Source organism: Acomys minous (genome assembly GCF_964271855.1).
Source record: "Acomys minous genome assembly, chromosome: 4".
In the NCBI taxonomy this organism is placed as follows: domain Eukaryota; kingdom Metazoa; phylum Chordata; class Mammalia; order Rodentia; family Muridae; genus Acomys; species Acomys minous.
Window position 1 is genome coordinate 17728746 of NC_140486.1, and position 144179 is coordinate 17872924.

Consider the following 144179-nt stretch of genomic DNA (forward strand, 5'->3'; position numbering starts at 1 on the left):
AAACTCAGAGCCTTCTCTAAATTTGTATTCAAGCAGTGATCAGATTAATTAGCAGCTTTAAGCCTGCCCTCCTCATAGCAACTTCTAAGGATAATGAAAGCCTTCTAAAGGAACTGTCAGGGAAGGTCCAAAATTATCCGGAAAACTGAAAAACTGCTTTTTGGGTGCTTCATGTCTGCAGCCGCATGCAAGAAACAAATCTAACAGTGCCTGCCGCCTTCACCTCACCTTCTGTAGCTACCAGCTCAGACGTTTGTTTATTGTGAATGCGTCCGTCCCGGTGTGAGCACTTCTGCCAATGACAGACATCTAAGCCAGCTCACAAGGATCAGGACAAGGAGGGAAGAACCTAGCATTTCCGGAACACTGAGGAGCGCGAGGTCAATGCCTCTGCAGCTTCAGTGTGATTCGCCCCAGGGATGGTCGGAAGAAACGAAGTCCAGTTCATAAGGTCGGGAGAAGATCTGAGAGTCTGCATTTTTAACATGTTTCTCAGAGTGCTGTCTGTTGATCTCCCTGTCACATGCTGTGCAGGGAGGGAGAGCCAAGAGGCTTCATACATAATTGTCACAAGGAATTTGAAAGTTAATTGTTACTCTCTTTCGAAACAGAAAAGGGGTGAAGTGAAATAATTGTTCCTCGGAGAAATAGGAAGATTTTTCTGACAGCAAGGTTCATAGGTCTTCTAATCCCTTCAGAAGTAATAGATGCTTTATTTTTATTTGATTTTTGAACTTTGAGATCAAGACTGGGGAGATGGCTCAGCAGGTAAAGCACTTTCCATGTAATTGCGAGGACCTGAGTTCGAATCCCCGGAACCCACCAAAAGCAGGGCACAGTAGCGTGTCTGTAATCTCAGAGAAGGAACGGCAAGGTGGGAGGGAGATCCTGGGGAATACCCAGAAGCCCGTGGGCCAGCTGGCCTACCATACTCAGCCCTGAGCAAGCAACCCTGTTTAAGACACGGACACAGGAAGTTGTTCTGTGACCTTACATGCACAGTGTACTGCACACAAACCACGCATACGCTTAACCACCCGCATACATAAAAGAATAATCGAGACCATGGTGTGTCAAAGATGCTTGTGTGGTATCTAAGCTTCAGATTTTCAGCCTGGGTATGAAGCTCAGAGGTAAAGTACTTACAACACGCTGGCATTGAGTCCCAGTGCTGCAATCATTATTACTAAATAAATCATAAGTAAGCAAGTTATATAGTTCAGTTTCCTTCTCTCCCCCTGAGCTAAGTAACAATTTCTCAATGAGGTGCTAGACAAGGGGACTTTTTACTAGGAACTGGTTGAGCTTTTAAGAAACCTCCTAGATCACACTGTAGGTTTGCAAATTCAAGTAGGTGATGACATGTTTTGTGGTTTTATCAAAGAGGTTTGTCCTCCTAGGCAAAGAGGATCTTAGGACCCCTGAGGGCACCTCGGCTTCACTAAGCAGAGCTGCTGGGGCGCGTGGAATAAAATGCACTGGCTTCATGACTCAAGGGATGCGTTTAAACCTGTATGCGGGGGTGCTGAAAGTGCACTGTCTAATTATGGCAATTTTAATTGTAATGTGAAAGCAACAATAGCCACACCCCCTCCCCCTTTTACCGGGTAAGTGATCTTTATCTACCAGTCCAATTATAATTATATGGTATCTATACAGAAAAAAAAAAAAAAAAGGCTCAACAGCAAAGTTTTCCCATATCTGAAGTCCGTAACGTTTTTAGTAGGAATGTTCATGAGATTGAAGTAAAGGTAATTATTGATCTTTTCTTCCAGCCAAAGACTTGTACTCATAAATTCCTCACCGTAGTTCTGACTGGTAAATAAAGGCCCATGGGAACAGATATTTTTCAGAAAACACTAAGGGTGACTTCTTTTAGATCACCATTTTTTTCTAGCTTTTTTTTTTTTTTGGTTGTTTTGTTTTTTGAGACAGAATTTCTCTGTGTAGCCTTGGCTCTCCTGGACTTGCTTTGTAGATTAGGCTGGCCTCGAACTCACAGCGATCCGCCTGCCTCTGCCTCCATGCCCGACTTTTTTTCTAGCCTTTAAGAAGCACACGTTGTGTTCTGTCGTTGCACACATTGTTAAACATAGCTCTGGAACATTGCTATATTTAATATACTGGTAATATTCCTACTTAGTTAGCTGCATATATTTTGTTATTTGTTAATAGAACCTAACAATTTACTTAATACTTGAAAGACCTCAGATTTTCTTCTGTACTTACAGATTTTGAATAAAATATATTCATATATGATTTTCCAGTAGAAATGTCACATTTCATATTAAAATTAAGTATTTTTAAGGATGACATAATTCACAAAGACTGGAACTTGTCATAGTCAGGCCAAGCTCAACAAAGATCCTAACTACCTAGATACTGAGAGGCCAGTCAGGGTAGGAAAGACAACACAGTGGATAGCAGTGTGCATTGTTCTGACAAAGGCCCTGAGAACCTCTGGTGACTGACACCTGCCTGGCACTCACTTCCAAGGCTATGTGAGGCTGCTGGCCTACACAGACACTAGTATTTGTGTGCACGTACCTACAGACACACACACACACACACACACACACACACACACACACACACGCACGCACGCACACACATCACTTAAAAAGTAAAATAAATCTTGAGTGCAGGCACGCATGAACCAGATCATGAGGCAGAGGTCAGAGGACAACCTCAGGCATTGCTTTCATTCCTCAGATGGTTTAAGTGTTATAGTAAAGGGAAGTTAATTTTAAAAAAGCATGTAGTTGATTCAACAACATAGAATCACGGAATCACAAAAAGGGCTTCCTTTCAGTGACTGTCACAAAGTCATTTAGAAAATGAGTCTTCCACTGGCCATTTAGCAAAATTCACCTGTGTTTGTTGCACTATTGGATAACAGTGGCATATTACATCAGAATTTATAGAACTAACATTCAGCTATATTCATTTGGCAAGAAAGAAAAAGATAGAAAGATTTCTTATTTTTCAGTTTTAAGTTTCTTAAACATAATTATCTTTAGGAACTTCAGTGTAATTTTCAATCAATGATCAAATGTTCTGACATAAGCATTAAGGAGAAATGTGAGTGTTTCAATGGCTCTGGAAGCATGAACATCTCTATGAAATGAGTATAATTCCAGTATTTTGAAATGTGTGTTTGTTTGTTTGTTTCAAGACAGCATGTCCTGTCCCTCCAAGATTGCCTTGAACTTCTTATGTAACCATGGATGGCCCAATATCCTGATAATCCTGCCCTTCCAAGTGCTAGAATTGCAGCGGTGTGCCAGATTTATACTTGAAGTTTGTATCTTTGTACAATAGTCCTGCAGCTTTCGTCAGCCGTTATGCTTTTTCTACTGCTCAGCTGAAGAAGCCATGTTTGTTTTCAAAGTTGGGGGGAAAACCTGTCTATCTTGAAGCTATTGGGAAACACTGAGCCTTGCTTACAAATACCAGCTTCCTGAGGAATTTTCCAGGATACATTGGACTGTCCCTTTAATTTGAATCGTTTTAGAGTCACGGAAGTTGTAAAAATGACAAAGTAGTTCATAAAGTTGTTTTTGGGTTTTCTCCAATGTTCACAAGTTAATCATAATATAACTACCAAAACCCAGGAGAGACCTCTGGGGTAGAATTGTGAACTTGACAACAGATCGTGTTCTCATCTTATCGGCTTTTCCCTAGCAGCATTTTTCTGCCCAAGGTCTGATCGTTAATTTGTTACATTTTTGAAAGTTGGCCGGGTGTGTGTGGTAGCGCACGCCTTTAATCCTAGCACTTGGGAGGCAGAGGCAGACGGATCACTGTGAGTTCGAGGCCAGCCTGGTCTACAGAGCGAGTCCAGGACAGCCAAGGCTACACAGAGAAACAAAATAAAACAAAAACAATGTTTTTGAAAGTCTTCTCCAGTCTGTGATAATTACTTCTTCTTTTGTCTATTGTGACTTTGATCTGTGATTCTGTGAAAGTAAGGAAATTAAATCAAGTCAATATTTTTTTCTCTTCTCTATTAATTTCTCAAATATTTCTGTATAAATAAAAACCCAGGATATTTCTACAGTAGCTTATCTATTAATTTGACATTACACAAGTGAATGAAGCAGAAAGCATTACTAGTGGGGTTTAACTGCCTGAGTAATCATCCAAATAGCAAACTACCCCTATACTTCAATAAGGAGTACCTTCTAGAAGGAACCATTTCACATACTTGCAGAATTTCTTGCTAGAACTTGATATCTAACATCTCAGAGAGATAGGAGGTGTTTGTAAAGTCAGGTACTGATTATCATTCACAACCCAAGACTCTTCTACTTTTATAAGCAAAAGGAAAACAAGCTAAAGCTTGTAAGCAAGTGGGAATAATTCCCCATTGAAACCTTCAAAATGATTTCAGCATTAACAATTGTATAGTGTCGATATATTTAAAAATGTCTTCAGCTATAAAACATTAGATGCTCATCAACTGGAATGTTAACATCTTTTATGGGTTTTTAAGCACGATGGCAGAAGGGGGGGGGAAGGCCTGGGAAGATGGCTCTGCTGGTGCAGGGCTTGCTATGTAAGGCCGAGGGTCTGAATTCAGACTCCTATCAACCATGTAAAACCAGGTGTGGAAAGCGCACAGCCATAGTGATAGCTGTGGGGGAGGCAGGCACAGGAGAATCCTGGCCAATCAGGACAGCCCATTCAGCAAGCTTTAGATTCAGTGAGACACTTCAGACCATAAGGCACAGGGCAAGAGAGGAAGACAGCCAGTGTCAACAGTGGCCCTCAGCATGAGCACGCATGGGTGAGCACACCTGCGTCCTCACACACAAATGTGTGCATATATACATTACACACACACACACAGAGAGAGAGAGAGAGAGAGAGAGAGAGAGAGAGAGAGAGAGAGAGAGAAAGAGAAAGAGAATGAATGAACAAACGAACAGTGGTAACCCTAGGAGGCTTAAGTATTTTTAAATGGTGGTTATCACTCCACGCGTATGTTAACTAACATAGGAAGGCAAAAGTTTTCATGTGCTTTTGAGTATCACTAGCAGCATATGTGTGATCCTCCAATGAACATTTTGTGTGTGTGTGTGTGTGTGTGTGTGTGTGTGTGTGTGTGTGTGTGTAAAGGTTAAAGGTCATGGTTCATTTAGCTTCTGGTTTGTGATTACCATCTCTTCAGACAAACTCCTCTCCTTTTTGGTGGTTGTTGTGGTGTTTTGAGATAAGAGTTTTGCTTTGTAGCTCAGCCTGGCCTGGAACCCACCATATATCCCAGGCTGGCCTCAAACCTCTGATCTGCCTGCCTTGGCCTCCTAACTGTTGGGGTTACAAGAATGAACTACTATAATTAGAGAAGTAAATTTTTAGATTATGCTTAGAGAAAAGCAACAAGATAGTAGAATTATCATTAACCCTGATCACACACACCCCCTTTAAAATTTTTTTTGTTAACATCTTGTATTACTGTGGTATATAACTCAAAACTAAGAAGCCAACATAAATGCAACATTTTTTTTCTATAAACCTGAGACTTCTTTTGGGTTTCCACTAACGTCTTGTCTGGCCAGAACCTAACCCAAAATTCATTTAGTTTTACTATTTTAATTAAATATTGGCCAATTTCTCTTTTTGACTTTATGTGACTTTTTCCTGTGATTTGATTAGAGTTGAGAATTTTTGTTCAGAATTCCACAGAAGCAATGCTGTGTTGTGCTCTCCTGAGTGCATCTTGTCAGGATGTGTGGTGTCTGCATGAGCATTTGGTAAAGATGGTGCCTGTGGGCTTTCCCACTGTCTCTTCACCGTCCCTGTATTTCCAGCCTTTATCCTTTGGCATACAGTGATGATGGGGACTGATGGAAATCAGTTCCTGAAGCAGGACTTAATTATATACATGGCTTAGAATTCCTAGAGAAGGAAAATTTGTCTAAGGAGACTTTTTTTCTTTTTAAAAAGTAATTTATAGCCGGGCATGGTGGCGCAGGCCTTTAATCCCAGCACTCGGGAGGCAGAGGCAGGTGGATCGCTGTGAGTTCGAGGCCAGCCTGGACTACAAAGTGAGTCCAGGACAGTCAAAGCTACACAGAGAAACCCTGTCTGGAAAAACCAAAAAAAAAAAAAAAAAAAAAAGTAATTTATTTATTCACTTTACATCCTGGCCATAGCCCCATCCCCCCTCACCTCCCAGCTCCACCCCTTCCCTCTCTGCCTCCCCTATTCCTTAGAAAAGGGGAGCCCCACTTCCAATCCACCCCAGCTCATCAAATTGCATCAGGTCTGAGCTCCTTCTCTTCCCCTGTGGCCTGGCAGGGCAATGCCACCAGGAAGAAGTGATAAAAAAAAAAGCTGGCAACGTATCCATGTCATAGACAGCCCTCATTCCCTTTACTAGAGGACCCATATGAAGCCTAAGCTGCTCATTGGCTACATCTTTGGAAGAGGCCTCGGTCCAGTCTAAGGAGGACTTTAAAAAATTAGTTCCAGAACATCAGACTAAGTAGAGAGACCCTGTCTCAAACAACAACAATAACAACAAGAAGATCCCAAAACAACAACAACGACAACAGCAATAGTAATCAATGATCTAATTTTATCCAGGTAATCAGTTCTTTTATTGATGTTGAAACAAAATTGTGAGTTCTAATGATGTACAAAACATCTATACAAGACAGTTTATTTTCTAATAGGAGAAAGAGGTTAAAAACAAGCCAAGAACAGGCACTCAAGGAAATTCCATATTGATAGGAGACCTGCAGTAAGTGAACTTGCAATGTGTGAGAGACTGTATTAGTTCTGGGGGAGATCTGTGAGATCACAATTGCACAAGGTCAGCCCAGCCCGAGATGCTGATTTCTTACAGAGTAGTTAGAAAAGAGAACAACCTAATTTTGCCAAACTATACGGTGGTCTAGAAGAGGCAGGAAATAGTCCCGGCATGGTTATTTTAGATGTCAACTCAACAGGGTGGTGCAGAACCCAGATATTTGGTTAAACATTGTTCTGGGCATATTTTTAGGGTGTGTTTCTAGATAAATGGTTGAATCAGTAGACCAAACAAACACTGATAATCTTCCCCAGTATGATGGGTGGTTTTGGTTATTTTCTCAATGCTATGACTAATACCTGACAGGAGCCAACTTTGAAAATTGCTGATTAAAGTGACTTATTCTGTCTCATCACTTGAAGAGATCTAGTCCATTAAGGGGAGAAAGAGATAGTCACAAGTGTGTGCAGCAGCTGACTATATTCTCATGGACAATTAGGAAGCCGAAGGACTCCAGCTAGAGCCTGGCCCAGACTATAACCCTTAACGTCCTCCTTTCTATTGATTCACTTCCTGTAGGGAGGCCCCACTGCCTCTTGGTTCCACAACACTTGCAACAGTGCCACCATCTGAGACACAACTATTCAAACGAGGGGTCCCAGGGGGCAGGGCAGTCCACATTCCAACCGTAGCAAGGGATACTATGGAATCTACTGAAGACCTACATGCAACTGAAAGGCCAAGGATGGGACTCTGCTGCCTGTCTGTCCCACTGAACTGGGACATCGGTCTTCTTCCTTTGTGGATGAGGGTACAAGTTACATCACCAGCTCTGCTGGTTCTCAAGCTTTCTGGTTCGGATTAGTACAATAATACAGGCTCTGTTATTCCTGCAGCTTGCTGACTAAGTACTAATGCACGTGTCCATAGCACAAAGGGAGGCAGCTATGGTTACTCCTCACCCACATGCATCTGTTGGAGGCTTGGTCTCTAGGGTGGCCATGTGGGGCCCTGGTGTATACCTTGAAGAGGTGAGACCTAGTGGGGGGATTCATTGGTCTGCAGGGCAGGTCCTTGGAAGACATTGAGGTATCTGTCTTAGGAGTCTGGCTGGCTTTTGTGAACGAATGCATCCTTCACAAACTCTAAGCTCGGCCTCTGCAGCACTTCTGACTTCCCGCCGTTGCTGTCTGCCATGAGGTAGAACAGCCAAAAGAATGTTTATCAGAGCTGGCCCTATGCTGTTTGGATTTTCACCCTCCAAAATTGTGACCTACGCAGACTTTTGTTTCTTTAAAAGTAGCCTACAGCATGTATTTTGTCATGGCAATGGCTACTGTAATAATACTGGGCTGGTGTGGAAAAGAGAGAAAGACGATCCTGATGATTATATTATGTATAAGAAGCAGAGTTAAACCGGGTGGTGGTGGTGCACACCTTTAATCCCAGCACTCGGGAGGCAGAGGCAGGCGGATTGCTGTGAGTTCGAGGCCAGCCTGGTCTACAAAGTTAGTCCAGGACAGCCAAGGCTACATAGAGAGACCCTGTGAGTAGAGGGCAGAGTAGAGGGAGGTCCTAGCAGGGGCTTGAGGACCATGAGAAGGAAGAATTTGACTTTTATTGTAGAGACTGTAAAAGACTTTGTGTAAAAGTATGGTCTTTTTTTTTTCTATGCCTGCCTTAGCTTCTGAATAATGACACAGAGACTTACACTTATTATTGGCTTATGGCATTAAGCTGGGCACATTCTGAGCTACTCTAACCTGACTATAATGTAGCCTACTAGCTGCCATCTCAGTGCCACCCTGGCTGCTCCTTCTTCCTTGTCACCATTTGGCCTGAATCAGATCTGCACCAGCACAGAAATCGGCATTTAAATAATAGAGAAATTTTTTTACACAGTACAAAGACATTATCCTAACACCTTTGAAAGCCACTTAGCAGGAAAACAAATGATTATGATTTTTAATATTAAACTATTGCTATGTTTGCTCCGGGAACAGGACAGATGTTAGAAAAGTAACCAGGGTGTGAGTGTGGCCTTGGTACAGAACACTTGAGCAAAACCTACAGCAAAGCAGGGGAATTTGAGAGGACAGTGAGACTTAAAACAGACAAGTTTCATCCATTTTGGTATCTTTGCATATGCGTTTTACTAATTAAAAAGAAAACCATAACCTTACAGAGTTTAAAGAAAATGTAAGAGCTTTTATGCTGGGGATCCAAACTCATGCTGGCAAAGCGTGTTTGCACAGTAGGCACTATGCCAACTGGGCCATCACCCCAGGCTCTCAACACACTCTTAGAGTAAACTTTTGGAAATGTCTTACAAATATAAAACACGTGTCAGAAATGATGGCACTTGGGAAACTGGGAAAGGAAGATTTCTCTCTCTCTTTCTCACACACACACATTTTACATATCTATATCTATATCTATATCTATATCTATATCTATCTATCTATATATATATACACATATATCTGTGAAGTTAATTTTTTTTCTTCAAAGTTGTGCTTTATGGAAAGACTATCAAATCATGACTATCTTTGGGCACCAGGTTATAGACTATGACAATTTCCATGTTCTTCGTAGCTCCTTTCTATATTTTCCAAACACTACATAATAATCATACCTGACCTTTGCAATCCAAAAGAGCTTCTTTTAAAGAGAACTGGTAGATTAAGCCAAAAAATGTGCAGATATTTAGTACAGCCTATCCGATATATGACAACTTGACAGCTCATCAAGCAGTTCCTTGCTCAAGTACTAAACCTTAAAGACTGTGTTTGAAAACAAACGCCAAAGGAATTGAACAGTGGATCCATCGCTCCCTACCCTCTTCATCCAAAATGACAACAGCAGGCTCATCAAGCATACAGCCTTGGAAGCAGCATCAAACATGCCATTAACAAAAGGGCTACGCAGGCTTTTCACCAGATCTTGACAGAACCACAAAGAGAGGTCAGAGCAGAAAATTGACTAGACACAAAGCCAAAGCAAAAAGCAAAAACGCCTTTAGTGTCTTGGACTGTTGCTTGGCCACAAGCACATGGTATGCAGCAAGCACTTTCAGATTACCCAGAGAAAGTCCAAACTGCATGCTACAGCACTCTTGCGCAGAGTTACATGGGCAGGGCTCTTTTCGCCGTACATGGGCGAGGCTTTCTTTACGACAGCTCCAGCTTGCATTGAGTGTAGACCCTCGGATGGAAGCTATTCAGTAATTAGTGCAGGGCATGCATGTTGTACAACAGCCATCTTAGCACAACTGCGGTTGCTTCCAGTCACGCAGTCTCTTGTGATTTTGGGTTTGGGCTTCGTAATGCTTTAAATTATTTCTGACTCGTTATTATTTCATGCCTAGGGCAACTCACAACCTCCATAAACGAGTAGTTACCTCTCTTAAATATCTTTCTTAGCTGGAAGAAATTATTTTAGCTGAAGTATATTGATTCCCACAGCAAAAACCAAATAGTACTTGTTTCCCTCTTTATATACTCTTGTCTCTAAAAACGGTCTGCATATGACTGTTGAGTAAATATAGAAAATATATCCATCTTATAATGAAAAGCACATAGCTGAAATGCACATCTTGTCCACCAGGACTCTAATCTGAGGTGAGGGCTGGGAATAATAATATGGTATGGACATTACTAAGCCCTCCTGTTGGCCCAATGCACATTTGGGGTGATTGCTTCGACGTGGTACAGCCTGTACTGTGTTTCAGGGTGTTCTGCACTAATATATGGCCTCCACTCACTGGTGGGCCAGAGTTCCAGCCCCCCAAATATGACCAGCAAAAATACCAAACATGCTATGTTAAAGACAATCCTTTCAGCTGGTAAGTGCTGTGCTGGGCAAAAAGAGTTGCAAAAGCAAGTCTTTCGGGCCTCTGCCAACTTAAATTGTTCATTTGGCTCTTCGGTGAGCGTGTTGGTTAGTTCCGTCAACTTGACACAAACTCAAGCCTTGTTGCAAGGAGGACGCTTGCTTTAGAAATTGTCTCCATCCATGGCTCTGTCTGTGGGGCAGGTGGTCTGGGTTGGATAAGGAAGCTAAGGAAGCCATGGAATGCAGAAAGCAATCCGCACTCCTTCGTGGTTTCTTCTTCTTCTGTTTCTCCTTTGAGTTCCTGCCCTGGCTTTCCTGGTTGATGCACTGTGATGTGCAAGTGTAAACCAAGTAAACCCTTTGTTCCCCAAATTGTTTTTCGTCTGTGTTTTATCACGGCAGTAAAAAGCAAACGAGAGCAGCCAATCTCTCCTGACTCACCGGGCAATGGTCATAAAGCGTGGACACACACAGAGATGCTCTTACAGTCTCCTAGGGAGAACTTTGTCTACTGTCCAGGTATCTCCTCTCAGTCCTGAGTGTCCAGCTTGCTAAGCAGGAGTGAATCAGCCCCACACTTCATGTTTATGTTTACGTGTTTATTGCTTTTAATAACTGTAAATTTATAATACATTGATAACTGGTACTCAGAAATGTCCCAAGCGTTATTTAAAAAACAAACAAACAAGCAAACATGATCTTATTATGTTTTCTAAACTGATCTCATACTGTTGTACTGGATGGATTCCCCTGCCTCAGCCTCAAGAATAGCTGGTTCTAGCAGGTGCAAGCCATCATGACTGGCTGCCCCTTTTTATTGATCCACTAGCAATGTCCCCCACCCCCCAATCTCACACACACTCACAAGTATTTTTTTGATTATAATTTCACTGTTTTCTCATTTGATGCTTAAATATACATACACCAAAATCTCCATAATCTCTAATATTTGCCTAGATTACAATCAATTAATTAAAACTGGGGGACATAGAATAAAAATGTTTCTTCTCTAAAATGGTTCTGAACAAAGCAACATATGTCATTTTACTTAGCTACCTTTCTGTTGATATAATAAAACATGACCAAAAGCAACTTGCGGAGGGATGGGTTTCTTATAGCTTATGTTTCTAAGTAACAGTCCATCCCTGAGGGACGTCGGGGCAGGAACTCAGTGCAGAAACTTGGAAGCAGGAACTGATGTAGAGCCCACGGAGGAGTGCTGCTCGCTTGTTCCTTGTGGCTTGCCCAGCTTGTTTTATTACAGTTCCTAGAACACCAGCCGAGGGATGGCATTGCTGGGCTGGGCCTTCCCGTATAAATCATTAATTAAGAAAATGCACCTCAGGCTTGCCCACAGACCGATCTTGTGAGGCCATTTGCTCATTTGAGGTTACCCAAATGACTCTAGCTTGTGTCAAGTTGACATAGAACTAGGCAGTCTTGCTTGCTCATATATTTGAGGGGCGTTTATTCTTCCCTCTCCAAAGAACTTGCTCTTTGACCTTGTTGGAAAATGGCCGGGGGTGGGGGGGGCATTGATTTCTTCTCTGAAGACGAATTATTTAATTTTTCTCATGTAGAACTCTGAAAAGTGGATCTGCTGTTGTTAGATTCATATCCATAAGCAAGGACCTTTTCCTTTCCTCAACCCTGTAACCTGCCTCATTCGCAGAGAGAGGATTTTGTTGTAGAAAGTAAAAATATCTAATAATGTTTATTATTAAAACCTATAATTATTATGGCAGTATTATGTAACCCACTGTTATAAACAATAAAGACACAGATACATGTTGTATTTTAGAATAGCTTCATTTAACCTGGGACTGGGCAGATATTAATCCTCTAGACTATCTGTGTCCCTTCCGAGGCCCCATCCCAGGCCATCTGCTTTAATCATTCCTATCTGGGCTACTTCCTGTCCATAACCCCGAAATACTTACTAAGGTACCGCATCTATGCTGCTTTCCTCCATCCACGTGGATCTGACCTTGGGCTCCTTCCACTCTAGCCCATCCTAACTTCCTCTTCCTTTTTTCCTTCACCTGTATCTATCTTTTCTCTCTCCTGCCTTGTGGTCCCTTGACCATAGGCCTGGAACCTCAAACTCCTCTTCTGCCAAATCCCAAGCTTCAGCATTATTTTTTTTTTTTTTAAATAACCAATCAACTTTAACTAGGTGGAGTAAGGTTTACACACCAAAGACAGGTGTCCTTGAGCGTGTGCGCTCTAGATGGCAGCTCTTGGGAGCATTCATTAGCATCAGGATACACAGCAGCAGCCCAACCCCCATGAGGATTTCTTGTAGATCAGCTTGATTTAAAACTCTTGTGAGCCAGGGCACAGTGTAGCACGCCTTTAATCCCAGCACTAGGCAGGCAGAGGCAGGTGGATCATTGTGAGTTCGAGGCTAGCCTGGTCTACAAAGTGAGTCCAGGACAGACAAGGCTACACAGAGAAACCCTGTATGAAAAAAAAAAACCCCAAAAAACTGTCGTGTGAGGATGACCCTCAATCCCTGAGCCTCACAAATGCTGGGAACACAAGCGTGAGTCATCTTCACACACAGCTCCTCCTGCCTCTTTGGTAAAATGAGAACAATAGCATCTACATTCAAGCTATGAATAGTATACTATGAAATAACTTGTTTATAGTTATCAGCTACTTCTGATTTGGAGGTGTTTTGGAGGTGTCATTTGTGGGTGTCATTTCTATTCTCCTCACCCCCAAACAGTGGTTAATTAATTAATATGTGGAGTTCAGTTACAGAATGAAAATGCATTTTTGTAAAAAAAAAAAAAAAAAAAGAATTATTAAGATTGCTAGTCAACAGCAGAATGTTAAACCAAGTGTGCGCCCTGTGTGTATCATGGGGCTAGTTCTGCTTGCTTACCAGAGTTTCCGGGGATCCACTGGTCCATCCTTCTACTAAATTAAAAGCCACTCTCCTCCGAGTTAGAAAATTGACAGGGAAATAAATGCAACTGACTAAGGAGGATGTGACTTGTGTGCGCTGCCTCTCAATGCTAGCTTGTTAACTCAAGCAACATGCTGAGTGTTAGTGAGCCTGGAACTCCTCTGAAGGGACTGTATTCTTATGCCAGGATACTTCAGTGGTTTGCATCATTCTTAATTTAGAAGAACTGGAAGATGAGGGGAAGAAGAAATCCAACTAGTTATTTACAAGTAATTGGAGCCTTCATATTTGATAAGATACAGAATGAAAGCTGAGCAGGTTAGCCCATGCCTGTAATCTCAGAAGCTTTTTGGTTAAGAAAAGAGGATTGAGAGGAAGTTCTAGGCCAGCCTGCGCTAGGTGGTAGAGAAGAGGGTTTTGGAGGAGAGGAGCAGGGACTAGAATAATGAAAAATGCATTATGTATATTTACACATGCATATTTAATTGTTCACACAAAATAACTTTTCGCCGGGCGTGGTGGCTGCACACCTTTGATCCCAGCACTCAGGAGGCATAGGCAGGTGGATCAATGTGGGTTCGAGGCCAGCGTAGTCTACAAAGCGAGTCGTGGACAGCCAAGGCTACATAAAATCCTGTCTCAAAACAAACAAACAAACAAACAACAACAACCCAAAAAAATAAACAAATAAAAAACTTTTCTGTAAAAGAAATAAAATAGCTTATTCTGAGTCAAACGAGAGTGGCCGTACCGTGTGTAGAAATTTTCTTTGAGTTACTTCAAGGCACCTTGACTGCTCTGGAGTCATCACCCCTGTTGGGGTAGGGTTTGCATGAGGCAGTTGCCTTTGGGCTTTCTATGCTCCTGTAGGGAACTCCCCACCTACACTTCTGTAAGCAACCTTAATAAACTCAGTAGTTTACCAGGGTGAATTTGGGCAGTGTCCCTACATTATTCTGTCAGTTTCCAATCCAGAGTGAGTAGACTTGTGCCCCTGGCTCCCCAGGAAGTGTCATACAACACTATAGCACAGGAACATGAATTTTTAAAACTGCCTCTTTTTTTAAAAAGATTTATTTATTTACTATTTATACTGTCTTCTGCCTGCATGTGAACTTGCACACCAGAAGAGAGCATCAGATCTCAGTATAGGTGGTTGTGAGCCACCATGTGGGTGCTGCGAATTGAACTTAGGACCTTTGGAAGAACAGACAGGGCTCTTAACCACTGAGCCATCTCTCCAGCCCCTAGGAACATGAATTTTAAGTTACCCCAAATGACACATTGCAAAATGAAAGTGGTCATATGAACTTTTTAGTAAAAAGAGAAGAAGTTATAATCACTGTATTTAGCAAGAACATTACATCCAGCAAATCTTTCTGGGAGTTTCAGATGTTACAACATTTGGTAGAGGATCATGGTTTGCTAAATTTTACTTTTTATCTATCTATTTATCTATCTGTTTATTTATTTTTATTTTATTATTATGTATACAGTGCTCTGCCTGCATGTACACCTGCAAGCCAGAAGAAGGCATCAGATCACATTAGAGATGGTTGTGAGCCACCATGTGGTTGCTGGGAATTGAACTCATGAGCTCTGGAAGAGCAGTCAGTGCTCTTAACTGATGAGTCTTCTCTCCAGCCCCCGCTAAATTTTACAATACACTCAAGATAAGACACAAAGGCTAAAAGCAAATGGCCATTTTTCTAAAAGGCCTAAAACAGCCTGAGGTTCTCTCATCTTTTGATATGTGTGCTGCTTAGTTTTTCCATCAACTTGAAACAAGTTCTTCTTCTGGGAAGAAGGAACCTCAAATGAGAAAACGCCTCCAGCAGATTGGCCAGTAGGCATGTCTGTGTGGCATGTTCTTGATTAATGATTGATGTGGGAGGGCCCATCCCACTGTAGGCGGTGCTGCCCCAGAGGAGATGGTTCTAGATGGAATAGGAAAGTAGGCTGAACTTAAGTCAGATACTCTGCCCCTTCCCTCCCACACCCCCCCATGCACCGTTCTTTTTGGTCGTGGTGCTTATCAAAGCAATAGGAAGCAAAGTGTAACACTGTATCTCTGCCCCTACCCCCTTCTTTTTGGTGGTGGTGTTTATCAAAGCAATAGGAAGCAAAGTGTGACACTGTATCTCTACAATCAATATGCTCTACTCCACCAAGGTAGGGAGAGAAATGTATTGGAAGGAGCACAGGTGTACAAATATGGACAAACCGGCACACATGCATTCCATGAGAAGGCATGGATACACTGAGCTCCTAATGTGCCAGGTGTTTAGACATCAGAATATTAAGCTACGTTGTTTTTTTCTCCATTTATGTAACCGAGAGTGTGTTTGTCTGTTTTGTTTGTTTTTATAGTGCAGATTCAGAGCGGTTACACAACATACTCAAGGTCATAGGTCAGCAACATCAGAGTCTGGAATGGTGATTTTATGACCCAAAGCTGGTGTGTGAAATACCTGTTCATTTGTTTTGTTTTGACATAAACCATTCAACGGTTCAGTGCATCACAGTCTCTTTAAATAAAACAAACGGAACTCAACAACCCTTCACATCCTTGCTAGTCACGTCCTTTATCTGGTCACCTTTCCTCAATCTCACCAACACAAGTCAGTCAGGGTTAGGGGTTAACAGTTTTGTTAACAATCATGAGCGGGGGGGGGGGGGATTATCTATCTATCTATCTATCTATCTATCTATCTATCCATTACAACATTCTGCCTGCCTATGTCCTGCCCGCCAGAAGAGGGCATTAGATCCTGTTATAGATGGTTATGAGCCACCATGTGGGTGCTGGGAATCGAACTCAGGACCTCTGGAAGAGCAGACAGTGCTCTTAACCTCTGAGCCATCTCTCCAGCCCTCCCAGAAAATATATGTTAAAAATGAAAAATTTTGATATTAGCCGAACAGTGAAGCCTTCAGGGAGAACGACATCAATAAAAGGAAGGAATAGAGTTGAAGAGATGTCTCAGAAGTCAGAATGCTTGTTGCTCTTCCATAGAACCCAAGACCAGTTCCCAGAAACCGCAAGGGGCTCGCTTACAACCACAGTGAACTCCATTTCCAAGGATCCAACGCTCTTTTCTGGCTTTTGCGGGCACTTGCACACAGCATATGTTCTCACATACACGTTAATAGAAATAAGGAATACAATTTTTAAAAAGATTAAATTAGAGAGAAGAAAAGAAAGGGCCACTTGGATGTTCTTCCTCCTCTACTTAACCAACTCGACTAGGTGGCAAAGATCCTCCCCATTCGCCCGCCCTCTGCACACTCAAGCTGTTCCGCTTCAGTGCGCAGGCGTAAGGCTGGAGGCTGGGCCGTGGTTTCCTAGGAGACCGTGCAGCAGCTGCTCTGCGGTTGGCTCCGGGTGAAGATGGGGGTGGAGCCCGAGGAGGAAGGCGGCCCCGCGGAGGAAGAAGACGCTGCTCGCGCCATGGAGCCCTTGGACGCGGGGGTGGCGGGCAGCTCTGGGGGTGCGCGCCGCCCCGGTGATGGCGGGAAGGGAGGGGAGGACGGGAAGGGCGAGCGCCCGGGGCGGTCGTTGGGGCACGGCCTCCTGGTCACGCTCGAGCCTGGAGAAAGCGGACATTGCGTCCGTCCACTCCTGCCCGCTCGGGTAACGCTGCATTCCTGCACACGTCGTTGGGGTGCACCTGTTCTCAGGGCCGGCAAGCCTTTTCTGACCTCCCGAGGAGACCCCCGGATGCTACCGGCGGCTCCAAATCGGAGAATAGGAAGAGTTTTGTCGCCCATTTAAGCGTAGAGACCTGGTCTTGGCCCCGGTAGGAAAGGATGGCTCCGAACCTAGCAAGCAATTTGGAGTCCCCAGGTAACCCACTTCCACGCCAGCCTATGGTCCCTTGTGGCTCCATAATTGGCTCTGGATTCCCATTCCCTGACACTCCCCACCCCCAGTTAACTGAAAAGTTGTGGCAGACATGTTATTTCTCTAATATCAACATTTTACATCTACTTGGTAAGTATATCAAAATATCAAAATTAAAGTTACTACACAACTAGTCCCGATTTACTGAAGGACACGCTGTATTCAGATTTTGTCAGTTTTCCCACAAATGTGCTGTTCGTAGCCAAGGGTTGCATTTTGCCTGTTGTCTTTATAACTAAAGAAAGGAACTGTTCCTATTGCCTCCTTTACTAACTGTAACAAACTGTTTACTCCCTGGTCCAAGGGCTTCAGGTCCAGCCAGCCCTGACCCAAGTTTTTAAAATTAGATACTCTGTTTTTTCAACTTAGTGATTATTTGTTTTCTGTTGAGCCTCAGGCACTGGGGACTTAAAGAAACAGGAAATCTTACTCTCATGGGAGCTAAAATTTAGTGTCCTAGAACCCACAGGTTGTGTTGTGTCGGTTTGATTTTTTTTTTTTTTAATGTTGGAACAGGTCACTTTGAGTAATTTTCAAGTTGGTTGAAAATAACATTGCTACAGTTTCTTTGCCTCTAGTGTTTAAAAGTTTCTTAAACAACAAACAAACAAACAAACCCAAAACTTAAGATAGTACTTGCTTTTGTGCCATCCATTATTGATCAAGTTTCCACCTTAAATTAACTACTCATTAAAAAAAAAAAAGTACCAGCCTAGTGTGGTAGCACACGCCTTTAATCCCAATAGAACAGGTGGATCACTGTGTGTGTTGAGGCCAGCCTGGTCTACAAAGTGAGTCCGGAACAGCCAAGGCTACACACAGAGAGACACCCTGTCCTAAAAAAAAAAAACCAAAAAACAAAAAACAACCAAAACCAACCAAACAAAAAGGACCTGAAGAAATACCTGTTAGTTACCTCATTGATGGAGTTTAAGGTCTTTATGTTTTGTAGATACTTTGACATATCATAAAACCAAGGGGAAACAAGCCTTAGAGCCACGCAGGGTACATTGTTTCCCAGAGAAAATGTTTTAAGCATCTGTTAGCTGTTTACTGATGACCATCAGCAGCCTGAATGTATTTGTTTTCTCTTGTGTATCCTGCAGCAGTTTGCCATCAAGGGGTGCCAACAAGAATCTCCTCATCCAGAGTCATAGCACATGTGGATCTGGATTGCTTTTATGCCCAAGTAGAAATGATCTCCAATCCAGAATTAAAGGACAAACCTTTAGGTAATCCACATTAATGGTATCTTTGTTGGATAAAATTAGCTTCAAGTATGATTTTTTTCTGATTTTCTGATTCTAATATATATATATATATATCAAATAAATAATATGTAATCTTTCATATATTGTATATATTATATGTAATAAATATATTAAGAGTTCCTGGAGTCCCTTGTTAGGTACTTTGTTGGCAGCCATATTTGCTTTGGTACATGAAGCTGACATTAGCATAGGTAACACATGAACAGAAAGCAGAGTGAGCTCTTGATAGATGTAGTAGCTTACTTCTGTAGGCGCCTAACTTATGTAAGGAGAGCATGTTTTCCTTCATGTACATACAATGGCTCTTTCAGTATTAGCATAGAGGGCAATCTCTGTTTCCTGGATGCTTTCTTGTGGTGCCAGGCTCAGTTTTGTAAGTCTCAGTCCAGCCCGTGGATTCCTTGAAGAGTAAAGGGATGAGTAGGTTTTAGTTCTGCAGGGGATAACTAAGTCTTAAAACCTTCCTAAGAGGTTGAGGATTTAAATTCGCGCATTGTTTTTTCCCCTTCGTACTAAAAGGTATTGTGTGATTAAGAAGTAGATATTAGTGGTTATCATGAACAGAAGCATGTGAGTGCTGAGTCACGTTTATTTACAAATGTGCAAAGAGCTCGGGCCAAAGCATACAGTGGGGGTCCTTTTAGCCAAGGAGTTTACTAGTCTGGCCTTTTTATATAGTGCATTGAGTCTTGAATAGCTACCTAACTGAGTGACTCTCAGGTATATTAGGTTATATGAAACACAAAAAGTATCTGCAAAACTAATGTTTTGTGTTAAAATGTTTGTTTTTAAAAATATACAAAAATAATGGCTATAGATTTTTTTCGTTTCTGTATTTCCATTTTACAAATTGCAGATGGATATGATTTATAGTGTCATGAAGCAATCAACTTGTCTAAAAAGAGAAAAGCAAACAAATAATTTTAGCAATCTTAAGTGCCTGGACAATTTTTAAAAATATATATTATAGTTGGTCATAATGTCATCAATTTCAAAAGGAAGCCCAAAATAATCCTTCACGGTAAAACTACAAATTATTATGAACTATAGTTTACTTCTTAGGTACTTACTGGCATAAGATCTCTCATGATTGCTGTAGCTTGGCTCTTAGAATATTACTTATAATCATTGGCTGTTTGCTCAGAAGATAAATGAGTTTTTCTAAGAGCAACCAGTACTCAATTGTTCTTTGTTATTTCCATCAGGTTTATTGTTCAATGAACATACCCCAGAGTGTTACATGACAATATAAATTAATTGGGCTTTGAGTTGTCTGAAAAGAATCTTAGAAGGATTTAATTTATGTTTTATCACTGACAATCCCTTAGAGTATATTGACTTAACAATAATCTAAATTTGAGAAACACAGCTTCCCTTTTGTGTATGAGACTGCTCACATTCTTATATGTAATCTCGGCTACAGTTATTCAGTATTTTCTCATTTAATATAATTTCTTTTCACTCCAATTAGAAAAAACTAAAGGTAAAAGTTAAGATATGGGAAAATAACATTGGTATTTTATAATTTGTAAGTGGAAGATAGCTCAAAACCCTGGTGTTTCTTCTTAGAATTTTGGCAGGGGTGGGTGTTTTTAACTCAGTTATCGTTTTGTTCTTGTCGAAACCCACTTCAAGCTGGGCAAGGTGGTACAACATTCTGTAATCCCAGCACTTCCAAAAGGGAGGCAGAGGTAGGAAGGTTAGACTAGAGGCCAGTTTGTGCTACAAGGTGATTTCAAGGCTACTGTGCAAGGTAGGAGGTAGCCAAGACCCAAGGGCTCTGGAGCAGCACTGGTGGAGCTCTCGCTCAGCATGCACACAGCTGTGGCTTTGAGCCTCGGTGCTGCAAACAACCACAGCAGCAGACAGTGGGTTACCACCCACAGCGGTAGAGCATGATGCGAGGAAACTGTATTTTAAAGTGCTAATTTCTACTTAATTACTTCAGAAAATATTCATTTTTTTATAGGTGTTCAGCAGAAATACTTGGTGGTTACTTGCAATTATGAAGCCAGGAAACTTGGAGTCAGGAAACTTATGAATGTCAGAGATGCAAAAGAGAAGTGTCCTCAGCTGGTCCTGGTGAACGGAGAAGACTTGAGCCGCTACAGAGAGATGTCATATAAGGTCACAGGTACAAGTTAGCTGTTGTATATTTTAGCATGTTTATGTAAAGTGACTTCACTATACAAATATTGATAATAAAGTTCCCTATATGCAGTTCCTTTTTCCTAAACTTAAAAAAAAAAATTGAGGCCTTGCCCACTTCAAAAATTATTAAGGAGTTGGTAAAGATAACTCAGTGGTTAGATGCTCTTTATGTTAAGCCCGACATCTGGAGTTCTGTCCCAGGCAGCCACAAAGTGGAAGGGAAGAACTGATTTGGACAAGTTGTCCTCTGATCTCTGCATGTATTTTAACATGTCCCCCCTAACCCCCACCAAATATGTAAATGTAATACATATTTTTAATTCTATAAGAAGGTGGCTTTATGTGCCTCCAATTAATACATTTAGTATAAAATTTTAATTACATAAGAAGGTGGCTTTTAGTGTTATAGCTTTGATGAGAAAATGAATAGTTGAATGTAATTGAAATTTGGTCACGGGCTGGAGAGATGGCTCAGAGGTGAAGAACACTGGCTATTCTTCCAAAGATCCTGAGTTCAATTCCCAGCAACCAAATGGTGGCTCACCTCCATCTTTAATGAGATCTGGTGCCCTCTTCTGGCTTGAAGGTGTACATGCAGATAGAGCACTGTATTAAAAAAAAAAAAATCTTAAAAAAAAAAAGAAAGAAATTCAGTCACCAGCACTGTTAATGTAAGTAACAGGAAAAAATGTAAATGGAGTTTTAAAATATGAAATAAAAATAAATGCTGTGAAGTATTTTTGTATATATGAAGTTTGTGTGTGTGTGTGTGTGTGTGTGTGTGTGTGTGTGTGTGTGTGTATGCTAAAAGTCAACATACTAATGCTGCTGTCCAGTTTCTTAAAGTTTTGTTTGGTAAATATGAATGCCAAGGAGCTTGTATATTGTTCACTCTCTAGTTAGAAGAGGAGTTGGGTTAAGAACGATTTCATAGCTGAATTAGTGATTAGCTCTAAGTTCAGAATCTATAGTCCTTTTGAATTCATTTTGAGTCTTGGTTCAGGTCAGGTTTATGGACTTTTTAGTGCCTAAGCCTTGGTGTGATGCTAGGTGTTTGAATTCCCAAAGCTTACACACTTCAGCTGCTCTATCCTCAGGGACTGTACTGAGGGAATGCTCATCAGGGTACCTTATTGTAATATATTTTCAAGATTAATTTTAAATACTTTGATTTCTCTACTGTAAATGCTTTTAGAATGTATAGCTAAAATATATTATTACTTGGTTATATGTTTATAAGAAGACTGTAATCTATTCCTTGACATCCACACCAAGATTTTAACTACATCTAACCATGGATTTTTAAAAAAGTATAATACACATACAAATTATAGACCTGGAAGAAGATCAAACTAGATGTATTACGGTGAGTATTATCCTGGGAATATTATTTTTGGCCTTTTATCTTTGAATGTTGCCTTACTCAAAAGTCTGTTAACTGAAGATGTAACGTGGACCTGGGCTGGAGAGATGGCTCAGTGGTTAAGAGCACTGCTTGCTGTTCCAGGGGATCTGGGTTCAGTTTCTGGCACCCGCATGAGGGCTCACAGCCATCTGTAATTCCAGTCCTAGGGGATCCAGTGCCCTCTTCTGGCCTCTGCAGGTACCAGGCTCACACAGGGTACACAGACCTACATGCTGTCAAAACACCGCAACACATAAAGGCCAAGCACCCACACATATAAAGTAAAAGTGTAAGTTAAAAATTAAAAGGTTGTGAAGCTGTGATACATATGGCACCATACATATGGGCACACATATTTTTATATGCTATATCTGATATTTTAGTCATTAAACAGTGAGACATGTTCTAGCTGTGACTTAATTATAACTGTGCTCCAATATTATTTCAATTTAGAATTGTTGGAGGAATTTAGTCCATTTGTTGAGAGACTGGGATTTGATGAAAATTTTGTGGACCTCACAGAAATGGTGGAGAAAAGGCTCCAGCACCTTCTGAGTGACGAGCTTCCACCAGTGGCCGTGTCGGGCCATGTCTACAATAACCAGCGTGAGTGCCTCCTCCTTGTTCTACTCGGTGACTGTAAGTGCCCGTAGCCCGTATTCAGTGAGGCCACTCACAGGTATGGCCTTTTTGCAAGTATAGCTATGTTTAGTCAGTATCTAAGATGGCCCAAATGGGGTCTTGCTCGTCCACATTAAGTACAGGAAGGTTCAGTGGTGTGTGGGATTTGCCCTTCATTTATCCTTCTCATTCTTTCCTGTTTTTAAGAGCCCTACCTTAGTAGGTTATCCTTAGTTATAGATGTTGGCTTACTACTTTTTTCTTTTTTTCTTTTTCTTTTTCTTTTTTTTTCTTTCTTTCTTTCTTTTTTTTTTTTTTTTGAGACAGGGTTTCTCTATATAGCCCTGGCTGCCCTGGAACTCACTCTATAGACCAGGCTGGCCTCGAACTCACTCTGTAGACCAGGCTGGCCTCGAACTCACAGGGATCCTCATGCCTCTGCTTTCTGAGTACTAGGATTAAAGGTGTATACCATTCCATCTGGCTGCTGCTGGTGCTGTCGCTGCCTCCTCCTCCTTCTCCTCCTCCTTTTTAATTCTCCTGAATGTTGAGGTAGGTTAAATACTCTATTAATCCCTTCTGTTCCTCTGATGACTAAGAGTGCCCTGTTGGATCCTGGCAGAATCTTGTCCAGGCCTTTGTCACAGCCCCATCTGCTGTGTGCTAGTGGCCATTAGCAGCTATGACAAAAAAGCAACATGGTTCACTTCACATATGAAGGTATGGATGACAAGTGTTTTTCCTGGGATGTCTGTGTCAGTAAATAAGTTGTAGTGCGAGCTTGGGGATAACCCATTAGGCTTCTGGACACGGATGACTGCTGGAGAAACCATGCAGAAGACAAGCTTTTCTGGAAGAGCAGGTGACGTAGCTGGCCCTGTTTCTCAGCATGTGCCTCCTCTTATGCCCCTATTTGGAGTCTCCTGTATCATCACTACAGATAGAAAGGGGTAGAAGCACCGTATCTAGGAGACAGGAATTGTCTCCCGCGTTTGATGTACCTGTGCTCTTTTGTCAGTTCCTAGGTTGAAAAGCTTGTACGATTCCAGATACATCTTTGTACTTTTAAAGCAGTGCAGACCTCACTGTTAGAACAAACACATCAGTGTACAGACAGCTAGGTCTTATATTTCAAGTGGAAAATGCCTTTTCCACTTTTCTTTTGCTCATCGCTTTTTCTTTTTATATAAATTACTTAGTTGAAACCAGTTTCCCTGTGTAGTCTGACTGGCCTAGAGCTTGCTTAGGTGTTGTTCAGAGATCAGCTTGCCTCTGCCTCCCTAGTGTTTCGCTTCACACAGATTTAAAAAGCAATTTCTTTCAAACCAGTATATGAATAGGTAGAGTCATGGGGTGGACCCTCCCGCCTGTTGTAGACAAGCCAGTTCTCATTTGGTCGCCTTTATTTGGTCTTGGCTCTGTGGACTGTGTGTTTATTCTCAGCTTGGCTGATTGATGAGCCATTGGGAAGTAAATCGCAGGCTCTGCTATACTTTATCTCCACGTCCTTCCAGCATGAGTCCTAAGGGTAAAGATGTGCCCATATAACTCTATCATTCCACACCAAAGAAAATGTGCTTCTTTACAGTCTCCCTATAGTGCCATAAGATCCCCTAACCTGTGAGCCAGTAAGACATTGTTTTTAGCACATGGTTCAGGTAGTACATGAAATCTAGACTTAATTCTGAAGCTGGGTCTGTTTTTGTAGTATATACTTCGTTCTTCTTCTTTTTAAAAATCTATTTATTTATGTGTACACACACACACACACACACACACACACACACACACACACACACACGCTGCATGGCAGATAGAAGAGGGCATCAGATCTCATTATAGATGGTTGTGAGCCACCATGTGGTTGCTGGGAATTGAACTCAGGACCTTTGGATGAGCAGCCAGTACTCTTAACCACTGAGCCATCTTTCCAGCCCTCCTTCTACTTCTCTATTGGTAAATGTGAATAAAAGGTTTATGCATGTCAGCTGGAAGTTCTTGCCAGCTGCATTTTCATAGTCAGTTGATGATCAAGCATTCCCAGCGTGTATTCGTTACCAAGGGACCAAGGGAGAAGAGTGGTGGGGGAGGATGGATGGAAACAGAATCCGGGGCTCTTTTAACACTTTTTGTGCAACAGAAAGTTAATGTTTTGTGGTGGAAACGTTATCGTTACAGCTGTGAACCTGCAGAGCGTCACACACGTGCGGCTTGTGGTTGGGTCGCAGATCGCAGCAGAGATGCGGGAGGCCATGTATAATCAGCTGGGGCTCACAGGCTGCGCTGGAGTGGCTCCTAACAAGCTGCTGGCAAAGTTAGTTTCTGGCGTTTTTAAACCAAATCAACAAACAGTCTTACTACCTGAGAGCTGTCAAGATCTCATTCACAGTTTGAACCATATAAAGGAAATGCCTGGTAAGACAAACACATTTAAGAGTGGGTATTGGCCTCACTGTCATTTCTTTTTCTTCTTCTTCTTCTTTTTGTTTTTTTGTTTTTTTGTTTGCTTTTTGGGACAGGGTTTCTCTGTGTAGTCTTGGCTGTCCTGGACTCCTTTTGTAGACCAGGCTGGCCTCGAACTCACAGTGATCTGCCTACCTCTGCCTCCTGAATGCTAGGATTAAAGGCATGCGCCACCACACCCAGCATCATTTCTTTACTCTAAACATGCAGTTAATTTCTAGAGGCACACACTTGGCTTTTAAAGAAAACAACCCCCCCACCCCCCCCCCACCCCCGCAAAAAAAGAACCCTGGAATGTTTTCTGGAACAAATCTGCATGAAGATATATGTGAAAGTATATATGATTTTGAGTAGTACCCTGGAACCATATGGTGGAAACATCTTTCATATTTAGCGTAGCTTTATTTTCAGAAGCAAAGCCTTCGTAACACTGTGCACTTCTGTTGTTTAGGTATCGGCTATAAAACTGCCAAACGTCTGGAAGTGCTAGGAATCAGCAGTGTGCGTGACCTCCAGACCTTCTCAATCAAAGCCTTAGAAAAGGAGCTAGGAATTGCGGTTGCTCAGCGCATCCAGAAGCTCAGTTTTGGAGAAGACGACTCTCCTGTCACGCCCTCAGGGCCACCGCAGGTACATGGGCATGGTGCAAGTGCTGGCTCTGATGCTATGTAAGCTAAAGCTGTCCTCTGGTTTGCTTTGCACCTTGTCCATGATCCCTTTCCTATGAGGAGGTGATGGATGTGAGATTAGCAAGTACCCTGTAATTGAAACTTGCCTGCCAGTTTTAAATCAAGTTAGCTTTTTTTTTAATTAAAATCTTTTTTTATTACATTTTTTTATTAATTTATTCATATTACATCTCGATTGGTAGCCCTTCCCCTGTTTCCTCCCATTCTTCCTTCCCTCCCACTTCCCCCCTTCTCCCCTCCCCTATGTCTGTGATTGAGGGAGACCTCCTCCCCCTATATATGCTCTTAGAATATCAAGTCTCTTCTTAGTAACTTGCTATTCCTCCTCTGAGTGCTGTCAGGCCTCCTCATCCAGGGGACGTGGTCAGAAAAGGGGCACCAGAGTTCATGTGAGAGTCAGATCTCACTCTCCACTCAATGGTGGAGAATATTATGTTCGTCGGCTAGGTCTTGGTAGGGGTTCGAAGTTTACTGTCTATATTCTCCTTGCTGGTGCCTTAGTTTGAGGAGGACCCCAGGACCCAGATCTGCCTGTCATAAAGTTCTTCTTGTAGGTTTCCAGGACCCTGTGGGTCCTACTATTTCCCCATTCTTCCATGCTACTCTCGCGTAACATCTCAATAGGATGTCCTCTCCTCTGACCCACTTTCTTGGTAAGTAAAGTTTTTCATGGGACGTATCCCTTGGACTAGTGTTTTGATATAAGTGAGTATATACCGTTTGTCTCTTTTTGCTTCTGGGTGAACTCACTCATTATAATAATTTCTAGATCAATCCATTTGTCCACAAATTTGGGAATTCCTTGTTTTTAATAGCTGAGTAGTATTCCATAGTGTAAATGTACCACAGTTTCTTTATCCATTCTTCTACTGAGGGACACTTAGGCTGTTTCCATGTTCTGGCTATTATGAATAAGGCCACTATGAACATGGTTGAACATATGTCCCTGTTGTGTGGTAGGGCATTTTCTGGGTATATTCCAAGGAGTGGGATAACTGGTTCTTGAGGAAGCCCTATTCCCATTTTTCTGAGAAAGCACCAGATAGATTTCCAAAGTAGTTGTACTAGTTTGCATCCCCACCAGCAATGAAGGAGTGTTCCTCTCTCTCCACATCCTCGCCAACATGTGGTGTCATTTGAGTTTTTGATCTTAGGCATTCTGATGGGTGTAAGATGGAATCTCAGTGTCGTTTTGATTTGCATTTCTCTGATGACTAATGAGGACGAGCATTTCTTTAAGTGTTTCTCGGCCATTTGATATTCCTCTGTTGAGAATTCTCTGTTAAGTTCCAAGCCCCATTTTGCAATTGGGTTGTTTGGTTTTGTAGTGTTTAATTTCTTGAGTTCTTTATATATTTTGGATATTAAACCTTTGTCAGATGAAGGGTTGGTGAAGATCTTTTCCTAATCTGTAGGCTGTCGCTTTGTTCTACTGACAGTGTGTCCTGCCTTACAGAAGCTTCTCAGCCTCATGAGGTCCCATTTATTAATTGTTGACATTAATGGGCTGTTGGTGTACTGTTCAGGAAGTTGTTTCCTATGCCTATGTGTCCCAGGCTCTTCCCCACTTTTTCCTCTAACTGAATTAATGTCTCTGGTTTTAAGTTGAGGTCTTTAATCCACTTGGACTTGAGTTTTGTGCATGGTGACAAATAAGGGTCTAACTGCATTTTTCTACATGTAGACATCCAGTTAGACCAGCACCATTTGTTGAAGATGCTATCGTTTTTCCATTGAATAGATTTGGCTTCTTTGTCAAAAATCAAGTGAGCAAATGTGTGTGGATTCATCTCTGGGTCTTCAATTCGATTCCATTGATCCACTAGCCTATTGCTTTGCCAGTACCATGCTGTTTTAATTACTGTTGCTCTGTAGTACAGCTTGAGATCAGGTATGGAGATTCCTCCGGAGGATCTTTTATTGTATAGGATTGTTTTTGCTATTCTGGGTTTTTTATTTCTCCATATGAATTTGAGAATTGATCTTTCAATATCTTCAAAATATTTTGTAGGTATTTTGATAGGGATTGCGTTGAATCTGTAAATTGCTTTTGGTAAGATGGCCATTTTTACTATGTTGATTCTCCCGATCCACGAACAAGGTAAATCCCTCCATCTTCTGATGTCATCTTCAATCTCTTTCTTCAGAGGTTTGAAGTTTTTTAAATTACAATTTAAAAAATCCTAATACACAGCCAGGAAGTGGCACTGTACAGCACTTGGGAGGCAGAGACAGGCGGATTTCTGTGCATTTGAGGCCAGGTTGGTCTACAGAGTGAGTTCCAGGACAGCCAGGGCTATACAGAGGAACCCTATCTAAAAAACCAAACCAAAACAAAACAAAACAAAATTCTGATACACAAACATGAAGAAAACTTCTAATCTTTTGCAGCATCCTTGTTTTTAAAATAATCGAGTGATTTGGAAAATGGGGAAGGTGTAATTATCCAGTTAGCGTTGGTCTTTTTCTTACATGCCAGGCAATTTAGTAAGTCCTTCTCGTATTCGGTGCATTCAAATTTCACCATAAACCTCTGAGATAGGCAGTGCTATTTATTCAAACCTTCCTTCCTGCCCACCCTTGCTTCCTCTTTCCCTCTTTAAGACCAGGGTGCTGTCCTTTCAAAAGGTTAATTAATGTAAAAGAGAACCTGGTGTTAACATATGCACAAGGGTGAGGCAGTAAAGGATGTACTGAGTGCTTATGTGGCATGGACACTGTGTTTGGATTCATATTTATCCTTACTTTCTGTTTCTTTGGTAGTCCTTCAGTGAAGAAGACACATTTAAAAAGTGCTCCTCAGAAGCAGAAGCTAAAACTAAGATCGAAGAACTGCTGTCCAGCCTCTTGAACAGGTGCCTCATCATCTTTATATTCATCCTGTATTTAGCACATGGGAAAAAGTACCTCGTGTTCTTCGTTGGGTTTTTCAAATTAACTGTGAAAGAGATGGTGTCAAAAGAGATCATTTGTCATTAGATTTCTCTTATTAAGTCGACTTACCTGCTTCCATTAGCTTTTATCCAAGTAACATTGTGGTTATGTTGCTCTTAAGCCATGGTGGCTGTCTGAAGGGTTTCAAGGTGTTTTTAATATTCCTGGAGTTACTGTCTTTACGTGAGAAGGGCCTTTCCAGTCTTTCCTGCCAGAGCCTCTGCTCCTGGCATCTTATTACTTGCTTTTCAGTGAAAAGGGGGAATGCGGTTACTCCTTATCTAGGGACAGGTTTTCCTGTTTGTGATGGTTTGGAACAGGAAGATGCTGAAGTGGCAGGGCTGCGGACAGCAGGAGAAGCCTCAGTCTGTTGAAAAGGTAATGGAGACAAAGAAAGGGATGGCTAATACGGCAGTGTGTGAATAGAGCCAAGTGTGCTCAGGAACTCTGACCTTTGAATTAACAATGACGTATCACCTGGGATCCTAATACACAAAAAAATGTAACATAAACTGAACAGGAAATGGTTTCCCAGCATTGTTACTTTTCAAATGTGCACTTCTTATTCCTCATAATAAGGTATTAATCTCCCATCACTCATCTGGATAGAAGTGTCTCAAATTGGTTTAGAACGTGTATGCTTCTGAAATGATCCAAGAAAGGCCAGCTGTGTACAGATGAAACAACTGATGCTTGGCTCAGAAAGCTGATATTGCCTTCCATTTTGCTGTCTCATGCAGCTTGCCTCGTGTCTGGAGCAGAGCCATGCAGTGCACTGTTGGCTGCATGCTCTGAGGTTGAGCATGACTCAGCTCAGGGATGTGACTCGCTGTGTTCTGGGGAGTGTGCTGCTGAAACTGGGTCATTCGTTCCGCCTCAGCTCAGGAGTGCTTGAAATCTGTGGCTGTGGAGAACTGTCCTGCACATAGAAAAGCCACAGGAAGTGTGTGTGTGTGTGTGTGTGTGTGTGTGTGTGTGTGTGTGTGTGTGTATGTATGTATTCTTGTCCTTGAAGGCTCAATCCAGAAGAAAGCAGCTATTCTAAGTCTCGGAGATGCCAGGTTTTGAGCATCTGCCCAGGTCTTGGCTTGCCAGTGCTCCCTAACACCACACCATGACACCGACTGAGGTTTGCTTCTGTGACTGAGGCTTAATAGAATTCAAGTGACTGATATAAAAATAATTGTATGTAGCTGTGTGTCTGTGTGTATTAAATACATTTTTCTTCTAGAGAATCTGTTGATTAATCCTACAGGTAGGAAAGACAGGTAAGCTTTATTTTAAAAAGCCATCCTCTAGGCACTAGATTAAAACTGCTTTTAGCCTTTTCCCAATGTCCTGTTGACATTAGGACCTTAAGTCTAGTTAGGCAGCTGTTGGTTACCACCAAGATATAAGTGCCTCCATTACACCATTTTTGAAATGTGGCTAGCCTAGTGATTGTTTTTGGTTCCTAAATAGGCTCAGGCACGAGGCTCCTGGATTACTTTCAGCTCTGTTACTCCCATGTCCTGTGTCCAAAGAGCATGCTGTCTTCAGAAACAGGTCCTTAACGTAACGTTCTAAACTCTAGGCCAGTGGCAATAGCCTGTACTGTTCTGAGGGTTTGGGACTATGCTGACCAACAGCCTGTGTGTGTGTGTGTGTGTGTGTGTGGGTTCTCATGCATGCTCCTGGCTTCTGGGAAGTGTCATTGCTCCAAGTGTTATGCCCTCTTTAAACCATGTAATTACATATGTAGATTATATGTATTACTTACATATAATATATTATTATATATTATAACATTTATATAGATAATATATGTAGTGTTAGGTAAATATAAAATGTCTTCCTGTGTGTCTTTATGTATTAAATCTATTCCCCCAGCCTCTCCCGTCCCTCTGTCAGTTCATGGCCTCTACTCCAATGACACCCTCAGTAACCGTCTGTTGCCTATAGGGTGTAGGGCTGTGCAGCCCCTCTGCCATCCATGCTGGACCGGTGACTGCTGTGGTCTAGCAGAGGCAACCATAACTGTTGGTCGCTCATGGGTGCAGTATCCCTGTCATGTCCAGAAGACAAACTTTTGTGGCAGTCCTCCCTGTTCTCTGGCTTTTATTGTCCTCTTCTCTCTCTTCTGCACTGTTCCTAAGCCTTAAGGGTTGTGTTGTCGATGTCCTATTTGGGGTTGGGCACTTCTATTCTCCGCCCTTTGTCTATTTGTGATTCTCTGTAATTACCTCCATCTGCTACAAAAAGCAGCTCACTTCCTGTGGACGAGAGCTGCATTCATCTATGAGTATTATGAGGCAGTTAGATGTTACACCAGTTTAGTGAAATGGTAGAGGTAGGTTATCCTCTAGGGCCTGTGACCTCTCCAGCTAAAGGTTTTGGCTCGGCTTCCAGCACCAGGCATGCAGTTCCTTCTGTTCAGACCTTAATTCCATCTATATAAATCTAACGCTAGTGAAGGAAAGGACTTGCTAGTGAGAATGAGAGTGGGCAGGCCGAGTCCTTCGTCCGTGCCTTTTGTGTAGCTGCCAGCAGGTGTGCCCAAACCAAGGGTGGGTCTTCCCACCTCAAAAGATCTGGATTAAACTGGGTCTTCCCACTTCAAATACAAAAGCAAAAAGGAAAGAAAAACCTCTCACAGTTGTGCCTAGCCAGTTGGGTTTTAGTTAATTCCAGATGTAGTAAGCTGACACCCGAGAACAGCCGGCACAGCTCGTCGCTAGGGTGGCTCCCAGGACTTGCAGCTGAGTGGGACTCTGACAATTTTCTCCTGGCATCCTGCATAGCACATTGTTGCTCTGTGAGAGCCAGCCAGAGGAGGGGCAAGGGAGGCTTCGGGCTTAGTACCAGCTTCATCTCTGCAAGTTCTAGGACCAGCATGTGGTGTCTTCAGCACATCACAAGTTAGGGCAGGTAACTAAGAGCAAGGACAGTAGCCTCTGTTACCTTGTAGGGTCTCCTCAGACCCCACATCTGGCACTGGACTTTTTGCTTGATGAGTCTATGGCTCATGTGGGGAGCATTATTCCCACTGTAGATGAATACTCGTGTGTGTGTGTGTGTGTGTGTGTGTGTGTGTGTGTGTGTGTGTTCCTTCCTTCCTTCCTTTCCTTCCTTCTTTCCTTCCTTCTTTCTGACAGAGTTTCTCTGTGTAATAGCCCTGGCTGTCCTGGATCTCTCTGTAGACCAGGCTGCCCTCAAACCCAAACAAAAATCCAGCCAAATTAGAAAAAACAATTACCTTTGTATTCTCTTTCATCTTTCATCTCTCATTTCCAATAATTGCTTTCTGTCCTTCTTCATCCCTGAAATTTAAGATTTCTTATCCTATTTTCTTCATGTTATACTGTACCCCCACATATATATGTGTATATATGTACACACACACACACACACACACACACACACACACACATTATTGGCTAGATTCTGCATATAAGAGAGACCATGTAGTTTTTTTGGTTGTGAGAATGTGTGACCTTGCTCAGTATTCTACACTGTGAGTGCACCGATCGGCCTCGGTGTGTACGCGCAGGAGTGGTGTAGCTGGATGTGTGGTGGCTGTGTTCTTGGCTTTCTGAGGAACTCCACACCGATGTCACAACGGCTGGACAGTGTTTGCATGAGGGCTGCCCTTTCTGTGCCTCCTCACCAGCATTTGTGAGCATTTATCTTACTTGTAGCCATTCTGAGTGAGGTGAGAGGGGGTGGCAAAGTAGTTTTAATTTACTATTCCCTGATTGCTGAGGTCATTGAAAACTTTAATCCCAACACCCAGGAGGCAGAGGCAGGGGGAATCCCTGAGTTTGAGGCCAGCCTGGTCTACAGAGTGAGTTCCAGGATAGCCAGGGCTACACAGAGAAACCTCATCTCTTAAAAAAAAAAAACTGGAAAAAAAACTTGTAAAAGTATTTCCTAACGATTTTATTTATTTGAGTACTCCCTGTTAGCTCTAATTTGTTTGTTTGTTTATTTTGTTTTTGGTAGGGTTGGTTTTTTTGCATTGTTTTTTGAGTGTTCATCTATTCTGGCTATTAGTCCTCTCTTGGATATCGCTGCTAGGGCTTTGCTGTGCTGACTTTGAGATCCTTACTTGGGTGTCCTTGCGCATGTACTGCTTATTATTTCATTTTCTATGGTACACATAATTACTATAGTTGCCAGACCTGACACTTCAGTAAATATTAAAAGCATGCTAATTCATTTTATAATTCTGTTTTCCATTTATATTTTTAGAGTATGCCATGATGGAAGGAAGCCCCATACAATACGACTAGTCATCCGTCGATATTCTGACAAACACTGTCACCGGGAAAGTCGTCAGTGTCCCATCCCTTCTCATGTCGTTCAGAAGTTAGGTACAGGTATGGGCTGTTCTCTAAGGATACCGTCGGCATTTGGAACTCTTCAAAAAGTAAACTTGGAATTGGAAACATGATACATAAAAGTATTTTCATGTAGTTTTCACAAATTAGATACTTTTGTTTTACCAGGTATTACATTAGGAAAACATTTTAATAGATGACAAAAGTAAATTCTCAATTATTTACTCAGTCAACTCAGTAAATATTTAGTTAAAATTATTTCCCAGCTGGGCATGTTGGCACACGCCTTTAATCCCAGCACTTGAGAGGCAGAGGCAGGTGGATAGATATTCGCTGTGAGTTCAAGGCCAGCCTGGTCTACAAAGCGAGTCTAGGACAGCCAAGGCTACACAGAGAAACCCTGTCTCGAGAAACCAAAAAAATTTCCCAAAGCCAAGGGGCACAAAAATAAGATAATTATGTAGAATACATTTATTTAGTAAATATATCAAAATACCCAATGACTCCAGTTTAGATTTTAATTTCTTAGTCCAAGTCATGTAAATATTATGCTTTGAACATTAAGATGCATGTGCTTATTCTGTCCTTCAACATTTTCCATAGAAAATTACGATGCCATGACTCCCCTGGTTGATATCCTTATGAAATTGTTCCGAAATATGGTAAACGTGAAGATGCCATTTCACCTTACGCTGCTAAGTGTGTGCTTCTGCAACCTGAAAGCCCTGAACACCGCCAAGAAAGGGCCCATGGACCTCTACCTAACGTCGTCCGCGTCCACGACTGCCCACTCCGGCAAGCGCAGTTTTGTAAGTACGTCCTTACAGCATCCTGTGGCTAACAAGCAGTGTTTACATTTGTCTTTAGTGCTGTTTAGAGATCCTCTGAGGTATTGCTGTTCGGGTGATTTACTGGTTTGTAGTTCCTATCACATATGGACGCTGGCCTTACATATATTGTAATCTAAGAGGAAATGTAAACAGAATAAAAGAGACAACCAGAATGGCACTTTTGTTTTGGAAATGTTAACACAGTTTCTGGAGGTGTATAAGAATATTGTGGATTGGCTTATAAATATAAACATCTAGAAATTAATTATTATTGTATTAAGATTAGGGTAGTATTATAATAATTTTTGAGCTGAAGTGATTATGTGAATATTTATGGTACATAAAGCTAGAAGGGAAATTGAAATGAAAAAATATTTGTAGAAAATTGTGTAAACTTAGGTTGAGAATATTTCTAACTTTTATATAAATGTAATGTTCCAGCTTCAAAAAAAAATAGACTTTTATTGTGCTTTTTTGTTTCTTTCTGTTAAGTGTTACCTTTTAGACATGGAATTTTTGGGAAATCAGCCCTTGGTGCTTTGTGCATATATTTTTAGTAACATTGGATCACTTTAGTTTACCAAATTGGATGCTTGAACACATAACTGTTGAGGTCCTTTCCTCCTGTGTGTTGTGTCTGTTCAGTGCTAGCCAGCAGGGAATGCGTGGCTGTAACGATAAGCCGCACAGTCGTGCAGCTCACTAGGGTAATCAGGCACCTGCAGCTACTGGCACTGGCAACAAAAGGTTGGAGGTGTGGGGCGGGCTTAGCTTCTGAGAGGCTAGCTACAGGAGTGCTTCTGCAGCAGAGTGGAAGGCATACCAAGCTCCTAAGTTCTGCTGCTTCCTTGTGTTCTAGAAAGTGAAGGACACTCACACAGAAGACTTTTACAAGGAGAAAGAAGCAAACTGTGATTGTCTTCCGAGTAGAAGAATTGAAAATAACACTGGCAAGTGTCCATTGGATGCCACAAGTTCTTCTAAAGAAAAAGACCCAAGTGACTTCCCATTCCAGTCACTTCCTGAGGGTGTTGACCAAGACGTCTTTAAGCAACTTCCAGCAGATATTCAAGAAGAAATCCTTTCTGGAAAGTCTCGAGAAAATCTTCAAGGGAAAGGAAGTTTAAGTTGTCCATTGCATGCCTCTAGAGGAGTGTTGTCTTTCTTCTCTACAAAGCAAACGCAAGGCAGTTCCGTAAGCCCCAAAGCTACCACGTTCACTAGCAAGGAGGTATCGGCCGTGTCTCCCTGTGAGCCAGGAACGTCTGGTGTGGGTACCAGCAGTTCCCCACCCCCACTGTGTGGAAAGGACTGCTCCCATTATATAGACAACCGCTTAAAAGACAAACGCATGGGGCAAGGGCCTAGAGACTCGCAAGGACCCCACTTTTCTAATACAAACCCTGCTGTTTCGGTTTTTCATTCATTTCCCAATTTGCAGAGTGAACAACTTTTCTCCAAGCACCGCAGTACAGACAGCCACAAGCAGACAGCCACCACCTCTCACCAAGGACTAGTAGAAAATAGAGAGCAAGATTCTGCTGAGGAAAAAGTTACTTTGCCAGCTGACATTGATCCTCAAGTTTTCTATGAGCTACCAGAAGAGGTCCAGAAAGAACTGCTGGCAGAGTGGAAGAGGGGTGGAGCGGGGTTCCACTCTGTCCCTAAATAGGCTCAGGAGAAGGTCCAGAAAGCAGGCACTCATCGTTGTCAGACCAGCTTTTCATGAGCTCTTCTTAATTAAACACTAATTTCAATGATGTAGAAACTCAATGTAAGATGTAACAGATAAAGCAGGAGGTAAATCCTAGTGCAAAGGGAGAAATATCCATAACGTGATAATGTAAAAAAAAAGTGCTGTCTTCCCGTTATTTCTACAGCTGTTTTATATCACTGTCCAATAAAAGGAATATCATGGTCAATAGTAGGCTACTTACCTTAACTTGTAGGAGAGATGTTTTATGCTGCATGTAAACCATGGGCTCATTACAGCATCATTATGCTATAGGAAAGAACAGGGTCTACCGCTCCCCCCCCCCCCCCCGTGTGTGTAAACTGTGCAGTATCTCAAAGTCTCCATAATATCCAAAAAGGAAATTCTCTTGTAAGCTTCAAAAAGGTAAATACCAGATTATTACATACAACTTAGTAAGTTGACTTGATTTTTGCTTTTGTTTTTGAAATAATATTGTATAACCCAGACCAGCCTCAGTTTTGTGATCTTTCTGTCTCAGCCCTCAGAGTTTTGAGACTACATTAGCGTGCACCAATATGCCCAGCTACAAATTGGCTTTTGAAAATTTTTTTTGTGGTCAAGTGTGTGTGTATGTGTACGTGTGTGTGTGTGTAAGAGTGCATGTACATTCATTATGTGTATGCAAGTGTATGTGGGGGGGGCCGAGTGCAAGGACATGCATTATGTGTATACAAGTGTATATGGGGGGGCAAGTGCATGTACATATTATGTGTATGCAAGTGTATGTGGGGGGCCGAGTGCAAGGACATGCATTATGTGTATACAAGTGTATATGGGGGGGCAAGTGCATGTACATATTATGTGTATGCAAGTGTATGTGGGGGGCTGAGTGCAAGGACATGCATTATATGTATGCAAGTATATGTGGGGGGGGGCAAGTGCATGTACATTTATTATGTGTATGCAAGTGTCCACAGAGGCCAGAAGAGAGTGGAATGCCTCGTAGTTAGAGTTAAAAGCTGTCTGACCTGGGAACTAGGAATCAAACCTTGGTTCCACTGAGATGTTTCTCCAGCCTCCAAATGTGCTAAGTCTCTAAGAGCAATTAAAATATTTGTAGTAAATGTTCAAATGTCAAATCAGTAGAGGAAAATACATAGGGGAAAATGGAGAGGGTAAAAGTAAGGGAAACCATAGTACAGAAGAAGAAGAAGGACACCACGTACTTTAACAGAAAGTGGTGCTGGCACACGCCCTTAGTCACAGCACTCGGGAGGCAAAAGAAAGTGGATCTCTGTCACTCCGAGGCCAGCTTGGTCTACATAGCAAGTTCCTGGCATAATGAGACTTAAAAAAAAAATCTAAATGGGCTTGCACTTTGGAATTATGGTGCCAGATACTCCATGAGGAGTTCCCCTAACTCCAAGCAGTAGGTCTGGGAAAAGCAGATGTCTTATTAATAATACATTGCTGTTTTGTACCAAATAGCAACGCCTCCAGGCCTAATCTCTGTACATTCATGGGCGTATGGGCACTGAACTGCCACTCGTAAATTTAAAAAAAAAAAAAAAAGTTTAACATACTTGGCCATGTTAAATTGGCAAATATCTGCTCCCACTTTGAAAACTTCACAAGGACATTGAAATACATTGAGTCTAACCATGCCTGCTAGTTACTTAATCTCCACATTAGATATTATTTTGCTATGGTAAAGTGCATCTGGAAGGCCAGTGACACAGGTAAGAGGCAGTCTGTAGTAGGGAAAGACAAAGTTTACTCAAACACACTGCAGGACTGTCGTGGGCTTTCCAAAGGACCAGAGAGGGGCTAGCAAGCCAAAAATGAGTAGATCCCTTTTTAAAGAAAATAGTTAAGGGGGCTATTACTTGGTCGTATCTCAGGGAGCATTTGTGTGAGGTCCATATCTGGGCATCTTATTTTGTTAACTAGGACACTTTACAGCACGACTAGTCTCAAGACTGGCCATTTGGGTAGGGCACTTGGGCCATTAGTGGCTAGGCTCCAAATACGTATATAAGGCATAAATCACTGCAGTTGAGCGTCACATAGATGTGGCCTGATTGATTGTCAGTGTAGAGACAACCTGTCCTATACTCACCCCTTGTCCCTTGTACTTTCAGTGTCTTAATTATTTTTCCCTTGGGATAAGGTCTACATAGCCCTGTCTGTCCTGAAACTCACTATGTAGACCAGGCTGGCTAAGAGCTCAAGAGATACTCCTGCCTCTGCCTCCTGAGTGCTGGGATTAAAGGTGTGTGACCCCACGCCCAGTTAGCTTTTGTTATTTTTTTTATGTTAGCCTACAAATTTATAAATTTCATCATAACCTTACACCTTATTCCCATGTGTCTTGTGCCCTCCCGGTGCTGACTCGCTTCTTTCTCCTAGTGAGTTCACCTGCTGTCTTATCATGTGCTTTGAGCTCCATTCTCTCCCACCTCCCTAAAGATGTGCTCCTCCTCCTTCCCACTGGGTAACTTATACACAGATATGCTCCTCCTCTTTCCTGCTGGGTAACTTATACACAAACACACACAAGCGCATGCGCAAACATCTTCATTATTATAAATGTAGTTGGCACATATTATAGCCAGTGTGACATTTGTCCGAGCCTTGTTCATTTTGCTTAATGGTTTCCGGCTGCATCGATTTTTTTTTCCTGCAAATGTCATTATATTGTTGTTTGTAATGGTTGCATAAAACTATTGTGCATATGTGCTGCATTTCTCTTTTCATTCATCTGCTGCTGGACATATAGGTTGGGTCCTTTCCTGGCTGTTGTGAGTGGTGCAGCAGTGAACAGGGATGTGCAGCTATCCCAAGAAACTCCATACTCATCTCCATAGTGGCTACAACAGTTTACGTACCAGCCAGCAATGTCTAAGTTCCCCCACCTCCCACATCCTTGTCAGCATTTGTTGTCACTTGTTTCCTTGATACCCTTAGGAACAGTGTGAGGTCAAACCTGAGGTGAGTGTCAACTTGCCTTTTCCTGGTGAAGAGGATGTTGAACACTTTTTCAACATGCAAGTTGGCCACTTGCATTTTGTTATTTGGAAACTATAGTTCATTACCCAACTTAACTGATTAGATAGGGTTTTTTTTTTGTATTTAATTTTTTATCCTAGATATTTATTCCTCCTCCAAAAGATATTTATTCCCCATGTGATAGCTAGTTGACAATATTTTTTCTCACGTTGTACATTGTAATTTCACTCTGATGATTGTTTCTGAAAGGTCTCAGGGGACTCAAGAGGACACAAATTGTTGGTGGTAAGAACTTTGGTAGAGGAGATAGTTATTAATGCTGTGGAGAGACGACAGCATGATGGGGCTCTGAGAAGGCCCCAGGCCCAGAGAGCATGGAGGCTCTGTGAAGACCAGTCAGGGCCGGAGCAGGACGGAGACAGTGTGGCGTGGTGCTGACGCTGAAGGAAACATGACTCAGGCCAAGGCAGAATGAGGGTCCCATGTAATAGCTCTCTGAGGAAGGGCTGTGTTCTGTAGCACAAGCCTGCTGCCAGGCTTCCTGATCCCTGGTAGCAGTCAGGGAAGAGGGTGGGGTATAGGACGGGTGGTCCCCAATACCTACTTTGATATAAATTCGCTTTTGCTGGTGAGAAATCAGGGCAATTGGAAGTTAAGTTAGCCAGTTAGCCAGAAATAGACTGAGAATGCGCTCAGCATTGTGTGTGTGTGTGTGTGTGTGTGTGTGTAGTGCAGTTGGGAGAGAGGGGTAGGGTGGAGCACTGCTGTAGATCTTGTGACCCGAGCAGCAGTCTGGCCCAGATTCTATGATTACAGTTTCCTTTGCTGTGCAGTAATTTGAAAAACAGAAACAAAACAAAACACTCTGAAGTTCAGGACATTCCATCGGTTAATATTGGGGTCCTTTGTCTTTCAGGGCGTCTATGTCGGTGCCTCTACCCTGAAGTGTTTTTTTCCTATGCTTTCCTTTAGCAGTTTCAGGCCTGACGGGCTCTGTGACCCAGTTTGAACTCATTCCATTCAGGCTGTGATGTGAATCTTTTAATTCTATATTTGGAAATCCAGTTTCCCCAGAACCCATGAAGCGGCGGTCTTTTCTCCAGTGTGGATTTCGGCATCTTTGTCAACAGGTGACTGTACTTGCTGGGTTTGTACCTAGATATTTTTTTCTTTTTTTCTGATCTGCATATCTGGGTTTTGCTGGTTTGGTTGGGTTTTGTTTGTTTGTTTTTTGAGACAGGGTTTCTCTGTGTAGCCTTGGCTGTCCTGGACTCACTTTGTAGACCAGGCTGGCCTCGAACTCACAGCAATTTGCCTGCCTCTGCCTCCCGAATGCTGGGATTAAAGGCGTGCGCCACCACACCCAGCCCTACACATCTGTTTTTGTGCCTGAATATGTTTTTGTGCCTGAATCATGTTATTTTTTTGTTACTACCCCTTGAACAAAACCATGATCTTATTACTGTGATTTTGAAATCAGGTTGTAATAATTGTATTGAAAAATTTTATATTAAATTCACATTAGAAATGCATGTTCTATAGTTTCTTTTTTGGTGGTGTCATTATCCTGGTTAGGTATCAGGGTGATGCTGGTTTCATATTGAGTTGGTGATATTCTTTCTTTTCCATTCTGTGGAATAGTTTGAGGAACCTTACTGTTGGAGTTTTCAAAGATTTGGTAGAACTCACCATCTGGTCTGTAGCATTATACTAATGGTTGTATTTCTACTATGAGTTGTCTAGTTCCATTTGATTAGCATTTCTCCAGATCTTCATTTCTTGTCATCTACTGCTTTGAGGTTTGGATGATTTTTGTTTTTCTTGGATACTGATGTGCGTCATTCATTATATTATTTGAGATCTTTGATTTTTGTGTGTCAGTGAAAAGATTTGTAAACACCATTCTTATAGTTCAAGTAAGTTGGGGTTCCATTGTTCCCTGGTTTTAGGAACTTTTCAACTTCCTCCAGGATTTTTTCTTCAATAATCATTTTCATTCAAGAAAATATTTTGCCTTTCTATGTTTCTTAAATTTCTATGTTGAGACTGCACATTTCTTAGCTTGGCTGTTTCTTCTGTTTCCAGTGGTGGTGATGGTGGTGGGATCTTCTTATTGAGGGGCACACTTGACATACCCAGTGGGGTAAAGACTGCTTTGGCAGCAGGTATGTCCAACCATGCAAGAAATAGAGATCACTTGAAATCAGTTACAGCTGACTACTAATACACAACTAGTGACCAAAAATGGAAAGCAGCCAAAGCATTGCAGAGTATGATAAGGTTAAAAGCTGCTTAGAAGGGGCTGGAGAGATGGCCCAGAGGTCAGGAGCACTGACCGCTCGTCCAGAGGACCCTGGCTCAATCCCAGCACCCACATGGCAACAGCTGTCTGATTCCAGTTCCAGGGGACCTGACATCAGCACACAGACAGACACACATGCAAGTAAAATACTAAAGCATATTTAATAAATAAATAATTTAAAAACCTGCTTAGAGTTAGTTTGAAAAGAGGAAATGAAACAAAGGAAGAAGACAGGAAGGAGAAACGGGAGTATATGAAGAGAAAGAAGAGCTGGGAATAATGTTACAAGGGATAAGAGATTAGAAAAACAACAAAAAGACTTACTAATGAGTAAGTTTAAAATTCTGATGAATATTAAAAAGTAAATAAGGAAACATAGCATTAAAAAAAAACCCAATCATGTATGCTAGTGCGGTTCATCCTGTGACCACCTGACTTCATGTTCCCGATTACTCCCAACTTCCAGGCCAGACCTGCCCAGAGCAGCTTGCACAGCAGCCAAGCAGCCTGGTGACGCCTTGGTCCAGCTGTCCCCATCCTTCCCAGCTTTCATAACACAAGAAGGTGCTCTCCCAGCCACCAAAGGCAGGGACTATGAGCCACAACAGCGGCCGTCAGGCCTGGGAAACAGCAGCTCCTTGACTGGACTGAAGGCCCACTCAACAGGAGGAAGCCACGACTGCTCATGGAAACCCTGCCAGCTAGCCAGAGCTGGTGAAATCCTGACCTTGGGGGAAGGCGACTACTGCCATTTAACTAAACCAATGTAATTCCCACCTGCGTGGGCTTGTCCTCTGGGTGGGACTGCCGGACTTCTGACAGGATTACTTTTTGGGAGTGGATTGTATTTTCCCATTTCCACCAAGAAATGGTGGTGGAGGCTGTGTCTACTTATGTCTCCACATTGTCTGCCGACCCTGCGCCCTCACAGGCCTCCTTCCTGGATTTACTTCATCCATTTCTCTCTGGGATTAAGTCTATTTTTCTTTATTCTGACTTCCTTCACATGCAAACATGGAAGTCAGATCTGACACCTTTACCTAGACATCCTACAATACACACACACACACACACACACACACACACACACACACTTTTTTTTTTTTTGCTTGTTTTTGAGACATAGTTTTTCTATGTAGCCTTGGCTGTCCTGGACTTGCTTTGTAGACCAGGCTGGCCTTGAACCCACAGCAATCTGCCTGCCTCTGCTGGGATTAAGGGCATGTGCCACCATGCTTGGCTTACAATTAATATTTTATATGACTGAAATTTAAGTTTGCTCAAGTTTATCTTGAAAGGATCATTGTTGGTTTTTTTGTTGTTGTTTTGGTTTGGTTTGGTTTTTTTTCTTGCATCTCAAAACTACAACCTACTTTTGAAATGTTAGAACCAAGGACTTAGAAATAGCCTCTCTTGGCTCTGTAATTTTTATTTTATGTCTTAGTTAATGATTTCCCTCCTCCCCTCCCTCCTCCCCTCCCTCTCCCTTCATTTTTACAGTCTCTACCCAGGATGGCCTTGAACTATTGAGGAAGACCTCTACTTTCTGCTCTTCCTGCCTCCACTTCCTGAAAGCTTGGATTGGCTACAGGCTTGCCACCCTAACCCTGCAGCACACACACCTCTCACTTTATGTGTACTAAGCATGGAGTGTAGGGCTTTCTGCATGGTAGGAAACACACTGTGGACAGAGCTACTCCACAATCCCTACACTTCTTTTTATCATTTGGGATTTAAAACTTTCTTGAATTTTCAGATTTATGTTTTTAATCATCTGGATTAAGACATACTTGTGGAATGCATACACAGAAAGATGGATAGGCATAAAATGAAAGTATGTACTTTAACCAACAAGTGTGCAATGAAGAAAAAAAATAAAGTGAAGTAATTATAAAGTTGACAAGTTTTAAATTTCCAATTACCAGTTTGTATAGAGTGTAAAATGTATCACATTAAGTGTATGCATTAGGATATATACATATCTGCTACTTGTGTAGAGATTACAGAAATTTTAAAATTGGTCATTTATCATGGCCATTTGATTTAAATTACAAAAGTAACTGTAAGATAACTCAGTATGTGCCTGACTTATCTAAACAAAGCCCAGTGGTTGCATAACATTAAAGATAAAGTATTTGAGATACTAATTAGTAAAATATTTTGTCTTTAGGCTGGCTAGAATGTAGCATTGTTTGGGGATGTACAGCTTTTGGAGAAAGGAGTAATTGTGGGGAGTGGCAGTGCTGGGGGTTGAGTCTAGGGCTTCGTGCATTGCAAATAAGTACTCCACCGCTGACGTACAGCTCTGGCCCTTACTTCATTTTATTTGATTACATTTTCTTCACCCTATTAATGAAACTAGAGGCACAAACTTGCAATATCTATGTTTACTGAGATACCTGTGTTAGCTTGGGTGTTCAGTTGACTTCAGTATTTGTTTTGAGTAGTTGAGCCATCAAATGCTTATTTCTGCATGCTTAGTGGCATCCTATGGCATGGTGTGTGCAGTTGTCGTATAATCTTTGAAGCTTCCCATTTCATATGGTTGGTGATTGTAGTCTCATTAACAAATATTGGTGTCCATTTGCATATCTTAACACCAAAATTTCTATTTCTAAGTACAGATAAGCATCTTAACTAGTATATGGTAAAATTTGATGAGCATTCATTTCTTATTAAATTCTGTCAGACTATAAATTTGTTTTTTCCTGCAAAAATATTGAAATGATTAAGGTGAAATTAATCTTATGTAGAAAACTAACAGCTTTCAAGGGATTGAAACTGGCAGTTTATCAAATTATTCAGAGAATACATTATATGGGATATTTTGTAATGGAACAAAGTTTTTTTTTTTGTTTTTGTTTTTGTTTTTGCAGTGGATACTTGGAAGTATTGCTACAAGAAGGTGCTAGCTAGAAATGCTGGGCTGCCCCATAAAAATATAAAGTATATTGTGTTAGGCTTCTGGGTGTTGGGGGATTGAGGAAACTGTTAGTAAAAGTTACAATATTGTTGAGGAAGCTGCTGTAAGAAACTACTAAAGCTGCCAGTGGCTTCCATTTGGATCCAAGCTATCTGTAAGCAACATGTGGAGTGCGCCACCTGGTGGCATTTGACTGTAAAGGATTAAGGTATCAAAGGCTTGTTTTAAGAGCTCCCCTTTCCCCAGCTTCAGTTCAAGGGATGTACAGTACACAATACAGCGTTGTCTTCTCTTTTTATTAATACCAAATCCTGATCTTGGTTTCTCCTCACATGTGCCCTCCCAGATCCTCCCCACCACCCTTAAACTGCAGGTTTCCAATTCCAAGTGTGGTCACATGACTGACGTGTGGGAGTCACTAATTTGACAATAGTAAAAGGTTTCGGAATGTGCAGTCACCAAAAGCCTGAAACCAAACCTGGAAAGTACCACTGACTGTGATGGCTTGTGTAGAACTCAAGACTTGTTCATTACCGCCTTGGCTCTGAGGACAGTGCAAGCACACCATAATGCCATTTTTGATTTCCTTGCTCAGCACCCGGATATTTAATCATGAGGTTCTGATTTTTTCTCTTGGTTTTATTCCACTGTGCTCAAACAATTCAAGAAATTACTCACTTTTTCTATATGTTAAGATTCTCCCCCTCTCTCTCCCTCTGTGTGTGTGTATGTGTGTTAGAGAAAGTTTCATGAGATACTGAGAAAAATGCACATTTTCGAGTTATTTGGATGAAGTGCTTAACATTTAAGTTCATTTGGTCTATTATGCCATTTAATTCAGGTCACTCTGCCCCCCTTTTTTTGCCAGCGTATTGAAGTCACACACTACTATTGTCCTGGGGTTAATCTTGTCTCTAGTGGTATTTCTTTTATTAAAATTAGGTATGTCCACATTCTATGCCTATTGGTTTGGAACTGCCATGTGATCATTCCTTAAGTCATTATGAAGTAACGATCTCTTTGGCATAAAGTCAATTTTATCAGATATCAGAACAGCGGCTGTGGTCATGTGGTGGGGGAGGAGGACTTCCCCTGTCAGAGATCTAGGGGAGGGGAATAGGGCAGAAGAGGGAGGGAGAGTGGGCATGGGAAGATAAGAACTGGGGGATAACAATTGGGATGTAATATGAATAAATTATTATAAATAAAATATTTTAAAAGAGAATTCTGCTGTTGGTGTCATGTTTAAGAACTCTGCTCTGCTGTAGGTTATGACTATTTTTTTATGGTGTTGCATTTGCAACTATGTGCAGGTCTCATTGTGAAGTCATTATTAGGGATGATGCAATGATTAGGTCAAGGCCTCTGGATATCCAAGTGATCCAGCATCATTTGCTGAGCAGCTGTCTGCCCTCCAATGAATTGCCTTTGATTCTCTGTCAGTATCAAATATGATTTCATATGGCTTCTGCTTTCTTTTTTAAATATTATTATAGTTATTGTTTATTCACATTACACCCCGATAGTAATTTCTTCGCTCTTATCTTCCTGTTCCCACACTCCCTCCCTCCCTTCCTCTTCCACCCTATTCCCCTCCTCATGACCTCTGACAGGTGGGTCCTCCTCCCCCACCATCTGACCACAGCCTATCAGGTCTCATCTGGATAGCCTGCATCCCCTTCCTCTGTGTTCCGACAGGACCTCTCCCCTAAGGGGCAGTGAACAAATTTTTATGTTCAAGGGCACCAGAATTCTTGTCGGAGGCAGCTCCCCGCTCCCCCATCCCCCAGTGTGGAGAATGACCTGTCCATTGGCTATATCTGATCAGGGTGTTTAGGTCCTCTGCTTGCCATGTCCTTGGTTGGTGCATAAGTTTGTGCAGGCCACCCTGGGTCTAGATCCACCAGCCTTGATAGTCTCCTTGTGGAGCTCCTGACAATCCCTCCCTCTCTCCATCCCCCAACTCTTGCATATAAATCTACATCTGACAAAGGGCTAATATCCAAATATATAAAGAACTCAAGAAATTAAACACCACCAAACCAAATAAGCCAATTAAAAAATGAGTTCAGAACTAAACCAAGGATTCTCAATAGAGAAATATTGAATGGCTGAGAAACACTTAAAGAAATGCTTAGTGGCCTTAGTCATTAGAAAAATGCAAATCAAAATGACTCTGAGATTTCATCTTACACCTATCAGAATGGCTAAGATTAAAAGCTCAAGTGACAGCACATGCTGGTGAAGATGTGGAGAAAGCTCTTTCATTGCTGATGGTAGTGCAAACTTGTACAACCACTTTGGAAATCAATCTGGTGCTTTCTCAGGAAATTGGGAATAGTTCTACCTCAAGACCCAGCTATACCACTCCTGGGCATATACCCAAAAGATGCTCCACCATACAACAGGGACATTTGCTCAACTATGTTCATAGCAGCGTTATTCATAATAGCCAGAATCTGGAAACAAGCTAGATGTCACTCTGTCGAAGAATGGATAAAGAAACTCTGGGACATTTACACAATGGAATACTACTCAGCTGTCAAGAACAAGGAAATCCTGATATTTGCAGATCTTCCTGAGTGAGTTAACCCAGACCCAGAAAGACACACATGGCATATACTCACTTATAAGTGGATATCAGCCCAACATAGATGTCATCTGAGAGACTCTATCCAGTGAGGGATAGGGACAGACACCGGGACATGCAGTTGGACTCTGGATGGAGTCTTTTGTCCCTTAAAGAAGGCAGCACCACTATCAGCTGTAATTAGTTTAAGGGCTGGGTGATGTTTATCTGTCCCCTGGAGGAAGCAGAGCACTGGCTGACCCTTGTGGCAGACGCTTGTCAGCTCAGCTCTATTTCTGCCCTTGCTGACATCTTCTTGGAGGAAGTGGATAAGGATTTGCATACACACACACACACACACACACACACACACACACACACACACACACACACACACACGATTGCCAGAAGAAGGTACAGATCTCAGTATAGATGGTTGGGAGCCACCATGTAGTTGCTGGGAATTGAACTTAGGACCTTTGGAAGAACAGCCAGTGCTCTTAACTTCTGAGCCATCTCTCCAGTCTGACAAAACACTTTTAAGTACTCTGTACAAGAATGATGTCTAGAGACATACAACAGATTCACACACACTGACTTAGAAGTAATCTGGAGTAACAAACTACACTTATTAGCAGTTTTGCTGTCTGAAATCTCTATGGTTTAATGGCAGAATAATGGCTTTATTTCTTTCTGGGCACTGATGAGTGTGCATGGTGCCGTCCCCGTGCTGGTGGATTTCTGTATGATTTTATGCCATCTTTTGCATTGAGGAAGAAGGTCACTAAGTTGGAAGGCATAGATTTCTCAACTATCGATGGGGGCAATTTTCCTCTCATTTCTGTCTGGACAAACATCACTAGCTTGGAGTATGCTGGGTTTCTGTAAGCGAATGAAGAGTTACAAAAGATGAGGCATTCTTAATTTAATCTTATGAAATGGCAAGTTTATAGAGGGTAAGATTCTTAAATTAATTCTCTCTGATTCTCTCCATAATGCATATGACAAGAGAGTTAACTAAAGGGGAAAACAGGAGAATAACCTGAGGTCACACCCTTATAAAATAAAAATTCTACAGAAAATATATTAAAATTTTAGTTTGAGTACCCCTTCCATTTGTTATTTATTTGATCCTTTGAGCGGACACACAACCCTCAGAATGCATACCTTTTCTTTTCTCTGCACACCTGTTCTAATCATGTTTGTGTAGCATTTATAAGCTTTATGTAGTACCTTTATATATGTAAATTATTTACTTAATAAGAAATACAATGCCTGCCTTGATTAAAAATGGAATAAACAGGGAAATGAAAATTATATACATATGTTCCTGTATATGTGCAGTTTTTCCAATGAAATATATTTATATTTTCCCTTTTTATTAAACAGATTCTTTTTTCATACAATATAATCTGAATACAGTTTCCCCTTCTTCTGCTCCTCCCACCCCCCCCCCCATCTGGATCCAGTCCCTTTTATGTCTCTCATTAAAAAAGAACAGGCTTCTAGGAGTTAACAACAAAACATAACAAAATTAAATATAATAAGATAAAATGAAAACCATCATATCAAAATTGGAGAAGCCAATCCAACATTATATTTATATAACTACTTTTATTAATTCCCCTTTCCTGGAATGCATCTCAGGCTGGCCCTGAACTCAGTATGCAACCCAGGCTGGCCCTGAACTCAGTATGCAACCCAGGCTGGCCCTGAACTCGGTATGCAACCCAGGCTGGCCCTGAACTCAGTATGCAACCCAGGCTGGCCCTGAACTCAGTATGCAACCTAGGCTGGCCCTGAACTCAGTATGCAACCCAGGCTGGCCCTGAACTCAGTATGCAACCTAGGCTGACCTTGAGCTCATCGTGGCAATCCTCCTGCTTCCACCTCCCAAGTTCTAGGGTTACAGGTTTATATTGCCATATTCAGCTACATGTGTAGTTTTAATCCTTAGATACTATGGTTACAGAAAATATACATTTGAGAACTTTAATTCATATTATCTTTTATAGAAAATTATAATGTGATTTTAAAAATGTAAAACTGCAAGCTATCATGTGAAAGGAAAAAATTTAAATGCAAATTCAAGGAAAAAAAAGGAGTGAAACAAAAGTTCCAACCAATAAAGTGGTGAGGGCTTTAATGCATTTTGAAATGAGCAGTGCAGTGGTGGATTCAAGTTATTTATGGTGTATAAATTCTATTGAATTCATTTATAAGGGCTACAGTTCCATTTAAGTACATCAATATTTAGGATATACTACAAAGTTTGTCTATGTAAAATTCTGTATCAGCTTGAAAATTATGGAAGCAGATAGAGTTTCACATAATGATTTTAAAATTGCAGTAACTGATTGTAGGAATGTCACCATTTCTGCGTAGCCCTGTGAAGAGTCCAGAGTCTATTAAAGCTCTACTTGAGTTTACTATGGGGTCACACATGTCATAAAGGCTTTCTGCTGCTTCTGGAGACTAATTCAGTATGGACAGTATGTTTTATAGCTCGAGTTCATATGCCTGTTGTCTAGAACGTTAGACTGGGTGGGAAGAGATAAGGAACCTTGGTTTCTGTCAGCACCTTTCTCCAGTCTGTGTAAATGGGACTTAACACTGACGCAGCAGGATGGCAGGCAGACTCGGCCCTACACAGTCATCAAGACCGTAAGAGTTGCTACTGAGAGCTGATGCTCCTCATTCATTTGGAGCACCAACTCACCTGTTTTGTTCTGCCAGGGATCCTAAGATCTTGGCCACAGATGCAAAATTGACAAAAAAGTGGGAAGACTGCACCTTCCTCCTATAACGACTATGTGCAGCAATGACAGTCCAATGACGTGCAAAATAGGCCGTAATTAAGTTCTTCAGTTCAGTAGAAAAAGCATTAGAGAAAATAGGGCTAAATCTAAAAATATATTTCTCTCGTATAAGCTTATGTTTCACCATTAAAACTTTTATGCTCATTTATGTGTCAATTTTGTTATTTAAGAAGAAATAATTTAGCATAAATTATAATAAATGAGTTTAGCAGGTGATATATATGCATGTATACATCTACTCCAATTCAATGCAATTCGTGCTTTTACTGAATCTGTTTTAGACTACCATTTGTCCTTCAGGTAACCACCTGCTGGCAGTACCTCACCTCTGATTTTGGCAGTTTTTAATCTGAATATACATAGGATGTCTCATTTTGTAGTTACATTCTTTAAGCCAGTGATGTCAGGCTCAGGGTAAAACATAAAATGTGTGCTATAATGTCAGGGAATTTTATTTTACTTTTTAATTTAAATTGTTGGTTTTGTTTTCAAATTCTTCATGAGAACACAGGAGTACTGTACCTCCATCATTTCCTCCTCTGCCCCACGGGCTCCTCCCATGCCCTTCTCCCCACTGCCACTACTTCGCAATGACCTCTTCTTCAATTATTGTTTCACATGCACCCTACTAAGCCCACTTAGTGTCCCTCAAATATGCATATGCTTAAAATTTCCTTAATTTATAGTGGAGAAACACAAACATCATGGAAGGATTAGCTATGAGAAAATATGTGTGCTTTATTATGCCCAGAAACCTCAATATATTTTTATTATTATATTTATAGCAAAAATATTTTTAAAAGTTATTTTAAAAATTGCTTCTAGGGACAGTTTTTGTCTTCCAATAAAATATGCTGGTACGTATTTCTATTGGTAAGTGAAGTAAATCGTATGTTCAAGTGAGAAATCTTGTTAAAATAAACATGTACGAATAACACTTACTCTTTCAGAGGTGAGCAGACATAGCCAGAGGGATGGTTATAACCACGGATATAATGTGAGCTTGGAGGATAGCCCGGGAAGTCCACACTGTTAGCTGTGATTTAAAAAGGTGACATGAGACCCAAGTCACAAGGACAGAAACTTATTTCTAGGAGCATAATGTTAAAATGTGATAGCATTTGACTTCAATGTTAATGCTAGTTTTACAGTGTACATATATCTCTACTTGTATTTCTAAAGATGCTTGTATATTTTTATACAAGAAAAACTTTTTAAAAGTATCATTTAACTACTTTCTGAAGTTCGAAACAAAAGAACACAGCATAAAGAGATTGTTTTATCGAGGCCAGGGATCACTGACTTTTGTTAATACTTTTATTCTCCATGAAGTAGCTGAAGTACTTAGACACTTTAAATGCCTACTTCTGTTAATTCCATGTACTAATTTCAAAGGGTAATTAAAATGTAGAATTTGCCTTAGTAATTAATTATGCGGCATGCTATGCACACTGCAGCAAAGAGAGGGAGGTGATTATGATTTGTGATAATTATATATTTTCTAAAAATAGTTTAAAATATACGACTTTTGCCACAGCCAGAGAATATGGATTTTCCTAAAGGATTTAATGAAGTCTATGCAAAATGCAAAGTGAATCATCAGGTGAAGAGCGGGAATGTGGCTGGTGAACCCTCCATGGGAACCACTTTCTAGACCGAGCCTGTGATACTGGCCTGATGGTACTACCAGAAGTAATAATCAAGTATTTTTTTCCATTTAAAATATGGAGAGTCTACTTCTCTTTCTTTTTAGAAATCTGCTACAGGTTAGCAAAGAGCATGACTTGTTAGTGAGACATGATTTTGAAAATCACAAAGACTGGATTTTAAAACCTAGTAGCTCATTAGGTATGTAAGTCAATATTTTCACTGCTTAATTTCTGGAAACTTCCACTTTAACAGTGAGATTATGCACACAAAATATGTAGTTCAAAGAAAGGTGAGCTTAAAAACACTAAAAACAATACTGACTATTCACAGAAAATTTATTCACTGGAAATTTCTTACAAAAAATTTAGTTTTGTTGCTGCACAATACGAATGGCTATTTTAGTTGCCAGTTTAAACTTGTATGATGCCTTGTTTATCAGTTTTTTTAGACAGAGTCTCAATATATAGTCCTGATTGGCTTGTAACTCACTATGTAGACAAGGCTGACCTCAAATTCACAGAGATCCTCCTGCCCCTGTGCCCTAGGTGCTGACACTAAAACATGCTCCATCCCCCCGACCTGACACATTCTCATTTCTTTATTTACTTATCTTGCTACGCTGGGGTGGAGCTTAGGGCCTCACATGGCTCTGCTAGCGCTGTGTCACTGAGCTAAAACTGTTATTTTACCTTCCCTCTGACTAGTAAGAAATGGCTTGCTTTTAAAATGTGGAAAATTACAGATATAATCCAGAAGAGGCAAAAATTTGTACAGTAGTAGGCTGTAAAAACATCCTATGTGCTGTACCCCTGAAAACAATGATTAAAGCGTGTGCACACTGCGAACGTGCGTCTTTAGTGATCTTCTGTAAGACCCAGAGCATTGCTGTGAGACGGAGGCCTGAGAGAGGTTCTGTCTGTGAAGTAGAGAACTAGAGTCATCCTATGGTAAATGCTGGGAAGTAGTACACAGCCTCACTGTCTACCTGTGAGTGGCTTAAGGTAGAGGAAACAGAAATTATAGGATTAAATCAGATTCGAGAGGAAAAGTGAGATCTTAGCCATTACACTGCCAAAGTGCTTTCACCATACATGCCTTTAAGCTTTCAGACTGGAAGCCCTTGTGGTGTGAGGAGGCTTTGAGTAAGGGACACATGTTAACAAATGCATTTTACAGAGTCACATTAGTGCAGAGCAGGGTAGGGTTACATCAGAATTTGCATTCTGTAGAAGAGATAAGCACATTTAAGGAAAGATCAATCCAGCAGTATTTACTATCTTCATATTTTATACTCAATAGTGTAACAATTATTTATATGCCTATTTTTTAAACAAGCCAAGCATAAAATTGTGTGTGTGTGTGTATGTGTGTGTGTGTGTGTGTGTGTGTGTGTGTGTGTGTGTGTGTGTGGTTTTCTTTCATCTGATTAAAAAATGTACACACTGACGTTGTAGCTTACAGTCATCTATCTGTACTGAGTCCACAGTTGAGACTGCAAACGTCCAAGAGAGACTTGTCTACACAGCACTGTGGGTTAGATAAAATGCGTGGCCAGTGTAGCCAACAAGCTTTTGGGTGGCACTGAATAAACAAACAGGAAAAGGAAATATAGTTTCATCTAAACTCTTAATACTAATGATTAAAGGCAAGAGTCCTAATGACACACAGTAATTCTAAGATATGGGCAAAAGGTCTTGACTTACTACTGATAATGTCTGTGTTCCCTTCGTAGTGCTTGATGTACACCAAGTCGATAAAGTCTCTGGAGGAAATGGAGCCCATGGCGAAACTTTGTGTAATGGTGTGGCATATAAATGTGTCCTGCAAGAAACCAAACCATAAAGACTGCAGGAGTTACTTAACGGAAGTGACTTATTGCTCCCCAAAGTACTTCATCATGTATGTTTCCCCCCCTGTCTTTGGGGGAAAAATAAGGTTTAAAAGAAGTGTCACAAATCATTGTGCATAGCCTGTATTCTCAGTGTTAAAAGATATTAGAGCACAATTATGAGCACATATGTTTAGCAAGGAACATGAAGATCATCTTTTCTTTCTATTTGTAGATGGAGAAGGCAAGGCCCATCTGATGAAACTAGACACACAGCTAGAAGTTCAGAATCTGGGCTCTCTGATTTCCCTAAAGCCCTGTTCTGTCAGTATATGTTGGGTAGGGAAAATACTCTGAAAATAAGGCCTAAAATTAAAGACCAGTGTTAAAGCCACCTGGTGAAACTGGATTTAGATTGGCTTAACTACACATTCTTCTAGCTCTGTGCCTTCAGATAAGATTTCCCAGCGTCCAACAGCCATCCTCACTAAATGGGCCCATGGTCACTCCTTGTCCCTGTCAGTGATTTCAGCTCTCTGCTGGCCTATGTTGCATGACAGAGTTTTCCTGGGGAGACATAAAACACAGGTCTATTCATTTCAGAAAGGGAACCCGTGACAGACCACCATAAGGGATCTACCAAAGTCCACGTCAGTGAGCTAGTGAGTTTTATTAGGGTTACTTACAGGAGCAGAAATAACTCAAAGATAGTTGCACTACCAAAGCCCACCCCAGTATTGAATTACAGCTCATAAAAGCTGGAAGCCTGGAGCTCACTGCATAGCCTGCCGGCAGCTCAGAGTTTGAGAGTGTCTTTTGCAGGTGGCTCAGTTTATCTCTGCCTCTTCTAGGCAGCTCAGCTGGTCCTGGTTTCTTCCAGGCAGTTGCACAGTTTTCTGCTTTTTTCCAGGTTGTTTGCTTGTCTGAGAGACTCTCAGCAGTCTTTACTACTCATAAAATCATGAGGAGGAGGAGCCTAGTGAATCTGGTCACTTTCAGGGACTTCCTGAAGCCATTTTGAGTTGTTTACTTCCCGTCTTAATGGAACTTCCCTAAAGGATGTAATGTTCCGCTTCCCCTAAGAGCACCCTGTTGTTTCACTTCCTTGTAAACAGTCTATCATAAAATAGCCTGTACAGTTTCCCTTTTTACATTCTACATATCAAGAAATTTCCAAGATGGAAGGCTTTAACTTGAGAAAACTGCTACACAACACCTTAGCCTGCTTCCCCTGTAGCCTGTGGCTATTTAATCTGTTCTCATGTTGCCTGTGAGTTAAGATACCCTATTCTCCTGGTACATAATTATACACCACTGTTTACCTAATTTGTCCATTGTATTGTATATATGTCTCCAAGAGTGACAATCTTTCCTCATCCATGGACTGCATAACAGGCTGTGAACATGCCTGGAGGTGAATGTTATAAATGTGAAAAGGAAGAGGGAAATAATGACATTATTTAGAGGTACTATGAAGCACTGACTGGAAGGGGCAGGAACTGGGTCTAAAGTCTGGCTTGTATCACATATTTGCTATAGGAGTCTTGGGCAAGCCACATGACCTTGGTCTGCTTTTTAAAAAGTGCCAAATGTAGCATTCTTTCCTACTGACTTGCAAAAACAGCAGACATTTCTGAAATGTTAATGGACCCTTATGGTCAGTGCTACACGATGGTGAATGAAAACTTCTCATGTCTGTTTTCATTAGTGAAGCACATTGTTTCTCAAGCTGACTGCTCAAATATCGAAAAGATCAAAGGCATTGCTTACCTGCCTTCCCCCCCCCCCCACCATGTACCTAGTGCTTTAACTAAAATACTATAATACTATAGGGAGTGTTTCTCTTCTGATTCTATTTGGTATTCTATGTGGCTCTTTTGTTGGGGTGGCCATCTCTTTACTTATATTTGGGAAATTTTCTTCTATGATTTCATTGAAAATATTTTCCAGGCCTTTGGCATGGTATCCTCCTACTGTGCCCATAATTTGAAGGAGATCGATCTCAAATGTTCCATTTACACTTACAAATTATTTTTTAACTGATTGATTCATTTTTTCTATCTTATCCTTGTGCTCTGCTATTCTATCTTCTATATGATACATTCTACTGGCTTTTCTTTTTAGTTTTTCATTTGACTTTGAGTCTTCATTTTCAGTTTCATATCTTCAGTTAAGTGTGATAGTCCAGGCTCATAATTCTGTCACTCAGAAAACTGAGGTTGAAAGCAGCTTGGGCAGGATGTGGTCTCAAACAAATTTTAACAGCATTAGTGGTGTATGTATATGTGTGTGTGTGTGTGTGTGTGTGTGTGTGTGTGTGTGTGTGTGTTTCAGAGATAGTGTTTGCGAAGCATGCAAATGGCCCTTAGTTCAGTCCCCAACTCTGTAATTAGCACAAAAGCAGCTATTTTTTTTATCTATAAGACATATATTCAATATTAGTTTAAAAACCTTAATTCCTAAGACATTAAAAAATAAGTAATACAGTAAACAATTATTTACTATTAAATATCAAATTACCGAATCAATCTTGTGTATGACATTGTACCCTTTCAAGGATTTGTCCCATGTTACTCTGTTCTCGGGTTGGTAGAGGAAATCAGAGAGCTTAGCTGTTGATTCTGGGATTATCCCTTCAATACGATACCTATGGTGACCAAAGAAAAGAAAATTAAAAACTAGCTTAAGCGGAAGACATACTACTATTGGCAGTAAAGATAGCAAGCAACAGTAAACCAGCAATGGTGAAGCGGAGTACCCCACAGCTACAACACTTGGGACCTAAAACTCTTTTTATTTTGGATTCTTTCTAGTCTTTGCATATATGTAAAGTCATGGGGATGAGATCTAAGTCTAAGCACAGAACTTGTGCTTCAGAGTCTTTAGATACATGCTCTATAAGGGGATTTTTATACAATATTTCAAGTACTTTTGCTCAATACATTATATTGGGTGGGAACTAGCATAGCTTACTTAAATAAGCATTGCAGCAATTATTTCAAAGTTTGATTTTCTAGGCAGGTCTGGTGGCAGAGACCAGTAATCTCAGCTACTTGAGGGGCTAATCAGGCAGAAGAATCAGCATATATAATTTCTATCTAGGCCGGAAGGTGAGTTCAAGACCAGACTGGGCAACTTAGTGGGACCCTATCTCAAAAAGTAGACAGTTTGAGGACACCGCTCAAAGGTAGAGAACTTTCCCAGCATGTGTTAGGCCCTGATGGTCTATGCTGTAACTACATTTTTTAGAGACAGTGACCTTTAACCCTTGTGTGATGTTGTTATCCATTAAGAGATTAAATGATGGGGGAAAACCTGATCCAAATCCACTATAAGCAGAAGGTGATCTCTCCAGCTGACAGTTTGCACATACTGCCTCAGACTGTCCTTCCTTTATTTAATGCCTCTCTGTGGGAAGACTGTAAACTCTGATAGTGACTTCACTTTTTGTGTTTCTAACCTAATAATACCTATGTATACCTTTCATAAAGCAGTCCTTTCTGAGATGTAATTACTGATGATGGCTAACACAGTCTCTTAACAGCCTCCCACCAAGTGACACCAAACAAACTGGGTTGGATATACTGTCTACCTTTATGTACTTTATTTGGTGGACAGCGACATATTGTCCAGGCCCTATTGGAAAGAATGGCAAAAGTGGACAAACTAGAGATCACAGGGATATAAAGGGTGAAGAGGGAAACACTGTGTCAGCGCTTTTTGGGGGAGAGTTGGAAGTCTGTTTTACAATTATTTACAACAATATTATAAGATACTATTGAACTGTTGACATTAATGATAGTGATTCTTTTTCTTGTGAAATAATGATAGAAAAAATCTGCGAAATGACCGAGTTCAAGCCCCAAATTCTAGTTTTGAAAGGGTGCTATACAACTTACCACTGAATCACCTAACTTTTGTTCTATAAATTATTCATAAGGTGGGAAGGCAGTGGAGTTTAAATGATACGGTTCCAATGATCTTATTGACACTATGTGAATGATTGTTTATTATTTCTATTTACGTGTGTGTGCCTGCCTGAGTTTATGTGCCCTATGCAGATGCCCACAGAGGCAGAGGACATGGGATCTCTGAGAACTGATGTGAAAGGTACCTGTGAACTGAGCTACCTGATGTGAGAGCTCGAAGGTGTATGTTGGTCCTCTGGAGGAGCAGCAAGTGCTCATAAAGACTGTGGCCCTCTCCAGCCCTGGGAATGGTTTTGATAAGGAGATGCTTTAGGACTTATGCTTAGGAAGGTGCTAAATCAGGATGCATACTATGCTAAGTCAGGGCTTTTCACTTCGGTCACAGCAACTTTATCCATCACTTTTGTTGTTATACAATTTTAAAACTCATTTGAATCTGAATACTGTTAGTTATAAGATAGACAGATATCTCATGTGCCTTCTTCAGACGTTTAAGAAAGGATTGAATGTATTGGTAATGATCATCAGAACAAAACATAATAGCTGATAGGAAGGAAACGTGCACAGGGAATAAGCATGAAATGTTAATGCAGAAAAGGTTCTCTGTAGATGGCTTCTCTGGACAGTGTGCCTCAGTCCTCTGTAGATGGCTTCCCTGGACAGTGTGCCTCAGTCCTCTGTAGATGCCTTCCCTGGACAGTGTGCCTCAGTCCTCTGTAGATGCCTTCCCTGGACAGTGTGCCTCAGTCCTCTGTAGATGCCTTCCCTGGACAGTGTGCCTCAGTCCTCTGTAGATGCCTTCCCTGGACAGTGTGCCTCAGTCCTCTGTGATGCCTTCTCTGGACAGTGTGCCTCAGTTATTCCATGGATACTTTTAGGATTCAGAAGAAATAATGACTAAGACAATACAGGTAGCCTTTGAAGCAAAATCCTGGCTTCTAAAAGGGTTTGTTTCACTATTACAATGTAGGTGCCCTGGGGATCGTCACCTGTAGGCCTTTATTCACCTGAAAGGGGTGAGCAGTAATGCTATCATATTGTGAGATAAATTAACATTTTATTTGATGAATGCCTGACATACGTTAGAGGGATGTGTGGTCGAGGGCAGGAAAGGAAGGTGTTCTGAACACAGATGTGCTGTTCTCCTGAGGCATAAAATAAAACCAAGCACTCAACATTAACCACCAAAGGTTCTTTTCGGGGAATAAATTATTAACAAAAGGCACAAATGCTAACAAAATATATAGACTACTTTTTATAATGCAGTATCTTTAACTTTCTGTTCGGAAAGCAATATAACAAAAGCCCATACACTTACTAAGTAAATAGTTACCATGTGCCTATGTTCTGGTGTAGGGATACCACAAAACACAAGGGTGACTTATTTCTAGGCTCGTTCCTACTCAAGTTCCCATTCATACACTTCATATTCTAGTAAGACATATATAATGAATTAAAAAATAAATTCCATATAGTGTCACCTTTGAAGGTTCCAACAGCAGAACAGTTAAACAGGGACTGAGTGTTTATATGCAGGACAATTGGCCTGGTGGGCAAGAAAGGTCACTCTGAAGATGAGATAGTGAAGCTGAGAACCTGACAATGAAGACTGACATTAACTGTGGAGAGATATGGGGGGATGTATGCCAAGACAAACCAACCAACCAACCAACCAACCAACATCCAAACAAAATAGCCCTTCCTCAGCTGTGAAGGCTTTGTGGCTAAGTACACAGTATTTGGCAACACACGTCTTGTGGATGTAATAAAAGGAGAAAGAGAATGATAATAGGAAATGAGGCTGAGAGTGACTCTGAGGTCAAGATAAACTGTTTGGATTTATTTAGATGTGGAAAAAATATCCTTTAAAGGACATTATACAGGAGAGTGAAAAAACTCAATTATATTTTCAGACCCTGCCTTGGGCACTGGGTGAACAATGGGGTGTGGCTGAGCAAGAACAGAGATGGGAGTCATTCACACAGCCTGACAGGTGGTGGTGGCTGTAGCAGGGTAACACTGAGAAGCTAACAGAAACCTACTCTACGACCTTTCTCTAGTCTGTTTTAAAATACATCCTTACTAAAAAGAGAGTTAGCGGGCTAGCTTCGTGCTCTTGACTGCAGAGGGAAGTGCTGCACCTGCCCGGGAATGCAAATCTGCTCAACCGCCTGCAGCAGAGCTCAGGTAGGTGACAGAGGAGGGCTAGGCACATCTGAAATTGAGAGAACACTGATGCTTATAATCCTCTTGTCTTCTACAGTCCACAGTAGACAGTGACCTAACCCATGCACCATGGGAGCACCCAGTGCAAGAGAAGACGAGGAAGTACCCCTTGAAATTCACTAGCAAATATGAATGGCTCAGCAACCCAGAGTCACCGCTCCAAAGAGCAATACAGAGAGTTATTATCAGTTGAGTTGGTTGTTTGAAAAGAAGAAAATTTACCAACTCTTAGCCAAACTAACCAAGAGTAATAAAATCTAAATTAATAAAATTAATCAAAATATATAGTTGGAAAAAGATAGCATTTTTAAATAAATGGTGCTGGAAAAACAGAGTATTAACCTGCAGAAGAAAGAAATTGAGTTTGTATGCCTCATCTTGTACAAAAATCAATTCAAACTAGATTAAAAAGTCTAATGCAAGACACAAAACTTTGAAAGTGGCAAAGGAAAACACTCCAGGGCACAGGTGTAGGAAGCAAACTTCTGAAGAGAACCCTAACAGCAAAGCAAATAGCCATAAGACGTCATGCCAATTAAAACGCTCCTGCACAGCAAAGGAAGCCAGCTGAGTGAACAGCAGCCCACAGAGTGAGAGAACTGTGGCCAGCTATATTTCAAACTGTTAATACCTACACTGTGGAAAAGATTGTAAAAAATTAAACACCAAAACCTTCCCTGCCCAGTCAATAAATGAACCAACAAACTGAGCAGTGTCTTTCACGAGAAGAAACACAAACATGTAATAAAAAGGAGAGGAGGTGTGGAACTAAGCAATGATTGGGCACCATACGGCCACCAGCTGCTCCTAACCCTGTGAGAAAGATTTCATATATAACTGCCCCCAGCCCTCATTCCCTACTATTGTGTTCCTTAGCTACGTCAGTTCAGTAGGCCCTGCAGCAGGACAATACTGCCACCTATTGCTTGAACCTTTTACTATCCCTTCTTTTTCTTTTTGACTCCTTTCTCTTTTGCTGTCCTCCTCTTACTGTTAGGTCTCCTCTCAAGCTCAGAGGCTGGCCTGGTTTATGATAGCTGGGAAGTATTTATTCACAAACCTATACCATTTTTCCTTTACTGCAACTATTCTCCCTGCTGTGTATGCCTTTCTCCTCAACTTCCCATCTAATGACATAATGCCCACACTGGTCTCATTGTCATTGATTACCTCTTTTTCTTCGCCTTTCCTCATACTAACATATTAGTATACACAGTACTACTGGGGTCCCTCAACTCCTCAAATTAATATTTAACAAGAGCTGTTTTGCTAGTCTATTTTCAGAGTGGGTTAACTATTGGATAGTGACTTGTGCTGCAGATAATGTTTAACCCACAAGGGCAGACTCAGATGGAAAAGCCCTGTGTTGGAGCACCTCAGTCTAACAGATAAAAACATCACTACAACTACAATCTAGTCTTCACCCAAACACTGCATATAAAGGTCTCTGAACAGATGAAAGGCGGACTGAAGGAGGAGAGCAACAACAGAAATTTCAACCAATGCTCTAATTCAAGATAGGTAGATCCCAGTGTGAAAACATAACAGGAAGCCAAGACAACCTGACTCTGCCTAACATTACTAACATCCCATAGTAATAATCCCCAATTAAATGACTTCAGTGAAATTCCAGATACAAAATTTAAAAGAGTGACTATATATATGGTAAAACAACTCAAAGAGGACTCCCGTATTTACCAAGAGGATATTGACAGCTGAATGAAACAATGAAATCAAATCATAACATGAAAGAAAGAATTTAATAAAGAAAAATTCTGAGGAAAACTTGAATCAAAATGATGATAGAAATGAAAACACAATAAGTAAATAAAAAGTACTGTTGAAATCTTTGGCTGTATGTGAAAGAGAAAATGTCAGGGTATGAAGATAAAATACAGGAATTGGATCATTCAATCAAGGTCAATGATAAAAGTTTAAAAATGTATGAATGGATTATGCAAGTCCTTTGGGATGTCATGAAAAGGCAAGCATATGAATTAAAAGGCACAAAGGAGAAGACTTTCCTGCAAAAGGCATATAACATATTCTTAATAAAACCATAGCAGGTTCAAGAGGCAGAAAGAAACCAAACAGAACCAGAGAAGAAGCTCCCTGATTCATTATAGTTAAAATACCAATGTACAGAACAAAGGAAGTATCTCATGAGTTGGGAAAGAGAAGGGCCAAGAGATACACAGAGGCAGGCCATCAGAACAAGTGTTGGGGTTTCCATCCAAACCACGGCAGCAAGCAGGAATGGGGCTGATGTCCTTCAGACTCCAAAAGACAGATCATAATTGCTGTACCTAGTCAAAATACCTGCCATAATGCACCGACAAAGAAAACCATTTCCATGCCCAAAGCTGGCTAGAAGAATGGTGCTGCCCACAGTGGCCAGAGTTTTTCTGTATCCAGTTGGCAAGACAATCCCCAGCCTGATCTAGGAAAGCCTCCCCTGAGACTCTCTTCCTAAGGTATTGTACATTGGGTCAAGCTGACCAATATGTTTATTTCCCTGGTGTACCTCCCCCACCCCTGGTTTAGTTTTGGAAAGTGCCACTATTAGGGTCATCTATTGCCTAGGCAACAACAAGAAGAATTATTTTCTTGGTACTTATTAAAATGAAGGAGAGAAACTAACTCCATCCTTACCTATCAATTTAAAAAAATGGCGTGCAGGAGGCTAAAGAAGAAAAAGTTAGTGAGACCTATCTCCAAAACCAAACAACAAACTCACGAACATTGGCATACAAATACAGGTAAACTTTAGTAAGATGAAAAATAAACAACAACCATAAAACCCTACTCTCAGCCAAATGTACAAAGTCTAGAATTTGGTCATGATCTCCTAAAAAATAAAAAATAAAAAAAAGGAAAAAGGAAACCTTAAGATATGTCAGCACAGTCACTTTTAGTGTTTAAAACAGTCTAACCCATCAATTATAGGGAAAAACCTGCACTTATGAATAAGAGAGAAAGTTGACAGGCATTTGAGAGAAAAGTGAATGATTCCAAACATCATAAAAATACTAATATTGAAAAAAACAAAATAAAATAAATCTAATGCTAAGGCCAGCCAAGAACGTCAGTGTGCTTCTGCAGAGCTTTCCTTTCCTAGTCAATCAGAAGGATGGTTTTGTGTGTATATACATTGTTTTCTGGTGCTAGGGACCAATCTCCGGGCCCTGTCCATGCTAGGGAAGTGCTCTATGCTGTAGATCTGCAGAAGAGATTAATTTACTTCGTGACTATATTCAGGTCTGGAAATTGTTGCACAATACATGAGTACTCTGCTTTATAAAAATCACATGATTTCATGCATCATCTCCTGGTGAGTATGAAATAATTTGTTTTGTTTTGTTTTGTTTTCTTTTGTTCGAGACAGGGTCTCTCTATGTTAGCCTTGGCTGTAGTTTATTGTGGTTAATAAAGTGGTATTTACTTCCAGATTTGGTAATGCCATTGAATTGAAAACAGTGACTGTAAATGGGAAAATGTACTCACAGATTGCCGAGGAATATTCTAGAGGCCTTGCTGGAAACAGTTACCTTTTTCTCAAAGGGGAATAAAATCCAGAAATAAATTAACTGTCAGATACGGGAAAACCAAACAAACTGAGAACAAAACAAATGCAAAACTATGATTTTTTTTTGCTTATAAAAGGACATATTATTTTAAAATGTCTTTACAGTAAACTTTCATTGAGAAATAAACGCTTCGAAAATGCTTGTTTTCTTACTGAAGTTTTAACCACTTTCCAGCCAGACAGATCTTGATTGTAAGCTAAAACTTGTTCAGCAGTTTGTTGGGCAATTGCCTTATAGTCCATCTACCTGTGAAAATTTAAAAAGAAAGATGGTAAAATATAATCATATAAACAACAACAAAATCCATATTGCAAAATCTGGTCTTGAACTCATAAACTGAAGCCACTCTTCTGCCCCAGACTCTCAAATAGTTGGTACTATAGTCGTGCTATAGTACACTTTCATGCTATTTTTTAAACAATATTTGTCATTTAGTGATACACAATAATTATTTCATCACCTGCACTCACACACCTCTTTCTTTAAATGAGAAAATATGAAAATGTGTACGACACCAGACCTTGAAATCCCCTGGGTGGCATCAGATCCCTGGCCAGTGTGAAGCGTGGTATGAAGTATTTCTTCTTTGTTCTTGATATAAAATTAGATTATACATAACATCCTGTAGAGTCAAAATGTTAAATAAAGCCCTAAATGTGTTAAATGAATGCCCAGGGCATGGCATGCTCTCTCAATAAGCCATTATGTCTACAACGTTCTTGTTTTCTTTGTGATGTGTCATAGTCTGTTCATCATGTGTTCTTGACATTAGCCATGTATAAGTGGGTGGCTGAGGCCATATCTGGCTTCCTTGTCACGTATACTCCCATTAGCTGTCTTCTTGTCCACTCAGCCACAGTCATATCAAACTCCTAGATAGTCTTCAAATACAACCAAGAAATGCCCTATCTCAAGGCCTTTGTCCTTACTGTTCCCTCTCCTTGGAAAGTCCGTGAGAGATTACGGTTTGGTGGATCCTTTGCTTAAATGTCAACAGCTCAGACAAGATCCTATCCAAAGCAATTCAGTTTAACTAAGCACTGCAAACGACTGTTTCCTTCCTCCACATTGACAGACTGAAACTGGGTGGATATTAGGTCCTGAGGGCAGAGACTTCGTGCATAAGACCAGTGTCTTTATAAGAGCCTGCAGGCACCTTATTTGTCCTCTCTGCCCTGAGGACACAGCTATAAGGCAACAGTCTGCAGTCCAGAAAAGTGCTCTGACCAAGCATTACCGTGTGCTGGTCAGACTTACGGCCTCCACAAGTGTGAGAAATAAACTTTTGCTCTTTATAAGCCACCTAGCTATGATAATACGTAGTAGTACCCCAAAGGGACTCAGTACAGTAGCAGTAAGTATAGCAAAACCAACTAAGATACTTTGTTGTGAATGTTTCAGAAGCTGGCATATCACGGCCCTTCAGCCCATCCTTCTGTTTTCAGTTAGGAGGAGCTGGAGATGTTATGAGGAACACAGTGACATGTGGGTTCAAATCCTGACTCTGACACTACAAGCTGGTCAAATGCCTAGGCTCTGAATTTCAACTGCTAACATTTATAGAAAGGAGATAATGATGCTCGTAGAGGTCCCTAATGGTTAAGAGAGTTAGTCTATGCAAAAATGCTTGAAGCAGTGAGGAGTTTGTTCAGGGTGGTCAACAGGTTAGTTTCTTATGAACAGTTATAAACATCACTAAAATGTTCTTCAAATAACTGCCTCCAAGCACCTTAACACATCTTTTGTTGTTGTTGCTGTTTTTGTTTTGAGACAGGTTTTTTTTTCTGTCTTGACTGTCCTGGATTCACTTTGTACATCAGGGTGGACTTGAACTTACAGAGATCCACCTGCCTCTGCCTCCCCTAGTGTTGGGATTACAGGCGTGTGCCACAGTGCCAGGCCTACAACTTAAAGCATAAATATCATAACATTTAGAAGATCCTTAGCTCTCACCTGACGCTTGCTTGCTTTCCTAGAAAGGCACAATACCTAGGCACTATCTTTTGTATTGGAAAAGCCACAGTACAATATTAGAGAGTCCTGGACTCACTTTCCTAGAGAAGTGCTGGTTCCTTTACCTTTCTCAAACCTTCGCGCCCCATGACACCATCCTCCAAATCCTGTTGGCGATCTCCATATCTGTTAACCTGTAAGGCAACAATGCAAGACTATTTTGATCCATAACTTGGGTCAACATATTTTATAAATTCTCCACAATGTCCTCCCTTAACACTTTGTATCTTGACTGAAAACATATCCCTCGGGGTGGAAATAATGTCGTACTTTCCTATTGTTGTGATAAAACACCGTGACCAAGGCCACTTATAAAAGAAAGCGTTTAATTTGGGGTTTACGGTTTCAGAGGATCAGAGTCCATGTGACAGAGCAAAGGCACGGCATCAAGAGCACCGAGAGCTTACATCTTGATTTGCAAGATGGAAGCCCCCCCCTCCCAGTGGCACAGCTCCTCTATCAAGGCCACACCTTGTAGTTTGTAGCTCTTCCCAAAGAGTTCTGCCAACTGGAGAGCAAGTACTCAAACATCTGAGCCTACAGACCCTTTCTTATTCAAACCACTGCCAGGCAGTTTGCAAGAACTATTGTTTCTTCCATTGTGATGATTGAATTTATCAACTTAAGCAAGTGTTCTGCCACTGAGCTACATCACAAAGCCAAGACACTTTGAAGGTATTGTTTATGAATGACCTTTAAAAGATACCTAGATGGAATTTAGGTGTATTAAACAAAAATCTAGTCTTTTTAAAGGTCATTCTGTAGACACTGTTTGGCTGTTCTCCAAAATGGGCTTGTCCTAGCACAAAATACAGGCTTTTAGTTATCAGTGATTTAGCTACTGATCTAGAAATCTCACAATTATTGGCACTTATCATTAGCTGTAAGTTTCCACGTGGGTTGTATCATTATTTTAGAATCACTTCACATTTCCATAATAGATATGTGCTTAATGAACTACTTAATTCTATTTTATAGCATCTTCCTATTTCATGTGCTGAGAGAAATGGGAAGGTACCGTTCAGAAGGGTAGAGAGGGTACAGGAGACAGGTGAGTTAGAGTTCTGTTACCTGTTGAGTTAACACTGGATGAACTGGGACGTATTGGCGCAGAAGTAAAGGATGCCTTCAGCCATAGAGTCAGTGAAACACAAACGTTGATCAATGCGGAGACAGCATCTTTTTTGGTATAGCACTTGGTTGCAACTTGATTCTTTTCACCTCACATCCTGTCCTAACCTGCTAGACAGGTTCACACAAGTTAGTGATCTTTATGTTTGTATAATTTCCCTCTTTCTGTGCTGCCTGACTGGGTTCCGAATCCGTGTTGGATCACGGATTCTTTCCTGGGAAATCAAGGTCCCCGAAGAGTTTGTTATATCCCATCCACAGGCCTGTCCAACTTTCTTCCCAAGTCCCGAATCTGCGGCCTGTTTGAGATGAGTGGAAGCCTAGGAGGGTCAGGATGGGGATGTTTCTGAGGGAGGACTTGGCGGGCAGAGTGCCCTTGGCTGAACTGGTCCCTATCTTTGGGTAGGGGTGGGGTGGGGTTGGTGTTGCTCTGAAGCCACGCAATGCTCACTGGGAAAGACTTGGGCTTTCAATCTGGCTCTCAAGGGAAGGGACTTGCCACAGAGGGCGCCTCCAAGTCTCCTACTGCATGGTTCCCTCTCACTGCCCGGGAAGCCCAGCCTGCCAACTGTGCGCCGCTGAGTGGCCGAGAAGAGCAGTGGCCGGGATGAGGGGTGGTTCCCATCCAACTCAGAGAGAAAGAAGACAAGGAAGAATCCCCACCTCCCCTGAGGGATGGCGACCTAACGCCCCTCCACGCCCTTTGACCTCTGAACTCCTCGCGGGGCTCTCCAGCCTCCGCAGCACCTCCCCCTCGCCGAGCGCTACGCATGCGCCCCGGGGCTGGCGCCATGTTGGGTCGGTTTGAATGCAAGCGCGGGGCGGCGGAGGAAATAGCGGTCTTGAGGAGGGCGGTGCCACGCTCGGGGATGCCTCGTCGGCCCGTCCGGTTTGCGAAGGGCTTCGGCTTTCGGCGGAGACTGTAGAAAGTGTCCCGGTGAGTGGTGTGCGGGGAGCGCAGCATCCTTCCACAGCTGGATGTTGGCGATGGGCGGCGGCAGGACGGGGAAGGAAGACCCTCCCAAGGGGGGGGAACTCTATGGAAATAGAGGAGGGGTGTCCCGGGGTGCGGTGACCCGAGCGGTCCCCACGAAGTTCGGGACTGCGGGTGCAGGGCAGGGCCCTGAGGGCTCGGGGGGCGTTGTCACGCGGCGTCCGCGGCCGCCTCGGCTGCTGCTGGGTGGAGGTTCTCAAAGGCCATGTCTGCGTCCACACAGGGATGCTGTCCCCCGGGAGCCGGAACACGACCCCCAGCACACGCGGACGGGCCGACTTTCTGCAGCCCACCGCCTGCCAAAATCAGTGTTCCAGATCCATCGACGCTCCCCTTGGCAGAATAAACCAGCCTCGGCTTTCTTCCAGCATTTAGAACGCTCTGAGCAGCGGTTTCCAAGAGTTGCTCCCAACTTCCAGAGTGACCCTTTTGCGCGCTTTGGACAACAGCAGCCTTGTGCTTTGAATCGAGGTGGTTGAAAATATTCTGTTCCCATTTTATCATTCAGCACGATGGATTTGATTTTGGAGATCCAAACGGAAGCGCTTGCGAAGGCAATGGTAAGATATATGGGATTTACTTAAAATGTATGTAATTGGGACCAGTCCTGTGACCGAAATGGGAGGGAGGGAGTCAAACAGTTAAAGTATGCTGATCATAGTTGGAAGCAGGGCTGGCCGTGGGGTTTCTTAAACTAGTCTCTCTCTGCACAGACTATCAGTAAGACTTTCGGATTTTTTGTCATGTAAATGGAGGTAAGTCTCAGCCACTCAGAGAACTAAATCCAACAGCCTTCCCTTTGAAGATGTTGCTTGTTCTTCAGGTTTTGTGAAGTGAAATTGGCAGCCTATTTTGTGTTCTGATAAGACATAAAATGCTCTCCAAGTGGATTTAGTTAAGCTAATTTAAAGGTTCATAAGAAGGATAAAGAAAGCACAAAATTCACTTTGTCTAGTTATTCTTTAGAGAAAAACCAATTGCAGAGCGTTGAGGAATGGAGAAGCTTTCATTCTGCCGTCACTAACTAATGCTACCTCCTCCCTCAGCCCCTGAGTGCTAGGAATACAGGCAGGAGCTGCTACAGCCCTATCTCTTCTTTGATAGAAAATATATTATATTTTAAAGTCAAATTAGACACAGCTAATGTTACATTAAGCAAAAAAATTTTTTCCAAAGTTATAGCCAGAATTGGACATACTGATGTTGCAGCATTGTAATGTGTCACATCCTATCTGTGAATTTTTTTAGTACAGAAAATCCTTCAATTCTCAATGACTGTTATTCCTTGCCTAAAAGCCGTCTATCCTGTTACTTCTTGTTTACAAATGTAGATATTAGTGCTATGCTAAAGAGTCTTCAATTTCAAATAGGAAAACAGAAAGTTGAATACATGAAATGAATTTCCAAATCAGTTGTGCTTTCTTATGAAGGTGAGCTGAGTCTATTCAAGAATGAAAAATACAGGAGCTGGAAAATGCAGCGGTTAAAAGTACCGGCTGCTCTAGAGCACCCAGGTTTAATGCCCAGCGCCCACATGTTGACTCACAGCTGTCAGTAGTTGCAGTTTCAGGAGCTCTTTTTTGACCTCCTGGGCAGCAGGCACACATATGGCACACAGGCATACATGTAGACACAACACCCATACACAAAATAAGATTTAAAAAATTAAAAAGGAATAAAAGTACTGAGGATATAAAAAATAAAGGGTAAGAGGAGATCCTTAACATATGTTTTAATGGCTGATAGCTAGCCCATTCAGAAATAAAATTTGCAGTTTAGGTTTTGTTTTTTGGTTTTGTTTTTTGTAGATATTAGTTGTTTTCTAAAGTTATTTTTTGGGGGGGAAAGATTTGGCTAACATTGTACATTGGTGCTTAGAGTATTAAAAGAAGATATAATTCCTTGTTCCTTCTTGTTTCTAATGCTTTACTGGATAGCTTAAAAATTGACTGCCAGCTATCTGTAATGCTTGGCCATAGGCCTATAGGACTTAAAAATACTATTTTACTGGAAAATGTTATATATTGTGATGTCATAGATTATAGCACAAAAATAAGGAAGGACTGTCCATAATAATTTTTAGGACTTTAGAAAATGTGAATACCTTTTCCTTGATTTTCCATGTATATTCTCAGATAGTTTTTGTATGTGTATTTCTAAGCACATGTTCAAATTTTTTTCTAAATCATTCATGAAATGACTAACAGTAAGGATAATAGAAAACTTTCAGTGCTTAAATAGGAATATCATCAATAACTAATTAATGAAAAACTTCATTTACATATGTAATACTTTTTATTGCTTGTAGCCATTATTCATTGGCTCTGTCACATTCTGTTTTTTATTGCAGTATTTAAAGGAAATGCACAACTCATTTTGAGAAAGCTATGGCCAAATCAAACTCAAAGCACAGAGTTTGTTCCCGGGAATCTTCAGTATCTTCTCTCCTGGCGGGCTGCAGCCTAAGTAGTACTTCCTCCAGCTCCAGTGGCTCTTTCCGCTACAAGGACAGGCTCTACGGCTCTGCCTCGGAGGCGCTGCAGGCCTATATTGATGATTTTGATCTAAGCAGAGAACATCCTAGTTCAAACACTGGCCATGTAAACACTGATGGAGCGTCTGGTAATAAGCCTGAATTCTCCAGCTGTGTGGGGAAGCCAAACAGTGGTATGCTTTGTTTTTTATGCTTTCTTGCATTCTTTTGTGTCCAATGGTTTAATATGTTTGAGAGATGTGCCTTAGAAAGAGTTGGATCTTTTTGTTATTTGGGGATAAAAATAACTTGTATTACTGGCCTTGCTATTTTGTAAAATATATTGTATATTTGTCATGATCCTGGGAGTTTTTGCTACGATCTTTGTCCTTGGAGAGGACACAGATAAATATAATTAACAGTGGTAAGTGCCATTTTTCTGTGGCATGATGGAAAGGTACTGATGTTGTGGTCTTAACAAGCTATTGAATAATCCCTACCTTTCTGAGCTTATATTTGCTTAATTCCAGCTGGTGAGGTAGGAGTTTTATTTTTTATTATCTGGATTCTATGGAACAATGATCACAATATACTCACAGCTTGTCCTGAAGACAGTCTGGAAAACTGAGTTGTTGGTAAATTCTGTACTGAATACTAGCAGAATAGTGTAGAGTGGGAAGGCTGTGGTGCTCTGTTCTAGAACTGGATAGCATTCTCTGTGGCTATGCCATGGCAAAGTGGATAGGAGAGAAAGCACGCTGTTTTCCACCTGGTTTAATTGTACATTTGTCTCTGTGCTGTAGCCAGTTTTCACTAATCAGCTTTACTGTGATTGTATTTATGTGAAAGGAATGTTTGCGTGGAAAAAGTTGAAACAGTAAGTTGAAAGTATTCACAAAACTAGCTGACTAGTGATACATACAGAAATGAAAAACAGAGGAGGTATGTAAAAAGCATGTGTTATGCTTACTAACTTATCCTGAAGGCTAAGAAGAATCTCAAGCAGTCTGCTAAAGACTCACCAAAGCCTTTAGTGTTTCCATTCAAAAGTAATGATAAAGGGAAAGCACAAGAAAGATTCTTAAATTTTTAATTCTCATTTACTGTTAACTGTTATATTTATATATGATTTTTAAAAACCCTATGCTTCTTTTTCAGCTTTTGACAATCTTGATCACAAACAGCACTTTTACCCCTTATGCTATAGAAGAGAGATTATTAATGACATGGACTCCATTAGCTTAACAACGGATGATTTGTTAAGACTTCCAGCAGATGGATGCTTTTCCTTCACTTATGTTACACCTGGTCACCGACCAAGCAAGAAAAACAAGAAATACAGTGGAAGATGGGATTCATCGAATATTAAAAAGAATCCGAGTTTTCATGTAGACTCTACTTCCAAGAGCAAGGATAATGTAGTTACTCCTGATGTATTTACAAATGTAAATGGGAAGAAATGTCGTAGGCCCAGAACCCCAAAACCTATGACTAGAAATAATAAATGTGTGTTGGAATCATCTTTATCTTTTCCTAAAGAATCATCTTTCAAGGACAGTTTGGAGCACAGTCCTGAAAAGAATTATCCACGATGGCTCACTAGCCAGAAATCTGACCTCAATGTCTCAGGGGTAACTAGTATACCTGATTTTAAATATCCAATTTGGCTCCACAATCAAGACTTGCTACCTGATGAAAATGGTCAAAGGGTTTATAAGTTATTTCATGAAGATGAATGTTCCCCTATACATAGTTACCAGACACAAAGAACTACTCAGCTTACAAATAAAGTAGATTGTTTTAAATATTCCTTTGAACCTTCAAACTTTACAGATTCCTTCAGTGAGTATAAAGGATTAGTTCATGAATATAAATATCCGTGTGAGAATCCACTTCTCCCAGGACAATCCCAAAAGCCATTCTGTGGTAATATTTTGTTTTTAGTTTTTTATTTTAAAACAAAGGATGTGTTAAAATTTCATATATTCTGCAGAAGTTTTATGAAGTAGTAACCTTTTAGAATATGTGTGATCTTTAGCATTTTAAAGCTATAGAAGTTCTCTTCCGTTTCCTTTGCTTAAATTACCACACTTTTCCTAATTTTCTATCATACACTTGCACATTTCAAGTATTCTTCCTCTTGACTGTGAGATGTTTTGAGATTTCTATTTTTTTTTCCTAAAGAGTGTTTCTAAAATTAGGTGACAAAATTGAATTGCTTATCCTGAAGGCTAAGAAGAATCTCAAGCCAGCTACTAAAGACTTACCACAGCCTGTGGAAAAGGATGATAGTCCTTGCTCCCTCGATAAACTTGAAGCAGAACGATCATGGGAAAACGTCCCTGTAACTTTGTAAGTAAGTGACATTGTTTAGGGTTCCAAACAGAGCAGTGCTATGCCAGCATCAGAATTGCTTTCCACATAGCTTGGTGATTACTGGCGTTATAATCTAGCTTTCGCATTGCTTAAGTTGCAGTTTTCACTTGTTATACAAGATGATGCAGTGCTATACAAGCTTCCGTAAAATGCGTGCTGCATGTTTGTTTTGGTGTGTGTGTGTGTGTTGGATATATGTGAAACTATATGCATATAATGAAACTTGAACAAACATCTATTTTGCAAATAAAGTAGCATTATGGAAATCTTACTACTTTTTGAATGTTCCGTCTTTCCAACACCTGTTGTTTACGTCTTGTTTACATTTTGTTTTCCTCTTCTGGTCGTTGCTTTCCTGAAGATGATAGTACAGTTTGAAATGTGCTCTATTGTGGTGCCTAGAGTTCTTTTCCTTTGTACACTCAGCCTTCTTACGGCACTGTTTCTTGGAATAATTAAAAAATGCCTACACACCTGAGATGAGTAGGGTGTTGATTGTAGCTTATATAAGAACTTTTTTTTTTCATTAGTGATACTACATTTGGACATAAGCTCTATCTTAGGCTCTAATAGTTGTTTATATTTTGTAATTATTGGATCTTTTTTTCTTTCTTGAGGCTGTCATGTTCTGTAGCCGAGGCTGGCCTTCAACTGCCAATCCTCCTCCATCAGCCTGCAAAGTTACGGATTCCTTTTTGTTGTTTCTCAGTTGAATACTTGACTTTGAACGCCGGTACTGACTGCCATCTGATCTTATTTCCTGCTCTCTTGCTTTGATAGCTAGGTAAATTCTCTAAATTTTAGATGGAGAAATAATAGTTACTTTGGGTAGTTAAGACTAGTGTTGAACTGTTTTAGGAATCACGTAGTGTTGGTGATTGCTTGTAAAGTTTTACTTTCTCTTTTGAGTTTTAGCTCCCTCCCATGCAGTTTCAACAATATGTTGAAAAAAGAGCTTGTAACTAACTCACTTCATGTTTAGCCTCCATTTTTCTTCTCATTTCCTAATCAGTGCATCTTCATGTTCGTAAAGAATAGCCATCATGCTGAGTTTTATAGCAGGGGCGATTAAAAGTGGAATTGTTGAATGCATTTATCACATATGTTTGCAATTAGGCTAAAAGACTTTCATTGTGTACATGCAATATCAATGCTTTGACCCAGGAACTTGCACTGTGCACTTCATTTTTGGATACAACTCATAAGTATCAGGCTTGTAAGAAAGGAAAAGATGCATTGCTGAGGCGAGTAAGTGGATCTTAGTTGAATACTGCCAGGTATTCCAGGATGAGACAGAATAAAACAGGAAGCATAAAGTTAGTGGGCTAAAAGGTAGAATGTCAGTGCTGGGAAGCTGGGGTAAAGTGCTTGCACAGAGCCTTGAGTTTGGATCTGTAGTCCTCGTGTGAGAAGCAGGGCGTGGTGATGTGCACCTGTAATCCCAGTGCTTGGCAAAGAGGGACAAGAGGATCTCTGGAGTTTTTGGCAAACTAGTCTTGCTGAATTGGAGAGCCAAGGTCCAGTGAAAGGCTTTCAGAAATTAAGATAGTTGATAATAAAGAAAGGCATATGGCACTGAGCTTGGCCCAGACATGTGTGGAGACACACACACACACACACACACACACACACACACACACACACACACACACGTATATTCTACTACAAAGAATATAATGAAAATTAACTGAACATTAAACAAAATTTGTGTGAAAATGTTAAATATAAAAATAGGATAATGTAGTGAGCCTCTCTGTCGTCTGTATCTATCTTCAATATGGAGACATAAAATTATATTGTTGAGTGATGAGGGAAAAGATTACCCAGACTGAGAAAAAGTTTATAACAAATTATAAGGAAAATATGTCAACAAAGAAGCGCTTCTTAAGAAAATGATTGCTGGACATTGTGATTTTTAAGTTACAAGTATATGTTATAATGAAATGTAAAAAAAAATACTAAGATAATTTCATTTATTTCTGGGATAAATACAATTTAATTTGGGACATTCTTATTTTTGCCATGAGTACTTTATACTACCCAGAACATCAAGAAAGAAGTGATTATTGACTACTAATATATAAGGTACAGAGAGAATTTGCCAGGGTCCAGCCCTGGGTGAGGTCAGGGCCTGAAGAGGGGTGGATAGAAAGGGGCGAAGGAGGAATGAGCCAGGCACAGGGATCAGGAGTCTTGCAGCCTGACTGGCAGTCAGAGCACTTCTCTATGTATACAGAACTCAGTATGCAGGGATAGATGCATGCTGTTCTAAACATAGATCGCATCATTCTTGTCCTCGGACACGTGTTTTAACTTTATTTTTGTCATAAGTCTAGTCATCTTGATAAACTGTGACAGAGCAGAGTTGTCTTTTACAGTCATTTTCCTTCTTTAACCTCACAACCTAAAGTTTAACAATATTGACGTTTCAAGGATATATTTTGCCGAAGTATGACAGCCCATTCTCAGGCTGGGGCCACTAGACTAAACGTCTCCAAGCCAGCCTGGGGAGATTGTTCATGTCAAGCAGTGTACTATCAGCTTTTAATAGAGTGCTGGTTGCCAAAAGGACCAAGAAAAATCTTCAGACCAAAGTTGCTACAGTTACTATTCAATTTCTGGCATAATAGGATTGTTTGTATTTTATATATTTTTAAGAAATTATTTATATAATCTTGGTATTTTTTGTTCTTTGGTCATATAACGCTACAGTGGCCCTGTATGTTTACTTTTTCTAAGAAAGGAAAGTCTTAATCCTTTATTCTTTTATCATTTCTCCATACCATTGTTTGTCCATCAGAAGTATGACTTTCAATTTGATCTGCCAATTTCTCTACTCTACTAAATATTATTTATCTTTTAAATTTTTACTTTGTTCTGGTTATCTTGTCTTGAGTAAGTAAGTGCAGGGGCAGATATGCCAAGAGCATCTTTGAGTCAGAGCCTCATAAGGAGGTCTCTGGCATAATTGTTTAAGTCACAACCTTCAGGGCATAAGGAAGACCTTCAAGTAGGGCCAGATAAGGATATCTCCCCTAAAAGCAGGAGGGGTGTTATGGTCAGGATATTTCTGGGGAAGCTTAGAAGCAGTGCTCCTGGGAGAGAGTGTAAATGATTCATAAAATGTCCATCAATCCGGTATCCCTAAGTTGTACAAATAATAAAAGCCCCCAAGCATGTGACACTTGGAGATCAAGGCCAAAAGTGGGAGACTGCACCACAGCGATTGTATTACATGGCTCAGCTTTGCTGGAGCTTTGTCAAATAGCTGTGCCGGCTTTATGACTTTCACAGTTCTCATTAGATATGGCTGTGTCAAGAATTATCCTACAATAGCTCTGTGTAATAAGGACAGTGAATGTAGATACTCAGGATTAGACAGGTGAGTTACTGAAGGCTATGTGGAGTTGGGACTGAGCTTGGAATTTTCAATTTGGAATTTAGATTTTAAAAATTAAATCTTTTCTCAGTTTTCCCTGCATTAATAACAGTTTTGAGGTGGGTTTATCTTATTATCTTGTGCCTCTTAAGCAAAGACTCTCTGACTTTTGAGTTTTCTATTATCATTAGGCAAATAACTGGCTTGGTATGTATGCATGGCATGGGGATTGAACCTGGCATCTCCTGTGTGCTAGGCTAGGACTCTCCCACTGAGCTACACATTCAGCTTTCACAGTCTTTACTTGGGAAAAGATACTGTATCAAACAGGTGAGCTTTTGAAGTTCCATAGTTGGGCAATTCAGTTGAGGAATAATAGTTGACTTTATATATGTGTTGTCTCTAAAGCTGGAAAGGGCAAGCAAGGGGACACAGAAGGGCTGAACTCCCTTGTCAGTTTATGACAGGGTGAGGGAGTTAATACACAGCTTATATGACTCATATTCTTGACATTTATTTTTTTGGTTACAACTTCTAAAATTATCTTTAAGTGTGCATAGATGTGTATACATGTACATACGTGTATATGTGAGTATGGGATTAAGATTTTGTAGAAGAGGTGGTTGTATAAACTTACAACTCCTGAAGCTGGAGTCAAAAGTGGATATGAGCCATAAGATACGGATGCTAGGGAAAAGGGGATCCTCCGCAACAAGCAAGTGCTCTTAACTGCTAAGTTGTCTCTACAGCCTTACTTGATTTTAAGTGGAACATTTTGAATTATATAATGCCTACTTTAAAAATTGCTGTTTGTATCCTTTAAATCCTGTATAGCAAATCTCCTGTCCCTGTTAAAGCTGATGACACTCCTCAACAAAGTTCCAGTACACAATGTGTTAATGAGCTTCTTGACGGCTTTTTAAATGATGATAACCAGGTCAGTAAAGTTAATCTTTATATTAAAGGAAGGTTAATTTATACATATACAGTTAATTTATACATACTGGATTCTGTTATTTAGTATTTTAAAAGAACAACGAAAAGCTCCCAAATTCATTTACCCCCAAAATATCCACAAAACTACAACTACTTTTAGGATTTTTAGTATTCTAAAGTACAAGAATTGAATATTTTAAGGACTTTTAGTATTGTAAAATATAAGAAACTGGAGTTGGGTTCTACATGTAGCTTGAATTGTCCCGGTTTTTCTCTCTGGAATAGGGCCTGTTTTTTCCAGCCCTGATACTTCTCTATAATCAGCTCCCATGGAGACAGCTTGTATTTTGTTACATGGAGGTTTAAGTAGCTTTCTGAATGTATGACACATTACTGAGCCAGGAACAAAATGATTTCCCCAGAGACGTTCACTATTAACTTTCAGTGATAAGTCTCAGAATAACTGAATGATAAGTACTAATTTTAAGCCTAACTGGATCTTTATACTGCTGCTTTTTCTCTGAGCTTTTAATGTAATAAAGTATGCATGCCATAAAATTTGCCATGTTCATTCATTTTTAAGTATATAGTTCAGGGACATTTTAGTAACCTGATATCATTAAAACTACAACCAACAACTGTCTCCAGAACCTTTTCATCTTCCCAAACTACACCGCCACGCTACCATTTAAGCACTAACTCTCATTCTTCTCTCTTACCTTTTAATAGAAGAACTGTCTAGTTTTTTATTGTAAAGTAGCCATGCTAAGAACCTCATAAGAACTGTCCTGAGCCAGCAGCTCTTGGGTGGAAGTAGGATTGTAAGTTCCAGGCCAGTGTAACGTATGAATTCCTAAGTAGACCAATAAACTAAAATTACAGAAGACTGTCTTCAGTCTTGCCCACGCTGTAGAGTTAAGCACTGTTACGTTGTTGAATACATGGAAAGTTAATACAGTTGGTTGTTAGGTCTTTAGGCTCTAAAGAGGTAGAGAGACAACATCTCTTTATGAAAACACAGATACCTACAGCCACACATGTAACCTAATGCCTATATAAAAGGAAAGGTGGAATTTCTGAGTTTAGCTTATTTAACATGATTTTCAGTTTCATCCATATTTTGCAGATGTCGTTTGATTTTTCTTTATGTCTGCATAAAATTTTGTTGTGCTTATATAGCGCATTTTCTTTATGTATTCAGCTGTTGCTGGACACCAAGGTTGATTCCATTTCCTGGCCATTTTGAATAGTGCAGAGAAGTAATCATGAGTGTGCAACTATCTCTGTGGCATGTATATGCTCTTGAATATATAACCAAGAGTGGTACAGCTGGCTTAAATGGTAGTTCCTTTTTCAGTTTTTGAGGGCTGATCATTCCATTTTCATAGTGGTTGCACAGTTTCATAGTTCCACAAGCTTTCTCTTTCCCCCGACCCAACTGTTGAAAACATACGCGAAAGTGTATTGAGAAAAATTTACTTGAAATTTAGTCCTCTCTCAGTTGGATTCTAAAGACACTTTTGTTCAAAAGCTGTGGTTTTAAGGCCTTTAAGTAAATCTTTAATATTCATTTTAAAGTATCAAGAATTAGAAGGATGTGCTAAACTATTATTATTTCTAAGTAATTTTACCTGGAGACTGGGTGTGAAGAGGTGGTGAGTTAGCAGTTTTGATTTTTAAAAAAAAATCTTTGATCAGTCTTTCCAATAGAATGGGTATATCAACAACACTCCAAGTCAGGCCCCATGTCTAGGAGTACACACACACACACACACACACACACACACACACACACACACACACAGAATTTTTTCTTTGAGAAGTATGTATGTATGTATGTATGTATGTATGTATGTATGTTAGTTATCTGGCCCCATTTTTACCCTCTAAGTCTCCTATATGCTCCCAACATGCCCCTCTCTCAGCTTCATGTACTGTTTTCTTTTGTTGTTACTGTTACTTGTTTTAATAACATACTAAATCCAGTTAGTGATGAGTGTGGTATTATCCACTGGAGCAGAGAAACCTACCAATGGCTACATCCTCAAAAGAAGAATGATTCTTCTTTTCCCAGCGACTGTCCACTTATGGTCACTCCTCAGTAAATGATGGGGCCTGCAGATCATTCACCCAATCTGCTGGGGCTTTGGTTTGCTTAACTTCTGTAAGCATTGTAGAGGTAACTGGATCTGTCCTAAGCTCCAGAAGAAACCACAGCACTCCTATCTACCCTTCAGGTGGTTCTTCTGTTTCCTTTTCATTAATGTTCCCTTAGGCTTGGTGTTCGTAATATAGGTGTCCGAATTATGGCTGAGCATATCTTGTATTCTTACCATTTAGACGAGTGTGCATCTCTGCATTGACTACTGTCCACTACAGAAAGAAGCTGTCCTGACCAAGGCTGAGAGCAGCTCAGGCCTATGGTTATACATATAAGTGTTTAGAAAGCAACTGGACAGCTCAACTGCTTAGCAAAGTAACAGTAGTAGGTTCTGCCCTAGCCCTGAGACCAGACACCATAGCATTCCCTTCTATGGAGTGTGCCTCCAGTTCAGTGAGAAAGCACTGCTCCATGACAGTCAGGCTACTACTAGACCAGTGGATAGATCTTTTCTGGCAGGTTACTATTACAGCTTGTAGGGTACAATGCTAGGTAAGACCACAGATACAGAAGATTGGGTTTTTAAAACACCAATTTTAATACATTGTCTGGATTTTTGCATTAATTTTATATAATTACTTTTCCATTTGAATGGTTTTGAATAGTTACTTTTTATAATTTCATTTATCTTTAGAGTGCCACCCTATCTGGAGGCAAACATCATGGTCCTGTTGAAGCCTTGAAACAAATGTTATTTAACCTTCAAGCAGTGCAAGAAAGTTTTAATCAGAATAAAAATACAGAGCCAAAAGAAGAGACAGCACAAGTAAGCATAACTTAGGACGTGAGACAGATGAATTTATAATTGCATTAGTTGTTTTACCACAGTGGTGGGACATGTGACACACACATGCTGATTCTGCCTTGTGGCTTCAAAGGTTTCACTTCATGGGCTTTGTGAGGCAGAACATCAGGGGGTAGCGGGAGTGGTGGTGCATGGGAGTAGGATGGTGGGAGGCTGTGCATCTTGTGACCCTCGTAAGGAATAAAAGAGTGAGAAAGGACTGGAGCCCAAGTGTCACACCTTCAAAGTCAGGGCCCAGGGATGAGCTTCCTCTATTCCGTTTCTGCCACCTCCCAACATAGTGCCACCAGGTTGGATCAACACTTGAGCTGTAGGATCATTTTATGTCAGATGTCACCACATCTGTTTTAGACCTATCTCTAGTTCTCTGTAAATGAGCTTGCCAATGCAAGGAATGCAGAATTGTACTTTAATTATATACTTTATAGAAACTATTTTACTCACACCTAGTATTAGAATTAATACTTCTAAAGCTCTTTGCTTTGTTTTGCATTTTATTGCTTTTGAGCAATCTTTTCTGTTCATTTTATGCTTATGCCAACCTCTTATTTAGAGGTGCTGCTGCTACAGTTATAGTGCGGAAGAGGCTTCAGTGCTGTCTTGAAGCGCCCTGCAGATTTCATCTGTCTGGAGTCTTACAAACACAAAAACTTGTCAGAGTTTCTGTGAAACCTAGAGACAGTCTCAGTGTTAGACTGCTCCACTGCTGTATTGCAGAAAAGCAAACGTTTGTTACTATGTGTTTATTGACACTTTAAAAAGTTGCGCATTTTTAGAAATTTGGAAATGTTTGTTTCTGCTTCCGTGCTGTTCTGTAGAAGATGAATTTTCAAAGTGCAGGACCACAGAGTTTATATTCTCTCATGTCTACTTGTGAAGTCTAACTGCCACTTAGGAGAAGTGGAACATGACTATAAACCAATTTACCTCTTTACTTTCAGTTGTGTTTTATTTACTATTTAGTGACAAACAAAATTTTAATATTGTTGATGTGATATGATATATTAAATGGGTATAGATTATTGAATAGATAAACCAAGCTAATTGGTGTATATGGTCTTATATAGATTTTTTTAATGGTGAGAACACTTAAAATCTCCTTGAAATTTTCACGTTTATAATACATTAACTATGACTCCATAGTTACACAGTAGCTATCTAAGCTAACCCTTGTGAGTGTAATTTTATGCTTATTAACACCTTGTTTGTCATCACTCAGCCAGCCTTGAATTTTACTCTGTGAGCCATTGGCTGCAGAAAAAGCTCAGTTAAGGAGCTTGCTCTTACAGAAGGCCTAAATATGGTTCCCAGGACCCATGCAGGGTGGCTCACAACTGCTTGTAACTCCAGCCCCAGAGCTTTAAGAACAGTACTTTTCAGATTCCATATATAAGTGAGATGGTTCACTTTTTGATTTTCTGTGCCTATCTTATTTTCCTGATCAATTTTATTGTCATTCAATGGAGCTTTATCATAGTGAGTGCCTCTTCCTTACTCTCACAGTCTGTTCACTGAAGCTGCAGTACACATTTTTCCTTCTGACACTAGTCATAGCATTAAGATACAGTGTAATCTGTCCTTCACTCACTCTCTTAAATATCACTGACATCAAACCTTTTCTGTAAAGATATATTTTCAAGGCAAAATGTGATTCCTTAATGGGGTTGTGTTTAGAAGCATATTTTAGGAGCATTTAACAGTGAGTCAAAGTGGTTGTAGTTTTAGAATAAAGGAAAAATGAAAGTATTAGTTTTTTATTTTTTAATTTGGTACAATGAATTCAGTATTTCAAATATTTTTGTTTCGTTTGGGTTTTAATAACAGGTGACAGAGGATGATTTCTCTAAATTACAATTGGAGGAAAATATGATTCCTATTAATAGGTGTCTTCAAAAGTAAGTATTATTTACTAATTGGGGACACAAATTTATTTTAGTCATACCTTTGACAAAAATCAGGGTGGAATTCAATAGTTCCAAGAATAATTGTATGGTAGGCATACATACACACATTATATTATTTTTTAAAATTTATTTTAAATGTGGTGTGTGTATTTTTGTATTGGTGCGTGCATGTGTGTGTTTATGCATGTGGATACCAGAAGCCGATATTGAGTATTTCCTTATTCATGGAACGTATTATTTTTAAAAGAACACTGCTTTCTCTTAAACCTGTGCAATTTCCTTCAGTAACATGCATAATTTCTTTCAGTACTGTGAGTACTTGGCAATAGGACTGGTGCTTCGCATTGGTACCAGCTTGATTTATTATGTTTTATGACTTAAGTATGTGGCGTTTTCAGCAGTAGGGTTTTACCATTAATGTGAACAGTGGATAGAGCCTATAATATTTGGGGTAGATTGTGGGACTCCACTGAGAAATATTTTGGGAAGAGATAACTCATATCTGACATTGGGCTTTCTATCTGATAGCCTATGAAGTCTAGGAGAGGCATTGTCCCATTATAATAGAGTATTTCCATTTAAGCTTTCTATATACATCTATATAATTTAGGAAGCTTCTATAGTCACACAGTTTTGAAGGGTCTTTAGTGTTACTCCTCAAACTCTTGTTTTTGCTTGTGTTTCTCCTTTTGAGAGCTTTAATTACCTGCTTTAATTAAACTGTTTAATTGCCTGCTTCAATTAAAACTATTTTTTGGACTTTTTTGATGTTCTATGTATGGATGCTTTGCCTGCATGTGTGTATCTGTACCACATGCATGCCTGGTCCCTTGTAGAGGTCAGGAGAGAAGACTGGATCCCATGAAACTAGTTATGGGCGGTTGTGAGGCAGCGTATGGGTGCTGGGAAATGGACCTGCCGAGTCTTCTACAAGAGCTGCAGGTGCTCCTTAGCCACTGAGTGGTCTCTAATGCTTCTGTCTCAATTTTTTAAAACACATTTTTATTGAAAAATAAAATCATTCATATTACATCTCATTTGCTATCCCATCCTATGCATCCTCCCATTCCTCCCTCCCTCCCGCTTTCACCCCATTCCCCTTCCCTATGACTGTGTCTGATGGGGACCTCCTCTCCCTGAATATGGTGTTAGGGTATCAAGTCTCTTCTTGGTAGTCTGCTATCCTTCCTCCGAGTGCTGCTGGGCCTCCCCATCAAGGGGACATGGCCAAATATGGGGTACCAGAGATCATGTGAAAGTCAGTCCCCAGTCTCCACTTAACTGTGAAGAATGTTCTGTCCCTTGACTAGATCTGGGTAGGGATTTGATGATGACTGCACGTATTGTCCTTGGTTGGTGCCCAGAACCCCTGAGCTCAGATCCACCCATCATAGTGTTCTCCTTGTAGGTTTCTAGGGCCCTCTGGATCCATCTACTTCCCTATCCCCTATATTTTTCTCATCTAGAGTCCCAATAGGATGTCTTCCTCTCTGTCCCACTTTCCTGGTAAGTGAAGACTTTCATGGGACCTGCCCCTTGGGCTAGTGTCCAGATATAAGTGAGTATATACCATTTGAGTCTCTCTGCTTCTGGGTTAGCTCACTGATTATGATCATTTCTAGTTCAATCCATTTGTCCACACATTTTGGAAATTCCTTGTTTTTAATAGCTGAATAGTATTCCATAGTGTAAATGTACCACAGTTTCTTTATCCATTCTTCTACTGAGGGACACTTAAGCTGTTTCCAGGTTCTGGCTATTATGAATAAGGCTGCTATGAATATGGTTGAGCATATGTCCCTGTTGTATGCTGGAGCCTTCAACACCCTGTCTCAATTTTTAATTGGATTGTTTTGTTTTGTTTGGTGTTTAGGTTTTATGAAATCTTCATATATTCTAGACACTAAACCTGTGTCAGCCAAATAGCTGGTACAGATTTCCCTCCCTCTGTGGGCTGCCTCTTTACTTAAAGGTGGTATTCTTTGCTGTGCAGTGTTAGAGTTTCACGTGGGGCCCATTTTATCAATTGTTAGTCTTAATGCTGTGCTACTGGGTTTTCCTACTTAGAAAGTTCCTTCCTGGGCCTGTGAGTTTAAGCATATTCCTTTTTCCCTCTATCAGATTCAGGTTATTGGGTCTAATGTTAGTCCTAAAGTCATTGATGCATTTGGACTTGTCTTTTTGAAGAATGAGAGAGAAAGATTGAATTCCATTCTTCTGTAATTAGTTATTGAGTTTGAAGCTGAAGATACAATATTTTTTAAATGTGTGTCTTGAAAAAAAAATCTAGATTGTTAGTGTATGCATTATTCAGCCTTACTGGAGAAGGGTTTTGTTTTCCTTCTCAACAAAAATGAGTTTTACTGAGAATTTTTACCGATTTTAGTGATATTTTTAAAATTTAGCTATCTTTACTATAAATATTAGATGAATTATGGGCCTTGTTTCCTAGATGATACATATAGCATAACAAAAGAAAAGTATTTTTATAGAGCTATTGGGAAAATCATATGAAAAATGTTTTACTAAATATGATACCTGTGATATGTGATACTATATTTTATTAATCTCTGGCAGATTAATTAACAATTGATTATCAGATATTTCAAGCAAGTGTTTATAGACTGCTAAATTATTTTAGTTATTCAGATGTCAAATTTCACAAAAAATAGTTCTCAAAGTTTTATGTTTTTCTGTAAGTTAATTTATTACAGTAATTTTGAAGTCAATAAATAATATAGTCACTATTTCTTGCTTTCTACATTGGCTATCCAGTTCTCAATATTGGTTTGTAATATGTTTTCTTTTAAAGGGCCTTACAACATTTATCACGCCTGAGGGACCTGGTTGATGATACCAGTGGGAAACAGTCACCAAAAATGTGAAGAGGAAAATAAAACGTTGCTCACAATAAACAGTCACCATACATTGCATTATGTACTTTTGCTATTACTTACATTGACAAAGTAAATATAAGCCATATGTTATTCTGTGGCTAGATCAAGTATATGAGTCTAAACTTGGAAATATTCATAGCCCTTATTTTACACAAAAACAGAACTGGAAGACACTAAGATATGAAGTAGTACATGGCTCTTCGGACCAGGAGATTTTTAATATTCAAAAAAGGATAATTTCCTTTCTTGCCATTATCTGGCTTATATCATGACATTTTCGTCATTTGCCATTTGATTCTTCAGTGTTAAACTTTTTAGCTTCTACCCAAATCTAAGTTTTATATTTGTGTGTATGTGTGTACAAAATACTTTCAAGCATCTTAAGGAGTACCTAAATTGTTGTGCCAGATGGAATTTTGCTGCTTCTAAAGTTTGATAAATTAAATGTTTAAGATATTATATTTGTAAATGACACTTAAGTAGTTGATGACTCAGTGCTAATGGAATATTTTGTTGTGACATCATAGAAACTTCTCATTTAACTAATGCTTTGATTCTCTGTAAGATAATATTGATAATACTTGATAGCTGACAAGTCATTTAGAGATTGTATTTGATAATTTACCATTTGATATGTGGTTGTTTCCCAGATTTATTTTTGGATTAAAGGTAATCTATTAAAAGCTGTGACTTAATGACAAATCTGAAACTAAACAAAAATGAGTGTGGAAAATTCAAAACCAATTTTAATTTAAAGTTACTTTCTATAGTCTTCTAAGTTTATCTCTAGATAGAAACAAATATTAATATTTATAATAAGTAGAAAGCATCAAGATGAAAAATTATGTAATAAAGTATAACTAATGCATTTAAAAGTTTGATGATGTGAGAAGAGTATGTATATGTAGTCAGATACTAAAAATTAACATTTTATCCAAATGACTGTATCTTTGATAAATAAATGTATTTTTTATGTATAATTTCTAAGCACATATGGCCAAAGAATTTATTTTCAAGCTACTAAGGCACTATTAACATCAAATACAATAAAGCAGACCCTGTCTTTTTGTGTTTTTTAGCCAACAAGTTTCCCACCTTATTTCTCTGGCCAGATCAAAAAGCTCTTACCAGTTAGAGTTAACACTAAGGTGATCTCTTTGCTGCTGACATTCTGTTTGTGATATGTTCTACTGCTAGCAAATGGCTCTTGTCACTGAGTATAGAATTGCTTTGTAGTTATCCTTGGCTTTAAGAGGGAAGATTGTAGAGTGTAAGCAACAGGTAGGTCTAGGAGAGGGATTTCACTTAGTGAAATACACTGTAGACAATTCCTAAGGAGATCTAGGTAATAAGTTCCAATTACATACATGTCACACATGACACATACTATTCCTGGAAAGCATCAGAAAAGACATGGTGCTGTAATGACGAACGTTGCTTGGTTAGTGCTCCCTTTGCAAGATCACATCTCCAACACTAAATACAACCAGCTCATTCTAAAATTATGTTGCAACCTATACTTTAAAGTGGTTTATATTATCAAAGAATCTTTACTTTTTTCTTTTATATATGGAGAAATTAAGCCTTTACCTAAATAAAGGAATTGATTTAATAAGTTATTAATGCATATCTCTATCTATCTATCTATCTATCTATCTATCTATCTATAGAGAGAGAGAGAGTAGGGAAACTGAAAAATAAATGTTCATGAAATTGTGCAAAGAAGTAGTTTAGTTACATGTATAATTTCAGAGGTTTTGTTTATAGAGTTTTGAAAGAAAATGTCAATGTGGAGATAGCTGAGTTGAGAATTTAAAGTAGATGAGAAAAAGTAGAATTTAACAGATATAAATATAAAATTATATCTATTGCTTTTATCTTAATTTTTAAGGTGTATTGGGAAAATGTCAAATAGAAAAAAGGAAGAGGCTTCAAGCTTTATGAGTATAAAAATTTAAAAATCAAAGGGTATGGTGTGATATAGTACACACATTTGATGCCAGCACTTGGGAGGCAGAGGTGGCCATATCTTTGAGTTCGAGGCCAGCCTGGTCTACATCATGAGTTCCAGCACAGCCAGGGCTACATAGTGAGACCCTGTCTCTAAAAAATAAAAAATAGGTGCAGCGTGGGGTGGGGGTGGGGCATGGGGCAAGCAGGATAGAGCAAACTTTAACTCCAGCCTTGGAGAGGCTGAGAGAAGAGGCTTCCTATAGCTTTCTGGCCAGCTTGTGCAGTCTAATGAGTGACCTCCATGTCAGAGATATGCTTCAAGAAATAAAGTAGACAAGCACGACACCCAAGGTTGTCCCCTGGCCTCCACATTGGCATGCACTGACACTCAAGACAATTTAAATGTATTTGAGATCAAGAATTAAAGATGTGACTAAATGCAGTCAAGGCTGAAATACACTGTCCTTATAGTCAATGTGAAGTCGCCATTCAGCTTCATAGATACTCTCACCAAACTGACGAACTGTCTCCTTGAATTTGCTTTGGTATGCTTCTGTAGTTGTTTGTTTTCTTGCCAAAAATTTTAGGTCAGGGTTTTCTTGTACTTAAAATTTTGTTATTTTGTACATAAGAGATTAAGGCTAATATCTTATTATATGCAGTTATAAAATAAAAGTCTCAAGTATTAGAGAGATGACTGAAGATTTAAGAGCACATACTGCTCTTCCAGAGGACTTCAGTTTGGTCCCCAGAGCCCAAGCTGGGCTGCTCCCAACCCTCTGTAATTGCAGTGCCTTCCGATCTCTTGAGGGCATCTGCATACATGTGGCGCTCACTCATATTGTCAACAACACTTCAGTAAAAGTACTAATCTTTAAAAAATACTCCCAAGGAAAAATCATTATTTTTCATGTGTTTTGAATACTACATGGATTTCTTAATGCATTGATTTTTAAAAATTTCATCCTTCACACTATACTTCAAACCTATTTGGTAGAAGAAGTGCTGACAAGCACAGGGTTGACTCTTGGTATAAATTCTGAGTTTGGATAATTGCATGATATGGAGCCACCATTATGCTCAATTTTACCTTCAATTCCTCTGTGCCTCCTGTTTATCTCCACCGCCATCCATGCAAAGACATCTTAAAGTGAAGAAAATCATACCTACTTCAAATTTATTTTCTTTTTGATATTTCTGATGCTGTTCTTTAATAGGATCTGATGTTTTATAAGTATTATAGCTGGACATAGCCATAAGCTGACTACTTGAGCCCTGAACACTTGGGGATTTAAAGGTATTTTATATTACTTTGTTTTATCAGACAGGCGATCCATTGTATTGATATAGAAAGCAAAGAGAGCCAAATTGCTGTGTCAAGCAGGTTCTTTTATGAGGACATTAATCCATTCATTCCTGAGGGCAAACCCTTATGACTTAAATGCTTTCCTAAAACCCTGTCTCCTAATGCTGATGAGTTGGGGCTTTGTAATACATGGATTTGGGGGGAATTCAAGCCAAAGAAAACATTTTGTTTGCATCATACCGTTTGGAGCCTGGCTTGATGGCAGTTGTCAGTTGGGATCTAAAGAAGTAAATTTGTGTAGTGATTGAAAACCTGGGGATTTTAATTCTTAAAGTTTTAAGCGGACAAAAGATGTAAGAGCTCTCTTTCTTGGTAAACTAGAGCAGAAGAAAGACAAACTTGGAAAAGATAGGCCCGAGACGGAACTTCCTGGAGAACTATCTGGAGTCCACTAGATGGCAGATGGAGGTTAGTATCCTGGCCACTCCAGATCTCATCTTCAGTCACTGGGCGAACAGCCAGTCTCCAAGGTGCAGAAAGGTTGTTGATGATTGTCTTATTTTTTTTCCTGTTGCTGTAATAAGGTAGTCTGATAAAGGTAGTGCTATATTACTCAGAGCTCAAGGGAGAATTACATCATGACCAGAATGTCAAGGTAGCAGGAAACTGAAGCAAACCTTTGCACCATTTCCCACATCCAGATACACTTATCTTAAATACATAAATACTGTTTGCTATCAGATGTCTACTGAGGGCCCACCCTGACCAAACAGCCTTTTGTCATCGGCATTTGTACTTTACTCCTTTGTTTTCCTTCATTTGTTATTGGTGGCAGGGGCATGATTTATCCATCTATGTCCACCAAATAGAGTAGGGCTTAGCAACAAAACGCTCCGTATACATGTGTTTACTGAATAGCAGAGGCAGAAAAGGTGGCTCAAGTGTCCAGTTGAGGCATCTGTGTCTTCAAACCATTTTGTATTTTGTAGGAAAAGGGAGATTGGAGTTTTTGGTGCATCTTACTATGATTGTTGACTTTTTATTAGTCACTTTACTAACTTGTGCTTACAGTAACTATAACTCTTTTCTCATATACTAAAATGAAACATTTTCTGTCTGGGAGCTCATTTCTTGTTAACTAGTGACCATGGCAATGTGCTATGTTAATTTTAGATTTATTTTGTTGGATAGTTATGAAAGTTTAACTTCTATGGCTTTGTTATTTTTGCTTAGGGACAAATCATAGACCCATTGATAGGCTCTGTCTGTCTGTCTGTCTGTCTGTCTGTCTATCTATCTATCTATCTATCTATCTATCTATCTATCTATCTATCTATGAACTTGCTCTGTAGACCCAGCTAACCTTGAATTCAGAGATCCATTTGCCTCTGCTTCCCAAATGCTAGAATTAAAGATGTGAGCCACCATGTCCAGCTAAAGAATGTTTTTAAATGGTTGAATAAAAAGTTAAAGTTGGAAGGCTGGAGAGACAGCTCAGCAGTTAAGAGCCCTGACTGATCTTCCAGAGGACCCAGGCTCAATTTCCAGCACCCACACGACAAATTACAACTGTAACTCCAAGATCTGACACTCACAGACTTACATGCAGGCAAAACACCAGTGCACATAAAAGGAAAATAAATTATTTTTAAAAAGTTGAAGTTGGAAATGGAAACAACTTGGATGCCCTTCAATAAATAAATGGATAATGAAAATGTGTGTGTGCAAAATGGAATACTATTCTGCTGTAAAGAAAAAAGATAAGAAATTTGCAGGTAAGTGATGGACCTTGCAAAGGTTATGTTGAGTGAGGTAACCCAGAGTCAGGAAGATAAATGCTGACAATTCTTTCTCACCCCAGGTCCTTTCAGATGTGAGTGTATTCTATGGATGAAGTGCAGAAACCGGGAAAGTATAAAGAGCTGGGGGCTTGAGAGAGGAACATCATGATACAGAACTTACTTGGGAGGGAGGAGGAGGAGGAGGGTGATGGTATAGTTTTGCTCAGTGGGACACAGTAACAAGGAAATGACTCCAACTGTGGTGTGAGTGACAAGGCCAATACAGAAGGAGAAGGAAGGGGGGGGACGACAAATAACATCAAGATTGGTAGATAAATCTTCAGGGAATCATTTTATATTTACATAAATTATATGTATGTATATAATCACATATACATGTATGTGTGCATACATATATAATCACATATACATATATTAGACAGTTTTGTTATTTGGGCTAACAATGCTCCCACAACTCACTATGATAATCTAACAAAAATTCCAGATATGAGACATGTGCATTTGAGTAGGTGGTCATGGAGTCCAAGAATCTCCCAGAATGATACAGGCCGTTGCTGTTGTCCGTGATTGCCTCCCAACAGTTGAAGGCACTGTTGCTGAAGACACTGCATGCTGAGGACACATCATGTTGCATCTAACTTAACGCCCCCTCCTGGTGATCTAGTTCCATAGCACGGAGAGTCCTATGCAGGCTGCCAATGAGGAAAGCAATCAGTTGTCCTACTCAGCCGTGATGCCTATAAACCGCAACACTGACCAACAGGACAAGACATCCCTAAAGATATAATAGTGATCTTTACAAATAGTGATCAAGGCTGGACACAGTGGTGCATGCCTGTAATCCCAGCACTTGGGGAGGTGGAGGCAGGCAGATCTTTGTGAATTCCAGGCCAGCCTGGTCTACAAATTGAGTTCAGGACAGCCAAGGCTATACAGGGAAACCCTGTCTCAAATAACAAAACAAAACAAAACAAAACCCCCCAAAACCAACAAAACAAAACACAAAGCAAAACCAAAAAACTGAACCAAAACCAAAAACCAAACAACAAACACAAATAGTGTTCAATGTAATACAGATGTTGGCAGTAACCACTCAGTACGAGGGACATTACGCCTGGTACTAGAAACCCAATCGACTTCCAGGTCTAGTGAAGTCATGGATTTTAGAAGAGAGCCATTTTATTAGATTAACATAACTCCTAACTCCATCTAAATCTTGTTATCCTTATAGCACAGGTAAGTTTAGCTGTCACCCACTTGTCCAAGAAGCTTCTCTTTACAGTAAATGGAGACCATTACAGGAAGTCACAGCAGGACGCAATGCAGAGATCACTGGATAATGGGTAGTCCAGCCCAAACAGATCCACAACACAGCCCCTGCATCTATGGGAAACTTTGTGGGAGTGGGAGCAGACATTGTGTTGACAAATTGTGAGTTTTCATTCCAGTTGTATGTGGCCACTCAGATAAATCATCCTTCCCAGGTGGGTAGAGTATCTTTCATCTTTAGGACTACTTAGCTCATTTACTGTTCTCTTCCTCATGCTTATTGTGCTCACACAAAAATCCATAATTTCGATTCATCGTTAATAAAATCCCTATATATCAATTACTCTTTATTTGTTTTAATGTGACATGCATTCTACTTTTTGTGTTACTTCTGCAGGTACTGGTGTTTTGTATTTTTAATTAGGATAGTATTTTGAATGTATGGTCTTTTTATGTCTTCAATGTATTCCATTAGTTACATGGTAAGTAATATTCAGATCCCAAATTATCAAAATCTGGCTTGTGAGAGCTCTCTGGAAGAAAGAATGGAGAATGGTGAAAGCTACATGTGTTAGTCTGGAATTGCAAAGATCCAATCATTTCATTGTTTAAGCCACTGAGTGCCTGTTCTCTACCACGTACCTGACAAATGCCGTTTTCCTGCTTCCATCTTTCAAAACACTCCGCATTAGAGTTCCATTGCATTGGGCTAGATTAAGTGTTCCTATAATTCATTCTTAGAACACTCTGCCTCTTTCACGTGAAGTACTCATTTCAGTTAACAGTTTGTAAAAATTTTTCTTACATAGTGTCTCCACTGTTAGGCCAGACTGCACAGCGCAAACACCATCGTGATGGCACTCAGTGGGCTCACACGAAGGAACGATTGTACCTTACACATTTACCTGATTGGTCCAGGTGGAGGTAGCATTCTTCCCAGTTGGTCAATGCTAGAGCTGCTTGTGACAAGCCAGGACTGTAGGATCTACTGTCATTGACTGAGTGTGTCCCTCAGTGAATCTAGGGTGGGATTTGAAAGTTCAGCACCAAATGACACTTTATTGAACACATACATGCCTTCTCTTATTTTCTCAGATAGCTATTTTTCTTCTGTCACCAAGGGCTGTGCGTAGACTTCTAATACTCAGAGTCTAATACGTTTTATTGTAAAATTCTTTTCTTCTGGTGTATTTAAGGCTACAAAGGATTCCCCCTACTCTAAACTTCTTAACACACACACACACACACACACACACACACACACACACACACACAGACACACACACACACGTGCACACATGCACATGCACGTACCCACACTCACACTATAGTTATATAGACTAAAATGAAGTAAACATTTGGTCAGTAATTCTTCTTTTGGATTACAGTTGCTAGTTTTAGAGTAGTCAAGTTTCACTCATAATGAAGAAAATGATTTAAAGTGAATTTTATAAGATTTATGAAAATGTCACAGTGAAACCTGTTATTTTTATAATTAAAATGTGCTAATAAAGACAGAAAAAAATTATCAATTTACAAGATTGTTTCATAAGCATTAGAAGAACTCTCATGACTCAGAGGCATAGCTGATTTGCATAAGGAAAGATTTTATTGTATTACACATCCACCATCAAATGTTTAGAGACGTGATGTCAAGGGAGAACCTTATTTGCTTAGCCCCAACTCTGAGATTGGCTCCGCTTTTGGGTGGTTTCTGCATCTCTCTATGGCTCAATGTCCCAATTTGAAATACGAGAATTAATTAGAGAAACTGACAATATTACTGTAAGAATGAAGTCATACACACTTTGTGAAATATCTGACTCCTGATTCACAGTGCTAGGAGGAAGTAAAGGTTGTCTAGGATTATCATCTGAGAATGTGTCATCAGTTGCCAAGGAATTGGGGACTGTTACAGTATTGATTTCCTCTCTTTCATCTCTTCCACAAGTAGTATTTTTAAAAAGCAATATTGTAATTTAGGAGGTAACTTCCTTATTTCCCTTGGCTATCAGCTCTATATAAGAACTTCCTTTCTTAAGGAATTCTCATTCCTTCCTCAATCTCCACTTGCTAAAGCTGCATTTCCCTCCGTTCTTTTTCAGTGGATTGCTTGATCCTTTTTTGCCAATGGACAACTTAGCATTTGAAATGCAAGAAGATGGAGCACAGAAAGCTCCACCTGTGGGGAAGATCAGTCCTTTCTCCAACGTGGTAAGATTTGTATGCTGGGGTTCTGTGGCCTGACTTGTGCAGAGCTCAGGAGTGAGTCCCTGTTTAGGCCAGAGCTCTCAATGACACCCTCCTCTCATTGCTACTGCTTCTGGTTCTTTAATGGCCAAATTGTTGCTCACAGTAACTGCCTTGCACAGGCAATATTTTTATATATTCTGATCAGTTAACTTGAAACAAGTCAAAAGGGAATTATTTTTAAAATTCTTTTTGCTTGGTGGATTTTTCATTGTGTTTACACTCACTGTTCCTTTTCTCTACCAATCTGAGCAGGCAGGATATAAACCTGTTCTATTTTCTATGTATAGAGACCTAGACAAACTCCAGGTTGCATATGTACAAAGTGTATAGGAATAGCATTTTAAAATTAATAGAATAACAAATACTATTTGGGAAAGTTTTGTTTAAATGATGGTGTGCATGTGTTATGTAAGACAGAACTATCTTATACTAGGTAAGTATAGGAATATATTTCTTAATGTGGATGTGGTTTTAAAAATGTGAAAAAGCACTAAAAATGTTTCATGTTCTGACCCTTTCCTGATTCCACATCGATAGATAAGACATAAGCTTCAGAGCATACTGATGGGAGTTAACAGGGAAAAAAGATCCAGAAAGAAGACAATGCTATTCTGTCACAAGTGGACAATAATGGCTTCAATTTTTTTCCAAGGCAAAGAAGAGGCAGTGGTCCCTGCTGAGCATCTTTCTGCTGTGCTTGCTGGCTTGCTTCATGACCACAGCAGTAGGAGTCCTTATTCTCTCCCTGGTTTACGTGAACTCCAAGCCTCACTTTGAACTGGACGCCTCGTCTCCCCAACCACAAAAGGGTGTTGATCCAAAATTCCAGTTTCTTAATCATTTACCCAAATCCAAGGTACGGATAAATGCATATTATACAACCATTTTCTAAATGATGGTTTTAAGACTACGTTTACACTTCATGTTATTAAACTGTTCACCATGGGAAGGGCCAGTGAGGAGGAGGTGCGGAGTCGAGGAGCGGGAAGTTGGGTTGATGTTGGCCTCAGGCAGAAACTCTATGCTCTAACTAGAGGAGTGCCCAGTTGTAATGTAAATCTCTCCACTTTCTTGTCAAGGTAGGGTGTGTGTGTGTGTGTGTGTGTGTGTGTGTGTGTGTGTGTGAGAGAGAGAGAGAGAGAGAGAGAGAGAGAGAGAGAGAGAGAGAGAGAGAGAGAGAGAGAGAGAGGAGGGGGGCGGGGGATCGAGAGACAGAGACAGAGAGAGACAGAGACACAGAGAGAGAGAGACAGAGACACAGAGACACAGAGACACACACAGAGACAGAGACACAGAGACACACACTCACAGAGACAGAGACACAGAGACACAGAGAGAGACAGGCAGACGAGCGCGCGCGTCACACACACACACACACACACACACACACGGAGACGGAGAGGGAGAGGATTAGGCTGATGACACGGCATATTGCAGTATCATAATTCTTAGACTCTCATAGGAGTGCTGTTCCTTTGGGGAACCCCTAAAATTATTCCACCCTGCTTTTCCATTTTGCCTTCTCCTTATTCGCTGGATACTAGTGGGCTCAGGTTCTTTATGGACGGAAACATGGTGGACGGGCTCGATGCTGATGATTCCTTGCTTGTGATTTTTTTTTTTAGGTATTTGAGTTCCCTGGTGGTGCAATCCAGTGGGCAAGGTACAGGAACAACATCAAAGACTATCTCAGTGATGAAGAAGAGGCGTTTGGCACCAGCTTGAACAGTCTAAGATCCCAGATGACTCTGGGGACCCTGAGAATAAAAAGCAAGGGTCTCCGGGCTCCTCACTGGCACTTCAATGCCAACGAACACGGCTATCTCGTGCAGGTAGAAGCAGGCTGCCCTCTTCCTGCTCTTTAGCGTCAACACCATATAGCCTATGAGTGTTATTTTAGTTGTCACAAAGTCCCCTAACTGAACCGCAGACAAGCATTCCGGCTTTCAGTTAGAATAGCTATGTTAGTGAATTTGCCATTACTTTGAACATCTTTTTTTCCCCCAGTATATTATTTTTTAAAAAAGAAAAAGATTATTGCTAAAGTCATCGTTGAATTTTTCTATAAATTTGGAGACCCCTCAAGATTTTCTTCATTATTTTAAGTTAATAATTTTATATGACTATTTTTCAAGTATATATTCTTATTTAGTACCGTTTACATATTTATATTTTTTAATTCACAAGGGATGAAAGTATTGAATGACTGCCTGAATATGCAACACACACTAACTTCTCAAAATTAATGTTAGCTGTAAACATGATACAATGATTTTAATGATACAAATTTTAATTTCTATATTATACTATATATATAAACAACACATTTGGCTAAAGCTAATAAAATAACATAAAATCACTGTTTAGTTTTCTGGGCCAAAGCTAAATTAGTAACTCTGATCTAAAGATCAAAGTATTGGTGGCTTCTCTCAGGAAAATGCAGCATTTGGAATAACAAGCCAGTATGCTGAGGTTTGGCATGATTCCAAGATTAGGCCATTGAATGAACTTATGTTGTTTAGACTTTCCAGAAGGGTCTCAGCTCAAGTGAAATAGATAAAATTGAGGTGAAATGGCTGTAGTTACATGATTAGACTATTCAGTTCCAAAAGGTACTTAACAGTCACCTCTTGTCTTCCAGACAAGGGGAAGCAATAGTGACTTAAGTCCTTCCAGAACTTTCATGGTTTTGTCTGGTCCTGTTATCTGGTTAGCAGATGGACAGCCAATTGTGTTTTCTGTTGTTAAGACTCCCTCTTGTCAATCCATTTGGCTTTACTAGAGGGGAGATGTCTTTGTTGTGGTTACTATTGCTGTGATAAAACACCATGACTGAAAGCAAGTTGGGGAGGAAAGGTTTGTTTGTTTTGTTTTGTTTTTTGATTTTGGCTTACACTTTCACATCATAGTCCATCATTGAAGGAGGTCAGGACAGGAACTTAAACAGGGCAGGGACCTGGAAGCAGAAGCTGATGCAGAGGCCATGGAAGATGCTGCTTACTGACTTGCTCCACCTGGCTTGCTCAGCCTGCTTTCTTGTAGAGCACGGGGCCACCAGCCCAGGGATGGCCCCACCCACAATGGGCTGGGATACCCCCATCAATCACTGATTAAGAAAATGCCTTACAGCATGATCTTATGGAGGCGTTTTCTCAACTGAGGTTCCCTTCTTTCAGATGACTCTAGCTTCTGTCAAGTTGACACAAAACTAGCCAGCACAGGAAATTAGATGTTCATCTATGAAACCAAGCATTTATTATTATTTTTATGTAGATCTTGGTGAAATAGAGGGACTTTTCTAAAAATATACCTTAGTGTGGGCTGGATTGAATAAAATCTAGGTTTTTTACTTATGTTTTTCGACATATATAAAATACATAAGAGAAAACTTTCCAAAAGATCAATTTTTCTACTGAAACTGTAGCAGAGCAGTTGGAGAAAGAAAAGTCAGCTGAGAAGACTTTCTGGAAGAGGTCCCTCAACCAGACTCCACTAAGAAAGTGGTCTTCAGCTTCAGTAGATTGCAGGCCCTGGGATTTACTTGGCCTGAGGAGGCTATTTCAGAAGTCCATGGGTAATCTGCAATTTGATTTCTGAGCATGGACTATATTGCCTTGGGAGCTCTCTATATCCTGGAAGAATTGTGAGATTTGTGACTCCTATAACTAGGGCGAAGAACTAACAAAGAAGATATGAAGGAAATACTGTTACACAGGTCTGTCTGTGGGGATTGTGTTTGCCTGCCTCTGAGAAACTCGGTGAAGGCTTCACCACCATCTCTGAGGGGGACCTGGTAGATGTGGAGGCTGCAGAGCCTGGCCCAGTAGCGAGCATCCTATTGACCACTGTGCTTCCTCTATCTTTAGTGGCTGGTGCCTTGATAGAGCAGATGGATATTTCTCTTGCAGCCTGTGTGTGGGCGACGACAGAACTCTTTAGAGAAGTGGCTCTCAATCTGTGGGTTTCATAATATAGCATCACATATCAGGTATCGCCCATATCAGATATTTACATTATGATTCATAACTGTAGTAAAATTACAGTTATAGAGTGCCAGTGAAATAATTTTACCGTTGGAGGTTACCACAACAGGAGGAACTGTATTTAAAGAGTCACAGCAGCAGGAAGGCTAAGAACCACTGATTTAGACTAGGCTTATCTTTTTCTTCTTTCTTCAACAGCCATTTGGATCCAAGATACATATTGCCTGCCCAGATAGAACAGAGACTTCTTTTTTTTTATTGATCTTTTATTTGTTTCACTGTGTGGCCATAAATGTCTGGGAAAATATAAATAATGGTAATAATATAAATGAATATTGGAGAACTGGAGAACAGAGGAGAAAATGAAAGAAAGCATTCTATGTCCTCAGGGTATTATGTTAGTTGTCACAAAACAAACTTAACTAAATGGTACGCAAATGTCCAGGATTTAATGAGATTCAGCTACAGTGCTTAATGGTACCTTCACACATTAGCTCATTTTCATTTTGTATTAGAAGACTTCAACTATGATGTAGTGTGGACAAAGAAACGTAGGCTTTGGACTTGCTTGTCTTGTCTAAATCCTGTATTTGTCACTGACTTAAGTAACACTGACTTAAGTTACTTAAGTAACTTGAGGAAAATGTATATTCTCAACCGAGCTTAGTTTCCTCACCTACATAAGGATAATATCAGTAATATTTTTTCATAGCGTTAATATAAGAATTAATTAAATTTAATCAAGTAAAGTGCTTAAATTATCTCCCCACACAAGGTGCACATACAAACATACATGCCTGTGCAGTGACCTGTGAGTAGCCCAGATCCTTCACATACTGCTTTAGTCTTCTAAAACACGTTCTAGACATGTTTAAACTGTTCTGAAACATGGAATCTTAGTGGGAGTCATATTCCCCTCAAGAAGGAAAAATGACATTCCCACGTGCATACTCCCTTCCCTCAAACACACACACACACACACACACACACACACACACACACACACACACACAAAAATATATAATAGCTATATAATAGCTATTGTATTAAAATTTTATAAGGTAATGAACGAAAAGTGTCTGAAAACTATGTTTACAAAAAAGGTGACAAAAACATATTGAAAAACATTGGTCTAAGTGAAACTAATGTTCTTTGTGTCTTAGGGGTCAGCGTGGATTGGTGTGGTTGATGACGGTGGTGAGGTCGCTATCACATACAATGTCACAGCTGGCCAGGTGATCTTCTTTCCTGAAAATACGCTCCACTGGATAAAGAATGTGGGCCATGAAGACTGCTTCTTCCTGCTCTTCTTTTCTACACACGATGAGCTACAGACTCTAGATATGGATGATGTGTTTTTTTCTACACCTGAAGACATAGCTGCCAGGTCACTTAAGGTATGTAGTATTTGTAAGATCATGAAGATACGTACTACACAGGCACAGAGAGCTGATGAATATCAGTGTTTCCGAGTTCCAGCAATTGTCATAGATCCACAAGTTGACTCACAGTGATAGTAATGAATGAGTAACACAAAAGTCTATCTTGTATTCCTATTAATGACCAAAGTTTAACTTTTATGTCTTTGGTTTCCCTTTATGAAGATCCTTCATATGAAATTTAAATGTATTTGTAGAAATGTTATGATATAATTAATGGAAATTTACTGCCACTTATAGCCCTGAAGAGTCAAAAGATCTCTCATTCTTTCTATGGGGAAAAGTCTGCTACATGTAATGACACTTTAATTATTGACACTTTAAAACAAATACTTAAAAACTTTAATTATTAATCGGGCTAAATATATCTCTTTCTTCAAACATGCATCCTTCAAGGGAAAACTCTTTACTTCTAACCTTTGAAAGCACATAGTATGTTATTATTATTCCCTGCATCACCCTGCTGTATGGCTGCATAACTTTTGCTTCTGGAAATTAGTGCTACAGTCACCAGTACTAATTCCAGAAGCAAACAGAGGATGGGGGGGGGGGGCGGTCAATCTTCCTCCCATCTTGGCAGAAGTAGTTATGAATGGTCGTGATATACGTCCTGACAGCCTTGTGTGGGGATCACTCCAGACACTTACTTAGATCATCACAGGAGAATAAGCATATCATTGGTTACAAAAGATCGGGCATAGATGCTCACAGAGCTAAGAGGGGAGACCTGGTGATGGCCTGGGACCAGCAACTGGAGAAGGCTCAGTGACAGCATAGGAATCTACATAGTAAAGGTGTGAGACTGCCTTTCAGTGGAGCCCAGGATCCTGCTGCTCTAGAGAGGTAGAAGAAATGAGTCCTTAGGGAGAATATTGGTAAGCATGGGAAGCAATGAACGCTTTTGCAGGAACTTATATTAACCACCCCAAACCAACAATTTAAAACTAAAAATACATGGAGAACTTTCATAAATATCACCCATTGTTCGGCCTAGGTCAATGAACACCCATTGGTGCTAATGCTATGGTATTCTCTGCCCACTTACTTTTCAGTCACTAAAATTTGTGACTGTGAGTATTTCACAGTCATACATGTGATTTGTGATTGTGTTTCAGCCTGAAGGTGGAATTAACTTTATTAGAAAATTCCAGAAGCAAACAGAAGATCAGGGGATCAACCTTCCTCCCAACCTGGCAGAACTAGTTATGAATGCTACTTATACACAGTCTCCTGACAGCCTTGTGTGGAGATACTTTTTTGACCTTAAAGGTATGGCATATTTTATGAAGGTTTTTAGTCAAGCTTTGTACATATGATTATATATTTTTAGCTTAGAATGTATTACCAAGAGAAATTTGAAAACAAAACAAAAATACCATAGTTCTCAGTGGAGTAGGAACTGTGGGGTAAAACCTCCAGTCACAAGTGGATGTGACAAAGGCTCTCAAAGAGGGATGAGTATGTGAGAGAGCTGGGAATGCTGCAAGGCCAGGGGCCTACAGCAGAGGGCATTCCCAAACATGTAGGATTTAGAAGCCATACTAAGTAGTTTGTACTGTATCAAAGAGGAAGAAAAGAGTGAGTGAGGCTTTGAAATAAGAGCCACAATGTGAATTTTGCTTTTGGAAGTGCGTACCTAAGTCGCCGACTTGTAGGGAGTAGGGCGGATGGTTGGAAATGAGTAGAGGGGCTGTCACAATTCCTTAAATAGAGGACGGTAGAGACCTCCACTGTTGTTGCTGTGAGAAGCAAATAGTTGTCAAGTGAAGAATTTAAAGGGACAAGGTAGAAAGGACTTGAGAGTTGACTGACTTGAAGGGTGAGGGAGTTTAGTTTGGGGAAACTACCAAGTTGTCCACAAGGTTCCTTAAATTGAATGAAGATTACTAGGATTCTCTGTGCCTCGTGATGGTCCATATAGCTTGGGGACAACAATTCATACGATGTGAATTTTCTGTAAGCAGGAGAGTTTTGAGTTTTACTGGGTGTCTATTGAAGCTTAGTTTTGAAGCGCTTGTTATAATATGTTAAACTTCATCTGATCCAGGTTCAAAGGAATTTAAGTTTCCAGGGGGAGTCATCCAGCGAGCACAGTACTGGAAGAATGGAAATGAACTAAGCGACAATGAAAAAGTTTTCAATGAATTTCTACATCAGGTAGCTGAGGAAAAAAACTTTTATTTGTTATTGTTAAACAACATTGAAAGTTTTATCATTTATGCTAATTTATTTCCTTTTCCTTTTTAATGTTTTGAATAAAAAAATTATATTGGTTTCTCCTTTTCCTTTTCTTCCTCCAACACTTCCTATGCATACTTACCTTGTTCTCTCTCAAATTCATGACCTCTGTTTTTTAATTACTGTCATACAAACATTTTGTGTGTATATATATATATATATATATATATATATACACACACACATATATACATAATATATACACAATATATATATACATTTATATATATAAAACTAGAACTTGCAACCTGCTCAGGTTTACTTATCTTATATGTATATAATTTCAGGGTTGACCACTTGCTCTTAGATAGCCAATTTGGTAGCTCTTCCCTGAGGAAGACTATTTCTCCAGCTCTCAGCATATCTTATTTGCATCTTGTTCTTTGCTAAGGGTTGAGACTCCATGAGACTTCCTCCTTCCTTGTTAGCGTGTGCTGTCCTCATCCAGGTTTTGTTCGGTCAGCCATGTTGGGAAGACTTCACCGGTATAGCTCCCTTGACATTTCTAGAAGAGGAAGCCTCACAGCAAATGACTTGTTCTCTTTGACTCTTACAATCTTTACAGAGGAAAAATATTTTGATGCATATCCAGCTGAAATACAATATTTAGATCTGACTCGTGGGTCTTCATACTGGAAGGAGAAGTAAACCCTTAGCTAAGCCAGCATGAGTTGCTTCCATTCATTCAAGTTCACCCCACTCATGAGAGTTGCTTATCGAGGTTCCTCGGGGCCTTGGGATTTCCCTGACACAGGCAGTCACATCAATGAAGGGAGCGGAGAGCTGTGAGAGCCCCAGTTTAAAAATATAGTTATGTAACATAGTTGTGCTTTCCGATTCTCTGTGTTTACGTTCTCGTCCTGCCACATCTTTGCTGTGTGACTCTAGGCATCTGACTTAGATGTTTTACTCATCACTTATGAAGTAGAGGGAATGATGCAACTTTGCAAGATTGTTGTAGGGAGTAAGAAATATAATATCTATAAAGAACATGGAGGGTATTTGAAGAGATGCCTAAGTATTAGATATTTTCTGTATTGTGAAATGTTGAGTTGCTGAGCAGTGTGTTAGCTAAATAATGGTCTTTTCTCCTTTTCTTTTGAAAGCATCAAAATGTTATCGCTTTGAATACACTCAGGATTTATAATAATGGATTAAGACAGCCACATTTTCATCTCAATGCAAATGAAATGGGATATGTAGTGAGCGGATGTGGAAAGGTAATCCCTCAACAAACATTTCTTTAAAACTCCCTTTGAAGTAGAAAGGAGCAAACAGGAGGCATTTCTCATGTTGACCTAGTCAACAGAAACAAAAGGAACTGTCCTAATGGCGTGGTGGACGTTGTTTCTGCAGAGGGTCCTATGCAGATCTCTTTAGATGCTTTTCATGCTTGAGGAGACAGAAAGATTCTAGAGGTTCTGTATTTCTGACGTGTGAAAAAGTATTTATGAAGGGATAAGGCTTCATCTCTTATCACAGAGGCCTGAAGGACAAACTAAGATTTTTAGTTTTGCACCCTCAGCTAATGCCAAGTGCTCTGCTCGGAGAAATGGAAATAACCTTGTCTTATGCCATAAGGTGGATGAGAGAAGCCAGCAAGGCTTGGAGCATCAGCATGATGGCCATACACCCTAGCTGCGTGATGGTCATATACTCCAGCTGTTCGATGGTCATATACCCAGATGTATGATGGTCATATACCCAGATGTATGATGGTCATATACCCAGTTGCATCATGGCCATATACCCAGCTGCATGATGGCCATATACCGTGGCTTATCTGAGATACTCCGTAGTATACTTGTTATATGGCTGAAACTATTGACAACCTCCTTTCTCCTCAGAGAGAATTTGTCTTGGACAATCACTTATGTGATCAAATTGTCACACACACCAGTGATCTGACAGATTTTCATGAATTCCAGAGATAGAAAGCGACAGATAGAATGTGAAAGGACACAATGGGGTGAGGAGAATGATAGGGGGAAAGAGGGAGGGGGAGGGAAGCCAATAAAAATAAAAACTGAAAGTGCCACAATAACTTTGTAGTTTTAAAAAAAGGTTTTGATGGTCTGTATTTCTCTCAGTTTTGGAGGAAAGAACAAAAAGCATATGGAATACACTCATACCAAAAGTCTTGTATAAAGCACTGAAAGTTTCAGTAAATTAAGAAAGGATGAGGCAGTCCTCCGTGAATTGCATTTCAATCATCCGGCTGGTTTTTGTGTGGTAGAGTGCTTTTGTGTGTACATATAGTCACTATCTCTTCTCTTAGCAAGATGTCAGATGTTATGATGAAAGATGGCGTACATGAAGGCAAGGAGAGGGAGAACACTGAACATAAATCCTCTCTGCTATATATGCTGCATAATTTGTGACCTTAATTAGAACACAGTGGCTGATGCCTTTTATTCATGACCTTAAGTGTATTATATTCACTAACACACTTTGAAGGATATTTATGTAAGTTTTGTTTTTTACTTCTCTGGGGCTCTGTTATATTAGGAAGCATTTATGTAGCCACAAGCTATGATATGTGTCCGTCTTCACAATTAATCCTTATCCCTAATGAGTTTGTGACTGTGCGTTCTAAAGCATCATTTGCCCTCAGGTGGGCATCACTGACACGCAGCGAACCACAGAGTTTAATGTCCACATTGGAGACGTGGTGTTTTTTCCTATTGGAACCCAGCATTACATCAAGAACACATGTGATGAGGATTTGCTTTTGGTTATTGCCTTCAGCAGTGGAGATCAGGTAAGACTGAGCTAGTCAGCCGCAATCTGCTAAGCCATCTACGTAGACAAAGGAGGCAGTAATAAATATGTGCTCAGTGACGGGGTGGATGGGTAAGCTAGGTGAGGAAACTGTATGAAGAGATGGAGAATAAAGCATTTTTTTTTTGGTTTTACTAAATTGCTTCTTAGTTCTCTGAACTTTGATCCAAATGATTAGTATGTAGAGATCCTCAAAATCACTTCAATTACAGTCCAGCAGGCGTTAGAAGGTGTGATCACCATGTGTTGGCAGGCAGGTGTACTCCGAGGTGCTGTGCTGACGACACTGCTTCTGTTTCACATCACCAGATACAAACTCTTGACATGGACGATTACATCCAGGCCACCTCAGACCAGATTTTGGCTCAGCTTTTCTTCAGGAAGCAAAGTGAGTTTAAGAAGATTCCCAGATTCCCAGAGGACCAAGCCATCAACCTGCCTTAAATCACTAATGAGTTCATAGCTCCTGTTCTTTACCGGTTATTTTTAAAAGAAAGGCCATTAGCTAAGAAACTGGTGTTTGTTGCAAAAGGAAGCAGAACAACGCGGGACGAATCAGCCCCCGGATTACCAATGTGTGCATCTGAGTATGAAATGTCTTACCAATGGGACAGTTCAGATTCGGGTATCTGATAAATTGGCATTTTAAAATGCATTTTAATGTCTTGTTACTGCAAATGTGTTGTGTAAGCGGTTATGTTTTATACATATAGGAAATACTTAACTATGCAAGTACTATCACCCATCACTGTGGGGGCCAGAAAAGAGACTGGTTTATATATGCATATTTTGAGGCACTGTAATCCACATTCATTAGAGCATGTCTGAGCAGTGTGGTACCAGGCCTTAAACCAGAGATTTGAGCTGGGCATGGTGGCACACACCTTTAATTCCAGCACTCAGGGAAGCAGAGGCAGGCAGATCTCTGTGAGTTTATAGACCGAGTTCAACTCGGTCTATAAAATGAGCTGCAGGACAGCTAGGGCAGTTATACAGAGAAACCCTGTCTTGGAAAAAAAAACAAACCAAAACCAAAACCCCAAAACCAAAAACAAACAAACAAAAAACTGGGGAGTCAATCCTTTTTGGTATGAGATAGTTTTGATAATGTCAGCATTTTCAAAAATTCAATCATGAGCGAGAGAGATGGCTCAGAGGTTAAGAGCACTGGCTGTTCTTCCAAAGGTCCTGAGTTCAATACCCCACAACCACATGGTGGCTCATCACATCTGTAATGAGATGTGGTGCTCTCTTCTGGCCTGCTGGCTCACATTCAGGCAGAATACTGTATAGATAATAAATGAATAAAATAATTAAAAATCAATCGTACCAGTGATCGTGTGCTTATTTTATATTACCATACAAGATATTTAATGACAAAACAGTTATGGTCTAAATGCCATCTTGGAATATACTTGGATTTTGTTGATAACCTCACCTTCTGTTTACATTTGAGAAGTTTTCCCTTTGTCTGAGAAATGTTAGTCTGATACTTGTGTTGGCTGTGTATAAAGAGTCATGGACATCCTATCATCTTTCTGAAGCTGGTTGGGGCTGGTGTCCTCTTCAGTTACTTAAATAAAAATATTTTGTTTACAAATATAAACTGCATCTTATCTGTATTCTCCTTTTTTAGAACATATTTTTATTATTTTTTCTTTTTTACATATACATTTATATCATTACACATATATACAATAAAATACATATAGCAAGAAGAACCGCAAAACAATCAGGAATTATATAAATGTTACAGTCATAGTGTTTTGGCTATTTGCATTTGGCAATCTTGAAGAAAACATCTTTTGTACTTTACTTTTGTTTGTAATTTGTTTCACAAGCATTTGGCACACTGACAGAATGTTAGTCACCACCATCAGTGAGCTACCTCACTGAGCTACCCCATATAAAATTCTTTTTTTTCCATAAAAAATTCTTGAGGGGACAGAGCTAGTTATAATACCCTCTTTTAGTTATTACCTTCATACCTGATGCAATTAAAAAAAAAGGCTCAGACTGATGATGATGATGATGATGATGATGATTCTATAAAAAATCTGTCCCTTTTCTCTCTCTTTTATCTTTGTCTCTGTTTACCCCACACTCTCTCTCCATTTGAATGGCTATCTCTATTGATTACTAGTGCAGGAGAATATAGCGAGGACTTTTAACAAGGGTAGGTGGCCACCTACAGAAGAACTTCAGGAACATGATGACAGCTGGTGTCTGCTCTTGGCTGTTGGTGAGTTCATTCATCCATATAAGCTAACCACTCTTAGGTGTTAGTGAGACAAATTTAATTAAATGATCTATCTCTGCCTCATGGGGTGCATAATCTACTGAGATAGGTATAGAAGCAGATAGTCTGAGTGATATGGCAGCTACTCACTGAGAAAAGTGATAAATGTGTGCACATAAGACATAAATGAATATGCACATTTATGCATAAGTGAAACACCAAACTCAGCTCTGGGGAGCCAATGGGTGTCAAGGATGGAGGGCGCCGAGTTTTCCCAGAGCAGATCTGAGTGAAGATGAACAGTTGGCCACACTAAGAGGAAGATGGAATCTATGAGCAGGAAAGCTCTTCTAGACTGAAGGAGCCGGTGGTGCCAAACATGGAAGTGTGGGAAAGCAGTTCACTATGGGTGCAGGTGAGGGCCAATGACTCCAAGAGCCGAGATAAGAGTAGGGAGGGTCCAGATAGTAAAGATGCCAGTATCCTTTAGATACTGTGTTACTATGCTTTTCCTTATTGCCTTTTCCTGCCTGAGATCAGCGTTTGGCAGCGATGAGCGGCTTAGTGGTGTTTGGGAGGGGAGATAACGTTGAAAGGACCCAGGAACAGCACAAAGGGAATGGTGTGCCTGATGGAAGAGGATGCCCAAATAGGTGCATTGATTTAGCCATCAGTAGTGACTAAATTGCCCCATGAGGCTGTTTCTCTCAGATAAACATCTTTAAATGGTTACAGTGGCTCTCCTCATTGGCAAAGCCTCAGGGCAAAAAAAACAATGTGTGTATATAGCTTTTATCTGAACATTTTACTTCTGAATTTCAAAAAATTATATACTTACCATAGCTTGTGTATAACCCTTTTTGTACTAGGAAGGGCTGTATCATATTACCGTGTGGTCATTAAATAACAGTCTTTGTCTATCTTCATCATTTTGTCTTTTTAATTTTGAATAGAATCTATTTTATGGTTTTTATGTGAAGTATTACTGTCTTTTCTTTAGGTATCTCTAAAATATGTTTTATTATCTTCTAAGGAATATATGCCATGTTGTTGAAACATAGGTTTTCCTGATAATAGTATACTTGATGTTTGCCTTAGGAATCTACTCAGCTGTCAGTTTTTAAAAGAAAACTCCTAAAATACAAATCATCTAATGAAAAAAATCCATTGGCATATGTCTTACTTAGGGTTGTTTTGTTTTTGTTTTGGGGCTGGCTTACAGTTCAGAGGTTTAGTCCATTATCATCATGGTGGGAAGCATGGCAGCATGCAGGCAGACATCGCGGTGGAGAAGGAGCAGGGAGTTCTAGATCCTCGTCTGCAGGCAACAGGAAGTGAATTGAGACACACTTTCTCCAAGAAGGCTTTACCTGTTCCATCAAAACTATACTTCCTCACAGTGCCCCTCCCTAGGAGCTGGTGTGTGCATGCGTGCATGTGCATGTGCATGTGTGTGTGTGTCATTTTCTTTTAAACAACCATAGCATATTATTGCCACATTGTCTCATTATGGGATATATTCTTAACATTTACAATTCTTCTACTATTGAATTGTTTTTCCTACTTTGAGGTATTTTGGTGGTGGTGGTGGTGCTTTTGTGTTGGATCTTGAACCCAGGTCTTTGCTCATGCTAGGCAAGCACTGTACTACTGAAGTACAACCCCAGACCAGGGGAAGTCAATGGTGATTGTTACTCCAAGTCATTTTATTCTCCATTTATTTCATGCATTAATAATAAAACATTCTGGGGCTGGGTTGATAGCTGCATCAGGAAAGTGTTTGGCTTGTAAGCATGAGGACAATAGTTTGGTCCCCAGGACCTCTTTACAAAAGATAGGTGTGGCGTTGTAGGCTTATAATCCCTGCTGGAGAGTTTGAGACAGAAATATGCATCTTCAAGGCCTTTTGGCAAGGGTGGCTCAACTACTAAAGAATTTGGGTTTAAAAAAAACAGCCAAAAAGCATTAAAAAAAAAAAAAAAGAAGTGGATGACCTCTGAAGAATGACCTCACAAACACACATGAGTACACATGCACGAAATATGAGCACACACACACACACACACATATACATACACACACACACACACACACACACACACACACACACACACACACTGAAGTTCTAGGCTTTTTGGTGGGTAGATATTATTTCTTATCAGATTGATGTATAGATCAGTGAACTGTTGAGACTGATTAATGACAAAGGCAAAAAAGAAAAAACAAAAATAAAAAACAGTTTTACTGAAAACCTGTCTTGAAAGTGAACTTCCCCTAGCCATTTTGTCACGAGCCATCTACCATCCGGCCATATTTAAATTCTTTGAAGTGATACACGTCATAGTACACAAAATCCCTTAAATGCTGAAAAACTTAAAAGAAGTTTCTTCGTCTTTGGGGGAGAGGTGTAGGGTAAACCTGGAGAACCCAGAAGAGAACGTAAGGGTTAATGCTTAAATTGGAACTATTCAGAGAAAAGCATGTCGGGAAAGAGAGTCTATCACCTGCAAATCAGGCAGCCCACAACAACAACACCTCCTTGCCCAGCTGCTCACATTCTGAGAGGTTGGAACAGCTAACTGTTAAAAAAAAAAAAAAAAAAAGATAGTCCTAGTGTTCTAGTGTCCTCAGACCACAGGTCACTGTTCCTGTCTAGTCAAACGCTTGATGCCTATTTTAACTTAAAGTTACTGTTGGCTTATAAAACCGTAATGGCACCTCACAAAATTTCCCCTTTTAACCATACAATTTGGTGACACTGATAACAATTTGATGCGGCTGTCACCAAATTCATCTCCCAAGCCTTCAACCTCCCCCGGGACAGACACTCTCTGCCCATTAAACAACAACCCTCTGTCCAGCTCCTGCTAGCCCCAATGTAGTCTGCTTTGTGTTCATTCTGGCTCTATGCACTGACCCACTCCGCATACATCCTATGAATGAAACCACACAACACAATCCATTGCTTAATCTCGTTATTTGCTCATTTAAAAAACTTTGCCTTGGCTGCCTCCTTAGCACTGTTCTGGGATTATATAAGCCGCATAGATGTGGCACCAGGGAACTTACAATTTATATACAGAAACAGCTGTCATTTTTCTTTTTTCTCTACCCATGTACTTTCATGAACTCAGCTCTTCTTTATATCTCAAGTATTCAAAAATGTTTGTCTATTCAGATTTTATTAAATGTTTTGACATTTCAGTGATGTCTATGCCAGAATCTCACTAGTTCTTTAGTGCCCAGGCTATTTATAAACCTCGGAACATTACTTTGCCCTCACGTGTTTTAGCCGGGAGCTTTGTTCTAGTACTTGAAATTTGGACATGCAGATGAAATTGTTTGAAGTCTGTTCTTTTTTTTTTTCCTCCCTGCCCCTAGCAAGAAATTCCAAAGACCCTCAGCAGGTGTCTTTCACATCTCTTATCTTGATGGTGTACTTCCTGACTTGATCCTGCTTGGCAATAAATAGCTCTAACATTTTCACATTATAGCCCTGTGTGTTCTGATTACTACTGGGCTCGAGATGCAGAATGACTCATGCTGGCTGGAGGAAACGGCAGTGCCCAGGTGGCGGGAATAGTGTCCTGTGTTTCTTCTTTGGGACATTGCTTTACCGATTGACTGCCAGCCTGAGGACTCAGCATTCGCTCAAAGGGCCCACTTCTCACGCTGTGCCATGGAGGAGCTTAGCATTTCTAAAGCATTCACCCGATGTTCAAGGCTATTTTCCATTTTCTCTTCTATTAGCTTCTGTCTATCTGGTTTTATGTTGAGGACTTGAGTTTCCTGCTGATAACCAGCTAGACCAGCACCATTTGTTGAAGATACTTTCCTTATTCCATTGTGTATTTCTGGCTTCTTTATCAAAATTCAGGTGTCCATATGTGTGTGGATTTACACCTGTGTCTTTGATTCAATTCTATTGATCAACTGTTTGCTTTTATGCCAATAGCGCGCAGTTTTATTACTATAGCCCTGTAACATAGATTGAAATCAGGGATGGTGCTCCCTCTAGATATTTTTTTTGTACAGGATTGTCTTAGCTACCACCGTGGGTTTCTTGTTTTTCCTTATGAAGTTGAGTATTGTCCTCCCAAAGTTTGTAAAAAAAAAAAGTGTGGGAATATATGATTAAAGCATTATAGATCCACGTCGCTGAAGACAAACTGAAATGTAAAGTGATTAGTAATTATTTATTTTGTTTTCAGGAAAATGGGGAAGTGTAGGGAGGAAGTGGCTGTGGGTGTCAGTAACATTGGGTGTACATTAACAGAAAAAATAGAAAAGCTGCTGCTAATGGTTTCAGTTAATTCATTAAAAAAAAAAAGCCTTCACATGTCTGTCCTTAGCATTTTCCCAATACCAGTGCAGCTCAGATAACCGTTGTTCTTTGAGGCAGTTTAATCTGTTTATTGGGTATAAAAGAGTAAAATCTGAGAGGAAAAACAAACCCTTCCAGCCTGTTAGGCTGGATTGCCTTCCCAGTCTATCTTCTCTTGTAAAGTAATCTGTTGGAGATTGCAATACAGGTTTATAGAACCTGGCCTGGGTGTCAGGAGTTCAGAAATATGAAGACGGCTGCAAAATGGTTTGGGTTGTAGGGTTAGTGTTTGTTTAAATTGTCACCACTTGACTAAAGATTAGGGCAGGAGTCTTGGACTTTCCCCCACCCACGATTTAGATTTGTGTAAATTCTTTGCAAAGCATTTGCATTCATAAAGCACATAAGTGTCTCTAATCAGGTGGAATGCACATCAGTTCATAAGTGGAGCTGCTGACCTCAGGATTTAACTTCCAAATATAAAATATAAATGATCATGGGAAAAAGTGCGCATGGCATCAGAGCACAGCTCAGTGGATCTGTGCGCACTGAACATGCCTGTGTAAAGAGCACCTTGGCTGCATCATGGCTAAGTCACCTGGCACCTGCTTGTACTTGTTTGTGTAACTGCACTAGACTACTAGGTGGTTCTTAGTCTCCATTTAAACTTTTTTGAATATCATGTTTATGAAACTCACCATTTTCTCTATTTTAATGCTTATTTATTAATTTTTGCTTTTTTTTTTTACCCCTTAAGATAAACATGATTGAGATCTGTTATCATCTTCATCTGCTATCATCTTCAGTGTTGGGGTCCATGCAAGAGGAACAGCAAAACAGCTCTAGAACTCATGGAATGCAGCCCACCAGTTAGTAAACCCACGATGGGTGTGTCTCAGCGAGGCATAAACCCTAGAACTACGTGTCCTGAGGACTTCATGCTGTTATGGAGCATAGCTCTGCTTGTTACCTTTGCGGTCCTTATAATCCCCTTGATATGTGAATTGTGTGAGTACTATAAAGGGGGCTCCCAGCCCCTCACTGGGCAGTATCGTTGGCATTGCTGCTAGGAGCCGATTAATGATTCAGCCACCATCTCTGAAAACAACCTACAGATGTAGATTGCTAACAATGATCACAACCCTTAGAAAGAATTTGGAAAAATAGATTGCTCAACAAGATTAGGTAAAGATGTTTTTGCTAGTGGCTCTGACGTAGAGAGTCTTAGGGAGGAATAGATTGTTTAGCAAAGTAAGGTAAAGGTGTTTTGGCTGTTGGCCCTGATGCAGGAAATCTTAGGGAACAATTGAAGTTAAGAGAAAGTACACTGTTATTAGCAAAGCTAGAGACTTTTTGAGGTGGGAAAAGCAAGAACAATAGCCCATAACAGCATTGGCTGACGTGACTCTTTCAAGCTGGGCTGGTGACTGAGATGGTGATTGATTTCCTTATTCTATTTTTCTGCCCTCAGCTTCCTGATATGATTTAATAAAACGTATTAATGAGTACATGAGCACCTTTAGGACTTAAAATAGACATGGCTGATTATTTTTATATAGGAGCTTAGATTAGTGATTCCTTTAAGATCTTCATAAGATTGCTTCTTATGGTAATTGATTCCTTCTTTGTAACCGCAAATTGTGCCTGCCAGTAAAGAAAGCTGGCTGAGAAATTCCCTTGCTTGCTTATACTCTGTTAATATGTAACAAGTTGCTTATGTACAAATGTATGTGGGTTCTCAGAAATAACTTGTTATTCATGTTTGTTCCTTACCCATAATATGTAAAACATTTGGTCATGTGAAGATATTGTGGAACATAATTTTCTTATATATATCTTTGTAATCATTTATTTAGAGGGAAATAGAATGTAAACACATTGTGATTTTTGTACTGCTTGAAAGATTTTGTTTAGGTATATAAACTGTGAAAGGAAAAGGACAGAAACAGAACAGAAGAAGACAAAGAAGAAACAGAAGAAGAAGAAATAGAAGAAGAAGAAAAAGAAGAAGAAGAAGAAGAAGAAGAAGAAGAAGAAGAAGAGAAACAGAAGGAGGAGAGGAACAGATGAGAATAGGAATAAGGATGAAAATAAGAAGATAATAATAAAAAGAAGAAACAGCTTGTTGAAACCTACCAGCTGGAGTGTGTCTTACTTCATAGTCTAGTGTAAGTGTGTGTGTGTGTGTGTGTGTGTGTGTGTGTGTGTGTGTGTGTGTGTGTTTGTGCATGCGTGCGTGAGTGTGCATGTGTGCATGCGTATGGAGTTCTTTCTCTCCTTCTTTCCCTTTCTTTTTTAGACGCTTGCCACCATCAGTAGAAGCCCCGACTTGCGACCATCAGTGGAAGTCCCTGCTAGGAGCCATCAGCCCTGGCCCCAGCTTGCCACCATCAGTGGAAGCTATTGCAGGTAACTATCAGTTCTTGCCTGGAAGGTCGCCCTCAGAGAAAGTCTACAGGGTCACCAGCCAGCTAGCCACAGGATTCACACCCCACATTAGTTTTCCCCAGTTGATGCCAAAGTTGGACTCTGATAATTCAGTGGTGACACACAGGACATACACATAGATAGAGTGACTCTAAGTGAGGTCCCTCTTCGTGGCCTGGGCGGCTGAGGCTGCTGCCCTTGCTCTTTTTCTTCCACACACTTAGCTGAGAACATGCAAAGAGGGGATGAAAAGACAAGGCCAGCTCTCCCCTGCCTTGCAGCATGCTTCCCTCCAGCACTGTCCTCATCACCTCAGTCCAGGACATAGGTGGGAGGAACGAAGTAGACAGCGTGAGCTGTAACAACTCATTAAACTCAGGACAACAGTGTCCCTAGCAAGAGACACTTACTTTTCTAGTAAGTGTATTTTTGAGACTGGACCTCATATATATGTATTTAAACAAAGAAGTCTCTCTCCCTCTCTCTCTCTCTCTCTCTCTCTCTCTCTCTCTCTCTCTCACACACACACACACACACACACACACTCACACCCACCACGATGTTCAGAGGACAGCCCAAGTTGTCACTTCTGAGACAATACCTTTTTAAGTTCTTGACACAGAGTCTTTCATTGGCTGGAACTCATCAAGTACAAGACAAGTCTGACAGTGAGGCCCAGAGATGCATCTGTCTCTGTCCAGATAATACATATACCCAGCCTTTAAAAAACATGTCGGTTCTGGGGGCCGAATTCATGCCCCTTTCCTTGCACTTCACTCACTGAGTCACGTGCTCAGCCCTTCTAATGCGATGACTAGTGATCACTTTACTTTTTTTCCTGTATTTTGAAGGTAAGGACAACCATGAGAAACAAGTTAAACTTAAAAAAAAACATAAAAATTTAAGGTGAATACATTTTATTTTGGAGATATGTATATGTATATATATATAATTACACACACATATATGTATATACAGACACATACATAGACATTTAAGTCTTACAAGCACATAGCCTAGAGGAACAGGTCTCTGATCTGTACAAGACCGATTCTATACATACTTCTGCCAGGTATTTGTGGTAAACATTCTTTTATTAGTAAACATTATATTATTATTTTGCTAAACACTACTCAAAAATCATTCCTCATGGACATTGTGCCAAGTAGAGTCAAGAGTTTATGAAGCAGCCATCTTCAAACCCAGCTGCAGTGTAAAGACAATCAGGAGGCTGGGCAACCATTCTTCAAACTCAGTCTGACCTCACAGGTGGAAAATGCCTGTGGGGGAATGCTGTCAAATAAATGTTTAACTCTATTCAAAGAGTTCATGAACAAAATCACTTGATACAAGACACACACATTTGTTTTCTATATATTCTTCCATATGTTGAGGCACTAATGAGAAATTTAGTCTAAGAGCAGATGTTGGAGGAAGTGAGGGGAGGCATAGCGATGGCTGTTGTGATTTTTAGAGGTGAAGGGAGACAAATGCTGGTGGTTTGGATGACAGCATGCACCATAGTTGCATGTACTTGCACACTCAGTTGCTGTTTGGTGACTGGTGACGTAGTTATTGTACCTCCGGCAGCTGTTGCCTTGCTGCAGGAAGTACATCCCGGTGAGTGACCTTTGAGAGAATATAGCTTCGCTCCATTTCCTGCTCACTGTCTCTTCCTGATGTTTGCTGTTGAAGATGTGATCTCTCAGCTTCCTGCTCTGGCAGCCTCTCCGCTGTCACGCCTCTCTTGCCATTATGGACGGCTCCTCTGGAACTGTAAGCCAAAAGAACTCTTTCTTCTGTGAGGTGTTTTGGCCAGTGTGTCTATCCAGCAAATGATATGTAGGTAACGCACAGCTGCTCCTGGAACTCCATGGTGGCGTCAAGGAGGAAGTCAAGGTGGTGGGGAACGGGGGGGAAGGAGCAGTAAACCTTTTTGAAAAATCCTTCTTTAGTTTTCTTGGCTCTCTGTAAACCCCATTTTAGAAAAAACAACCTGTTCATACTGGCATCATACTCCCCTTGAAGCACGAGAATCATTTTGACGACTTCATGAAATACTGGCAATTCTCAATAATTGGGTACTAAAAATCCCCAAAGCCCAAGAATAAAAGTATATGGACTAGATCTCAATTTCCGAGACCTTAAAAGTGGGATACGGGTAGGAGATCAGGATTTCAGTATTTTAGGATGCTGATTATAGGCAGCTTAATTTGAATGATGGACTTTGTGCAGAGGTGCATCTTCCCACCCTGACCATGTGTCCATAAAACATGACCTGGTAGTTTACATCCTACCACCCACCAACTCAGACATCTTTGTCTGTAGTAGAACAAATACTTGGTGTTACAGCCGGTATGTTTTGTCACCTGCCATGGAGTCTGAGCAAACAGTAGGAATGCCTGCGGCTCTGGTGCTGCAGAGTCCCTGCTTTTCCTGATTAGATTTCTTTTAGCAAAGGCCACATGGACTGTGCTGTCCTCCTGCCTTTGGATGGGTGACTTTACTGTTATATTCACGTTGTACATTAGAAACAAAGGGAGCATTGGATCTGTGAAATGGTCAACCTACCCAGGAGATTAAAGCTGTACTCATAACTATTCTAGGCATGACCATGGGGCCGATTGGTGAAAAGTCAAGGCAAATTGAGACTACTCCATGCCCCTACCTGCTCCCACTCTGGCCTGATTAGACAAAACAGGAAAGGGCTTGAAATAGAGTCTAGTCCAGTGCCTTTCATTTTCTGATGTGGAAAGTAGGGCTGAAAGGATTGCCTGTCTAGTGTCAACCTGAATAACCCATTATTCACAAAGAATAATGATTCTACCTGGGAAGACACAGAGAGGTTCCATAAAGAAGAATTATCCTATTTGGGCAGTATTATAGCTTGTCCCATTTACTTCAACTGACTAAAAAATGAGGTGGGAGAACTTCCTTAAGGGTAAAATGAAAAGTTTACCAAAGCTTCTTGGGTACCAAGCTCATTGATCTCAGATGCGTGAGGCAGGAGTTGATATAAAGATGCTGTTTCTGGCCAGTTGTTTGTTACGAGCATCTTGTTGGAATTGCTGTAGTCTTCAGGACAATTAGAGATGAAATTTGTTATACATTAAAGAAAAGCATGGATCTAAGGCACCAACCATGGACAAAACGGGCAGTCATCATCAAACCCCTACCCAGATCTAGCCAAGGGACAGAACATTCTCCACAGCTAAGTGGAGACTGGGGACTGACTTTCACAGGATCTCTGGTGACCCATATTTGGCCATGTCCCTTTGTTGGGGAGGCCCAATGGCACTCGGAGGAAGGATAGCAAACTACCAAGAAAAGACTTGATACCCTAGCACCATATTCAGGGGGAGGAGGTCCCCCACAGCCACATTCATAGGGAAGGGGGATTGGGGTAAAAGTGGGAGGGAGGGAGGAATGGGAGGATGCATGGGATGGGATAGAAAATGAGATGTAATAGGAATTATTTTTGATGTTCAATAAAAATGTGTTATTATTCAAAAAAAAAAGAAAAGCATGGAGCTGTGTAGGATGAGCAGTAATTCCCTATGGGACTCTATAACGCCCTGAGAAAGTATTTACCGGAAGCAGACAAACATGAACCCCCTCCAGTGTTACTCAGCTCTAGCTTTGTGTTGGTCTGACGAGAGTGACTTCATCTCCATACCTGCAACTCAATGAAGTCAGGACCTAACCAAGGCTGTGCCTTACTGGCTAGGGAAGTTTGAAAATTTTCCATCACATTTCTTTCTTTCTTTTTTTCCCCTAAATTTCAATTTTATCCCAGAATATCTGAAAAAAAAATAGCAATCTTTTTATGAGTTTTTTTTTGGAGGGAGAAGGTTAGGTAATATATGTATAAAAGCACATTGAAACAATTCAGAATAAGTGAACAAAAATAAGAAAAAAGAGGAAAGGCAGGTGTGAAGGTGGGCAGGCAACAAACACTTATGGTATAATTTGGGCACTCTGTAAGTAGTGTACGCCTGAGGCAACAGGAGCCACCAGGTGAAGGAAACAGCATTTTCATAGGCACACACACACACACACACACACACACACACACGTACATACATATAAACATACACACACATGTACACACATATGAACACACACACACACACCCACGAGATCTGGTATGAAACCATTTGAGAGTATATTTTCTATTTTATATACAGCTTTCATGTGTGGTTTCTGGTGTCCTGACTTATTCATACTCCACAGTTACTTCCTGGGCATCAGTGGTGGACATCACAGATGTGGTCCAGTTAGTATGTCATAGTATGGAGACAATGAATTATTGATTGTACATCCCTAGGAAGGAGGGTAGAACATTCACAATGACCCACACTTATGGCCACAAATTCTTTTAAAGGAGACCTACCACTATCTGTAGTGCCCTATGAAGCCCTGTGCAGTTTGGAGCCCTGTATACTATGAAGGGGGAAAGGGTGGGGGTTGAGATATGGGTATTTGATTTGTAAAAGAATGCCATTAAGCAAAAAGGAAGCCAAGGATACAAGCAACAAGACCAAGCAAAAAATATTTAAGAGTGAACAGAAAAGTTGGGGTGAGGCTTTCAAAGAGGATTGCAGGGTCCCACGGGTGTCTAGTGTACTGGAGCATGGACTGTGAACGTTTAAGAAAGGACTAAGACATGTACAAGGCATACTTATCTGGCCAGGCTTAAGGACAGTTAAAACTGCGCTAGAATTTTGCTTGGCAACTTTCACTTCAGTGCTATAGTACATTGTTTGTATCTCTGTTTTTGGCCTGTGTTGCCCATGGATATTTTACCATGGGTAGTATTACCCCTGGGTAATTCAAAATCCTATATTTTTCCCTAGTTCATATTTGTCATCTAAAAAAATCAAACCATACGTTTAAGTACTTGCAAACAATACAGTAACCAGGCTGTTGTATAGTGAACAGTGTATTTGTACTGCAAACATCCCTTTAAGGCTTCAGAGTGATTGCTTTATACACCCAGTGACTATGTGATTAATTAACAAAAACGTTCTTCCTTGTCAATCTAATCAGTTAAGTCAGGTTCTATTTTAGTTGTCTGGAAATAATTTGGCATTCTTTATCATCATCAGTTCCATCCAGATGTGTTCCAGAGATGGCCACCTCACTTGTTAGCTCTCAGCAGGGGTGCAGTGACAGAAACAGAGAGGCTGTGGCTCCCTCCGTGCCAGGACCGACAAGAACATCCTTCCTCATGGTTGCTGCTTTACTTTCCTCGGCCTTCATGGGACTCTGACACGGAGGCAGCATTTTCCTGTATTTCCAATGGCTTTGGTGACCTGGAGGTTTTCTAGCTCTAGTTAATGGTCTAAAAAATTAGGGAAAGACTGCAAAGATTGGCTGAATGCAGTAGAGTGGAGGTGAGAGGAGACACACAAAAAATACAGAAAATAAGAGATGTGCCTTGACCAAACATTAGTGTGAACTAAAACTCCTGAAAAATATGTGGAAATAAAAGTTACATAAGGGGTTATGAAATTGTGGCAGGTGTGTGTTACATTTTACTATGAACTTCTCAGAAGCAAAAAGACAGCTGGCTTTTTTTTTTTCGAGACAAAGTTTCTCTGTGTAGCCTTGGCTGTCCTGGATTCGCTTTGTAGACCAGGCTGGCCTCGAACTCACAGCGGTCCTCCTGTCTCTGCCTCCCGAGTGCTGGGAGTAAAGGTGTGTGCCACCACGCCCGGCTCAGCTGGCTATTTTTATACCATTTTGTAGCATCATCAATTTATTTGTAAGGTAAGATAATACATGTTTAAAGGCGCCTTGAGGGGACTCTGGATAGATGAACATAAATAAGAAAAACCAGAAGGGCAGTTGAGAAGGTGGTAGGCAAGGAGCCTTCCTACCATTCATCTATCTTCCTTGCACTTAGCTGAGGTCTAATAAGAAGCCACTCTCCCTCTGGGCAACAGGTGGCGCTCACACACCACCAGAGAAGCTCTCTTAAACCATTTCATCCTCAAGTTTCTGTTTCAGAGGAGGGGATCTTTGTGGTTCTAAGTGAAATTTGGAACAAATTGATTTCCTGTAGACTTTTGGTCTGTTGCTCTTTCCTCCGAAGGTGCTTTACTATACACGCGTGAAACCTCATTATAATGTGCCAGACTCAGGCTGCACGGTCTTTGCGTGTTTTAGATAGCTTGCTCCCAGGAGAGGAGAGCCGTGGGAAGAGCAGAGACAGACAGCTGAAGAGAGCCTGCAGTTATTTAGACTGCAGAATCTCTGTTGATTTACAAAGAAGGCCACCGTCAGTTACAGCCTGTGGCACCTGGGACTGTGAACACATCACTTGGACTATTGTTTATTTATTTACTTATTTTTGGGACGTCATTTCCTTTTTCTCTACACAGCTCTGGATCGCCTGAAACATACTATGCGGGCCAAGCTGGTTTGAGTTTGCAACAATCACCATGTGTCTGCCTCCTAAATACTGAGTTTTCAGGCATGTGTCACCAGGCTTGGGCTACTTACATTCTTCACACACAAATAAAGGGACACTTAGCATTTACTGAAAGACTGTATTTTTATTATCCTTGGTTGACAGGTGCAATTGTTTCTGTACGTGTGCAGTATATATACCTGTGACACTTGTGCATGCACGCATGTGCAGGTTAGAGAAAGGTATTACGCCATTTCAGAGTTACTAAAAAACTGAAGTCCAGCCATAGTTCTCCAGAAAGTAGAGCTAGAGGTCAAATTCTGATTTTTTGAAAAACTTTACTCCACTTTTTAAAATTTCAGTTCTTGAAACTAAAGTCTCACCTTTATGTTTAGGGAAGCTAGGAGTTCTCAAGTACGATTCAGCACAAACATCGGGCAGGAAGCCAGTGCCTCAATTAGGCTTCTATTGCTGTGACCATGACTAAAAGATACTTGGGGATGAAAACAGAGTTTATTCAACTTACGGTTATGTTCTATGTTCCCTTCTATGAAGGGAACTCAAGGCAGAAACTGAGGCAGAGGCCATGGAGGAGTGCTGCTTACTGACTTCTCCATGATGGGTCCTTTAGCCTGTTTTCTTTATGACCCCGACCCACTGGCTTAGGTATGGAAGTACCCACAATGCACTAGGCCCTCTCCCATCAAAAACCAATCAGTAAAATGCTCCATATACCAATCCGATGGAGACCTTTTCTCAGTTGAGGCTCTTCTTCCCAGACAACTCTACTTTGTGTCAAGTTGACAAAAACAAAAGAAAACAACCACAAACAAACAAAGAACCCAGCCATGACAGCCCCAGTATGAACTTGTGTAGAAGCAGCTCTTTTAAGGTAACTCTGGTATTAACTCAAATGCAATTACTCACAACATCTGTACTCTACCCAGGACATTCTCGGCATGTTCACACTTGCCTGTGCCTGGTACTTCAAAAGCCCAATGCTTGTATGAGTTGCTACTGCAGAATGACCCAAAGTTCCTACATCAAACACTCCATATATAGGCAACCAACCTCTATTCACATCATTATCTGCAAACCTTTCCTTTCTTCCCTCCTGTGTATGTGCATGTGTGTGCGTGTGCGTGTGTGTGTGTGTGTGTGTGTTTTGGTAGGAGGTGAATTTCACAGACATTTATCACTTGTGAGAAGACACTGGGCCGGTGTCCTCTCTGAGCCTCAGTTTACCTGTAGCGTGGTGTTTAATGACACATACCTGAAAATTCTCATGGGTGGCTCATACATTGGTGGACTGAGTGGTGGTGGACGAAGTGGTTGCTAAGAAGATGCCTGAACGGAAGGAATCGAGAAGATTTCTGCCCTGTAATATCTTGCATGGGAATCCAGAATCAAGAATACCACCCATGTGACACGCTACCTCACTTTAGAAAACTTGCAGTTTTAAAGTCAGATGAGCTTATCTAGGTTTGGGGAGAAATATAAGGAAGACAAGGGTTTCCACAAAAAAATCCGGCCACCCACCCATCCATCCATCCATCCATACATCCATCCATCTATCCATCCATTTGTCTGTCCATCCATCCATCTATCCATCTGTCCATGCATCCATCCATTCATCCATCCTTCCTTCCTTCCATCCATCCATCCCAAAGTACTACCAGAGTATGCTCTAGCACCGATACTGTTCCACACTCTGGAGCTACTATGGGTGACCAACATTGACTGGTTCCTGTGGCAGCCATCGTGTATGTGTGTATTACTTACTGCCCTCAAACTTCCCATTTACAGATCAGGAAGTGCAGACCAGAAAGGTTAGGTTACATATCTGATGTCACACTACAGGAAGCCTGGTTGGTAGCCTGGTTCCAGACCCTGAGTCTCATCAAGTCAACGTTATTGCCTTCAAAGAACTAACAATTTTCTGAGAAAGGAACAAATCTGAAACGGAGAGGCCCAGTGTGGTGACTTTGTGTCAATAGAGATTTATCAATGAAGACTCTCAGATCTGGAGCTGGGAAGGGCTGTGTAGATGTACATAAAGAAGAGACTCTCTGCTGGATCATAGCTTGGTCACAGTCCAGGAATCATGCTTTGCTTCTCTCATTACCTACTTCTTTGCTATTAGAGGTGCCATGTCACTAGACCTGGGCTATTCGACCTTTGATGGCTGTGATAATTTCCTCACTCTCCTTTAAAGTTCTGCTATTCCTCCCTGTTGCTCAGAAGCACACAAACATTATTTTCTTGCCTACCGTTAGTTCCAAAGGACCCAGCTTATGCCCCACATATTTAAGGAAGCTTTCTGAGGCCCTTGACCACCACCCCTTCCTCATATAAAACTCTACCATGCTCATATGGTGTCTTTCAATCCCTGCATTCACATCACCATTAAACATACATTGTTCTGAACAGCTGTTCTTAATATCTATTATGACGTCATACTTCATGTCTCTTCATGCTCCTGCTCAGTTACCACTTGTTCCCCCAAAGTAAAGCTTCCACATAACTCCATATTTAGAGTATCATATCTCTTTAAAGTCTAGTAAGCATTGCTTTGTGGCTTGTATTTCTCTCTCCTTCTATGCTTATAAGCCAGCAACATTTCCAAATCTCATATTGATTGAAATCACTTTTTTCATGATCAGTTTTACTACTAACATTTCAAATAAATTTCAATTAAATTTATTATTAAAATTATTAAATTGATTTTCTGAAATGTGTAGTTGTCAGTATGACAGTTGTCAGTTTTGAGATATCTGAGTTGTTTTCTGTCTTCTTTACAATTAAAAAATTTTATACTGATCATAACATGTAATTCATCATCTTAACTATCCACATATTCATCTTAAATCTCAAAGCTCTGTGATGAATAACTTGATTATCTTTAGTATTATAGTTCTAATAAATTCTAAATATATAGCACTATATTATTTATGAAATATATCCCATTAGAGCACCATTTCCTCCTCTTTGGCTGTTTTCAATAAAAATGAAAACACACGATGAATAGAAACATCAGAAAAATATTTACATAATGATTTCATTACACTTTAATTTTGGGTTCATAATTAATTTTAGAACATGAAAGTCTAATTGGTAAGTTCCTGCTTATAGGCATTAAGCTTATCTCACTGTTTTTTAACTTCCACTCATGTAGTTTTTAGCTGTTATTCATACTCACAGAAGAGGTTGACATATTTTTGACACTACATTGAATACTGTGATTTAAGTTCAAAATAATACTAATAATCTCAATAGCACTACTAATAGCTGAGGCTTGTCAAGTGCTTATTCTACTGCTGGGAACCATTGTAAGTGCTTTACATAGATTGACTTCTGCACTGAAAACATTGATTACAGCCATACTTTCTACGAAGCCAGACTTACCATGGATGCAGATGTGTCCTGTCACCGGGTTTCCTTGTTGAATATAAAGCACGGTATGGGCCGGATGGTGTCCACTTGGAATTCCTAAGTTAAACTCCTAACTACTAGTACCTCGTAGATAATATTATTTAGGAAGGGAGTAGTTGCAGATATCATGAGTTAAAATGAGGCCATATAGGTCATATGCATGGGGCAGCCTCTCTGCAGAAAGGGAGCACTCGGAGCCAGATGTGCACACAGAGAGAACATCAGGTGAGCATGAAGGCAGAGATTGTGTTGAAGAATGCCATAGTTGTCAGCAAGTCGCCAGAAGCTAGGAACTGGCACAGGATACAAAAGGAGACTGCCCCTTGGAACACTTTGATCTTGGACTTCTCCCAAACTTTAAGACACTCAATTGATTTGTCCCACCAAACTACCAGGATAGCTCATCAAGACAGGTGAGCAACAAACTACACTAGCTTTGAATTATTTAGTTTTGATGTCTCAAGTCTTAGGTAGCACGTAACTATTCGAGAAAAAAAATTAATAATTCTTGATGATCGCCAACAGAACATAGCATCATGATGGGCTTTGAAATGGCAAGGGAAACAGATGAACAGAGAGTGGAGTTTGAAGTTAAAACTCACCTGCTGTTAGGGAGGGACTATTTTTGTTAAGGCAAAATTTAAAGAACATCATATTGGCTTTACCCATGATTGCAAATGTCAAAATTTCATTAATTTGATTTTTAAAGTTTAAGGTATTCTGCCATTTGGTGACTCAGTATATGAATAGAATGACATTTATTCAACGTGGCTTTCTGGAAGATACACATGCACATTTGTTCGGAGGGTATCGTTTGTCTCTTTAATGAGTATTTCGGGAGCACAACAGGATGTGTGTTCTGAAGGACAGGAACGTGCTCTGAAACGTTGGGCAGTAATGGAAGATGCATGAGTCAAAAACAGTGTGGGATTAAGTTTCAGCGAGTAATACAGACAAGACAAATGGCTGTAGAACCCCGAGAAGGGAGAGAATGGCCTGCTGAGGAATGTGAGCGAGGGGAGGACGGAGAGTCCTTGACAGTAGTGGTAAAGCTGTGACCAAATTAACACTGACTAAGGCTTGGATTTTGAGGGAAAAAACATGGTTTTTCTCTTCATTGGAGTAACGAATGTGTAATGTTCCAGGCACTGTGCCTAATGTCAAGGCGTGTCATTTAATTAAATTCATACCCTTTCCCTATGAAGTGCTACCAATAACTCCATTTTCAGATGAGAAAATGCTGGCTAAAGGAGGCTAAGTTGCTTAACAAAGGTCATGGGGCCACTCCATGGTAAACACTGAATATCTACTTCCCCTTCACAAGTGTCTGTGTGCTAACTCATCTGGCCTCATCCTAAACCTGCCTAAATTTAGATACAATCCACATATCAACATGGATTTAAGTCTCTCTTTACCTTATTTATGAGACATTGGGTTTATCTTTATCCTATTCGTACTACCTGTCTGACCATTTCTATCTGTGTGGTCCTGGAAATCGGATTGTTTCATTGGTGATCACTTCGTAGACCCTTTAATCATTGTCCTTACGATATGGTGCTGCTATCATGGTGCTGGCATCATCAGGATGGTGGTGTGACTTAGTTCTTTTGCACACTACCATCAGAAAGCATTACCGAACAGGTAAACTCAAGGTCGTATTTGCTAGTTTTAGCTGTGAAAAAGAGGCTCATCAGTAATGACCAAACCACCTTGTGAGGCTGTTTCTCTCACTTAAAAATCTCTGAACTGTGAAAGTGGCTCTCTTTGTTGGCAAAGTCTGAGGATCTTGGCTTCTCCCGTGTTCCTCTATTATTGCAAGACTGTTGCACACAAAGGCTCAGATAGTCTATATCTTAACAGAGAATTCCTAGAGTACATAGTGTGTTCAGTGCTCACATTGCTTTCACAATCATCCTATTGGCTACAACTCAGTCATATAACCCTATCCATTTTCATGGGAAGGAGGGGAATATTGTCTGCACTCCAAATGTCCAAGAAACCAGCCAAAATCAGAGAATCCATTTGTATGAAAAGAGGACACTGAATACTAAGGGATAGTTAACAATTTCTGAATAGAAGGAGTCATGAAAACAGAAGAGCTGCAATGTAGATAATAGACACAGCTGTTCTTTGAGTTCAGTAAAAAGACTAATTCATTACATTTCACTTAAAAGAGCTTCTGTCCTGGAATGGCTATTGCTCAATATAAATTACAATAACTATGTCCCTCTTTTAGGTGAACTGTCTTTTAGAGACAGGTAGATAAAAAAAAGAAAAGAAAGAGGGAGGGAGGGAAGGAAGGAGAGAGGGAGAGAGACAGAGAGACAGAGAGACAGAGAGACAGAGAGACAGACAGAGACAGATGGACACACACACGCGCGTGCAGAGAGAGAGAGAGAGAGAGAGAGAGAGAGAGAGAGAGAGAGAGAGAGAGAGAGAGAGAGAGAGAGAGAGAATTCCTGATGCCTGATGGGATTGGAATTTCCACTCTCCCAGGTAACTGTTCTCATCCTACTCTTGGACCTTTATCAGAAATGTCTTTAGACATGGTGACACGTGGTCTTGGTCCTATATTTTTCTGAGTTATTTATCTAAGCATGGCCATAAGAGATATGCCTAGAACAGTTCAGTCTTCAACTTTGGTTGAGATGAAGTTTTGGCACTTCCTATCTTTGTTTTCTGTTGTTAAGATCAAGAACAACTTGGGAAGAAAAGGGTTTATGTGGCTGACATTTTCTCTTCCCAGTCCATCATTCAAGGAAGCCTGGAAAGGGACTCAAGCAGAAACTTGGAGGCAGAAACTGAAGCAGAGCACACGGAGGAGCATTGCTTTCTGCCTTGCTCCTCATGGCTCGCTCAGCTTGCCCAGAATCACCAGCCCACAAGCACTGCCCGTGGTGGGCTGCACCCTCCCACATGAATCATTAATCAATATAGTATCCTACAGACGTGCCCACAGGCATCTAACGGAGACGTGCTCTCATCTGAGGTTCCCTCTTCCCAAATGACTCCAGCTAGTCAAGTTGACAAAGAACTAGCCACTATGCTTCTGAAACAAACAGTTGAGGTAGTTGACACATGTGTGTGCTCACATATGTAGATGTTCTTTCATTTATCACCTAAAAGGACAACACTTTTCTCTAAGTTATTGAATCTAGGTCTAAATTAACGAGGGGAGGTACTTTCTAAAGGCACAGACTCACAGTGTTGAATGGGCTTTGTGCCCTACAAGGGGCATTATTGCTCAAGAACATGCTACTTAGGGCCATCTCCAAATAGAGGTTATTCCTCAAGTATTCAGAAAAGATTTGAAGTTACACTTTTTGCATCTTTATGAGTTAAAGGCCTTATTTATGCTCCACTCTTCTCTCTCCATGATAGTCTAGGAAACACAACAATGCAAAAATATGAGCCCAAATTGTTCCTTTCCAGAGATGATTGGGTGGGTCTTGTATTTTTATTACATTTGCTTATTTCTCCTATGCTTTCATACTTCTCTCAGCTGTGTCTTGAGTGGTGATGGGAGGTTTTCTGGTTGCATGCAGACGATTGCTGACACTCCTGGAGTTAGTTATATCTGGCTTCACTACAACTGGTTTTCCATTTTATTCCAATTGATGATGGTTTGCATGACTCCACACACAACGATTAATACAACCACCAGGGTAAATAGCTGTTACTTTCATATCTGCTTTTCTCTACACATCTCCCTTTCTAAGAAAATTAAACACCAGTGACATTCCCACAAGTTATGTGTAGTTTTTTGAAAGAGAATTTTGTTATTAAAACAATAAATTGAATGGGTACAATAAAAGAACTCCAAATGCAGTTAGAAAAGTTTTCTTCATATCATAAGGTATCTGCTTTTCAAAAACATCTCTGAGGTCTCCTCTATATATGCAGTTTCTTTTTACATGGTTTTAGTTACATGTGCTCAACTGTGGTCTAAAATATTAAATACAAAATGCTCCCAGAAAACCATTCATGGCTCTCAAAGTGGTCAACATGATGAAATCTGCTGTCCCACCTGGGATGTCATCCACCCTGTATGCCTCTCACTGGTTAATCACCCATTAGCCTCCCCAGTGGCCATCTTAACTGAGGGCTATTACTCGGCCTGTGTTTAAGAAAAAGCCATATTTGATATAATACTGCTGTTGTGTGCGGAAGTACTGGTCTTGGCAATTTGGAAATGGCAAAGAGATTCCACAATGTAGATCATTTAATAAAAAAATGTTCATAATAAAGAAATAAAAACACTTGCAAGTAAATTCTACAACAAATACTTGTTAATATCTTGCTGTGTTTAACTTATCAAGTAAATTATCACACATATATGATTCATATATATATGAAAGACCTGGTAAATACAGAGTGTATACATGGTATATACTACCTGTCATTTCAGACACTGCAGAGGATCTTGAAACAGTATTGCACATGGGTAAGAGGGGGCTACTATAGAAATAAATCCCAGTCTGGCCAGGCCAGGTTTGAGGCCAGTCATCAGCCTCTACAAGGTGGTTCTCTCACAGCTGTATTAGATTCACCTGGAGACTGTTTTAAGGTTGATAAAGCTGGTGTTGGGCTCTTGCTCTTCTGGCTTCTATGATAATTAGAACTGAACATGGCTCAGACTCCAGGATTAGCAGGTGGGTTTTGTGCACAGTTTCTGTTGGATATATGTTTGACCCTTTCCTACAAGTACCCCTGGGAGGACACAATTCTGTGTGAGTAACTTTTAAGTCGTGTTCTCAAAGCACTTAGGTATGGGATGGCAGAGAATATAAATTGATGAGAAGCACTGAAGATTTATTATTTTAAAAAATTATCTGTATTGTCAGTAGGCCTGGCTACCAATCAATCAAGACACAGACACTTGTTATATTTTAAAATAGCCTTAGTTAACCTGGGGGCAGGGCAGATATCAATCCTCTAAACTACCTCCCATAGTGGGGCAGGCAGGGGATCCCTGTCTCAATCCCATGCCATCTGTTTCCAATAACCTCTATCAAGCTACCTCCCATCTATAATCCCAAATACTTGTTAATAATGTTCTTCATTTGGGCTGCATTCTCCATTCACGCCGCCGGCCATATGCTTCTCCTCCAGCTAACCCGTGGTGGCCTTCCTCTCTTCCCTTCAGGTCTCTCTCCTTTTTTCTCATGGCAATCCTTCTTCTTCCCAGAATTCCTCTCTCTCCTAGGCCTACCTATCTCCTGCCCTGCCCAGGTGAGATGGCTTTTTATTAAGCAAAAAGTGGGTCAGACAACAAGCAGTAGTTAGCATCAAAATACATCAGATTATCCCCCAACAGAAGATTTATTAGAATTAAAACAACAACAACAACATGGGATTAAAATTCTCTCAATCCCAAAGAAAGCAAAGTCAAAATGAAGAAACACCCATGGGCTGTGTATACAGGAAACAGGGAGCCTGCGTTATACCATAGGACACAGGTGCAGATGGTAGAGACTGCAAGTGGGGGACATTCAGGCCTTCTAAATTAACAATTCCGCCCACGAGGATGTACATTTATAAGGTGGAGACATGGTGTAGCAGCTAGGAGCATTTGCTGCTAAGTCCTGAGAACCCGACTTCAGATCCAAGCACCCACCACCATCACATATGTAAGTAAAAAGATTTAGATTTACTATGTGCTTTGGAAAAGACACATCCAATGGGAAGGAAGCTTCTCAGATCTGGGGCAGAAGCAGAGCTCCCTTCTCTTAAGAATCCACTCAAAGTTGTTTTGATTTGCATTTCCCTGATAAGGTCTGACTTTCACACGTATTCTGGTGCCTCATATTTGACCACATCCCCTGGATGGGGAGACCTGGTGGCACTCAGAGGAAGGATAGCAGGCTATCAAGAAGAGACTTGATACCCTATGAGCATATAAAGGGGGAGGAAGTCCCTCCAGTCACAGTCATAGGGGAGAGGAGTAAGGGGAAAATGGGAGGGAGGGAGGAATGGGAGGATACAAGGGATTGGATCACCATTGAGATGTAATAAGAATAAATTAATAAAATAAAATTAAAAAAATCCACTCAAGTGTGGCCAACCAAATGTCTATGAAGGGCTGGTTGGATCCACTCTTCTCCCCAGACTATCTCTTCTCTGCAGTTTCCTATGGTGCACTACCATGGACAATTCCTGTTAGATTGTGGGGGTGGGGATGGGGTGGGTCAGGGCGGCAGGTGTGCTGGCAAGATTCGAGGTGCCTTGCACTTTCCTATTTTCCTAAGTAACTTTTAAAGGCCTTGTTCTTAGAGTTAGTCTGCTTTGCCCATCTATGTGCTTTAGTGGGAGCCTGAAAGTGGAGCAGACAGAAAAAGGTGGTGGCACACACCTTTAATCCCAGCACTGAGAAGACAGAGGCAGGCGGATTGCTGTGAGTTCAAGGCCAGCCTGGTAAACAAAGCGAGTCCAGGACAACCAAGGCTACACAGAGAAGCCCTGTCTGGAAACAAAAGAAAGAAAGAAAGAAAGAAAGAAAGAAAGAAAGAAAGAAAGAAAGAAAAAGAAAAAGGCGAGGAAGGGAGAGAGGTAATTCCTAATAACTTCTATTTAAACTTGAAAGCATGGGCCAGTTGGTGAAGCCGACTAAAGCCTTGCTTCAGGTACTCCTTAAAAGTGCCTTTGCCCTTTGTTGTCATTCATTTGGTGTTTTCTTTCTGTTTCTGTTTCTGTTTTTCTGCATCAACTCGTCCTTCAGTAATGTGTATGATCTGATGCACATTGAGATGGAATCCCATGTTTTGACTCACGTTATATTTTTGCCTTACACTAGTTTGTTCTAATAGGCCACTCACTTTTTAAATTTAAGTGCAATATAAACATTGTGGCCTTTCTTTAGTGTTTTCTGTCAACAGCTGGGATTAATGGCTTACAAAATTTACACATGTCTTAGAGACCTGTAGCTAAAAGACTCAAATACTTTTCTTTGAATATTTCTAAAGATCACCAAGTACCAGTTTGCCTTCCGCAAGATGAATCATCTTAATCTTTATTTTATGGTGTTTTCTCACTGTGATTATGAAGTGCATGTCTGTCTTTGAGTGTGGATCTTCATATCTGTGTGTTCTTAGGGGTACATTCACCCCTGAATTTATATGTGGAGGCTTGAGGTCAACATCAGGTTTCTTTCCCAATTGCTTCTCTACCTGTCATGGTTTGTGTGCCTGTACTGTGTTAAACACTGTGACCAGAAGCAACTTGGGGAAGGGAAGGCTTATTTTAGCTTAAAAAGTGCAATCCATTATCACAGGAAACCAAGAGAGAAACTTTAAAATATATATTTTATTAATTTATTCATATTACATCTCACTTGTTATGCCATCTCTTGTATCCTCCCATTCCTCCCTCCCTCCCATTTCCCCCTTACTCTCCTCCCCTATGACTGTGACTGAGTGGGACCTCCTCCCTCTGTATGTGCTCATAGAGTACCAAGTAAGATAGGAACTTGGAGGCAGGAACTGAACATGGAGAAGTCTGCTTACTGGCTTTCTTTCTATGTCTTGCTTTCTCCTCCCATCTGGGAGCAACTGGCAAGGGGGTGGAACCATGCGTGGTGGGCTAAGACTTTCCACATCAATTGTTAATAAGGAAAATGCCCTGAAGATTTGCCTACAGGAGACAATCCTTCAGTGAAAATTTCCTGTTTCCAGATGATTCTAGGCTTGTATCAAGTTGATAAAAATAACTAGCACACCAGTGTGTGTGTGTGTGTGTGTGTGTGTATGTGTGTGTGTGTGTCTGAGTGTATTTGAGACTGGGCCTCATATATGTGTATTGCTTTAAACTAGTTCTCCCACTGAATCTGGAACTTGCCATTTCAGCTAGGCTGACTGTCTCTGCCCCTCCCCTAGTGCTGGGGTTGCAGACACTTCTACATTGTGCTTTCAAGTGCTGGTGAAAATCTGAACTCAGGTCCTCAAGCCTGGGCAGCAGACATTTTAGCCATCAAGCCATTTCCCTGGCTCCTGTGTTTTTATTTCTGTTTTAAAAGGATAAAATATTTTAAAGCTATCTTTTAGTACATGAACAATCTAGATAACCATGTCAATGAAATAATATTGGAATGCAACCCACCGTGTAAAATCAGTATTGATATTAATACAAAGAAATGATGAAATAGTCAGTAAATGAGAGGAGAAGAGTAGAAAAGTCTGAGCAGGAAAACTGCAAATCAAATCTAAACTCTCATTCATTTCTTTCAACACCAGGTCAAACTCACGTGGTGAGCAGTAAACAATGAAATCATTAGATGCAAACATACCAGGGCATCCTAGAGAAGTCTTCGTTGTCATATTTTCACTATTGGAGAAGTTTTGGGGCTTGAAGGGAGACATTCCATTTCATGACACTATAAAACAGTATCTGTAGTTTTTTTTGTCCTAGAAAGGGGAACTCCTGGCGTTCTTTCATCTCTGCTTTAAGTGCCTTTAAAGTTGGGATCCTGCTTGTGACCTGGCAATGTTTAGAGTGCTTTTGTTCTGTCATAGCTTAAAACTGATGCCGGCATAGCTGTGTCCTACTGATGTCTGGGAGACATCTGGTTCCTCTTTTATCTCTCCACCTTTACTCATCTTCTCCGACCAACATTATATTATGGGTATTTGGAAGATGTTTCTTTAGCTAAGAGATAACTATTTCTAAAGAAGTTAAAGCTGTCAATTCCTTATGTTCCAAGGGCAACTCTCCACGTTCCCTTTTGGTAAGCCCTGGAGCAGACCTATGAATTAGAGTACATGGGAGGGTCAATCCATGACTGTACGGGAGACAGAGCTTAGTGAGAGCAGCAGGGGTTTTCTCCCTTTGATAAAGAGGCTAAGAGTTGGGAGTAGAGAGATGGCTCAGTGGTAAAGAGCACTAGCTGCTCTTCAAGAGGACCCAGATTTGATTCCCAGTATCCACATGGTGGCTCATAACTGTAACTCCGGGCCTAGGGACTCTAGTGCCCTCTTCTCCTCCCTGGGCACCAGGCACATACAGGGTACACAGACATACATGAAGGCAAAACACCCTTCTATACACATACAATACGAAAATAAAAACAATTTTCAAAAAGGCTCAGACTTCATGTGTCTTATGTACATCCTTCCTAGAGGAAAGATTATGTTTGCCCTTGAGTTTTGCCCTATGTCTGAGTGCTGTTGACTTACATTGGCATGAGGCATGCTCAATACAATGTGCCGCTGTACGCAACCTCACATCCTTGAGGGAGCCAGTCTTTTTAAATTTTGTTTCATGAAAAATTGTGTAGAATTAGTCCCTTACATATTCCAAAGAGACCAGGCCCAAAATTAATATGTTAGGATGAGTTAGTGAAGTGTTAATACATCCTTTCTGTGCTATTTTCTCTCTCGCTTCCTTCCACCTAGGGAAGAGAGCCTTGCTCTGCCCTAGTCGCCCCGGGACCCTTGGAAGCAGCAGCCCTTGACTGTTGTTGCTGCTTGTTCCCTTCTCTTTGCCTTGAATCTGTTTACACTTGGATATTTACAAGGTAATGACAGTGTCCTCTCAAGGAAAAGGAAGCCAGCAAGGCTTTAAGGGCCTGGAACACTCTAGAAGGATTTTCTCTGAAGTACTGAGATGAAAGGGATCCGAGAACTACATGGGAGTGAGAACAAATGCACTATGTTTGGCTGGTGACCAGACAGACAAGCAAAGGGCATCGAGATTCCAGATCTAGGAAAGGCCCCTGATTCCTATGTGGGACAAAAGGTCAGAGGCCCCACCCTTTCTGGGCAGGAATGATCAGAATGCCAAATGTGGTCACTGCAAATTGTTGACGAGAGGCATGTCTCAGCTTTCCAATTTACTATTTTTATTATTTTTGGTGTGTGATTATTGATTTTGGTATGACCTAGGAATAGAAGGTATGCTCACAATTACTGGATGATAATGCAGGCTTAGTACTGCGTTAGGGTTGATTAAAAAGCAATAAAAGTGCAATATTTGTTGAACACCTGCTCTTGTGAACTGAGACTCATATCTGTTACACTAAGATATGAGTTAATGAATTATGAATTAATTCATGGCTAATTGATTTGAAGGGAAAATATTGATCTTCCACAGCAAAGGCAAACTTCTGTGTAAGTCCAAACAACAATAAAAATTGTGCATAACCTATTAAGGGATGATGAGAAGTGAAAATGTATGAATACAGGGTTTTTATTTTTACACAAACCCAGGGACCAAAAATCTTCACTAAATTTCTTTTTAAAAATGTATATGGGCATGTCCCATGAAAGATTTCACTTACCAGGAAAGTGGGTCAGAGGGGAGGATATCTTATTGGGACTTTAGGTGAGAGAAGCATGGAGAATGGGGAAATAGAAGGAGCCAGAGGGTTCTAGAAACCTACAAGAAGAACACTATGATGGGCAGATCTGGGCCCAGGGGTCCTGCTCAAACTATGGCACCAGCCAAGGACAATACATCGAACCCCTACCCAGATTTAGCCAATGGACAGGACATTCTCCACAATTGAGTGGAAAGTGGGGGTATGACTTTTACATGAACTCTGGTGCCCCATATTTGACCATGACCCCTGGAGGGGGAGACCTGGTGGCACTCAGAGGAAGGGTAGCAGGCTACTAAGAAGAGACTTGATACCCTATGAGCATATACAGGGGGAGGTGATCTGCCTCAGTCACAGTCATGGGGGCAGGGGAGTAAGGGGAACATGGGAGGGATGGAGGAATGGGAGGATACAAGAGATGGGCTAACAACTGAGATGTAATATGAATAAATTAATAAAATATTTTTAAAAAGAAAAGAATGTATCCATTTTAAAATTCTGAGTGCTTTCAAAGCTCTTTGGCCACAGTTTTGAGCTTGAGCAAAGGAGAAGTTGGAGTGTTTAATGCTCCAGTGTCCTTTCTTTTCTATGTCCCAGATCAGTGCTTATTATGAGTAGAAGAGTCAAAACTCCCTTGATTCCAAATCATTCTATCTGAATGAATTAAGTGAGGCCTGGCACACCCGTGAGCCCATCAGCTGTGGAGCTTGAAGGTGAAGTGCTGCTTATGGGAATAAACAGTGGGAAGAACACTGGGTTTTCTTTGATAGTCTGGGCTCCAAGATTTTGTGGCTCCTCCTCTTCCTCCTTTACCTCCTCCTCTTCCTTATCTTTCTCATCCTCATCCTCATCCTCTTCCTTTTCATCTTTAAATCTCTTGCTCTGGTCTTGACAAATTTTTAAAATTTCTCTCAATTTCAATTTCTTAAACCGGAAAGCCTATGTACTGTTTCATGAATATCAAATGCAATGGCATATATGTTAGGAGCTTTTTGAGTTCCAAAGTACTGTATGACTTTAGAGTTGATTAAGCTCAGTCAACAAAGACTTAAAAACAATTTTATTCTTTGTCATTTACATATGTTTGTGCTTATGTATGGGTTTGTACCATGGGGACAGTGCTGAAGGGGCCAGGAGAGGGATTACGATGCTGTAGAGCTGGAATGACAGGCAGCTAAGAGCCATGTGACAAGGGAGCTCAGGTCCTCTGGAAGAGCAGCAAGCCCTCTTAACTAATGAGCACTCTCCTCAGCCCCAAGCATACTCCCCCTCCCCACATTTGCTGTTGTTTTGAGATTGGATTTTGCTTTGTATTCCTTGCTGGCCTGGAGCTCCCTATGCCGATGTCTCTACTTTCCAAGTAGAATAAGGCATGAACCATCACACTTGGTTACAACAAAGATTTTGCCAGCCTGAAATATATAGTGCTTGGACTTGGGGGAGAATGAGAGGAGCCTAAGTTATGGCTGCAAGTCTCAGTGAAACTTCAGTTGGCTGGTGGAGGAATTGGAGCAAAGTAAAAATTTTAAGAAATGTTTTAATTGGGATAGAAGATGGAGAGCTGGGGCCCATACACCTGTAAACTTTCATTAGACAATACCCAAATTATCAGTGAAGTTTTCTAAGATCCACAAAGACAAACACCACTTCCCACAAGCATATCATAGCAATAAGGAATTCCTATTGAAGTAAACAAATATTGCTAAGCTTTTCCTGGTGGGATTCTCCACATTTGCCAAACCCTTGACCAGTGGAGAACCTTGTCACTTGGATTTCTTGAAACTGGCATGTTTATCATGAGTGTGTCTTAGGAGGAAATAAATGTAAGTGCTATGTCTCAACCTGCCTTACGGAACCCACTTAATACAAGGATTCTGTGCTTGTACCATGGCTGTCACCAGTGTTCTTACTTCATACAGTATAAAGTAAGACACAGAAAGAGTAAACTGCACTAAGATGTGATCTTGAGTCTGATCTATGGGTCTTATACTTAACCACTGTTACAGTAGGCCATTAAAAAAGCAGAATGATTTTCACATTATTGCCAACTGCAAAAGTTATAGTATCCAATGAAGAACATGCATTGGTCATCAGGTCAAGTTACTGAAATATTATTTTATTTCACTTAAAGTGAAACAGCTTTTAGTAATCTGTCTGTTGTTTCTGGAGCAATCAGTGAAAACCATAACCCAGCAAAATTGGCTATTTATTGTTGGCTAGGAAGTTTTCAGAATGACACTGCTGGGAGTTTTGAATTATAAAGCCTTACTGTAGCAGCTGGTTTAAAATAGACAAAGAAAAAAGAACAAGAAGACAACAGAACCAGGTCTTGAGAAGTGAGGGTGAAAAACAACATATGTCAAATTTATTTTCACACAACTCCTTTCAGTTCAGTACAGATTGTGAAGTTTTTCCTGAGATAGTTATACTTCCAGAATTTCTTCTAATTAACATTCCCCTTTGCTTCCTTAAAATTTGAATTTAGATATTTGCATAATTACAAACTCATTTTTAGGGCAAAATAACTACCTATGTATTTAATAATGAGCTATTTGTATAGCCAACAGGTTGAATAAAAATATTAGTTCATTGGGCTAGGAACTCTACTTATGCTTAACTCCTGTTCGCTAAACATAGTCACAAGTGATTAACCAATAGTGATTATTGGTTTTTTCTCTTGACCCACCCTTCACTTTCTCTTTTATCCCTTCCTCCTTCACCCCTTGCCTTCCCTCCTTCCTCCCATCCTTCCTCCCCTCCTTCCCTCCTTTCTTTCCTTTTCTTTCTCTCTTCCTCCTCCTCCTCTTTGCTCCTCATTTTCCTTTCCTCTTCCTTTTCTTCTTGCTTTTCTTGTCACCATTATTTATTTATTTATTTATTTAAATATCATGCTGGAACTAGAGGGAGGTGGATCTCTAAGTTCAGACCAGCCTGTCTACAGAGTGAGTTCTAGGACAGCCAAGGCTACACATAGAAACCCTGTCTCAAAACAATACAACAACAACAACAACAACAACAAAATCATTGTCATTAATTGCAAATATTTAAGGTACACATTTGAGTTTCTGATATGCACACGTGGAAGGCAGGCAGAATGAGGAGTAAGTTCTGGAAAGCTAATTGAATGGGATAGTGACCAGAGTTGAATCACAATTGTTTGCTTCAAACTTATCAAGATATTAGGCCTAAGTCTCCTTACCATATTCATATACAAAGTGACAAAAATGCACAGATGAGAGATGTGTCACCTTTAATATGGTGATTTCTAGCCACCTCTTCTTGGCTTTCTCTTCTTGGCTTTTTGTGACATGGTCTCAAGTAAACTAAGCTGACCTTGACTTCACAGTGTAGCCAAGGTTGATCTTGAAATCTTGACCCTCCCACTCCTACCTTCCAAAATGTGCCACTATGGTCACATGGTCACTTCTTCTTCTTCTTCTTCTTCTTCTTCTTCTTCTTCTTCTTCTTCTTCTTCTTCTTTTTCTTCTTCTTCTTCTTCTTCTTCTTCTTCTTCTTCTTCTTCTTCTTCTTCTTCTCCTTTTTCTTCTTCCTTCTTCTTCTTCCTTCTTCTTCTTCTTCTTCTTCTTCTTCTTCTTCTTCTTCTTCTCCTTCTCCTCCTCCTCCTCCTCATCCTCCTCCTCCTCTTTCTTCTTCTAGCACATACTCACTGAATAGCTGCTATATACCTATGACCAACACAAAATGTACTATGCTGTCACAGGCCCAAAGCTAAAAAAGGCCAGATGTTGATGGACAAAAACCTTTGCAATCATGAACAAACAAAAATAACCCTTTTCTTCTTTCTACATAGATTACCTATATTTTATCGTATGCGTAGAAAGCTAATTAAAACAGCTAGACTATTTTGTCTTCTCCTGTCCTGTCCCATCTTGTCTCATCCCTTCCTTTCCCCTTCCCTCCTCCCCCTCCTCCCCTGTTCTCTTCTCTTCTCTTCCCTTCCCTTTTCTTCTCTTCTCTATTCAGAATTCTAAATCCCAGAAACTAAAGAATGTTTATAATAATGTCATTGACTTCCCTGAAAAGGGAAGGTGATCTAACAGACACACTAGGGCCGATTTAAAACTAAACAGCCGAGCTTGACCTCTTCTCTGATATTTTCTGTACACAACACAATTTTGGAAAAGTTAGTTGATTTCCTTTATTAGTCTCATCTGAGAAATGGGGCTATGAGACAAATAGCACTCATGTTCCATGTATTGTTTTCAAATAAATTTAGAGTGTTTGGCACAGAGATATGTCCTATAAAATTAGCTTTGTTTTTTTTTTAACTTCTAGTTAACTTAGTTTCAAAAGCTGCTCTAATAATTTCTAAAGAGATCAATAGTCTATCATAGTGTACTAAAGTGTAAGTAGCTAAAAATTACTCTTAGAAATCTCAGAAATACCATAACTGACCTTTTCCTATACATCATACTTTCTTTTTTCCCAATCCCTGCTTATCCTGCTTCTTTCACACTTGTGTCTTTCTTAGCAATCACACATCAGTAATCACACACCCAAATACAGCTCCATTTCCTCATTAGATCCATGAGTTGTGGGCTAGGTGACAATATTAACCTACACTGTGCTTCAGTGAGCACTCTTCTTACACTACATCAGTCATGTAATACCCAATTCTGATAGGACAGATGCATCTTACACAACGGCAGGGACTTGAGGACTGACTCAGAGAGGAGTCCTTCCACAGCACAGCAGAGCTAAGAACCATGGGGAGGCAACAGGCAGCAGATACCTCCAATGGCGCAGCCAAAGCTGACCCTTTGGCATTGCTGGCCAGGAGGTGTATCAATGCCCTGAAATGGTCTTCTTTGGGAGGGTTGCTGATGTTGCATCAACACTTACAGACAGTCTTAGGAAAGGAAATGGTTACACCAGTGTGTGGTGATATAGGTTCTCTTCACATTCTTCATTTCTTCCAGATATGTTTTCCTGTATTAATAGTTAACGTGACATTGGCTTTTTTTTTTTAACAGAAGGCAGATAAAAATAATCATTTGGAGAATGAATCACAATAACTGCAGAACTGTTATCAAAGGCGTTTCCTTTCCTTTTAACTCATGAGCATTAAGCGTTTGTTCATCTTAAAAGATAGTGGTCTATGAGGGTCTGTGCCTAGTCTTGTTACAATTGGTGATGCCATGTTTGGCTGATATCCCTGGGAGACCTGCTCTTTTCTGAAGAGAAACAGCAGAGGTGTGGATCAGGGAAGGAGCGGGGGACTGGGAGGAGTGGAGAAAGGAAAAACTGTGGTTGGGATGAAATGCATGAGATGATGATGATGATGATGATGATGATGATGATGATGATAAAATTAAAAAAGTAGTTTATCCTATCAAGCCCAAGACCTATCACAGACTTTAGCTTGCCTTTCAATAAAGCATATATTAAAAAAATACATTCTATTTCATATAAAATTGTCTTTCTGTATGCAAAATTAGTTTCAGGATGCTCCATGCACTTGAAGTCTGTGTATGAAATGAATTCATAGTTTGCATATAACCTATGAGTATCCATCTGTCCACAACATTTTATTTCTTTTTGTCTTTGCTGGGGATTGCTACCATGCTAGGCAGGTGCAATTCCATTCAGTCACTTTCTCAGCCTCTCCCATGTACTTTAAATCGTTTCTAGATTAGTTAAAATACTTAATACAGTGTGAACACTGTAAGCAGTTGTTATACTGTATTGTTCTGGGATTAATGACAAGAAAAAAGTCTGTGCATATCTGAAGTAGATGAAATCACAGCAGGCCTGACTACAAACTGGGTATTGCAGCAGCTTGCGTCTTTTTTAAGGTTGGATGCTGACTGTACTGGATAAAAATTTACAGCTGAATTTAATCCTTACTTTAACAATTATTTTAGATACTTCACATAGTTGCTACACATTTTCCAAATGAAAACAATTTTAAAATATTTAACTTATATGAATTTTAATAATCTGACATGCTTTAGTTTTTGGAAGGTGAGAAGGTAAAAAGCTGAAACCAAACAATAATGAGAAATAAAAGTCGTTAGACTGCAGTATGGAAAAGACTGTGTAGACATTAGGCTACCTGAGACAAAATACTGAATATCTATTAAAAATAAAATTTGACCTAGATGGATACAAGCTGTAGCACTTACTTATCATTTTAGAGTTTTAGGCATAAAATATGAAAGGAAAAATAGCCTGGGAAACTGATATATATCCCACTTGTAGAACACCAGAAAAATCCAGTGTTTGTAAAATAAGGTTTCTGTTTTCTGTCAGGTGGCTCAGAACTACCTTTGGCTCTAGCTCCAGGGGATCTTTCACTTTCTACTGGCCTCTGTAGTCATCTCCAATCGCATGAGCACACACATAATTAAAGATAAAATATTAAAAAGATTAGATCTCCACTTTCTGAAGAGCACCTGGAGAGAAGCAAACACTACTGCTGCAGTCATTACTCCAGACTGCCCTTCACCATTGCAAAGCAGAGTGCTCCCGGTCAGGGCACAAACTGAGGCTGACTGGCACCCTGGTATTCCCTCCACTGCTCCTACCACTGTGGGTACAGTGTAGAGTCCTTCAGCTCCCCTAGGCTTCCTCCCATTTGGAAACATTTTGGAACAGCAACACCTTTTACAACCAAGAGTTTTATGGTAATTTATGCAGAGCCTCCTGTCCAGTAAGTGTTCCTTTCGTAATTGTTAATGTTAAAAAAAAAAAAAAAATACCAGCAAAGTCGGCTCAGTCCCGTGTCGGGATTTTGAAGAGCATGAGCCCTTGAAAACCTCTGATGCTTGAATGAAGCAAACAGACTGACACTTGCCACAAAGCAACCAGGTAGTTTTTTTCTGACATGATACTGGCTTAGCAGGCCTTTCCATTTCATGAGGTTAGAAATGGGAATGGAGACTTGATTTACCTCCTAATACAAAGAGCCATTAATCATTAGTTCCTATTTATGTCAGATATAAAAAGTAACAGCATATTATTGATGAAAAGCTACATTTTACTTTTTAATAATAGAGAAGAACACTTTACTAACGTATAATAACAATCAAGGCTTACTTAATACCATGGGGTGGTTTCCTGTACCACCCTGTAGGACTCACGTGGAAGCTTAATTGCAACTGTACCAGTGGTAGAAGGTAGAGCCTTTTGAGGTGATCATTTCACAAGGGCACTGCCCTCATAAACGGATTAATGCCATTATCGCAGAAATAGGTCAGGTATAAAGAGAGTGACTTATTTTTGTTTCTACCTTTCATCTTCCGCTGTCCTGCTGCCTGCTGTGACAGTACAAGCAAGACCTCAGCAGGCGCCAGGATGACATTCTTGGAGGTTTCAGACACTGCAACCACGATGCAAACAACCTCCTGTTGCCGTAACTTACGCAGCTTCTGGTACTCCCTTAGAGCAGCAGAACTCGAGTGCGTTGACTTTAGCTCAAAGCGTGCAGTTAGTACATTGTATAACTTCTTCTGCTACCTTAGAAATGTGCTCTGTTTCCCTACAACGTGCAGACCGGATCTGAAGACTGCACTTATTGGAGAATGGATACTGTGTCAGATGGTGCACTGCAGCATGGCCACGGTGCACCTTCCCGATTAACCTTAGAGATCCAGGTGCCTTGGGTGGTAGTAGTTTGCTATAAGAGAAACTGATATAACATGACTCTAAATTTTCATTGTGAAATTCAATGTTTTGGCAACTTCTTGTACATCAACCAAAAACTCAATAGAGACCTGAGTTAAATATCACTTTGGGTCCTTTAATCTTGTCTTTCTAAGACAAAAATAAAGGCTCATGTAGTAACTGGTCTCTGTGAAGACAAAATAAAACCATGCATATGATCCACACTCATACCTTTCAGAGAAGACGTTTGAACAAAGTGTGGTTACTGAGTCTAAAAACACTGTGCTCGACTCTGTCTAGACACGATGTACTGACTCCCATGAAGGACGTAACTCAAACCACAGGAGTACAGTACACCCCAGGGCAGCTATGTGGCCCTGCGATTGCTCCCTGTCTTGCATGTCGTTGTCTTGAGAAACACAGGACGAAGCAGTAGGGAAGGAGGGAGCGCTCTGGCATCTAACCCCCTCCATTCCTCACTGTATGACTGGGTCCAAAGCCACTTCACCTCTCAACGCTTCTGCACTTTGACAAATGATGAAGGCTCTCTGCTCTCCGCTTGTCTTTCTCTGTCACCTACTTAGAATGAGGATCCCTTCCATTAGAGGCCAGAGTTCAGCAATTATTTCTACTCACTGTTAACTCCCTGTGATATTTCTGAACACAAAGGCCTCTCTCTTTTATGATAGGCTGTGCTCCTTTGCTGGGTATGCAACAGTTTTTGTTGAAGAGAGAACTGAAGGTGTTTCCATTTTCTTTTCTTTTCCTTTCCTTCTTCCTTCCTTCCTTCCTTCCTTCCTTCCTTCCTTCCTTCCTTTCTTCCTATCTTTGCTACTCTTTTGTTTTGACTTCAAGAGAAATCTTCTATAGGGTTCCTAGAATGTTTCCCTTCTGTCGCCCCATCCACCTGCCCCCAAAGGCTGAAATGATCTTTTGCCTCTGTTTGTGGATCAACACCTAGTTAATAGCTATTTTATAACTATGTGGAGCAAATGAGAATCCGAAAGTCAGAATTGACTTATTCATCAGATTAAGTCAAAATGCCAACTTCCACCAGTTATTTGGGGGGACGTTGAATACACACACTTAGGTTCATTTCATTGTGACTGATGACATCTTGTTTTATGCTGAGATGTGCTGGTTGTCAACAACGTAGAAGGGCCACATAGATTTTCACCAATTTCCAGGCCCATTACTATATTCTAGACAAGAATTATGTCTGAGCAGACAGTGAAAAGCCCTGCTCAGAACTGCTGGGCATTTTATTTCATTTTGTCCAATCAACTCAATATTTCAGCTGAATATGATTTTCCATCCAAATTATGTAGTTGATTGCTTCATTTTTTTTTTGACTTCCTTCCGCATGTCTAGACACATCATTAGAACTTATAAGGAAGATGAGATAATGCAAGTCACAGGCTCATCCCCACAGGCCTGTATGAGAATAATCACACCAGGAACATATTCTTTTTGAAAAACAATTCCTATAAGACAAGCCATACAATTTATCAGCCTAAAAAAAATCGGTTAAGCTTACCACTAAGTTGATGATGTATAGATTTGATAAAATATAGTGATGGTTACAGTGTTTTATGAAACACATGGAATTTTGACTTCATAATAAGCTATCTAGACATAAAGATCTGGAAATATTAATATTTTCAAGGTGACGAGATCTCAGAGGCCCACAGTAGATGGTATGCCCTTGCTAATGTTCTCAGAACAGTTATGTCAATATTTTGTTTTTGTTTCCTCAAACACTCCCTCAGTCCTAAATATATTACTCCCAGCTATATATCTCTAAGAGCCAAGGAAAGGATAGAGATTAAACAAATAACACAAAGTAAACAAATCAAATGCCTTGTGAATAACTCTTTAATGCACAGACTTATTAAGACTGTAAAATATAAGTTGTGGCTGACTGTTACAAAGACTTGTGGTTTGCCACAAATCTCTCCCTCAGTTTTGACAGAGCTGGTTCTACCGGGCCATCTTCATGTGTGGTGTGCACTTGTTTGTCTTTTTTGTTTGTTTCTAATTGTGAAACAAAACTGCTGAGAATAAGTACCATTTGTGAATAACCTGATACGTAGATAGTTTTTAGCATGCAGTTTTTAGCATGCAATGTACACACACACACACACACACACACACACACACACACACACACACACATACACACACACACACACACCCTATTGGCATAGTCAGCGTTCAAATTAGGACTGGTCGGAGAGACACACGCCTATAACTGGAACACTACTTGGGAGGCTGATCTAGGCTCCATAGCAAAATCTTATCACAAGAAAACCCACAGGGGGAAAAAACCCTAAACTATAGTTAAATTGTGTGCATTTTATGTTACTCTACTTACTCTGCCAGTGTAATATATATAGTAAGATAAACGGCTTACAAGGAGACAGGCTTAGTTTGACTCACAGTTTTGGGCTTTTGCTCCATCATCTGTTGGCTCTCTTGTTGGGCCTGTGATTAGACAGTGCATCATAGTGGGTCTGCATCACAGGGGAAGCCACTTTCTGTATTGCCAGGAAGTTCTAGAAAGAGGAATAGACTGGAGTCCCCAAACCCTTTTCATGTACAGTGACCCTAGTCATGTAAAGACCTCCCACTAGGCGATACCTATGGGTTGTATCACCTACCATTCTGGAGACCAAAAGCCTTTAGTTTATGGCCTCTGGGATTCATTCAAAATGGGCACCATAGTACATTTAATTTACAGACATAAATTATATATTATAAAATGTGAAACATGCCAAGATCATCTTTTACACACTCTACTAACTAGTGCTACCAGTTGAGGACTAACTTTAAATATACCGTGTGCAAAATAAAATTCCCAAAAAGGAAATTTGGGAACCTTTACTCTCCCAAGTGCAGTTTGATAAAACTGAATGGCAGCCAGATGCAGTGGTGTGCACACTTGTGATTCCAGGCAGAGGCAGGCAGATCTCTGTGAGTTCGAAGCCAGCTTGGTCTACAAGGTGAGTCCAGGACAGCCAAGGCTGCACAGAGAAAGCCTGTCTCACCACTCTTACCAAAACTCCAAAAACAACAACAAAATAACTGAATGGCAGAGTAATGGACACATTTTATGTTTGGCAGTGTTTTCCAGTAGAATTTATTATTTCCTTTATAAACATCTGACGAGTATATAATTTCTTCAGCACCTGTGCTGTGGAATTGAGAATGAATGCTTTTTCCCATAAAACAATGTTCTTTACTTTTTGATGTTCAGAAACTGATACAAAGATGAGCACCGGGAGGTTTATTATTACCTCCACCCTCCTATTTTCTTCTCTAAGGTGATATTTTATGCTGCATGGTATTTGAACTTAACAAAATATAATTATAAGTTTGAGTGACAACAGTCTCCTGGATGTCAAAACATCCAGGCAGCAAGCAAAGCTGGTGTTCCTAGCTGGGCAGGCACCAGAGTCTAAGCAGCATTTCAGGTGTTAGTCACCTGTTGGATGAGGGTGTAGCCAAAAAACAAGGTCATAACTGTACCTGAAGAAAGCATCTGGGATCAGAACTAGACATTTGATTTGAGGATGAAATTGGTCACCAAATGGGACTGTGGTGGTAAGGGATTGGAGGGAGTTTCTGAAGTTCGGTACCCAGAAGAAACAGCATCAAGTGAAACCAAAAGAGAGGACACAATTTGGTTATGAACAGGGCGGGGTGGCCTGGGGTTTTCTTTTATTAGGTGCTGACCCTATGATTTATGTGTGAGTCACCTGGGTTAGAGACATGGTCTAAGAGGTATTTAGGACTTAGTAACAGTTAATATAGGACTTTAGCTTGATCCCCTCTGAGGAGCTGAAGTGATTCATTCGACGGTGAGGAGTGGGGCTGACGTTGGTGACCACTGACTTTCTACTTCTGATGAATCATCAGAACATGCAAAATAGTTCCTCTTCCACCCACTCCGTGTCCTCCTTTCCTTCTCGCATAAGAAATAGACCAGAGATAGGAAAGAAAACGAAAAGCAAAAGTGGTATGTAATTTGAAAACATTTATAAGATGTTAATTGTGAAATGTGTCAGAGAATCTAAACTGTGTGTTTAGATTAGCCATATCACCGAGATAATGAAAGCGATTAGCTTCTTGCCTCCATACTATGTATGGGTCCAGCACATGTGCCTTTTATACCTTTTTACTCAGAAATAAAGATTTGGAAAAAATTGGCTAGATCTGGGTAGGGGTTTAAGGTTTACCGCCTGTATTGTCCTTGGCTGGTGCCTTAGTTTGAGCGGGACCCCTGGTCTTTCATCTAAAAATCAATTTAAAATGGTAAAGGTTAAAATATGCTTTCTCCCCCAATTCCTCTCGCATTCCACTTTAATTTATTTTGGCTACATCTCTTGAGGACACACGTGACGTGTTTATAGTCTTCTAGACCTACCTTTCTTGGCTCTGTTTACTGCTTTGATTCAAGAGAGAAGCAGCTGTCAGCAACCCTCAGCCCCTGTGATGAGCTGCTATGTTGCTATGCTGGTGACTCATCACCACCCAATTCACCTCGAGACTGTGGCTCCTGAATGCTGTGCTAATATAGATGCTGGGAAATCTTAAAATAAGTCGAGACTTTTTAGTGGATAAAACATTAGGTTCTTGGAATATTGAACAATATGCTTACTATATGATTAAATATGAAGTGGTG

The 144179-nt window shown here is 40.4% G+C and overlaps 4 protein-coding genes across 25 annotated transcripts; 3 read left to right on the top strand and 1 right to left on the bottom strand.

Moving 5' to 3' along the window:
* Nucleotides 1-331: 331 nt before the first annotated feature.
* POLI (DNA polymerase iota) lies at nt 332-36014 on the top strand. Of its 6 annotated transcripts, none has more exons than XM_084781051.1 (10): nt 332-451; nt 18516-18641; nt 20650-20814; nt 22690-22842; nt 25036-25272; nt 25772-25950; nt 28773-28864; nt 33174-33301; nt 33866-34071; nt 34952-36014. In XM_084781051.1, the coding sequence occupies exons 2-10, from the start codon at nt 18605-18607 to the stop codon at nt 35762-35764; spliced, it is 2010 nt and encodes a 669-aa protein (XP_084637177.1). In that variant the 5' UTR covers nt 332-451; nt 18516-18604; the 3' UTR covers nt 35765-36014. The 6 variants fall into 6 exon arrangements, with proteins under 6 accessions (XP_084637177.1, XP_084637174.1, XP_084637175.1 ...); XM_084781048.1 differs by lacking the exon at nt 332-451 and adding an exon at nt 16859-16996; XM_084781049.1 differs by lacking the exon at nt 332-451 and adding an exon at nt 16859-16996 and having other exon boundaries at nt 18519-18641.
* An 11196-nt stretch (nt 36015-47210) lies between these two features.
* STARD6 (StAR related lipid transfer domain containing 6) lies at nt 47211-69862 on the bottom strand. Of its 11 annotated transcripts, none has more exons than XM_084779593.1 (9): nt 69839-69862; nt 65715-65882; nt 64709-64777; nt 62783-62876; nt 58151-58248; nt 55409-55535; nt 52764-52881; nt 50353-50446; nt 47212-47473 (listed from the first exon to the last, which is right to left on the bottom strand). In XM_084779593.1, exons 4-9 carry the CDS (start codon nt 62870-62872, stop codon nt 47275-47277), a joined length of 726 nt encoding a protein of 241 aa, XP_084635719.1. In that variant the 5' UTR covers nt 62873-62876; nt 64709-64777; nt 65715-65882; nt 69839-69862; the 3' UTR covers nt 47212-47274. The 11 variants fall into 11 exon arrangements, with proteins under 11 accessions (XP_084635721.1, XP_084635719.1, XP_084635712.1 ...); XM_084779586.1 differs by lacking the exon at nt 69839-69862 and adding an exon at nt 66438-66571; XM_084779590.1 differs by lacking the exon at nt 69839-69862 and adding an exon at nt 66438-66568 and having other exon boundaries at nt 65715-65885.
* Nucleotides 66570-84679, top strand: LOC311596326 (lung adenoma susceptibility protein 2). Of its 7 annotated transcripts, none has more exons than XM_084779579.1 (10): nt 66570-66711; nt 67277-67328; nt 69119-69435; nt 70400-71167; nt 71443-71593; nt 75831-75933; nt 78728-78859; nt 80723-80793; nt 82269-82360; nt 83615-84679. In XM_084779579.1, the coding sequence occupies exons 3-9, from the start codon at nt 69156-69158 to the stop codon at nt 82345-82347; spliced, it is 1584 nt and encodes a 527-aa protein (XP_084635705.1). In that variant the 5' UTR covers nt 66570-66711; nt 67277-67328; nt 69119-69155; the 3' UTR covers nt 82348-82360; nt 83615-84679. The 7 variants fall into 7 exon arrangements, with proteins under 7 accessions (XP_084635705.1, XP_084635704.1, XP_084635707.1 ...); XM_084779578.1 differs by having other exon boundaries at nt 66573-66711; nt 66992-67328; XM_084779581.1 differs by having other exon boundaries at nt 66573-66711; nt 66992-67328; nt 70400-71083.
* A 5443-nt stretch (nt 84680-90122) lies between these two features.
* Nucleotides 90123-104312, top strand: LOC311596327 (uncharacterized protein). The gene is made up of 10 exons (XM_084779585.1): nt 90123-90244; nt 92135-92243; nt 92935-93138; nt 93908-94114; nt 97429-97662; nt 98820-98973; nt 99752-99861; nt 101049-101162; nt 102557-102703; nt 103033-104312. Exons 2-10 carry the CDS (start codon nt 92160-92162, stop codon nt 103165-103167), a joined length of 1389 nt encoding a protein of 462 aa, XP_084635711.1. The 5' UTR covers nt 90123-90244; nt 92135-92159; the 3' UTR covers nt 103168-104312.
* Nucleotides 104313-144179: the final 39867 nt, after the last annotated feature.

Excerpts from the sequence above, each read along its gene's own strand:
- POLI (XM_084781048.1), top strand. The coding sequence starts at position 16,897 with ATGGGGGTGGAGCCCGAGGAGGAAGGCGGCCCCGCGGAGGAAGAAGAC. Across the intron at positions 16,997-18,515 it reads GGTGGCGGGCAGCTCTGGGG|CAGTTTGCCATCAAGGGGTG; the intron begins GTGCGCGCCGCC and ends TGTATCCTGCAG. Across the intron at positions 28,865-33,173 it reads CTGTCCAGCCTCTTGAACAG|AGTATGCCATGATGGAAGGA; the intron begins GTGCCTCATCAT and ends TTATATTTTTAG.
- STARD6 (XM_084779595.1), bottom strand. The coding sequence starts at position 62,872 with ATGGACTATAAGGCAATTGCCCAACAAACTGCTGAACAAGTTTTAGCT. Across the intron at positions 55,536-58,150 it reads CACCAGAACATAGGCACATG|GTATCGTATTGAAGGGATAA; the intron begins GTAACTATTTAC and ends TGGTCACCATAG. Across the intron at positions 52,882-55,408 it reads TCATACACAAGATTGATTCG|GACACATTTATATGCCACAC; the intron begins GTAATTTGATAT and ends GGTTTCTTGCAG.
- LOC311596326 (XM_084779579.1), top strand. The coding sequence starts at position 69,156 with ATGGCCAAATCAAACTCAAAGCACAGAGTTTGTTCCCGGGAATCTTCA. Across the intron at positions 71,168-71,442 it reads ATCCCAAAAGCCATTCTGTG|GTGACAAAATTGAATTGCTT; the intron begins GTAATATTTTGT and ends TTCTAAAATTAG. Across the intron at positions 80,794-82,268 it reads ATTAATAGGTGTCTTCAAAA|AGTCCCAATAGGATGTCTTC; the intron begins GTAAGTATTATT and ends TTTCTCATCTAG.
- LOC311596327 (XM_084779585.1), top strand. The coding sequence starts at position 92,160 with ATGGACAACTTAGCATTTGAAATGCAAGAAGATGGAGCACAGAAAGCT. Across the intron at positions 97,663-98,819 it reads TAGCTGCCAGGTCACTTAAG|CCTGAAGGTGGAATTAACTT; the intron begins GTATGTAGTATT and ends ATTGTGTTTCAG. Across the intron at positions 98,974-99,751 it reads ATACTTTTTTGACCTTAAAG|GTTCAAAGGAATTTAAGTTT; the intron begins GTATGGCATATT and ends CATCTGATCCAG.